This window comes from Bufo gargarizans, chromosome 6 (assembly GCF_014858855.1).
Source record: "Bufo gargarizans isolate SCDJY-AF-19 chromosome 6, ASM1485885v1, whole genome shotgun sequence".
Lineage (NCBI taxonomy): Eukaryota > Metazoa > Chordata > Amphibia > Anura > Bufonidae > Bufo > Bufo gargarizans.
The window spans coordinates 88,709,128-88,839,484 of record NC_058085.1 but is presented as its reverse complement, the minus strand read 5'-3'; the positions used below and the strand labels follow the sequence as shown (position 1 = coordinate 88,839,484).

Sequence of the window (130,357 nt, the reverse complement as noted above, 5' to 3'; positions counted from 1 at the left end):
AAACAATTCAGTTTTGGCCCCATTCATTGTCAATCAGAACGGAGGGCACCAGAATGCAATCTGTTCCATTTGGTTGCGTTCCCATGTCGGACATAAAACCGCTGCAAGCATGGGATACTGATGAAGATGGATCCGGCAATGGTCAATGGTGCTGGATCCGTTTTCTCGGACACAAAAGAAAACGGATCCGTACCCCATTGACTCACAATAGGTTTAGTGCCGGATCGGTTTTGGTCATTTTAGAGATAATACAACGGGATCTGTTCAGAATGGATGCAGATGGTTGCATTATCCTAACGGAAGCGTTTTTTGCTGATCCCTGTCGGATCCAGCAAAAACGCTGATGCGAAAGTAGCAGTGGCGAGATTTCCATTACCGTCACAGGTTTGTGTTCCGTCTACGTTTCTACACAGCAGGCTCTCTTTAGGAAGGAGGCGGAAGACGACATCTTCAGTCCGAATTTACAAGCTGGAGCGCCCCAATTTCGTCCTGGAAAACATGACAGTGATACAAAAAACCGCATGCTGTATTAGTGACACACTTAAAATCATTTCCATTAGTTTCCCTTTCTGCTATAAAGGAAGCCGACGCAGTGCAGGGTATGAGGATATGTCCACACTGGGCGCATGCGCTAAGGATTTCCCAGTAGAGCCAAACCGCATGCACTGCAAACTCGCAGTAAGGTCTCATGCAAATTGCGGATCCGCAAAACACAGAAGCTGCCCGTGTGCCTTCCGCAATTTGCAGAACGGTACAGGCGGCCCATTGTAGAAATGCCTATTCTTGTCCGCAAAGCGGAGTGCTGTCCGCATCTTTAGCGGCCCCATTGAAGTGAATGGGTCCGCACCCCAGCCGCAAAAACTGCAGCTCGGATGCGGACCAGAACAATGGTCATGTGCATGAGGCCTAAGGCTACGCTCACACAAACTTGAAAAATGGATGTTTAACGGCTGTCGCATGATCATTCTTAGAACAAATTAATGTCAATGGGAATATTCACATGCACTTTATTTTATTTTTTTAAAACAGTCCTATTCTCTGTGATTTTCACGACCAGACAGGCACCATTGAAATCAATGGGGCAGTTTTTAACAGCCATTTAAAACACGAATGCACCCTTCTGACAGCCATTAAAAATGGGTACACTGGGGAAGAAAAAAAATAAATAAAAAAAACACCTTACACATGCAGGGTGACCATGCTGGGAGCGTCAGCGAATAGCAATGGGCGTAAAAAAAGAACCACAAGTGCCTAAAAAAACACTAACAAAAAAAAAAACATGTTTGTACTGCATTTAATAACTCCCATAGAAAAATCTGAAGCCGGTGTTTCTTGTGTTAAAAAAAAAAAAAAAAATGAAAAAAAAATATGTTATATACCGTATATATATATATCATAAACTGCAAAATGCAATAAAAAAAATAAAAATAAATAAAAAGACTGTATGTCACCACCCTTAGGGCTCATGCACACGAACATATTTTCTTTCTGTGTCCGTTCTGCACCGTATGCAAAACCATTTATTTCAATGGGTCCACAAAAAAAAAAAAAAAAAAAAAAAAAAAACAGAAGTTGCGTGCATTCCATTGCCTCATATATAAAACATGTCCTTTTATTGTCCGCATTACAGACAAGGATAGGATAGTACTGTTCTATTAGGGGCCAGATGTTCCGTTCCGCAAAATACGGAATGCACACGGACGTCATCCATATTATCTGCTAATCCGTTTTTCGTGGACTGCAAAATACATACGGTCGTGTGCATGAGCCCTTGTGGTTCCCAGAGTTTGCCCGATGCTTGAGCTGGCGGATTTACCCAGCAGCGGCTTGTCTCCCTTTTCTCCACAGAAATAAACATGTACCGTATACTTGGCGGAACTGAGCATGCGTGTTTAGGCCCCATGCATATGACCGTATCCGCTTTGTAGTCCGCAAATCGAGGATCTGCAAAATACAGATGTAGTCCGTGTTACAGGCGCATTTTTGTGGACCCATTGACTGCCTTTTAGCAGAACAGAGAGCACATGGACCATCTGTGTGTTTTCTGCATCCGTATGTCCGTTCCACAAAAAAGTAGAAATGTAGACCGCGGACCCTTTAAAAACGAGTCTGCAAATAAAATGCGGACTGCACACAGACGGCAACCGTATTTTGCGGATCCGCGATTTAAGGACCGCAAAATAGATATACAGTCGTGTCCATGAGGCCTTATGGGAGGTGAAGGACGTAGCCTGCTCAGGTGACCGCTATCTTGTATGCCAGCTTTATTGGCATGGTATTGTCCCGAGTAAGGGCCCCTCTACACGTCTGGACGATCGGGCAAATTATCTCTGCCCGTTCTATCGGCCTGTGTAAAAAGGCCCTAACTTCTCAAGTCAATGGGGCGAATTTATTAAAAACTGGTGTAAAGTAGAACTGGCTTAGTTGTCCATAGCAACCAATCAGATTCCACCTTTTATTTTTCAGAGCTCCTTTGGAAAATGAAAGGTGGAATCTGATTGGTTGCTGTGGGCAACTAAGCCAGTTCTACTTTACACCAGTTTTGATAAATCCGACCCAACGTCCCTAAGGGTGTAATCACACGACCATATCTGTTTTCACAAAACAGAACACACCGGATCTGTTTTCACAAAACACAGATACCGGATGTGCGCATTCCACATTTTGCGTTTCCGAACGTCCTGCCCAATGGTAGAAATGCCTATTCTTGTCTGCAAAACGGGCATGCTCTATCTTTTTTGCTGGGCAGTGGAACGGACATATGGATGCCCATCTTTTGCGGACCTGTTGATATGAATGGGTCTGCATACGATGCGGAAAGAAGAACGGTTGTGTGAATAGGCCCTAAAGGTGCATTCACATGATCATACGTATCTTGTAGTCCACAAGACGTAGATTTACAAACAATATGGATGACATTGGGGCGATGTCTGTCTTGCATACGTTATATTTTTTTTTGCAGACCTGTTGTAACAATTCCCTCTTTTTTGTGGGACTGCAGAACAGACATAAGGACGCAGACAGCGCACGGTGTGCTGTCTGCATTTTTTGCAGCCCCTTTGAAATGAATGGGACTGCATCCAATCCGCAAAAAAATGCGGACGCGGAGCAAAAATACATCGTGTGAAGCAAATCCCTTCCGCAAAAACCACCAGTGGCTTAGGGAACTTTCACACTAGCGTTTTTTCTTTTCCGTTATTGAGTTCCGTCCTGATCCGTTTTATCCTAATGCATTCTGAATGGAGAGCAATCCGTTCATGATGCATCAGTTCAGTCCATCTTACGTTTTTTGGCCGGAGAAAATAGCGCAGCATGCTGCAGTTCTCTCTCTGGCCAAAAATCCTGAACACTTGCCGGAATGCCGGCATTAATTTCCATAGGAATGTATTAGTGCTGGATCCGGCATTAAAACTGCCGCATTGACGGATCCGTTCTGCCGGTCCGCGCATGTGCAGACCTTTAAAAATGTGGGGGGGGGGGAAATATATCGGATCCGTTTTTCCGGATGACAACCAAAAAGACGGATTCGGCATTGCAATGCATTTGTCAGATGGATCCACATCCGGATCTGTCTCACAAATGCATCCGTTTGCATCCGTATTACGCCGGAACTGCACGCCAGAATCCTCTGCCGCAAGTGTGAAAGTAGCCTTATGTGATAAAACGTGGATGTGAGCTGAGGAACTTCAGTTTGAAGACACACAATACGTGGAACCATCATTTTTATAGGAGAAAAACTTTATACTAGAAATTCCATGATATAACGTTATGATGAAAACGACCGCCTCATAAGTTATCTTTACAGATAATCCCGATGAAAACGACCGCCTCATAAGTTATCTTTACAGATAGTCCCCTAATACCAGCACCAGTGACAAGCCGTCAGTCTATACTGGTCAGCTCCGAACCGCTTGACCATAGAAGCCAATGCAGACGTCCATATTCATAGGGCTCCCAGAGGTGCACGGGGCCTCCCCCGATTTCATATGTGCAGAACCATATGATAGGTAGGATGGCGGCACACAGGGCTCAGCCGTGAGCACACTGGTAAAATAATTGGATTATACATTGTCACTGCCCATAAGAGCGCATGTGATCCAGGGAAGGGGGTCAAGTTGGACTAAAAAGGGTCTCCTCTACAGACGGAAGCTTTTTATTTATCCCTGTCAAAAATGTGTCATCTATAGAGCGGCTGCGGTGCGGTATATGAGCCGAGAGGAAAAGAACGTACTAAACCGGGTCATGGTGTAAAAATGCATGTTGTTTGTTCTGTGGCTGCCATCATAAAATGTGCCTCCTCCTGCCCGCTAACAGTTAAAAGGGGGTCCTCCCTCCCCTGTCAATTAAGATTATGCAGTCCCGTAGTATCAGACCTGCCAGATGAGAGGATCCCCCCAGCGACACAGACCATGTACAGTGTATACTTCTGAGACATTGTTCACATGCAGCAGACTGAGAACAATTCTTCCAAAAACCCAGGCAGACCCTGCACAAATCCACTGCCCACACCATCCATAACGTGTAAGGCTACTTTCACACTAGCGGTTTTTGCGGATCCGTCATGGATCTGTAAAAACGCTTCCGTTACAATAATACAACCGCATGCATCCGTCATGAACGGATCTGGTTGTATTATGTCTTCTATAGCCATGACGGATCCGTTCCCCATTGACTTACATTGTGTATCAGGACGGATCCTTCTTGCTCCGCACCACATCACAGGCAGGAAAACGCTGCTTGCAGCGTTATTCTGTCCGCGATGTGGACGCAACGAAACGGAACACATTCTGGAGCATTCTATTTTGTTCAGTTCAGTTTTGTCCCCATTGACAATGAATGGGGACAAAACGGAAGCGTTTTCTTCCGCTGTTGAGATTCTATGATGGATCTCAATAGCGGAATTGAAAACGCAGATATAAAAAAGTCGCCTTACAGGTTCAACTCATCAGAGAACTAACTGGTGGCAACTATGGCTGTCACCAGTGGGACCCCTGGGGCTCATTAGGATATAGTCGCACACGGCAGATTTGACACAGAAAAGCCTGAATTTAAAAATTGGTCCGTTTATCTGCATAAGGGCTCATGCACACGACCGTATCCATTATGCGGTCCGCAAATCACATATATTGGCAGGATGCATCCCGCATTTTCCCGTTCCACACGTCCTTGGCCATTCTTGTCTGCAAAACGGACAAGAATAGGACATGTTCTATCTTTTCTGCACCACAGCATAAAGGACATACGGATACAGACAGCGCACAATATTTTTTGCGGCCCCGTGTGAATGAATAAGCTCACATCCTATGCGATCAGATGCACACAGGCTTAGATTGTTTTGGTGGCAGCATCATTCAGAGGAACAGCCAAAACCACAGGAGGGTCCTACATAAAAACAAACCAGAAAACCTAAGGGCTCCTGCACGCGGCCATATCAGTTTTCACGCTCTGTAACTTGCAGATCCACAAAACCCAGATGCGGACTTACTGATGCAGAGAGCACACAGGTGTCCAGTTCACATCTTTTGCGGCCCCATTGAGATGAATGGCCCCGCAGCTCAGATGTGGACCAAAACTATGGAAAGATTTGCGCCTCTTCGGTGCTTAGGATCCGCTCCTGTTTAGGCCTCATGCACACCAACGTATTTTCTTCCCGTGTCTGTTCCATTTTTTTGCAGACCGTATATGGAACCATTCATTTTAATGGGTCCACACAAAAAAAAAGTTACTCCGTGTGCATTCCTTATATCCGTATTTCCGTTCCGCAAAAAAATATAACATGTCCTATTATTGTTCGCATTACGGACAAGGATAAGACTGTTCTATTAGGGGCCAGCTGTTCCATTCCACGAAATACGGAATTCACACGAACGTCATCCGTAATTTTTGCGGACCGCAAAATTACTTACGGTCGTGTGCATGAGCCCTTAGGCCTCTTTCACACGGGCGTTGAGGGAAAATGTGCGGGTGCGTTGCGGGAACATGCGTGATTTTTCCACGCGAGTGCAAAACATTGTAATGCGTTTTGCACGTGCATGAGAAAAAAATCGGAATGTTTGGTACCCAAACCCGAACTACTTCACAGAAGTTCAGACTTGGGATCGGTGTTCTGTAGATTGTATTATTTTCCCTCATAACATTGTTATAAGGGAAAATAATAGCATTCTGAATACAGAATGCATAGTATAATAGCGCTGGAGGGGTTAAAAAAAAATTATAATAATTTAACTCACCTTAATCCACTTGCTGGCGCAGTCGGCATCTCCTTCTGTGCTGTGTACAGGAAAAGGACCTGTGGTGACGTCACTCCGGTCAAAACATGATCCATCACCATGGTAAAAGATCATGCGATGACCGGAGTGACGTCACCACAGGTCCTGTTCCTGCACACAGCACAGAAGAGATGCCGGCTGCGCGAGCAAGTGGATTAAGGTGAGTTAAATTTTATTTTTTAACCCCTCCAGCGCTATTGTACTATGTATTCTGCATTCAGAATGCTATTATTTTCCCTTATAACCATGTTATAAGGGAAAATAATAATGATCGGGTCCCCATCCCGATAGTCTCCTAGCAACCGTGTGTGAAAATCGCACCGCATCCGCACTTGCTTGTGGATGCTTACGATTTTCACGCAGCCCCATTCACTTCTATGAACGTGAAAAACGCACAAAATAGAGCTTACTGCGATTTTCACGCAACGCACAAGTGATGCGTGAAAATCACAGCTCATGTGCACAGCCCCATAGAAATGAATGGGTCCTGATTCAGTGCAGGTGCAATGCGTTCAACTCACGCATCGCATCTGCGCTGAATACTCGCCCGTGTGAAAGGGGCCTTAGGCTTATGAACACTGAAGAAAAATACTGACCAAATACTGACTGTGTGAAGGCTACAGCCCTGGTGGCCGCGTGCAACTAAGATACAGCCAGCCGTGGCAGCCAGTGGACTAGCGTAATACAGGAACGTTTCTGCAGCCCTGTAACAGACGAATGTGACACTAGTCTTAGGCCTCATGCACACCGATCCATTCATTTCTCACTGTACCTGTATTACGCTAGTCCACTGGCTGCCACGGCTGGCTGTATCTTAGTTGCACGCGGCCACCAGGGCTGTAGCCTTCACACAGTCAGTATTTGGGCAGTATTCTTCATCAGTGTTGCTAAGCCTAAGGGCTCATGCACACGACCGTATGTATTTTGCAGTCCGCAAAAAACTGATCCGTCAAAAATACAGGATGACGTCTGTATATTTTTTGCGAATCCTTATGGCTGTTCCGCAAATGACAACATATCGTATCCTTGTCTGTACTAGCCATTTCTGTTGATGGAAGCGAGAAAATTGTGGAATGCGTGCGGAAGGTATCTGTATTTTGCGGAGCGAAAAAAAGATAGGGCCTGCGTGCATGAGGCCTCAGGCTAGGGCTACATGGTCACCGCCAGAGATCGCACGTTCACTATGTTACATGGAAGCAGTGAAAGTGAATGGAGTCCTGCCATGATTACCCAGCAGGGCAACTGCACCGCCGCGAACTCCATTCAATTTTATTATACCGCCATATAGCATTGTGACGTGCGATCTTCAGTGGAGCAAAAGGTGTCGTGGCCAAGACTGGCGTGTATCCCTAACTTAAACAAATAGGATCGGTCAGACCAGCTTTTATCAGAGTCAGGCCTCTTTCACACTACAGTATTTTGCGTTCCGTATACGGTCCGTTTTTTGCGTTCCGTATACGGTCCGTATACGGAACCATTCATTTCAATGGTTCCGCAAAAAAACGGAATGTGTTCCGTATGCATTCCGTTTCCGTATTTCCGTTTTTCCGTTCCGTTGAAAAGATAGAACATGTCCTATATTTGGCCGAGAATCACAGTCCGTGGCTCCATTCAAGTCAATGGGGCCGCAAAAAAAACGGAACACATACGGAAATGCATCCGTATGTCTTCCGTATCCGTTCCGTTTTTTGCGGAACCATCAATTGAAAATGTTATGCCCAGCCCAATTTTTAATATGAAATTACTGTATACTGTATTTGCCATACGGAAAAACGGAACGGAACAACGGAACGGAAACGGAACCACAACGGAAGCAAAAAACGGAACAACGGATCCGTGAAAAACGGAACGCAAAACACTGAATGCAACATACTGTAGTGTGAAAGAGGCCTCATACAGAGGCCAAAATGTGCCTGCATTACCGCCATACTGCAATACTAACTGGCGCCACGGCAAAGTAGACCGTGCTCCAGCATACGCCCCTCACAGGAGACAGACGCCGTATTAAGCCTCATTCACACATCCGTGTTCTCCACGGACAGCACACGTCTCCATTCATTTTAATGTGTGTATTCACACATCAGTTTTTTACCACAGTCCGCGTTTTTAGCACGGATGCACGCTCTATTTTGTCCGGGTTCACGGATCCATCATGCCCATTATAGTCTATGGGCCAGAGAAAACCACGAATGTAACACAGGTGACAACCGTGTTTTACGGATCATTAGGAAGAGACGCTTTAAATACTATTTTTCATCTGTGCAGTGTCAGTGAAACACGGATGGCACACAGACAGCAAAAAACGGACACACTGATCCATCACTGACCACTTTCTCACAGATTGGAGCACAGACACAGATGTGTGGAGGAGACTTCACGTAAATGCATGATCCGGCCGTGCCCGTGAGCCCCTGACAGCTGGAATATGGTGGCTTTGGCACATGCAGGTTGTATGGACGCAATGCCTGGACATTTAGAAAATCATGGAGAAGCCCTTTAAGTGCCAATGCAAAAAGGGGTGTGACCAACTATGCCGCCAGCTCGCACACCACCCCAGGGCTATGGTCTCTGGCACAGAGGACTGTACAGGGCTTGGAGGGAACTCAACATTTCAACTTTTAAATAAATTATAATTTTTGCAGATTTAGGGAATTTTCTAAATTAAAACAAGTCACAAAGGACAAATTGGCGAACGTCACACCTGACAGGTGCCTGTGATAGACCTATAATAGGGGATCCCACCCCCAACTCATGGGGCAATACTTGCATTGGGCAAATGCATTTACATACTGGTAGCATTAGCCTCCTGCATGCAGTATTACCACATACGTGCAGTATATACTGACACATAAGCACACTGATCGCTCCAAATAGTGAAGAGACCTGTGCACACGAGCCTGTACCGCACATACAAGTGTATCGGGGCTGCACATTCAGCCATTATGTACGTAGTGTCCTCTACACATTACGAAATTAGCGCGATCGTAACTTCTCCGTGCACAATATAACGTTACGCGGCTCATTCTCTTCCTTACTTGGTTCCGGTATTCCCCCCCTCCCCCTCACCTTTTACCGGACTCCAGGCTCCTTCCGCTCCCGGGAACAACGAAAAAGCAGCGAGGCCCAGACTGTACCACTTCGCAGGCGATGAGGGATTGCAGTGCTCGGAAGATTTACAATAGAGGCAGAAATGGAAAGCAAAACACTGTCAGGACACCCCTGCTAAAGTGGTACGGCCCTGGCGACCAATCCTCAGCGAGTTCGTTACGTCATCATCATTCGGCACAGGACCGGGGAGGGGTGTGGCTTCATGCCGGAGTGGGTGGGGTTGGGGCGGGGATAATAAGCAAGCGATCATCTCCTGCATGTAGGGCAGTGACGTGCTGAGACCTCTGCTGGGGACACCTAGCGGCGCTCTGAGACAATACATGGAATTCAATTTTATGAGTTTTCCACAGGTTTCTGCAGGAATAGTACTAAGAAAAATGGCGTTCCGGGCGAGCACAGTCTTTGCTGACTCCCTGATACCCACAAAATGTTCCGATTTGATGCAATAAAGGGTTAAATGGCTTTTAAGTGGCAAAAGTGGTTTACTAGTGGACTACGCGTACCGGCGTGTGTGCTCAACCGGCGTGCGCGCCATATTGAGTAAAGCATAGTACATTGGGGGGGGGGGGGGACAAACTTCCAAAGGTGCAGATCTACTGTGATCACTTGGAGGGCCTTGAGACAGGACCATGAGAGGAATGGAGGGCCCGTTCACATGGAGTTATTGGCGGCAAAGAAAGGACTCCAAGCAGCACTTGAACCGCGCCGGAAAAAATGAAGCAGGACATCGTATCTTGGAATCCGGGTTGAATCTCATATTGAAAGGAAGGGGAAGTGGCAAAAAAAATGTGCCGTATGAGTCTATGCCAAAAACTGTGAGCAGAAGATCCTCCGAAAATACGTCACAAAATGTACGGATTCTGAGCTGCTTTATGGAAGCAGATTTTCAAAACCAATTGTTTGAATGTACCCTAATGCGGTCCGCAAAACACGGATCAGAAAAATACGGATGACGTCTGCGTGCATTCCGTATTTTGCGGAACAGAACAGCCGGCCCCTAATAGAACAGTCCTATCCTTCTTCGTAATGTGGACAATAATAGGATAAGTTCTATTTTTTTGCGGGGCGGACATACGGAAACAGAATGCACACAGAGTCATTTCCGGACACTATCTGCAAAAAAAACCGGAAGGAACACAGAAACAAAATACGTTTGTGTGAATGTAGCCTTAAAGGGAACCTGTCACCGGGATTTTGTATATAGAGCTGAGGACATGGGTTGCTAGATGACCGCTAGCACGATTTGATACATCTGCAAATTAACCTGAGATGAGTCCTGTACGTGAGATGAGTCAGGGACAGGACTCATCTCAGGGTAATTTGCATATGTATCAAATTGTTTTTTTTACACAATAAAAGCACACAGAGCTATGGGGACTGGGTATTGCGGATGTGCTAGCGGCCATCTAGCAGCCCATGTCCTCAGCTCTATACACAAAATACCGGTGACAGGTTCCCTTTAAAGGGATATTCCCATCTGGAACATTGATGGTGTATCGCTGGGATAGTGTCGGATAGGAGAAGGTCCCACTTCTATCTCCAGAATGGGGCACTGACGCCCTCCATTCACCGCTATGGGACTTCTCAGGTGCTCTCTTTTCACTTTGGGGGCTCTGTTCTGGAGTCCAGGAGGTGGGACCCGCTCCTATCTGACATTGATGCCACACCCATATCAATGTCATTTAAGACCTGAGATTTTTCTTTTTATCCTCACCTTCCAAGAGCCAGAACCTTATATTTTTTCATCAATGTAGCCGTTTGGGGGCTCGTTATTGGTAGACAAGTTGTATTTTCACATGGCATTTGGGTAAGGCCAAACAAGGTGGCACTGACGGGCGCAATGCATGTGAAAATCACAGTGACCTCTGCTTTTTTCAAATGGAATGTTATAGAGGTTGTCCCATCTGGACATTTATGTCACGGTGGCTCAGTGGTTAGCACTGGTGCTTTGCAGCGCTGGGGTCCTGAGTTTGAATCTGACCAAGGAAGACATGTGCATGGAGTTTGTACGTTCTCCCTGTGCTTGCATGTGTTTCCTCCGGGTACTCAGAGTTTCCTTCCACACTTCAAAAAAGATACAAATAGGTAAATTGACCTCTTTTGAAACTGTTCCCAGTCTGCGTTGTGCGTTGGGATCGAGCGTCTACAGGTGAAACTCGAAAAATTTGAATATTGTGCAAAGTTCTTTTTGTAAGTCCCATAGCAGAGAATGGAGAGACCACCACACATGCAGGGCCGTCCCTCCATTCACCACTGTTTATCTTCTTTTGGTAATATATCCACCAGTTTTTTTTCAGTCCCACTATGGGGCTGAACACTAGGGGGTTTGATTACTTCTATAATACACTGCAATACTTCTGTATTGCAATGCTTTATGCCTGCCAGTGTTCTACTGACAGGCACAATGTTAGAACCTGCCTCTGGCAGGTCCTAATAGGAATGTATACATGGCAGAACTAGGGTCCATTATTAGGCCCCTGACCACCATAGGGGGGCCCTCCTTCTGTCTAGCCAGTTAGACGCCACAGTCATTATTGATAAAAATAATACAGCTCCAGTTCTGCTTGTGTGATCATGGTGTAGGGATCAAAAGGTGTATTAGGCCTCGTTCATATCACCGTTTCTCCTTTCCGTTCTCCGGCTCCATTGAGGACTTTTGTCTCTGCTCAAAAATCATGTTCTGAGCGGACACCGAACGGACCCCATTATAGTCTATGGGGTTTTTAGGCTTCCGTTACGCTCAGTTAGGTCTCAGTTATCCGCACAATCCGTCCTTTCTGTTCTCCTGCTCCTCAAATGGAGCCGGAGAACGGAAAGGAGAAACGGTGATGTGAACGAGGCCTTAGTCCGATTTAACAGGCGATTTTCGGGAAGGAAGCAATCGGGTAATCGGCGGCAGTATAACACTGCCAGATGATCGCTAATGAGCGTTACTACGAACGCTCGTTAGCAATCATCTGCTGAAAAATCGGCAGGTGTAATACACCCTTGACACCCAACTATAACATGCACTTTGCCATAGGTCAAGAAGGGGTTAAATGGGATTGTCCCGTGACATAAAATGTTTTTATCTCTGGGTCCGTGACCTGATGAAGGGGGTGGCCATCTGGGTCAGTTTATTACCTAAACCCTTCTCTGTCTGTAAATCAGCCACGACCGAGAATATTAGTATAAAAACGTATCACTGATCCATAAGTGAATTGATAAATGTATGATTGCAGGGGATCCAACTGCAGGAACCCCCCGCTAATCATGAGAACGGGGATTCTCTAAGCCCCCTGTGTGAGAAGTAGTGTGCAGTGTGGCCACCGCTCAGTTACTGATGAACATGGCAGAGCAGCCTACTTATCAGTCGTACAGAGAGTGGATGGAGCGGTGGTCACACATGTGCACTACACTCCACGTAAGCCAGGGAACCATAATCTTATGATGGGGATCCCAGTGGTTGGCCCCTAGCAATCATAAGAGTGTGGAAAGCATGCCCTATTCTGGCTGCAGGTTTCTAGCTGTGGTATCAGAGGTCACTCCTTTCCAGGGATATTATTTAGCCTCCCAAGTCCAATGGATAAAGGGGGAAATAAAATAAACGAATATCTAGTAAAGGGCTTTATTGGCCCAAAATACAACATATTCAGTATACTGGAGACTGGATTTATCAAAAATAAAGGGAAAAAATGCCCAATATGTCGAATGGTTGACCTGGTTTGGGTCAAAAATAAAAGGAATACTGGGAATCTTGAACTCTTCACACTTTTCACCTTTGTGGTGTAATAGTAATATTAGTAAATATATAAAAAAGACAACGATTTCCAGTAACTTTAGGCTAATTTATTTTAATATTATCCATAGAATATACATGACCCCTACATTGTTAAGTAGGATCTATAAAGAGCGAGAATTGCTGGAAATGTAGAGAAGAGTCCGCAGACTATATGCATATGATATGGAGCTGCTCAAGTGTGCAGAGTCCTAAGTGCGTCCTAGGTAGTATGCCTCCATTAATTAGAGATAAAAAGAAAAAAGGGTTTGGATGAGAGGCCTTATGGTAGCAAGAGTGATCATTGCGAGAGCACCCAACATTATGGAGTGGAAAAATTTACTTACATGGTTAGAGAGGTTCGAGGAACATGCGGCTCGCAGCGGATGAGTGGTGCGGCCTGGAGGGGGTGAGGGAGAGAGAGAGGAGAGCTACCACCAGCAGCGGGCACCGAGAGGACCATCGAGAGGGGGGGTGGGGGGGGGGGAATGTACTTAATGCGGGTGACAATTAATCCGGTTACATTGAAATAAATGTGATGTGAAATCTAATTGGGGGCTTGGGTACCCCCCAAAATAAAACTATTTTACTCATTAGCTCTTTAGTGTTTTTGTTTACTGCATTTCATTATATTGGCTGTCTTGGTAGATTGTGTACCAAGGATTTTTGTACTGTTAAATTGTTTTAAAGGGAGTCTGTCAGCAGATTTACCCCTTTTTAACAGTTGCCATACCGCTGTAGCCGCAAAACAGATGATTAACACGGTACCTTTATTTGCTTTGGTGGACTTTTAAATATGCCAAAAACGAACTTTGATGAGGGCTCGCAAGTGCCCAGGGCGGAGTCCACCGTGTTGGAGCCCAGGCAGCTCTGCCTCTTCGGCTCTTATCCCCGCCCAGCCTCCTCCTCTGCTCGCCTATCTGTTGTCTCTCCCCCTCAGCGAGATCCCACGCCGACGCAATGACTTGCTTGGTCGGGGCATGCGCATAAGCTACTGCGATGCCGTGTCAGCAATGGGCATGGCAGTGCACATGCCCCGACCAAGCAAGTCATCGCGTCGGCGCGGGATCTCGCTGAGGGGGAGAGACAACAGATAGGCGAGCAGAGGAGGAGGCTGGGCGGGGATAAGAGCCGAAGAGGCAGAGCTGCCTGGGCTCCAACACGGTGGACTCCGCCCTGGGCACTTGCGAGCCCTCATCAAAGTTCGTTTTTGGCATATTTAAAAGTCCACCAAAGCAAATAAAGGTACCGTGTTAATCATCTGTTTTGCGGCTACAGCGGTATGGCAACTGTTAAAAAGGGGTAAATCTGCTGACAGACTCCCTTTAAGTGTGCATTTTGTACTGGGAAAAAAATAAATAAATGAATAAATAAATTATAAAAAAAATATATATAATAATAATATAGGATGTTGTAAGCTCCCTCTAGTGGTGGCTGCAGAGAGACTAACATTTTATCTTTAACATAAGACTCCAGGCTCTCCCATACTAAGGTTCATCCCCATCAATATATGCATTTCTATTCTTCATAATTTATAATCATTTTGTACTTGCTGTAATAAAAATGGTCTCGCCTAACACTGAAAAAAAAAAAAAGAGGTCACTCCTTGGTCTCCATGGTGGTCACCAGACAGCTCTACATCTCGATCATTTGTCTGCTTTCCTGGCTTGGAATGTGGTCTTTGGGCACTGGACTACAGCGCACATATCCCTCTTTGTTGTCATGGGTAAAAGTGGCAATATATCAGACTTGCAAAAAGGGATGATTATTGGCTTTCAGGCCAAGAGTGGCGGCAGTATTTCTGAAATTGAGCAGTTTGTAAACTGTTTTCGTGCTGCTGTGGTGAAAGTGTATGGTGAATGGACTGATGGCGCCATTGTGATTGAGATGTGGAAACTGAGGAGCACCATGTGCCATGGACGTGAGTGGTGAATGTCAGCTATGAAGCTATAAAGGTGCATGAGGGAAGACTAACACACTACAGTGGAGCAGCTCATCTCCAACATGAACCAAGGGGCTATCAGACGTGTGTCTAAAACAACAGTTCAGCAAACCCTACTTCGTATGGGGCTTCAAAGCAGATGGATGGTCACTGCCCCTCTACGAAATTGCATTGGCAGAAAAGGCTTCCATTTTTGCGGCAGTATAGGAATTGGACCTCCACTTATTGTCAGAGGGTTGTCTCCTGTGATGAGTCACGTTTTCTGCTTCATGTTACGATGGACATTGGCGTGTCAAGCCAGAAACATCAGAGAACATCCTGCAACCATTACTGGAAGAACACAAGCTGGTGGTGGCAGCGTTGCGGTCTGGTAAAGGTTTCCGTGGCATTCTCTGGGGCAATCATTCATGTAGAAGGCACCCTCAACCGATGGGTATGAATCCATCCTTCCAGATCACGTACACCCTGATAGTGATTGTCTTCCCTGGGAAGGATTGGATCTTCCAGCAAGACATTGCGAAATGTCACACGGCTAATAGTGTCCGACATTGGTTGGAATAGTATGACCAAGACTTCCAAGTACTACCCTGGCCCCCTAATTTCTCAGACTAGAACCCAATGGAACATCAGTGGGACCACTCAATCATCGTGTTCACTCTATAGATCCTCCCCCATGCCCCCTCCAGCATCTGTGGGATACACTGCAGTCAGCAGGACTCCAGAGACCTGTGACAACCTACCAGGACCTTTTTGAGATATTCCTAGTCCGTCTACCTGCTATCTGTGCTACACATGGTGGTTACTCTGAATATTAGCTGGTGGTCATAATACCATGACTCGGCTCATTAAAGGGGTTGTCCTGGTTCAGAGCTGAACCCGGACATATCCCCTTTTTCACCCAGGCAGCCCCCCTGATATGAGCATCAGAGCATTTTATGCTCCAATGTTCTCCCTTGCCCGGCACTGTATCACGTAGGCCAAGGGCTGTTTGTGTATATTTTTTACACTGCTAGGCGGAGGCATTTGGGGACATGTCACTGCTGAGGCCAGTCGTTGGCTGCAGCAGCGCATGGGACCCTGTCCATCTGGGAGTTTACAGGGCGGACACTGGAAGTCCACTGATGGGAGCCAGAACGGAGTGATGGAAAGCAGATGAGTATGATTTTTTTTCAACAGATACAGCAGCCTAGGGTTGACACTACAGTTAAAAGTCCAAGAAGCTGGACAGCCCCTTTAAGGTCGGGTGACCTAAGATTCTGAAGGTCCATCTACCAATTAGTGGGTTTGGTTTGGAACTTAGAAATGCATCAAGAACCTAGATGCTCCTCACACCCCAATAACTTCTACTTTTCATGAGTCGACCAGTTTATGTGCTCGAACAGGTACATAACACCCCCAGTTATGCCCATATGAGTACCTAGGATAAAAGCATCGGGCGCGAAAGGCTGCTTTCTGTGCCATGTACATGTGGAGTAGCACCAAGATTTTTCAGGTATGTCCCAAGTTACTATTTAGTATAGGGCTACGTTGTAACCTTGGCCACAATGCATGGCACACAGCCAAAGATTTTGGTGTATCACTGCGTGCAGTGCAACTATTAAATGTGAATGGGAGCACACTGTGACCTACAAGTTGCAAGAACATGATAGACGCAATAAATCCAGGTGGTTTGTATATTTTGCAACCCCACTCCATTGCATTAGTTTCAATGCAAGCAGAGCTACATTGTGATTGTGTGTTGAGGCCAGATATCGCCATGTAACGCTTATTTTACCAATAGGTGCTTCTTTCGGTTATCAAGCCCTTAGTGGTGAAACAGATTTTTGAGCTCAGTGAACATCTGGAGTCCCATAGAGTGAAGGCTCCACAGCAAAGTTCAAACTAAGTGGCTGTCTATTTGGTGCGGACATAACGGACTGGCGTTTGTTTCCGCCTTTTTCTATGACTTGGGCCAATTTCTCACCCTGTTGGCTATGCAAAGGTACTGAACACCCAAAAGCAAAGGGCATGAGACCATCCAGTACTGGACCCCTCTTCTCCAAGGACCCCATATCAGCCAAATTAATTTTCAGATTGACGTTAGACTCAGACACAACCATACACAATATCTTTTTTTTTCAATATTTTTTTATACACAGATTGCAAGTATTTAGAAACCACATACAACCCCAAGCACTTTGTCCTTTGCAGCAGCATAAAAGTAGAGAAAGCATTTCATGATCACAGTAAGACAATCAAAGAGCAATCTAGTTCCTGGATTCATGCAAAATGGTGATCTTACATTTGGCACGAGATATTGTATAGGCATGTTCCTTCTCCAGAAAAAGACAAACCGGGAAGCAACATGTCATCTACCCACATTCCCCTCGTTTTGTGGCAGGGACAGTCAGGGTCTACAGACTATGGTGTCCATTTCATTCAGTGCAGGAGTGACATATGCAGGTGGTAGCCTTAGAGCAATGTCTACCACTTCATGCACAAAACGTGGATCCACAAAATACGGATGACGTCTGTGTTGCATTCGTTTTTTCCCACTTCAGTGGCTCCGTTGGACCGCTTATTGCAGCCAAGAATAGGACATGTTCTTTCTTTTGCAGAATGGACAGATGGATGCGGAAAGCACACGGATCGTCTGTTCCGCAAAAGATAGAACATATCCTGTTTTTGGCTGCAAAATGCTGTCTACGGACCCATTGAAGGTGTTGGGCCCACAAAAAAACTGTTGCAAAGCGGAAGTAATCCATATTTTACGGATCAGTGTTTTGTGAACTGCAAAATACATATGGTTGTGTGCATGAAGATCTTGATGACCGCCCCTGACATTGCACAGTAACACGTACACACTTTGATTACATAGTACATGTAGCTTACAGAGAAGTGGCACTGTGGCTTAGGCTAAAGAGAAATCATTCTGCCTTACAAAATGTGCAATACCAACTTCCACGGTGATTGTTTTATATCATCAAACAAGTGTCATAGGTGTCCATATTAATAGGAATGGTTGTCAGGATGCCTGTGCATGGTGCGGCCATGGTAAGCGCATGCAATTTTCCTGGCAAGTAGCGGTAATCAGCCCACGGTTACGGGCCTTACCGTGTACAGGCACCCTTACCCCACTAATTGTGATCATCATTGTGACTACTGTGTCCAAACAAACTACCCTACCAATATTTCCAAACCCTCCACGAATAACCTTTTCATTGTGGTCCTGCAGTTCAAGGGAATCTAAAGTAATATCTTATGATAGTATCCTGCCTTTAAACAGTAACTAAACCGTTGAGTCAAATTTTAATAAGATGTTCCTAATAAATATTAATGGATTTTGTATTTTTATTAGACTTTTCCCTACCTAAAGCGCGCCATTTTCTGTGCGCCTAAACTGACATTTCTGTACACCACTGACTGCTCAGCGGTGTACGGGGTGTAGACAGTGTATGAATGGGGCCACAGCAGCAGTGCGTACGGGCAGGAGCGCATATTATTGCTCCTGCCCGTGCCCCCTGGAGGTTTACTAACTCCTGGCATAGCACATGGGTACCCTGTAACCCTGTGCTATGCCAGGATCAGCTGAGCGGAGCGGACACCTGCCCGCTTCACTAAGCTAAAAGCTGACATACAGTTCTCTTAGCTTAGCGGAGCAGGCAGAAGCAGGACCCCGCTCCGCTCAGCTAATCCTGGCATAGCACATGGGTACAGGGTAACCATGTACTACGCCAGGAGTTAGTAATCCTCTGGGGAGCATGGGCAGGCACAGCAATATGCGCTCCTGCCCGTACGCACTGCTGCTGCGGCCGAAGGCCTCTTTCACACTACCGTATGGCTATTTCAGTGTTTTGCGGCCCGTTTTCCTCGGATCCGTTGTTCCGTTTTTTTGTTTCCATTTTGGTTCAGTTTTTCTGTTCCGTTTTTTTCATATGGCATATACAGTATACAGTAATTACATAGAACAAATTGGGCTGGGCATAAAATTTTCAATAGATGGTTCCGCAAAAAACGGAACGGATATAGAAGACATACGGATGCATTTCCGTATGCATTCCGTTTTTTTTTGTGGACCCATTGACTTTAATGGAGCCACGAAACGTGATTTGCGGCTAAATATAGGACATGTTCTATCTTTGCACGGAACGGAGATACGGAAACACGGAAACGGAATGCATACGGAGTACATTCCGTTTTTTTTGCGGACCCATTGAAATGAATGGTTCCGTATACAGACCGTATACGTAACGCATAAAAACGGCCCGCAAAACGGAAAAAAAAAACGGTAGCATGAAAGAGGCCTAATTCATAAAGTGTCTACAGCCAGTAGCAGTCAGTGGTGTTGCGAAAAATCTAAAAAAATACAAAATCCATTAATAACGTATATTACGAAAACTTTTATTAGGGCATTAGGGACATCTTAATAAAATTTCACTCAAAGGTTTAGTTACTCTTTAATAATATTCCTTCCCATAACTTAATCCAAATGGTTCTCAGGGGGCATCTGTTTTGTCTCCCCCACCTTAAGTGCTAGTGCACGTGAAAAAACACAGGATCCGACTGAGAAGCGGCTTGCAGCAGATGAAACCTCCTGCTCGAGGCAAGCTAAACTATGACCCCTCTAGAAAAGTTCTGGCCCTTCTGCAGCTGGAAAAGGAAGGGAGTTAAAAGAGATTTCGGTCAGATTTCCTCAAAGATGTTTTGCAAAATTCTTTAAGAGCATACTAATTCTGCAATGTAATTTCATTTTCATTTCTTGGGGTCTAAGGGCCAAACAAATTTAGAAGCTCCACGAACCACTTCTTGCAATAAGTTAATCTGCAGTGACTGGTCCTCAACGACAACTAGAGATCTGACGTAGGTAGGAGACATTGTATGGTTTGATTTCACTAGCATAATTTGGTCCTACTGTTGTACGTCACCTTTGTTCATTGGGGTGCAAATGGCAGAGGCTGAAATACCCCTTCCGAACCCATTAGGAAGGTCAGGGGGTCGTGGCATGAACATCCTGGGTATTTCTTACAATATGACCAGGTGTTCTCACAAAATAGTGGCCGCTTCTGCGTCAGTACTTCGAGGGTCCTTAATGCCAATAATAAGATCGTTACTCCTGCGCGAACCATGGACCAAAGATAAGATGTCTGTTCTGTCCAGCTGATGTCCTTTCAATTCTAAGTCCTGGGTGTCATTTTCAGGGAAATTACCTAATTAGAAAGGAAGTATTCATGTTTATTACAGAAGGACGTCACATTTACCATGTTGTTTACCCGTCATATTATTTGATTTGATACTGATGGTGATCTGCTCCGCAGGCGTCTCATTTCCGGCACAACCGCCGATCAGCGCCGTGCAGCAGCCTCCTTACAGCTTACCAAGCAGAGCGCCGTACATTGTGTAGTGGCTGTGCTTGGTACTGCAGCTCAGGGCCATTCACTTGAATGGGACTGAGCTGCTCCTAGGCCATGAGACTGATGAATGTGATGTCACCGGCCTATAAAAACATCACATCACTCACCAGAGTGCCGCGGCATCTTCAAACAGATGATTGGCCAGTAGTCAGACCCCCATCCATATCAAGATCTCTGACAACCCCTTTACGGGGAATATGTTAACAGAAAATTGACTATTGTCTAATTCAAGTTTTTTATGTTAAACATATTTTTTACATTTATTTTTCTTCATTTTCCATGTCCCTTTTTATTAAGAAAAAAAAAATCTTTATATATTTTTTTTTATCTAAAAGGGGTTGCCTGACATTAGAAAAATATGGCTACTGTCTTCAAAAACAGCACCACCCCTGTCCATGGGTTGACTTTGGACAAACCCTTTAAAATAATGCAGTTTTTTTGCACTAGGCTAAAGATAAGCCATGTATAAACCCAACTCAAGGAAAATTAGGGACCCTTAAGACTTAAAGGGGTTCTACAGTTTGTTTTAACTGATGATCTATCCTCTGGATAGATCATCAGCATCTGACCGGCGGGTGTCCGACACCTGGGACCCCCGCCAATTAGCTGTTTGAGAAGGCAGCGGCGCTACAGCAGCGCCACGGACTTCTCACTGTTAACTGCAGGCCCAGTGACGTCATGACTAGTATCAACTGGTGTGGGCGGGGTTAAGCTCCATTCAAGTGATCGGAGTTTAGCCCCGCCCAAGCCAGTTGATACAAGTGGTGACGTCACTGGGCCTGCGGTAAACAGTGAGAGTACCGCGGCGCTGCTGGAGCGCCGCTGCCTTTTGGAACAGCTGATCGGCGGAGGTCCCGGGTGTCGGACCCCCTCTGGTCAGATGCTGATGATCTATCCAGAGAATAGATCATCAGTTAAAACAAACTGCAAAACCCCTTTAACTTTTAATCTACATCAGATAAAAGTACGCCCTATAATTTTGGACGAACAAAAAGATACAAAAGGGCAATAATATAGCTCAAAAACAAATGGGCGTGTGGCATCCACTAGAAACACCCAATAGTGGAATGTGTTGATATCAGGATAAAGATGCAATGGGTTAGGGTAATGACCAGGGCAAGAATCAGAGGTCCAGAAAAATGACTTGAGACAGGGGAGAAAAAATGAACTCTCCCTATGCCCGCCCTAACTAGGCCTCTGCCCAGGGACAATCCCTGATGGTGGGATATATCAGTTAACTATGACTAAGGGATAGGTACATTGTTACTTCTTTTTCTATCTGTACTAATTCATCCATTTACTCCCCTCTATGGGGATTTGTCTCTACTTAGGGCTAATTTAGGGTCAGACAGGGCAGGCACGAGGACAGGGAAATCCCACCATCAGGGATTGTCCCTGGGCAGAGGCCTAGTTAGGGCGGGCATAGGGAGAGTTCATTTTTTCTCCCCTGTCTCTGGTCATTTTTCTGGACCTCTGATTCTTGCCCTGGTCATTACCCTAACCCTTTGCATCTTTATCCTGATATCAACACATTCCACTATTGGGTGTTTCTAGTGGATGCCGCACGCCCATTTGTTTTTTAGCTATATTATTGCCCTTTTGTATCTTTTGGTTCGTCCAAAGTTATAGGGCGTTCTTTTATCTGATGTAGATTAAAAGTTAAGTCTTAAGGGTCCTTAATTTTCCTTGAGTTGTGTTTATACTTTCTTTATAAGCATACCAGAACTATCTTTTTCTTAATCTGTACCCAGTGATTTGTAAAGATAAGCCAAGACCTCCTGTTCTTTGAGAGGAGCCACATGGGCACATTAGACTGAAGGTGACCTCACTGACTTCTTGGGAGATTTCTAGGCATGCTTTGTGACCTGTGCAGAGGGAGGGAGAGAGGACGAGCAGGTCATCCTGGTTGTCAGCTTAATGGAGACCTGGGTTGTCACCAGATGCATGGCTTGTTCCTTTGCAATGACCCAGGCAAATCCAAGTGGATCTCTTATATACAGGTATGTAAGATGTACATGTACCAGTCCAGATCACTTAGTCAATGAAAGCAAGTGTACTAGGAGGATCACTCTGCGGCAAGGACATGTAGTGGGCATGTTTCTTGCGAATAAAAAGGTTTAGTGGGAAATACTGAGCTGGCTGGGATGCCAATACACTGCACTGAAGGAACTGTAGTAGCTAGGATAGTAAAATTGGGTCACCAGAAAATTCCAAAGGTACTCCATTAATTTTGATTTAATAGTTCTCAATGTTTTATACTAAATTTAGGATTTTGCTTACAACTCCTTTAAATACATTGGAAAGTATCTGTTATGGGCTGTGCACAGTATCTCAGCTCATACACACAAAAAGTAAGAGCTCATACACACAAAAGTGTACAGCCTGTTTTGCTTGAATGGGTCCGCAATCCGCAAAATGCAGCGGAAGCCTGCGGAAGCACTATGGAGCACCATGGATTTCAGTCCCTGCCTCCGCACCGCAAAAAAATAGAACACTGATTTTTTTTGCGTTGCAGACTAAATGTTGTGGATTGTTGCAAATGGCGGGCACACGGCCGATGCCCGTGCATTGTGGACTGCTATTTGTGTTCCACAGCGCAGGCACGGAACGCACGCGCTCGTGTGCATGAACCCTAAGAAAAAGCTGCAAAAACAAGAGACTTCTTTCTAATTCTGAATCTCCCCTATAAGACTGGGATCATAAGTTCACATTTCCTAAGACACTAAAACCATAAAACATGCTAAAAAGTGTGATACTACACCACGATTAAAAATGAAGAGTTACAAAATACCTACTGTCAATCTGCAGAAAATTGGTCTCAAGATCAGGATGCAGTCGCCCCTGGGACACACTGTCACTTAAGTTTTTATTAAATGATAAGACGTTTAAGAGAACCTGAATATAAAGGAATAAGGAAATAAGGTTAGCGATAAGGCCGCATTCACACGACCTTGTCCATTTTGTGGATCACAAACCGCAGATCTGCAAAACACAAGCAACGGCAGTGTGCACCCCCAATTGTGGTGAAGACCCACTGACTTCAATGGGTCCACAATCTGCATGTTGTGGACAAAGATAGGACATGTCTGATCTTTTGCGGCGTGGAGGCACAAACCCGGAAGCAAACAAAAGGGCTTCCATGTGCCTCTGGGTCCTTGCCTCCACACTACAAAAGACAGGACATTTCCTATCTTTGGCCGCATCTTGTGGATCGCGGACCCATTGAAGTCAATAAGTCTGCACCGCGATGTAAGGTACACATGGCTGAGACCTGTGTTTTGTGGATCCGCAGTTTGCAGTCCGCAAAACGGACATGGCCAAGTGAATACACCCTAAGACATAGAAAGGAAGAAGAATAAAGGAAAATGAATACAGGGTCCTCATGGTTGCTGGTACAGGTCAACGCAACCAACCATCCAAGGAAAAGAGAGCCAACAGCTTGGTCTACTGAATAACACTGGAGGAACAGTGAAAAAGTGAGGTGCTTCCTGCACGCTTAGTAGATGCATGTCTTAAAGCACAGTGTAATATGTCAATATAATAATAATACTATGCTGGCCTTCAAATGTTTACCATCTAGAAGTAAGTAGGCCCTAAGTGTAACCATACCTGGGTAATGCCAGACAACGCTCGTTCCCCATTGGATCCACCAAGGGATAGGTATGTTCCACACAGACCCTGAGCCGGCCTCACCACAGTAGGGAGCAGGAAAGAGAGAGGCCGCTTCCCCGGCTCAACAATGTTCTGCTGCAAACAAAACAAGAACATATAAAGGAAGAGTAGAGGACATATTGCACAGTGCTTTACAGACATTAGCATCACACTGTACCCAGTGGAGATCACAATCTAAGTTCCTTAGATTATGTCTTTGGAGTGTGGGAGGAAACCCTTACAAGCAAGGGGAGAACATACAACCTCCATGAAGATATTGTCCTTGGTCGGATTTGAACCTAGGACCCAAGTGCTATATAAGTCCCAGAAGTAAAGGATTCCACCTCTGGGACCTGCACCTACCTTGAGAACAGGGCCCCTTCTCGTGGCAGCTGTGAATGGAGAGGTGATCATACATGTGTGACTCTTTCCATTCACTTCTTTGGCAGTTCTTTAAATAGTCAAATGAGAATGCTCGCCTATTTTAGAAATTCTCATAGAAGTGAATGGAGAGAATTGTGCAGAGCATGTGCAGGGACCCCTCTGTTCACAGCAGCTGTGGTAAGTAACTCCTGTGGAAAACTACAGACACCCATTGTGATAATGAGGTTGTCCAACAAAGCAGATTTATAACCTTTCCACAGGATAGGTGATAAGTGTGTGATCACTGGAACCCCACCAAACAGGGACCAAACAGGGACAAGATCAGGCGGAGTTAGAATGGCGTGGCGTTTGTGCATGAGCATTGCCGCTCCATTTAAAGTGTATGGGATTTGTAGCAGCAACTGAACGACTGATAGTACAGAAAAGGAAAGGAAATAGACAGAATAGGGACCAAGACAGATTTCTATGTAAAGACCTCTGTCCTGAGTGATGGGCACCTACACTGTCTCTCATTCTCTACCAAAAATTAAAATCATATCTGTCATTTCACATGACAGTAAGCTGTTGTGTGTGCACATGAGGAGGTAGCGCTATTTCTGGACACTATATAACTTGTATTCTGCATTTTTTTGTAGTTTCCACTCTGTAGGCTCTATATCTAATTGCCATTTTTCCCTGAGCTCAGCTTTAGGCCGAGTGCACACGGCCGTGTTCCGCGGCTGAGATTGGTCCGTGGTATGCCGGGCTGGATTCCTGTTCAGAGCAGGAGCGCACGGCGTCATTGGTTGCTATGACGCCGTGCTCTTCATGCCGCCACTGCACTACAGTAATACACTCGTATGAACAGGAATCCAGCACGGCATACCACGGACCGCTCTCGGCCGCGGAACACGGCCGTGTGCATTCGGCCTTACAGTGAGCAAAGACTAGCTGCTATGATGTCTCCCATACACATCACACACACAGTAGTGAATCCTGCTCTCCTTTCTTTCTGTAGAACATCTTCAGAAGCAGCAGCAGCATGGAAAACATCATACAGCAGTACTGAGCAGTGTAGCTGTGAATACAGCCCTGAGGTAAGATAGAGAACTTACCTGTCTTCAGCCACACCTCTGTATATTGGTGGCTTTGTCTCTCACTCTGCCGTTGCTTCGCCCTCCCCCGCTCCAAGCACTTTTCTTGGGAAGTATGTAACCTGATCTCTCAGTGAACTATAATCTATCTTATCTTTCAAGATGGATTTGGAGGCAGGAGAAAAGTGGCTCATAAGTGGAGAAAGAGGCATTTTTCTCTACTAAGATATATTCTATCTATAAAATACTGTATATTTGCTTGTACTATTGATTTGTGCAAAATCGGTCGAGACAACAACTTATGTACTCACACTGCTCAGCTCCATTGCACATTCGCTTTGTAACCCTTTTAAACGTTATGGAGCACATTTATTAAGACTGGTGATTTACACCCCGGTCTTAATTGTGCCTGAGCTGCCTAGAGGATGCGCCAAAGTTATGTGGAGGTGCAGACCTCAACATAACTTTGTCGCCTCCTCATGCAGGACGTGCAACAATCTAAAAATCTTTGCCAGCTGCCTTGCTGGCATAGATTTAAGTCATTTTGTACACCAAAAACTGGCATACAAAGTGATGAATGAAATAGGCCTGCCGGCCCGCCCTCTTCCATGCCCACACCATGCCCCTTATTTTTAGACCTGTTGAGAAATACGTGTGAGCGGAACAGTCGCAAATTTTGTTGCAAAATGGCTTGCGACAAAATCTACAACTGATATGGACCGCAAAACGCGTATATCGGTACATAAATGGGCCTCTATACACTTGTTTCTCCTGAGTACTTACTGGATTTGGAGAGGAAAGGTTGGTGCTTTTATTGCTCCAGGAGAAATCCAGCATCTGGCTGTTGAGAAGGATCCCTGAAGGAGTCATAATCATACTGCCAAAGGGGCGATTTACAGAGCTAAACAGGGTGAAGGTTATATAAGATGGAAATATTTTTAATAGGGGAACGTCAGGAAAGTTATCCTATCACAAAAGTCATATAAACAACCTATACTGTATGACAAGTCAGACCTATAATAGTCCTGGCAAACGTTTTTTGCAATTGTCACCATTTTTGAATGAAAATGAAGCTTGTGATGTCATCAGTCTCACCTGACAACAGCCACGATGAAGTCATCTGGACCGATCACTAAGGCTTGACTTGCAGCTGGGCCCACATGAAGAGAATGGAAGGGCACATAATCTTTAGGATTCGCAGCTTGGAACTCATTAATCTTCTTCCGGAAAAAACTTGCTTCCGCCTTACTGACAAAAGACAGATCAAGTTAGATTTTATAAACTTTATATAACTCCCATGTGCAGTTTTGATAAAATTTTTGAGCAAAAGCCAGCAGTGGATTCGGCAGGAAGAAGTCGTCCTTATTGTATACTTCCACATTTCTTCTGAACCCACTTCTGGGTTTGACATAAAAAACTGCATTAAGGCCCCTTCATATACACATTTTGTCTTGCGTTTTTTGCTCCCAAATTAAACACCACAGAAACCACTGACAATTGTACTTATCGCCTACAGTTTCATACAGTTTTTAGCAGCTTTAAACCACATTTTTTGTTTTGCTTTGTGCTGCCTTTTTTTTCCCCCAGAGAAGATGATGTCAAAACACCATAAAAAAAGCCAAAAGCCATACAGCGTTTTAAGTTTTTTTCATACCAGAGACCCCCAAAAAACACCTAATTAACAAATTAATGCCAGTAGAAAAAAAAATAACTCTTGTGTTTCCTGCATTTCATATTTCCTATACACTTTCAAATAACATCTGGAGATCGCGTTCCTACTGGAAAAAAAGCCACCCAAAAAGTCAGGCGAAAAAATAAATAAAATGCAACTAGGCTACTTTCACACTTGCGTTCGGAGCGGATCCGTCTGGTGTCTGCACAAACAGATCCGCTACTATAATGCAGACGATGGGATCCGTTCAGAACGGATCCGTTTGCATTACAATGAACAAAAAAAAAAAAAAAAAAAAAAAAAAAATTTTTTTTTTTGTTCATTATAGTGCAAACGGATCTGTTTTGACTTTACATTGAAAGTCAATGGGGGACGGATCCGTTTGAAAATTGAGCCATACGGTGTCAACTTCAAACGGATCCGCCCCCATTGACTTACACTGTAAGTCTGGACGGATCCGTTTGCCTCCGCACGGCCAGGCGGACACCCGAACGCTGCAAGCAGCGTTCAGGTGTCCGCCTGCTGAGCGGAGCGGAGGACAAACTCTGCCAGACTGATGCATTCTGAGCGGATCCGTATCCACTCAGAATGCATTAGGGCTGGACGGATCCGTTCGGGGCCGCTTGTGAGAGCCTTCAAACGGAACTCACAAGCGGAGCCCCGAACGCTAGTGTGAAAGTAGCCTAACAACAAAAAATTGCAGATAAACACCAAAACACCAGCAAAATCCTTTGTGTGAAGCCACCCTAAAAAATAAAAAAAAATGCAACAAAAACATGTTGTGATTGAACTGTTATTTTTTCACTTGTTTAGGCCTCATGCACACGACCGTTGTGTGCATCCGTGACCGTTGTGCCGTTTTCCGTTTTTTTTCGCGGACCCATGACCTGTCCTATTTTTTTGACGGACAACGGTTCACGGACCCATTCAAGTCAATGGGTCCGTGAAAGAACACGGATGCACACAAGATTGGCATCCGTGTCCGTGATCCGTGGCCGTACGTTGCTTTCATACAGACGGATCCGAAGATCCGTCTGCATAAAAGCTTTTTCTGATCTAAGTTTTCACTTCGTGAAAACTCATTTCCGACAGTATATTCTAACACAGAAGCGTTCCCATGGTGATGGGGACGCTTCTAGTTAGAATACACTGCAAACTTTGTACAAGACTGCCCCCTGCTGCCTGGCAGCACCCGATCTCTTACAGGGGGATATGATAGCACAATTAACCCCTTCAGGTGTGGCACCTAAAGGGGTTAATTGTACTATCATATTCCCCTGTAAGAGATCAGGGCTGCCAGGCAGCAGGGGGCAGACCCCCCCCCCTCCCCAGTTTGAATATCGTTGGTGGCACAGTGTGCCAACCACCATCGCCCCCCCCTCCCTCCCTCTATTGTATTAAATCGTTGGTGGCACAGTGTGCCAACCACCATCGGGCCCCCCTCCCTCCCTCTATTGTATTAAATCGTTGGTGGCACAGAGTGCCAACCACCATCGGCCCCCCTCCCTCCCTCTATTGTATTAAATCGTTGGTGGCACAGTGTGCCAACCACCATCGTCCCCCCCGCCACCCCCCTCTCCCTCTATAGCAGTAACATTGGTGGCAGTGTGCGGTCTCAACAGTAGAAGATTCATACTTACCTGCTTGCTGCTGCGATGTCTGTGAACGGCCGGGAGCTCCTCCTACTGGTAAGTGACAGTTCTTTAGCAATGCGCCGCACAGACCTTTCACTTACCAGTAGGAGGAGCTCCCGGCCGGACACAGACATCGCAGCAGCAAGCCGGTAAGTATGAATCTTCTACTGTTGAGACCGCACACTGCCACCAATGTTACTGCTATAGAGGGAGGGGGGGGGGGGCGATGGTGGTTGGCACACTGTGCCACCAACGATTTAATACAATAGAGGGAGGGAGGGGGGCCGATGGTGGTTGGCACACTGTGCCACCAACGATTTAATACAATAGAGGGAGGGAGGGGGGGCCGATGGTGGTTGGCACACTGTGCCACCAACGATATTCAAACTGGGGAGGGGGGGGGCTGCACCCTGCTGCCTGGCAGCCCTGATCTCCTACAGGGGAATATGATAGTACAATTAACCCCTTTAGGTGCCGCACCTAAAGGGGTTAATTGTGCTATCATATCCCCCTGTAAGAGATCGGGTGCTGCCAGGCAGCAGGGGGCAGTCTTGTACAAAGTTTGTAGTGTATTCTAACCTGAAGCGTCCCCATCACCATGGGAACGCCTCTGTGTTAGAATATACTGTCGGATCTGAGGTTCACGAAGTAGCTCATATCTGACAGTATATTCTAACATAGAGGCGTTCCCATGGTGATGGGGACGCTTCAAGTTAAAATATACCATCGGATTGGAGAAAACTCCAATCCGATGGTATAAAAGAACTCCAGACTTTACATTGAAAGTCAATGGGGACGGATCCGTTTGAAATGGCACCATATTGTGTCAACATCAAACGGATCCGTCCCCATTGACTTGCATTGTAATTCAGGACGGATCCCTTTGGCTCCGCACGGCCAGGCGGACACCAAAACGACTTTTTTTTCATGTCCGTGGATCCTCCAAAAATCAAGGAAGACCCACGGACGAAAAAACGGTCACGGATCACGGACCCACGGACCCCGTTTTTGCGGACTGTGAAAAAAAACTGTCGTGTGCATGAGGCCTTAGGGTACTTTTACACTAGCGTTTTTCTTTTCCTGACTTCCGTCCTAGGGGCTCAAATCCGGAAAAGAACTGATCAGTTTTATCCTAATGCATTCTGAATGGAGAGTAATCCGTTCAGGATGCATCAGGATGTCTTCAGTTCAGTCTTTTTGACTGATCAGGCTTTTCAGAAAACCGTAGCATGTTGTATTTTTACCTCCGGCCAAAAATCCGGAACGGTTTGATTGAACGCCGGATCAGGCCTTTTTACTATTGACCTGCATTAACGCCGGATCTGGCGCTGTGTGTTCCGTCAAACCGGATCCGGCTTTTGCATGTTAAACCCGAAAAATTGGAAAAAAAAAGTTCATAAATGGCGGATCCGTTTTTTCCAATGCATTTTTTCATTGTGATCATCAAATGTAATCTGTTTTCACACGTTTTTCCGGATACAGTGGGCAGTTCCGGTGACGGAATTGAATGCCCGGATTCAAACAACGCTAGTGTGAAAGTAGCCTTACATAGGACAAAACCATCATGATTATGACAATTGCGGTCACCACTGTCCACCCCCTTAGCCACACCGCCAACATATCAGCCATCTAGATGGACACTACACTTTTTTTGTGATGATCAAGTACTTACCCAGATATACTTATCCACCAGATAGGGGATAAGTGTCTGGCTGGTGGATGTCTGACCACTGTGACTCCCACTGATGGTGAGAACGTGGACAGATGAAGCAGTGTTGAGCATGTGCACTGCCTCTCTATTCATTCCCTATGGCAGGGATGCTCAACCTGCGGCCCTCCAGATGTTGTAAAACTACAACTCCCACCATGCCCTTCTGTAGGCTAATAGCTGTAGGCTGTCCGGGAATGATGGGAGTTGTAGTTTTGCAACAGCTGGAGGGCCGCAGGTTGAGCATGCCTGCCCTATGGGATTGCCGTGGAGCCACAACATGTACAAGCCACTAATAGGACACAACTGTATGTACTGTGCATACATTACATTACACACAGACATAACATGCATGCTCAGCAGACCCAAACGTGCATTCTGAATCCACATCCATGGACACCGGCAGAGTTATTCCCACCTTTCTTCTCCACTAGATGGCTCTATAAGATTATTATAGAACGTATCTGTAGCTGTAGTTACACACATCCACCACTAGTGATAGCAGTTTTTGTCCTCCAACCTACTAGCCTCGGAATGTCGGTCCAAGGACAGGTCTCGCTGAATCTTATTAAATGACCTAAATGACTTAAAGGTGAAATCTATTCAAAATGATCTTGTGATATGCCATAGATCACAGTGGTCTCAGTCTGCCACGGTTCTCCCCTGCCATTGATTTGGTATATCCCTTTGCTTAGAATGTTGTATGTTCACACGTTCAGGATTTTGTCAGATAACGCTCATATTCTGCTGGTAATGCAAGAAAAAAAAAAATCTACAGTGCGTTTTTCTATATTTACTGTGTGAACATGAATTAAGATTTCCCTAATGGTCCGCATGAATGGGTCCGGATTCGTTCCGCAACCCGGACCCATTCATTTTCAATGGGGCTGGAAAAGATGCGGACAGCACACAGTGTGCTGTCCGCATCCGCACTTCCGTTCCGCAAAAAAATCGAACATGTCCTATTCTTGTCTGCAGACACGGACAAGAAAAGGCGTTTCTATTAAAGTGACGACCATGTGCGGTCCGCAGAAGGCGGAACGCACATGGCCGGTGTCCGTGTTTTGCGGATCCACAATTTGCGGACCGCAAAACACTTGCGGACGTGTGAATGGACCCTTAAAGGAGTTGTGTCACTTCAGCAAGTTGCATTTATCATGTAGAGAAAGTTATTACAAGGCATTAATGTATTGTTATTATCCATATTGCTTCCTTTGCTGGCTGGATTCATTTTTCCATCACATTATACACTGCTCGTTTCTATGGTTACAGACCACCCTGCAATCCATCAGTGGTGGTCGTACTTGCACAATATAGGAAAAAGTATCAGCCTCTCTGGTAGCCGGGACCATGGTAGCGCATATAGGCTGGTGCTTTCTCCTATATTGTGCAAGCACGACCACCACTGATGGATTGCAGGGTGGTCTGTAACTATGGAAACGAGCAGTGTAAAATAAATCCACCCAGCAAAGGAAGCAATATGGATAATAACAATACATTAGTGCCTTGTAATAACTTTCTCTACATGATAAATGCCACTTACTGAAGTGACACAACCCCTTTAACAGAAATTTAAGGGGTTAAGAACTCTACAGAAACCTGTCAGGAAATCTGTGACCGTCTGAGATCACAACTTTACCTAAAAGATCTTCACAGATGCATCTCTGACATTCTGGAAGAATTATTTTTTTTAGCATTTTTTTAACGCACACAACTGTACACAATCTATTGACATTTTGTGATAAAGCTTCAGGGGTAGTTTGCTCCCTAAGGCCATGTTCACACATCATGCATTCTGTCAGGATATGGTACAGACTCTGGGGGAGATTTATCAAACTGGTGTTAAAAGGAGAACTGTCTTCGTTGCCCATGGCAACCAATCACATCACAGCTTTTATTTCTCATTCTGCTTTTTGAAAATGAAAGCTGCAATGTAATTGGTCGCTATGGGCAACAAAGACAGTTCTCCTTTTAACATGGTTTCATAGTTACCAACATTGTAGTTGGTAAATTCAGGGCATGCAGGCCCCACCCCCTGGGTATGCCTCCTACCCACTGGACAGCCCACTAATGGGCAGGGCTTACATATGCCACGCCCATTTTCATCCTGGAACAGCCCAAATTTGCCAGGACTGTCTGCAAATTCAGATTAAGATTACCCCTTCAGCAGGTGCCCTTTTACCCAAAGCTGCCTCTAGGCAAAAGCCTATTGTGCCCAGATTGTGCCACACTGCAAATAAGCAAATGGCTATAGCCACCTCAGGATCTCTGTCACGTATCCAGTCACTGTCTGTTCAAAAGAGGGGTCGCCTAACTTGCTGGCACAACCAAGGGCTATCTTCAGTGTCTGTAATGAAACAAAATGAACAACATATATAAGTGAAGATGGAAGAGTCATGCCGTGAAATTGACTCTTGACTCAATCTGCCACAACTGAGGTGCTCAGATTTACCAACTATGAGAGCCTCGCTTCTCAATCGGTGGCACGTCTCTCACTTTTCCCAACTTTACTTATCATACGTCTATGCTGAGACAGGCCCAAGGCTTGAGGCTGCACTACTGAAATGTTCTAATGTTGTTTTGTGACCTTGTATGGATCAAGAGCTAGCCATATACATCACTATCTACAACCTAAATTACTTGCATAGCAGCAGATAGGAACTGTATGTCTGCCTGTGATTCCTCACAAGCACTTACGCTGGGTTCAGACCTGAGCGTACTTGAACGTACGCTCTGTATGCGCGATTGTACGGGCGTTTGCAATCGCGCATACAGAGACAAGCGAACGCCCATTGTCGCGCGTTCCCGCTGAAGTCTATGTATGGGAACGCGCGACAAGACGCCCCAAAGAAGCTCCTGTACTTCTTGGGGCGTCGGGCGTTTTACAGCGTAAAATGCTCCGGTGAGAACCATTCTATAGGAAAACTCTCAGGTCTGAACCCAGCCTCAGGCTTTTGCATTTAGTGGGAAACCTTACTCAGAAATGAATGAATCGTAACAATTAATGTAACAGGTAAGCGGGCTTTTAGGCTAGGGCTACACATTTTGTTGCGCGACAATTTTTATAATGATGCTGCGACTGCGACACGACAGTAGCAAAAAATCCATCCAAAATTGATTTTTATGCGACTGTCGCAGTCGCAGCATGTTGCAGTGCGACACCATAGACTATCCTTATAAAAATTGTTGTGCGACACATGTTGCAGTGTAGTTGCGACTTATTGTCGCGTGACACATGTCGTCGTGTGGCCCTTCACTTAGGCTTCAGACTCCATCTTGGATATGATCTAACATATTACTAGTAAAGCCACAAAATAAACTATTATACAATGAATTACCTTACATAACAAAAAAGACCTGTAGGCCTCAAACTCACCTCAGCTATCCAATGGAGGGCAATAGAGCGAGACGTGTGCTTGGTCAGATTTGCCCCCTCCAGAATATTGAGGGCACTTATAAGAGCGGGGCCTGCATGAGGAGCAGGTGGAGCAAACACAAGATGGCCTATAAAGAACACAGTTATAAGTATAGCAGGGAATGCTCCTACGTACATGTTATATAGAAGTGATGGTCATATACAGCCTCGGGTGGTGATCCTCTCCACATGGGCACTCATTCACTGAACTATATCGGTGGTAGGTAGGTAGACAGGCGTTTCTAATGCACATACCTTGATATACAGTTTGTACAGGCTTTTCAATCGATACATTATAGTTAGTAAAGTCTTCTTCTGACATTACTCCACCTTGTGCATTAACCTGAACGAAAAACATAAACAAATTAATAAAATTAGGCTACTTTCACACTAGCGTTTTTCTTTTCCGGCGCTGAGTTCCATTCTAGGGGCTCAAATCCGGAAAAGAACTGATCAGTTTTATCCTAATGCATTCTGAATGGAGAGGAATCCGTTCAGGATGCATCAGGACGTCTTCATTTCAGTCTTTTTGACTGATCAGGCTTTTCAGAAAACCGTAGCATGCAGTATTTTTACCTCCGGCCAAAAATCCGGAACACTTTGACTGAACGCCGGATCAGGCCTTTTTCCCATTGACTTGCATTAACGCCAGATCCGGCGCTGTGTGTTCAGTCAAACCGGATCCGGCTTTTGCAAGTTAAACCATAAATGGCGGATCCGTTTTTTCCAATGCATTTTTACATTGTGATCAAAATCCTGATCAGGATTCAAATGTAATCCGTTTTCACACGTTTTTCCGGATCCGGCGGGCAGTTCCGGTGTCGGAATTGAACGCCGGATTTAAACAACGCTAGTGTGAAAGTAGCCTTAACTATACAAAATCTTTGACTTTGTTTTGCTTATTTTTTTATTTTATTTTGTGTCCTTTACCCAGGTCCTGAATAAAATAGAAAGAAGAGGAGATCCGCTACGCAATCAAGTGGATGGGGTGAGTTACATTTGTTTCTTATTTTTAACCCCTCAATGGACATTTTACTAAGCATTCTGTATTAAGAATGCTATTATTTTCCCTTCTAACCCTGTTATAAGGGAAAATAATAAAATCTACACAACACCTAACCCAAACCCGAACTTCTGTGAAGAAGTCCGGGTTCGGGTCTGGGTACCAAACATGCTGATTTTTCTTACACGCGTGCAAAACGCATTAAAACGCTTTGCACCCGCATGGAAAAATTTTCCTGCAACACACCCGCATCTTGTCTGGCCCTCACACGCGACGCCCGTATGAAAGAGGCCTTACTGCACTCACCACTCCCTGGTCTTTTGCCAGTGCCGCTCTGCACTGTGCCGTGAAGTCGCATAGCGATCAGGTCATAATGCAGGCCTACGTGCACTGCGTCTACGCCTGACGCTATATGCATTAAACAGAGGGAGATGGTCAGCACTGGATCTTTATGTGCGCCGGCACGGGAAGGAGCAAACTCCAGGAAACACTGTAACAAATTCCCAGCGGACGCTTGTTCTCTTCGGTGAGTATAGCAAGAGGCCTCTCTTCGCCTCCTGCATACAAATAAGCAATGCTGCGTTTCCATAATGAAAACGCGAATTTCTCCCCAATTTTGGGGAAAAAAGGTGCATCTTATAAAGCGAAAAATAGGGGGGCGGAGCCAACTGAGCATGGTGGAAGACGTGTGAGCTCTGAGCTCCTCACCATACCATCCGATCTAAAGCCTTTATACAGCCCTGACCGACATAAATATGGGCAAATCTAACAAGGAGAGAGGTGGAGAGGCCATGCAAGCGACAAAGTCAAGGAAATCGCATGGGGATCTGGAGAAATACCGCTACAAGAGGACGCTGTCTCCTGCTGCTAGAGGGAAGATGGCGGCGGCGGAGGTCGACGCTGCAACCCTGGACATAGATTCAGATGACGCAAGCTCCTGCGCTCCCTCAGATCTGCCTGACGAACCGGACCCCGCTCCGATCACCAGAGCTTTCCTGCAGAGGTCTCTACAGCAGTCTCTAGCCCAAGCCTTATCCCCCGTGCTGTCGGAGTTGGCGGTCATCAGAACGGAGGTAACCCATGTGGGGCAGAGGGTGGAAGCGCTGGAGGAATTTCAAGCGGCTGTAGTACAACACAGCACAGGCATACAAAGCCATGTGAAATCATTAGCCTCCCAGGTGGACAGTATTTTCCTCCACTTAGAGGATCAAGAGAATAGGGGGAGAAGGAAGAATGTAAGGATAAGAGGTGTTCCAGAATCGGTGGCGGCAGAAGCATTGCTGGACAGTGTTAAACAGATATTCGCCATACTTGTGGGAGCAGAGCGAGCTGAAAATATTATCATTGAAAGGGCGCACAGAGCGCTTAGGCCTAAGCCTGCTGCAAGTGAGCCGCCCAGAGATATCATTTGTGCTTTACTGAATTACCTCGACACATCTGCGGTTCTCAGAGCGGCAAGAGAGAGGGAAGAAGTTGCCTTTGAGGGGAACAGAATCCTGTTTTTTCAGGACCTGGCGGCAAGCACGCTAGCTAAAAGGAAGGCATTGAAACCCCTCACGGTTGTATTGAAAGAGAGGAGGCTGCCCCCAATCTCTTATTCTAAAAATGTAATTACACCACTGCGCTGTACGGCGCCTATAGGACTGGGAAGTCCTTTTATTCTGTTTATATGTGTGTTTTTTGTCTTTATGTCCTTTTATTTTATTTTCTTGAGTCGAGTCTTTAGGTTCGCTGACACTTATGAGAAGCTTGATCTAGATACCAAGTACTCCAGATATGACGCACATCACAATTTATTCACTTAATGTGAATGGAATGAACATTCCGCAGAAACGTAGCCAAGTTTACCACACACTTAGAAAAGAAAACCCAGATATAGTGTTTCTACAAGAAACACATTACAGACATGACCATGTCCCCAATATGTCCAGTAAACACTTTCCTGACTGGCACCATGCCACTCACTCTTCGGCATCTAGAGGTGTCTCTATTGGTTTTAGTAAGAATATCCCATTTCAGCTAACAGCGAAATTAATTGATCCCAGTGGCAGGTTTCTATTTATTAAGGGGAAGGTCGCGAACTCAATGATTACCTTCGCTGCCATATACGCTCCAAACAAGGGTCAAACTAAATGGCTGATGCAAGTTTTAGATTCTCTGAAAATGTTCTCTGAAGGGATTTTAGTACTAGGAGGGGATTTCAATCTTGTACTGGACCAGGTGATGGACTCCACATCTGCCAAGACCCAGTTATCGGGAAGACAGAAACGTAGATTGCAGATAACTCTGGCAGATATGGGCTTATCTGATGTGTGGAGGTTAGTTCACCCAGAGGAGAAGGACTTTACCTTTTTCTCTAAAGTGCACGGTTCCTACCAGCGCATTGATTATATATTCTTATCTAATACTGTTATTCCCATGGTTAGAGACGCCGCTATAGGGTCGATCACAATATTGGATCATGCCCCGGTGAGCCTGAAGTTAGTATTGAGCGGCATGCCCGCAAAGACCTGGTCATGGAGGCTCAATTCTACCCTTTTGGAGGAGAAAGAACATAAAGATAGGGTTAAGAAGGTAATCCTAGACTATTTTAGCTTAAATGAAACCCCTCAGATGTCATGTCCGATGTTGTGGGAGGCCCACAAAGCTGTAGTTAGGGGAGAGTTTATCAGTATAGGCGCCAAAGTTAAAAAACAAAGAACACAGTTGATTAACTCCCTGCTTTTGCAGATTTCCACACTGGAAAAGCTACATAAAAAGTCACAGACAATGGAAGTTCTAAATCAGCTAAAATCCCTAAGGTCTCAACTAAAAGACAAGTTGAACATTAGATCAGCTAAAATATTACAGGCTTTGCGTTTCAAATACTTCTCGCACGGGGATAAGAGCTCTAAATTGATGTCGAACCTGCTAAAGGCACAGAGGAATAAGTCCTTTATTCCAGTAATTAAATCTAAAGAAGGCCACAGATTGACGGCTACGCCAGCTATAGCGAAAGAATTCTGCAGGTTCTATACTTCTCTATACAATCTGGAAGGAGAAAGGGGTCCCGAAACTAGGGATAGTACGTTGCTGCAAAATAACATAGATGCATTCCTGAACTCTATTGATGTGCCTGCCTTGTCTGCCGGGGATAGAACAGATCTATTGAAGCCATTCACTGAGGAGGAGGTTGCCAAGGTTCTCACTAGCATTCCATCTGGGAAAAGTCCAGGACCAGATGGTTATCCTATAGTGTATTATAAGAAATTTGCGGAAATTCTGATCCCACATTTCACCAAGATGTGTAATTCCCTTCTTGGTGGCTCGGCCCTCCCCTCGCAGGCTCAGGAAGCGACTATCACTATCATTCACAAGGAAGGGAAAGATCCGGAAGAGTGTGGTAGCTATCGTCCAATCTCACTCCTCAACACAGATTTAAAATGGTGGGCTAAATTGCTAAGTCATCGTATAGCAGGTCTGTTGCCTGGTTTGGTGGGAGAGGAGCAAGTGGGGTTTGTGCCCGGCAGAGAAGGCAGGCACAATGTTAGCCGAGTGGTTAATGCAGTTTGCTATGCTAAAAAGAAAAATATGCCTTTAATATTGCTAGGGACAGACGCTGAAAAGGCTTTCGATAGGGTTGGTTGGCCTTTCATGCGGAGTACTTTATTGGCGTTTGGCTTCCCTGATACATTTGTCAGGGCAATTTTCTCCCTGTACTCAGCTCCCACAGCCCGTATTCTAGTCAATGGTTCATTGTCTGACCCCTTCATTATTAAGAACGGTACTAGGCAGGGATGTCCCCTCTCCCCTTCACTATTTATATTAGTTCTAGAAACACTTCTGCTGAAGTTCAGGCAAGATTCTAGTATCAGAGGAATTAAACTCAGAGGTGATATGCATAAAATGGCAGCATTTGCTGACGACTTGCTGCTAATGGTCACCAACCCTATCGAAGCAATGAAGCAAATTTTAGACACCTTTAAAGCCTTTGGAGAGATTTCCAATTTTAAAATCAACATGGAGAAGTCTGAAGCCATAGGAGTCTCGCTAACTCCTTCCCACATGAAAAAGATAAAGGGAATGACCCCATTTAAGTGGCCCTCCACTGCGATTAAATACTTGGGAGTTATGGTCCCAGCCAACCCTTCTCAGCTGTTCCGGCTTAATTACACTCCGTTATTAACAAAAGTGCAAACGTTTCTGAATAAATCCTCACTACCCAGAATTTCATGGATAGGAAGGAAAAACGTGTTGACCTCATACATCCTACCCCAAATACTGTATATGCTTCGCTCCCTCCCAATAACAATTCCCAGATCATTCCTGAACAGATTGAGATCTATTATGGGGAAATTCTTATGGGATAACAAAAAAGCTAGATTACCTCACTCTCTACTTATAAGGAGGAAAAGACAGGGGGGAATTTCACTGCCTGATATTTCCGCCTATGTTCAAGCTATCCATCTGGAAAGATGGTTGACTTTAGCTAGAACTGGGGATAACCCTCTACATGTACGCTTTGAAAGAGAGGTATTGGGGAAAAAATGTGCACACTTGCTATGGCACAAACCCCTAACATTAAACCCTCAGGAACTTATAAGTGTGATCACTAAAAGTACTATTAAAGAGTGCCAGAGGGTATCAGCGTTAAACCTAAGCAAAGGAGAGCTATCCCCTGTTACCCCTCTTAATATGTTGCCTTATGTCCTTTCAGACAGAGTTATAGAGGCCAATCCGGTGTGGGAATCTGTTTCAGAGCTCAAAGTAGGAGACCTTTTGAAAATACCTCTCATCACAGATATATTTGAATCTCTCAGGGGGGAGTCACCTAGAGTAGGATCAGATATTCAAAGATGGGACTTTGAAGTAACATGTAAGAAGTTCAAGTTATCAAAATACCACTCAAAGATAGACCCAACCTGGTTGGAGACGATGGTTCTACTGCCAAAATTGCCATCTAAATCTTTATCCTTAATTTACAGACAGATCTTAGAAAAAAGAGGAGACAGTCCGCCCACTTACCTTAAAGAATGGGAGAAGGAACTAGGGATAAGCCTTGATGAACCTGACAGAGCCTTTATTTTGTCACATTCACATGGCTTTTCCAGATGTGTTAGAGTGCAGGAGAACTCACTCAAAACCCTAACCAGATGGTACCGTACACCTGAATTCCTCCGGAAAATACACTTAACAAGTTCTAGTGAATGCTGGAGATGTAAGGAAGATGTGGGTAGCATTTCCCATATATGGTGGCATTGTCATAAAATTAGAAAGTTTTGGGACTCAGTAGAGGAGACTATAAACAAGATCTGCTCAGGAAACTTGTCACTTACTGCCCCCCTGGTTCTGTTGTGGAGGCCAGAGGGCAACTTTACTCCTAATAAAAACAATCTACAGACACATATGATAACAGCAGCCAAGTTATTGGTTCCAGCATTATGGAGAACTACTGAACCGCCTAGTATAGCCATGTGGTATGAGAAAATGGGTCACCTATGCAGAATGGAGGAATTAGCCAGTTGGGAGTCCCACAACAGACAGGGTTTTTTGGAAATTTGGCAACCTTGGTTGTCGCACATGACTAATCAACTGGAACAGAGATCTTGAGATATCGCCATCCAGAGAGTGTTTGGGGAGTGGAACTCTTGTCAACCCAGAGAGGAACAAAATTTTTTGTAAGAGTAGGTTCTGCCTCAACATGGGTCTCAATTTTAAGTCAATTTTAAGTCACAGCTTTTTGCGGAAGGAAAAAACAGGTTTATAATATAATATACTTTTTCGAGTACATAGATCTCAGATTGAGATTGATCAGGTCAGGAGAGTGAACCTTTTCGGCTCTTAGGTTTAGGTTTTTAGACTTGTCTTAAGGTTTAATTTTTTGTTAATGTCTACTATTATTATTATTATTTGTCGTCCATTAAGTGGGAAATCCATTGTATGGAATCTGCAATCTCGCATTACAGGATAATCTTGGTCTGCGTACCACTTGCTGTCTTGGATAGAGGTTATACTGGTGACTTGCACTAATTTGCCATGTAGACCAGTTGCACTGGTCATGCCTTTTTCCCAAATATTCAAAAAGTATATGCGATATTATGCTTTACTGTTGTATACTTTAATAAAAAGAGAATGTTTAAAAAAAAAATAAAGCGAAAAATATGGTAAGTGTAAAAGATGGTAAACAAATAAAAAATATGAAAAAAGGAATCTGTAAAAATCCAAGGCTATGGCCGCTTTCAGACACTCCGGACTCGCAGCGCAAGTATGCAACAGCTCCCGTCCTGACCTCCCAGCACTGCCGGGGTCTCATAGGATTATATTGATTTATGTAATCCTTAGCGTTCTGGAATGTATTGGATAACACTGACAGCCTTATGTCAGTGTTATCCAATACATTCCAGAACTAGCATTTACAAACCTAGAGTGCTTATTTCTCGCTCCTGGACACTTTGGGGAGCAATTTGTAATGGGTTTGTTGACTACTAGTCTGGATGTTTGGAGGTTACATCCCAAATCCTACATTTGGATTTTACGTTTCTTAGCATAAGGCTACATGCACACAACCGTATGTGTTTTGCGGTCCACAAATTGCGGATCCGCAAAAAAACGGATGACATCCGTATGCCATCCAATTAGTTTTTTTTTTTGGTGGATCCATTGTAACAATGCCTAAAACGGACAAGAGTAAGACATGTTATATTTTTTTTTGCAGGGCTACGGAACAGACATACGGATGCGGATAGCACACGGTGTGCTGACCGCATTATTTGAGGACCCATTGAAATGAATGGGTCTGCAGTCTATCCGCCAAAAAACGGAACGGACACGGAAACAAAATATGTTCCTGTGCATGAGGCCTAAGGCATCATGCATATGACTGTATTTCTCATCCCTGTGCTATCCGCATTTTTTGTGGATCACACACCTACCCATTCATTTCTGTGGGGCTGCATACATCCGTATTTTTTGCGGTTCCACGATTTATAGCATGTGCTCTATTCTGGTCCCTTTTGTGGCTGAGAATAGCTCTTTCTATTTATGGAATGCACATGGAAGTTGTCTGTATTTTGCGGATCCGTTGCATGCAGTCACGGCTGCGTGTATGAGGCATAAAGTGACGAAATAAAACTGGCAGGATATCAGGGATCTTAAACAAATCCGGTATCATAATGTACGCATTTCGTCTCACCTCAGTCACCATTTCTCGTGTCAGGTTGCTGGAATAGAATGCGTCCACCCCTTTTGTCGCTACTTCATGCAAAATGGCAGCCAGGTCGGGCCTTCTGACGAACGTTCCCGGTGTTAAAGGTAGTCCATGCGGGAAGAAAATATCTTGAAAAGTGGTTGATAGGTCATCTTCTTTCAAGTCACTGATAGCCTTAGCTGTCAAAATGTACATAGTTACACGTTAAGGCCTGTGCTTTGCTGATATGGAATTTTATCACAAATGTCCCCAAAAGACTGCGAAAGACACAATAAAGAGCGGGTTTATGGGAAAAGTTATTCCCCCCCCCCCCCCCCCCAAAAAAAAAAAAAAGTTATGTTCCACATTGCCAGAGGCATAAGCCACACATGGCTTGTTTTTTTTTTACCTTTGATGAGTAGTACATTTTATTGGTAGCTTTTGGGTATACATATAATTTATGGACCCATTTAAAAATTTTTTAGGGGTTAGAGGAATGGAAAGAACAGCAAGCCTGCCATTTTTTATGCAATGTGTCTTGCAGTATGACGAATACGTTATTTTTATTCTGTGGGTTGTTATGACTATGATGGTATTAAATATGTGGATTTTCATAACTAACTATTTTGAGATTTTTTTTTAACAAAGGTTTTTTAGAGAGGACGGTCATTTTCTTTTAAAGGGATTCTCTGCGTTTTTACTAAAATCCCTCTGTTTTCTAACCCGTGGAAGCAAGATTGTTTTAGCAGTACTTACCTAACGTGACAGCAGCACGGATGGCAGAATCGGCGGGGTAAGTACTGCTGAAACAATCTTACTTCCACAGGTTAAAAGGCAGAGGGATTTTAGTAAAAGTTCCCAAAATATGCTGCATCTGCATTTCCTGCGGACCCACTGACTTTAATGATTCCGTGGTCCATTTTGGAGCCAAGTTTAGGACATGTTCTATCTTTTTGTGAAACGGACGGAATGGATCATGTGCTTTCCACATCTGTATGTCCATTCCACAAAGAACATGTCCGCAAAATGTGGACCACGGACCCAGTGAAGTCAATGGGTCAGCAAAAAAAAAAATGCGGACAGCATTTGGACCGCATCCGTAATTTTGTGGGTGTGCAGTTTGCAGAATGCAAAATGGACATGGTTGTGTGCATGAGGCCTTACTTTGTGACAGTATTTTACACCAGTATTTTGGCGCAATTTTGGTGCCTAATGGGGCACGTCTCCTTGAGACTGGAATTAAGCCAACGTTTTCACCACTGGTGATTTTCGCTTCTAGAAGGACATCATGTAATGCAGTTATACTGTATGTGTACCGACTTACCTGCAGATGAATGTCCGCACCATCTATAAATCCACCTCGCCAACAATAATCTTATTTATGAGTGAAATGCTCAGAAGTCATAAACTGGCGAGTTTAAGCCAAACCCGTCCGACCAGTTCTGCCTGGCACCGAGTGTTGACAAAATCTTGGGATTTCATTTAATTAGTGTTTAGTTGGGTAAAGTAATATCAGTCCACAAGCCTTCAGTAATATTATGGGGAACATGCTTTTAAAGAGACAGAGTACCGAGTAGTGACTGACCTCTGCAAGCTACGAATACCTACTGGAGTTGAGCAGGGGTGGCATGTCTTAGGTTGCCTTGCCTAAGTCCCACCCTGTTTCACTACTTCCAGAAGCTGGCCCTAGCGAGTTCTCTTTCTCTAGGATATGCCTCTTTGCATATTATTTTTTCCATGGAGCATTACCACCAAGTCTCCATACATACCTGGTCTCCCTAAAGATGTTGTCCCACGAAAACAAAACAATTCTACATTTTTCAAGCAAACACCTGGATCTGAATACTTTTGTAATTGCATGTAATTAAAAATTCAGCATAGCCACTGAGTTTTTCAATAAACTCTATCTGTGTAGCGCCACCTGCTGTTTGTTCTTTTTCTTATTTCTCTGTCCACCTTGCTGAGGTGGACACACATAGTTCCATCCTTCAGCTGTCACCAGCCAGATCTACTGTTAGAAGCTGTGACAGTTACAGTTAGAGACATGTTCCCCTGATCTGCAGCAGAAAGGACACTCCCCTGAGAAAGGACACATCATGGGATAACCCCTTTAAGGAAAGCAAAAAAAAAACTCTCCTTAGCCACTAACACTAGCAGAGGAAAGGAAAGAAGGAGGGCAATTATATTTTTACATGGCTGATATAAGTGCTAGCTAGAGTTCCTTAAAAGGGTTATCTAGTCTTTACTAAATAATGGCCTATCACTAGGTCATTGGTGGAGGACTGACACCCGCATCCCTGCCGATCAGCTGTTTAGATGTACAGTCTAGTATCACAATTAGATGGTGCCCCCCAGTGTGACCAATAGGAAAATCTTCATGTAGTTCCCTTATCAAAATAAAAAAAAGACTTTCCTCCTAAGGTCTGCTGGTAACAAAGTGCCTTACCCAAGTCATGCGTGGTGTTAAATCCTCCACTGGCAACTTCCTTCACCTTAGATATGATATCCAACCATGGCAGCCTGCGGAAAATAGTTGATTGGTATGAAAAGTTGGTTGATATTAATTGGTACTGGCAGATCCAACTGCCCAGATCATGTACACATGGTTATATAACCGAGAATGAGTGAGTGCTAGCAGTGTACTGCAGGCTATAGCGAAGAGACAGACAGATGTAGATAGAAGGATAGATAGAGCAGACAGAAGGATAGATAGATAGATAGATAGATAGATAGAGCAGACAGAAGGATAGATAGATAGATAGAAGGCTAGACAGACAGATAGATATAGATAGATAGAATGTAGATAGATAGATATGAGATAGACAGAAGATAGCTAGATACATAGATAAATAGATAATATATACATAGATAGGGGGGAGATAGATAGATAGATAGGGGGAGATAGATAGATAGATAGATAGATAGATAGATAGATAGATAGAATGTAGATAGATAGAATGTAGATAGACTTACTTTCCATACATGCTGTGAGCTTTAGCCAACCCTTTTAACATCCCAGGGACACCGACCAGAATACCTGCCTAATAAACAGAGAGGAACATGACACACAGTGGCATAACTAGAAATGACTGGGCCCCACAGCAAATTTTTGAACAGGCCCCCGACCCCCAAACAACTTCTTTGCACCCCCCCATCTCCTGTGCATCCCCCACTTTTGCATCTAGTCAAGTTCTCGCCCGTCAGCCGCTCCGTCAGTTTCCTACAGCGTCTCTGTATACAATGTCATTGTACAATACTGTGGAGAGGGGCCCTGACAATAGAATCTTGTAGTCCTCCTCCTGGACGGGCCCCTTCTGAGGTCGGGCCCCATAGCAGCCGCTCCGTCAGTTTCCTACAGCGTCTCTGTATATAATGTCATTGTACAATACTGTGGAGAGGGGCCCTGACAATAGAATCTTGTAGTCCCCCTCCTGGACAGGCCCCTTCTGAGGTCGGGCCCCATAGCAGCCGCTCCGTCGGTTACCTACAGCGTCTCTGTATATAATGTCATTGTACAATACTGTGGAGAGGGGCCCTGACAATAGAATCTTGTAGTCCCCCTCCTGGACGGGCCCCTTCTGAGGTCGGGCCCCATAGCATTGCTACACCCCTGATGACACAGGAGTAGACATGTACAGGAGCGGATGCGCAGGTGATCTGACTCCAACTCTACATATATGTATTGATACTTAGATTGCTGTTGACAGATCCTGTCCTTTACACCTGGATCTCCCACATATATATGAGATACGCAGGCTCTCTCTCGGTGGATGTTTGGTGTGTGGCAGCCATTCCTCATCCTTCCCTACCAGCCATATCTTACCTTATGCCTACTGTACTGGAGGAGCTCATTGTGTAATTCAGATGGTGCCGTCTCCCGGAAATCAATGACTTCTGTCAGGTTGTTTCTGATGTCATGGACCAGCATCACCCCCCCCCTGATACAAAAAGACATGAGCAGACATACATCAGGGATGGCCAAAGACGGATCTCCACTAAACTATACGCACTTGTAGCGTCTACTATTTCTCTGTTAGTGTCTTCATCTTGAAGGGACTCTGTCACCTCCCAATCTGTTTCCATAGACACAGCGGTGGTTCCCCTGATTAGAGTGTTTTTGTTTTTTTTGTTGATCCGGGGATCCGTTCCCAAGTTAAGATACTTTTTATTAATATGCAAATTTGGCCTTTGGTGCAATGAGGTCATCACCATTGCTCTTGTGGCCCCCAAGCTGCTCCTTTCTGTGGTCAGCTCCCCCCTCGTTGCTTTGCCACGGCCTGAAAGGGAGGGCCCAACCACAGAAAGGAGCGGAGCTTGGATGCAACAAGAGCAATGGTGATGCCCTCATTGCACCAAAGGCCTAATTTAAATAGTTATAAAAAGTATCTCAACTCGGGAACGGATCCTCGGATCAACAAAAAAAAACTGCATTTTAATCAGGGGAACCACCGCTGTGTCAATGCAACCAGTTGGATGTAGACGTTGCTGATTCCCTTTAAACATTACCTAAATTGTAACATAAAAAAAAAAAACTAAACTAAACTAAATTGGAACATGTCAGCAGGTGCCCCATTCTGCTGCTTCCTGAACACCTCCATTGATAACAGCAGTAGTCGGTAGTATACGTTTCTTCACGTGTGGCAGTGTGATTGGCAGGGAAATAGTTATTAAGGCGGTATGTGAACCTGGCGTACTGGCATTTCAAGGGTGTTTATTCAGCTAATTGCCTAAATCTTCTATAAATGTCTCCATTGTGTTAAGGTAAAGTGATCCTAAAGTACGGTAATACCATACAAAATTGGCAGGCGACAGGGTTTAAATGCTGGGACAACTGTAATAGTGACCCGCTAAGTGATCAAGCCTCATTATTATCCCTTGACCTTCTCCTCTTTTCTTAAAGGGGTTGTCCAAAATGAAGAAACAGCACCACACTTGAAGCGGGTTCTTCTGGTATTGCAGCTCCACGCCATTCACTGAAATGGATGTAGCTGTAATATCTAACGCAACCCACAAAAACAACAACAAAAACACATTTTCTTCTTTTCTTGAACAACCCCTTTAATATTTATTATTAAATATTGCAAAATAATAAGTTATTCTGCACCCATACTTACCCCCCAATGCCTGACGTATGTGGATTTACAATCCCAAGACACAGGGATGTAGCAATGGCGGCATCTACAGAGCTCCCCCGCTTCTCCAACACTTCAATACCCAGAGCTGTACAATGGGAAGCATCGCTTACTACTGCCCCCTGGTGGAAGATCTAGAAGGAGCAAATATCAATCAATAATACATTTTTTTTAATTAACGATATGTATTCATGTGAATGTTTGTCTGTTGCAAAAAAGACTTAGGCTACTTTCACACTCGCGTTTGGTGCGGATCCGTCATGGATCTGCACAGGCGCATCCGTTCAGATAATACAACCGCATGCATCCGTTCAGAACGGATCCGGTTGTATTATCTTTAACATAGCCAAAACAGATCAGTTTTGAACACCATTGAAAGTCAATGGGGGGCGGATCCGTTTTCTATTGTGTCAATTTTCTATTGTGTCATTGTGTGCCAGGACGGGTCCGTTTGGCTCAGTTTCGTCAGATGGACACCAAAACGCTGCAAGCAGCGTTTTGGTGTCCGTCTCAAAAGCGGAATGGAGGCGGAATGGAGCCAAACTGATGCATCCTGAGCGGATCCTCATCCATTTAGAATGCATTAGGGCAAAACTGATCAGTTTTGGACCGCTGAGCCCTGAATGGATCTCACAAACGGAAACCAAAACGCCAGTGTGAAAGTAGCCATAAAGAGCATCCCTCAGCATGATCAACCCTATTAAACTAGGCCTATTGCCTGGTAGCGTTGATCATGCTGAGTAAAATTGCAGAGATATATTAATTTTTATATTTCAAGTCCTTATTTTAATGGAGCTCCCTTCTCTATGATCAACCCTACCAGGCACCATGCTTGGTTTGATAGGGTTGATCATTCTGACACGCTCTTTAAAAGGATTCTCCCACTGTAACAACCCATCGATAGGACCCACACCAATAATAAGAACTGGGGTTTCAAGTCCTTATTTTAATGGAGCTCCATTCTCTATGGGACTGACAGAGATAGTCGAGTACGGTGCTCAGCTATCTCCTGCAGTCCCATAGAGGATGAATTGATTTCCAGCGCACATCCGCAATGTCACTCAATTCAAGCTTAGCGGACTCAGCACCCTCATTTTCATCCTCAGTGTAGGTCCCAGTGATGAAAGCTTATTACGTCTCTTGTCAATAGGTGATAAGTTGTGACAACCCCTTTAAATGGAAACTGTGACCAGAAAATTCACAGCCACAATGTCTTGTAGAGCTAGATCAGTAAATATAGGGATACCTTTCACTTAAGAGATCCATTGCTTCATAAAAAGTTATTTAAATCCATATCCTTCTGGATATAAAGTAGTTAATCCATATGCAAATGAGCAGTTACAGTGGATATAAAAAGTCTACACACCCCTGTTAAAATGTCAGGTTTCTGTGCTGTAAAAAAAATGATACAAAGAAACCATTTCAGAACTTTTTCTACCTTTAATGTGACCTATAAACTGTACCACTCAAATGAAAAACAAACTGAAATCTTTTAGGAGAAAACAAAAACAAAAAAAAATGTGGTTGCATAAGTGTGCACACCCTCTTATAACTGGGGATGTAGCTGTGTTCAGAATTAAGCAATCACATTCACAATCATGTTAAATAGGAGTCAGCATACACCTCCCATCATTTAAAGTGCATCTGATTAACCCCAAATAAAGCTCTGCTGCTCTAGTTGGTCTTTCCATGGCAAAAGCCATGGTCCACAGAGAGCTTCCAAAACATCAGAGGGATCTCATTGTTAAAAGGTATCAGTCAGGAGAAGGTACAAAAGAATTTCCAAGGCATTAGATATACCATGGAACACAGTGAAGACATCATCATCAAGTAGAGAAAATATGGCACAACAGTGACATTACCAAGAACTGGACGTCCCTCCAAAATTGATGAAAAGACGAGAAGAAAACTGTTCTGGGAGGCTACCAAGAGGCCTACAGCAACATTAAAGGAGCTGCAGGAATATCTGGCAAGTACTAGCTGTGTGGTACATGTGACAACAATCTCCCGTTTTCTTCATATGTCTGGGCTATGGGGTAGAGTGGGCAAGGCCAAAGCCTTTTCTTACGAAGAAAAACATCCAAGCCAGGCTACATTTTGCAAAAACACATCTGAAGTCTCCCAAAAGCATGTGGGAAAAGGTGTTATGGTCTGATGAAACCAAAGTTGAACTTTTTGGCCATAATTCCAAAAGATATGTTTGGCACAAAAACAACACTGCACATCACCAAAAGAACACCATACCCACAGTGAAGCATGGTGGTGGCAGCATCATGCTTTGGGGCTGGTTTTCCTCAGCTGGAACTGGGGCCTTAGTTAAGCTAGAGGAAATTATGAACAGTTCCAAATACCAGTCAATATTGGCACAAAACTTTCAGGATTCTGCTAGAAAGCTGAACATGTAGAGGAACTTCATCTTTTAGCATGACAACGACTCAAAGCATACATCCAAATCAACAAAGGAATGGCTTCACCAGACAAAGATTAAAGTTTTGGAATGGCCCAGCCAGAGGCCAGACCTGAATCCGATTGAAAATCTGTGGGGTGATCTGAAGAGGGCTGTGCACAGGAGATGCCCTCGCAATCTGACAGATTTGGAGTGTTTGTGCAAAGAAGAGTGGGCAAATCTTGCCAAGTCAAAATGTGCCATGCTGATAGACTCATACCCAAAAAGACTGACTGCTGTAATACAATCAAAAGGTGCTTTAACAAAGTATTAGTTTAAGGGTGTGCACACTTATGCAACCATATTATTTATTTTTTATCTTTTTTTCTTCCCTCTACCTAAAAGATTTCAGTTTGTTTTTCAATTGAGTTGTACAGTTTATAGGTCACATTAATGGTGGAAAAAGTTCTGAAATGATTTATCTTAGTCTCATTTTTTTACATCACAGAAACCTGACATTTTAACAGGGGTGTGTAGACTTTTAATATCCACTGTAAGTGCACCAAGGGCAGTGCTAATTCACTCCACGCACCCTTGCTCCTCCTGCTTCCTCTGCCAGCCCCTTCTTCTTCAACTTGATTGACAAGGCCAATCAAGAAGATGAGGGAGGGACTGGTAGAGGGAGCAGAAGAAGACGCAATGGTGCACAGAGTGTATTAGCACCGCCCTTGGTGCACTTAACTGCTCATTTGCATATGGATTAAGTACTTTATATCCAGAAGGAAACAGCGGATCGCTAAGTAAAAAGGTATCATTACATTCAGCTGGTCTAGCTCTACAAGGTATTGTGCCTGATTTATCAGTGTAGACTCCCTTTAAAGTGATTGAAGTGAATGAAGATGAGCTGCAATACCAGACACAGCCTCATGACATAAGTGGCGCTGTTTCTGGAGAAAAGGCAATAAGGAAAGGAATTATATTTAAAAAGAACTTGCTCCCACATGGCATGTTCGTTGCAGCATGTTCATCAGCATTCTGTCACATTTTCATTAGTAACTCCTGCCCACTGTACACAATTGCTCATACTATTTTGCCCCATGAAGTGCCCATTATTGACCATGAGAGAGAGAACCTCATTCTAAAGTACAGGATAATACAGTCAAGCATAATAAAAACTCTGATTTCTAATCGACCTTCTCACCTGAGGATCCCCGAAATATATCTGCATAATGAGCGCTATAGTGACGCCCAGAGCGAATGTGATACAAGCGGTTATGATGACAGTGAGACCATCCTGTCGGCAGCTGCAGTCTGAGCTGAAAGGGTCCTTGACAGTCTCTCTGAGGGGTGAGGCGTCCTGGCTTCCCATTTCGGAGGATGAAGATGGGAGTCGCTGCAGACGGGCTGATTTGAGGAAGGCGTCTGGGTCTGTGGAAACAAAAACATCAAAACTTATAAAAACGTCATGAATGCTTACCCTTTACCACTTACTCAATACCTTCTGCCTAGTACATGACTATTACTATAGAATTGAGTACTTTTTTACCTAAAGACTTTAAAATAGGCAGCGTAAATTATAACTGGAGTTCTTTGTCTCAGGTGGATGTAGTGGAAGTTGTGACTTTCTGGATCCTAGGACAGTTCTAGTAAAGATGTTGGTTTCTGGGTCTCGGGGTAACGACAGTGTCAGTGATGATGTGGAGCTCTGTTCTTCAAGAAGCTATGGATTATATTGATGTTCTGAAGTTCATCTTCTCAGGAAGATCTGGAATTAGTGATGATCTGGATATTTTGTGGTCTGGTTAAATATTATTAATCATATGGAGTTCTTCACATCCGGATGATTGTATTTGTGAAGTGGAGCTCTCCATCCAAGAAAAATACTAGTGATGAAATGAGGTTCTTCTCTCCCAGAACCACATTAGTGATGATAGGGAGTCTGGCATACCCTGCTACTGATTTGGTTTTGGCATACCAGGGTGATGATATCGATGCAGTAGAGTTTTACTCTTGATGTTCGACTATGAATTCATCTTGAGATTTGAGGTGACGTGATAAATGTCCTCCTTGTACCTGATGAGGGGACCAACTGTGACCTTCTGTGGATGCTTCCCTCCCTATACTCCATCTGTTGAAGATTAAAACTAGAGGCTGAGGTCCTAGGATTAGCAAATGTGTTTGAGAGCTATCAGGTTTCTATAGTAAGTCCCTAAGTTTAACTCTTTAGTATTGTATTGTACTTCTTACGAAGTATGTATTATTATATAAAACATCCAGTAAACTGATTTTTAGTTCTTGCTTGATTCTGAGGCCCCTAAAACACGCGTGAGTGGTCCCCAACTAACTTAGTCTACAGTGATTTCCTCAAATTTCACACCATGCAGGAATGTAAAGTTTCCTAATTGTGAATGTTAACTGGTTGTAACCCATTGGGAAATAGTTGGTAAAAAAGCTGGCATGGAAATGTGAGTAGACCAGAATTCACAGGATTAGACAGATTTCTTATTATATGCAGAACAGTGTGTTTCTGTACAGTATTATGTATTATATGCAGAACAGTGTGTATCTGTACAGTATTATGTATTGTATCTAAAACAGTGTGTATCTGTACAGTATGATGTATTATATGCAGAACAGTGTGTATCTGTACAGTATTATGTATTGTATCTAAAACAGTGTGTATCTGTACAGTATTATGTATTATATGCAGAACAGTGTGTATCTGTACAGTATTATGTATTGTATCTAAAACAGTGTGTATCTGTACAGTATTATGTATTGTATCTAAAACAGTGTGTATCTGTACAGTATTATGTCTAGGTTTATACTGATCGATAGAGATGAGCGAATTTCATATTTTGAAATTCGTTCACGCTTCGTTTACTGGTAAAAGGTGAATTGCGTTATGGATTCCGTTACCACCTTTAGAGGCATTCCGTTATTCATTCCGTAATAATAGAAGTCTATGGGCTACAAAATGGATCCGTTCCGTTTCCGTTATGCAAGGGAGTCCTCTCCTGCACCTTTTACCAGTAAACAAAGCGTGAACGAACCTGAAATTCGCTCATCTCTACTGTTCGACATATAATAATGTACAGATACAAACTACAGTCAAGTCCACAAATATTGGGACATCGACACAATTGTAACATGTTTGGCTCTATACATCACCACAATGGATTTGAAATTAAACGAACAAGATGTGCTTTAACTGCAGAACGTCAGCTTTAATTTGAGGGTATTTACATCCAAATCAGGTGAACGGTGTAGGAATTACAACAGTTTGCATATGTGCCTCCCACTTGTTAAGGAACTAAAAGTAATAGGACAATTGGCTTCTCAGCTGTTCCATAGCCAGGTGTGTGTTATTCCCTCATTATCCCAAATATAATGAGCAGATAAAAGGTCCAGAGTTTATTTCAAGTGTGCTATGTGCATTTGGAATCTGTTGCTGTCAACTCTCAAGATGAGATCCAAAAAGCTTTTACTATCAGTGAAGCAAGCCATCATTAGGCCTAAAAAACAAAACAAACCCATCAGAGAGATGGCAAAAACATTAGGCGTGGCCAAAACAACTGTTTGGAACATTCTTAAAAAGAAGGAACACACCGTTGAACTCAGCAACACCAAAAGACCCGGAAGACCACAGAAAACAACTGTGGTGGATGACAGAAGAATTCTTTCCTTGGTGAAGAAAATACCCTTCACAACTTGCTCCCACATGGCAGGTTCGTTGCAGCATGTTCATCAGCATTCTGTCACATTCTCATTAGTAACTCCTGCCCACTGTACACAATTGCTCATACTATTTTGCCCAGGGGTCAAGTCCTGGGAAAAAAAGTGTGGGAACTCACCCAAGATCCACTGCAACCCCCCCCCCCCCCCCCCCTCCAAAAAAAAAAAAAAAGCACAGAAAATCTAGCACGCTGTAATTTGTGTAGCTGCGGACTGAGCCAAATATACACATTGTGATCAAAACACAATATCATAGTGCCATCCTCTCCCCCTGTCCCCTAATGTGCCAGTATCAAGTTCCTCTCTCCTACCCCCTTCATGTGCCAGTATCATGGCGCCAATAGCCCGCCTCCCCCGTGGCAGTAAAGTAACAGTCCGGTATTTAAAAAAAAAAAAAAAAAAACACTTTTAGAAAAGTTTGTCATGGGATTCGAACTCATGACCCCTACACATCAGAGGCAAGGAGGCTATGAAAGCTGTCTAGCTAATAACTTAAAAAAATATATATAAGACTTCTACTGTAGGTAACTTTGCCCACTGTGTATGGATGTAGCAGAGCTGGGTGTGTTGGGGCAGCTGTCATGTGTATGGTTGTACACTAGGTATCAGTACACTAGGTATAAGTAGAAGTCTTATATTTTATTTTTTTTAAGCAACTACCTAGACAGCATTCATGGCTGTGAGGGTAAATGCCTTGCCTCTGATGTGTAGAGGTTGTGAGTTCGAATCCCAGGGACAAACTTTTCTTAAAGACATTCTAAATGATCTCAGCTGACTGAACATACTCGCAGCGTATTAGGCCGACAGAAGAAGTGAAGGAGATGATGTCAGTAGGGGGCGGGGCGCCATGAGAGGAGTCACAGACAGCAGCAGCACCGCACAGACAGCTGTGAAGCCGCTTAGCCTGCCCTGCACAGTGCGCTTCACCCCCTGATTTCAGCCGCGTTCTCCTGACTTGAGGCTTGAAAGGGAACGGCGTTCCTGCCATGAAAAAAGTGCAGGAACGCCGTTCCCCCTCCACTCGACCCCTGATTTTGCCCCATGAAGTGCCCATTATTGACCATGAGAGAGAGAACCTCATTCTAAAGTACAGGATAATACAGTCAAGCACAATAAAAACTCTGATTTCTAATCGACCTTCTCACCTGAGGATCCCCGAAATATATCTGCATTATGAGCGCTATAGTGACGCCTTGGTGAAGAAAATACCCTTCACAACAGTTGGCCAGATCAAGAACACTCTCCAGGAGGTAGGTGTATGTGTGTCAAAGTCAACAATCAAGAGAAGACTTCACCAGATTGAATACAGAGGGTTCACCACAAGATGTAAACCATTGGTGAGCCTCACAAACAGGAAGGCCAGATTAGAGTTTGCCAAACGACATCTAAAAAAGCCTTCACAGTTCTGGAACAACATCCTATGGACAGATGAGACCAAGATCAACTTGTTCCAGAGTGATGGGAAGAGAAGAGTGTGGACAAGGAAAGGAACTGCTCATGATCCTAAGCACACCACCTCATCAGTGAAGCATGGTGGTGGTAGTGTCATGGCGTGGGCATGTATAGCTGCCAATGGAACTGGTTCTCTTGTATTTATTGATGATGTGACTGCTGACAAAAGCAGAAGGATGAATTCTGAAGTGTTTCAGGCAATATTATCTGCTCATATTCATCCAAATGCTTCAGAACTCATTGGATGGCGCTTCACAGTGCAGATGGACAATGACCCAAAGCATATTGCAAAAGCAACCAAAGAGTTTTTTAAGGGATAGAAGTGGAATGTTATGCAATGGCCAAGTCAATCACCTGACCTGAATCCGATTGAGCATGCATTTCACTTGCTGAAGACAAAACTGAAGGGAAAATGCCCCAAGAACAAGTAGGAACTGAAGACAGTTGCAGTAGAGGCCTGGCAGAGCATCACCAGGGATGAAACCCAGCGTCTGGTGATGTCTATGCGTTCCAGACTTCAGGCTGTAATTGACTGCAAAGGATTTGCAACCAAGTATTAAAAAGTGAAAGTTTGATTTATGATTATTATTCTGTCCCATTACTTTTGGTCCCATAACAAGTGGGAGGCACATATGCAAACTGTTGTAATTCCTACACCGTTCACCTGATTTGGATGTAAATGCCCTCAAATTAAAGCTGACAGTCTGCAGTTAAAGCACATCTTGTTTGTTTCATTTCAAATCCATTGTGGTGCTGTATAGAGCCCAAAATGTTAGAATTGTGTCGATGTCACAATATTTATGGACCTGACTGTATATCCTGGATATAATACTTTACAGAATTATATGCAGAACATGATCTATACTTGTACAGTTTTCTATCTAGAACAGGCATGCTCAACCTGCGGCCCTCCAGCTGTTGTAAAATTACAACTCCCACAATGCCCTGCTGTAGGCTGATAGCTGTAGAATGTTCGGGCATGCTGGGAGTTGCAGTTTTGCAACAGCTGGAGGGCCGCAGGTTGAGCATGTCTGATCTAGAACATTATGAACCTGTAGAGTAATATATGCATAACATGGTGTGCACCTGTACAGTCAGGGGCGGATTAAGTGCATGATAGGCCCGGGGCTGTCTAACCAACTTGGGCCCCCCCCCCATTTTAGTTTATATATTTTTTTGTATGAAGAGGCTGCGGTGCTTCATGAGCACCACAGTCTCTTCTTAGGCCATATGACATCTTCAGACAAAAAAAAAATACCCCAAATTAGGTCCTAAACTGAAAAATGTGGTCGCCAAATTTAAAATACATATAATTATAATAAAAAAGACATGGAGGAGAATACAGCACGACATACCTCTTACATCCAGTGACATCTCCTGTCATGTAGACCTTCTCTTTCCTCTTCTCCTCTGTTTGACCCAGACCACCATGGCAAATTCTTTCAGCCGCATCTCGTCTCTACAGTTTATAACACAGACACGTTAGATTTCTCAATTTTTCCATCAACCTCCTCATCCTGGTGTCCCCACAGTGTCATCCTGCTGCCACTCCCAATACTGTGCCCGTTTTGCTCCCCAATGTCCAAGGTACTATACTGCTTAAAAAATAGTGACCCTAATAGACATAATTGGAGTCATTTATCAAACTGGTGTAAAGTAAAACTGGATTTCCAAAAGACCTGTCAAATATGAAAGGTGGAATCTGATTGGCTGCTATGGGCAACTAAGCCAGTTCTGCGTTACCCCAGTTTGATAAATTACCCCAAATGTTCCTATAGTGTCCACAGCAGCTATAATGTCCCCTAGAGTGCCCCCAGTAATAATACCACCCTCTATTGTGCTCCAGGCAATAATCCCTGTATAGTGTCCCCAAAAATAATAGAATTGCCCCTACAGTGCCTCCCCAATAGCAACACCCCCATATAGTAATTTCCACCACACTGCCCCCACATAGTAGTTTGCCCCCACACAGTAATTTCCCCTACATAGTAATTTGCCCCACACTGCCCCTACATAGTAATTTCCACCACACTGCCCCCACATAGTAATTTCTCCCACATAGCAATTCCCCCACACTGTCCCCACATAGAAATTACCCCACACTGCCCCCACATAGCAATTTCCCCCACAATGCCCCCACATAGTAATTTGCCCCTACACAGTAATTTCCACCACACTGCCCCCACACTGTCCCCACATAGCAATTTCCCCACATAGAAATGACCCCACACTGCCCCCACATAGAAATGACCCCACACTGCCCCCACACAATAGTTTCCCCCACATAGTAATTTGTCCCCACATAGAAATTACCCCACACTGCCCCCACATAGCAATTTCCCCCACACAATAGTTTCCACCACACTGCCCCATATAGTAATTTGCCCCCACATAGTAGTCCCTCCCATAATAATTTGGCCCCACACAGCAATTTTCCCCCACATAGTAGTCCCTCCCATAATAATTTGCCCCCACATAGTAGTCCCTCCCATAATAATTTAGCCCCACACAGCCCCCACATTCCCCCTCCCATGTACTCGAGGTCTTTTCTCTAATATGTCCTCCTCTGTGTGTCGTCCCCCACAGTAGGCACATGAAAAAAAAAAAAAAAATGGGAAAAAAATGAAAAGCTAAATACTCACCGTCCAGGGGCCAGGCACTTGCTCGCAGACGAAGGCGGGATGAGGCAGACGTGCACACGTCAATGTGCTGTGTCCCGGCACAAGCGTGTGATGACGTGATCACGCACGCCTGCGCCGGGATTTCACTACCGCATAGGCCTCAGGCCTACGAGGCCTGAAGCCTATGGCGGTGATAGGCGACGGGACAGGGAGCTATGCGCTCCCGTGCCCCGCCGCAGTATGTGGGCGTTCGGGTCAGCGTTGGGCCCCCCAGCGGTGCTGGGCCCGGGGCTGCCGACCCGAACGTCCCTATTGTAATCCGCCACTGTGTGTAGAATATGAAGAGAAGTGTGTGTGCCTGTATAGATTTCTGCATAACATGGCATGTACCTGTACAGTATCATATGCACATCAATGTGTTCACATGTACAGTATTAGGTGCACACAGTGTGTACATGTACAGTATTATATGTACAGCAGTATGTTCACATGTACAGTATTAGGTGCAGAACAGCGTGCGTATATATATATATATACACACTGCCTGTCCCAAAAAAAAATAAAAAATAGATTCTCAATGGGGCTAAAGGGTTTCTGTCACCCCCAAAAGTAATTTTTCATTTTTGGGCTAATTAAAATCCTTATAGTGCGTTTATTCACTATATAGTGCTCTTACCTTTTTCTGTGGCTTAGTTTCTTTAAAAAACGCACTTTTATAATATGTTAATTACCTCGCTACCAGCAAGTAGGGCGGTTGCTTGCTGGTAGCCGCCGCATCCTCCTTTAAAAAAAACGCCCCCTCCTCCTATTGGTTGACAGGGCCAGCGAGCGCTCTCCTCCTCTGGCTGGCCCTGTCTGCGTTCCAAATCTCGCGCCTGCGCCATACCAGTCTTCAGTCGGCGCAGGCACACTAAAAGGAGGATGCTCGCTCTGCCGCGCCTTCCTCAGTGTGCCTGCGCCGGGTGTAGATGTGACGTTATCGGCGCAGGCGCACTGAGGAAGGAGTGCCGAGCGAGCGTCCTCCTCTCAGTAGGAGTGCCGAGCGAGCGTCCTCCTCTCCTCTCCTCCTAACAGGAGGAGGGGGCGTTTTTTTTTAAAGGAGGATGCGGCGGCTACCAGCAAGCAACCGCCCTACTTGCTGGTAGCGAGGTAATTAACATATTATAAAAGTGCGTTTTTTTAAAGAAACTAAGCCACAGAAAAATTTAAGAGCACTATATAGTGAATAATCGCACTATAAGGATTTTAATTAGCCCAAAAATGAAAAATGACTTTTGGGGGGTGACAGAAGCCCTTTAAGGTCTGGACTCTGTGGTGGCCAATCCATGTGTGAAAATTATGTCTCATGCTCCCTGAACCACTCTTTCACAATTTGAGCCCGATGAATCCTGGCATTGTCATCTTGGAATATGCCCGTGCCATCAGGGAAGAAAAAATCCATTGATGGAATAACCTGGTCATTCAGTATGTTCAGGTAGTCAGCTGACCTCATTCTTGGAGCACATACTGTTGCTGAACCTAGACCTGACCAACTGCAGCAACCCCAGATCATAGCACTGCCCCGCACAGGCTTGTACAGTAGGCACTAGGCATGATGGGTGCATCACTTCATCTGCCTCTCTTCGTACCCTGATGCAACCATCACTCTGGAACAGGGTAAATCTGGACTCATCAGACCACATGACCTTCTTCCATTGCTCCAGAGTCCAATCTTTATGCTCCCTAGCATATTGAAGCCTTTTTTTCTGGTTTGCCTCACTGATTAGTGGTTTTCTTATAGCTACACAGCTGTTCAGTCCCAATCCCTTGAGTTCCCTTCGCATTGTGTGTGTGGAAATGCTCTTACTTTCACTATTAAACATAGCCCTGAGTTCTACTTCTTTGATTTTGATTTCACCAAACGTTTAAGTGATCGCCGATCACGATCATTCAGGATTTTTTTCCCGCCACAATACTTCCTCGATGGGTCCCCACTATCCTTCCAGTTTTTAAAAATGCGTTGGACAGTTCTTAACCCAATTTTAGTAGTTTCTGCAATCTCCTTAGATGTGTTCTATGCTTGATGCATGCCAATGATTTGACCCTTCTCAAACAGACTAACATCTTTTCCACGACCACGAGATGTGTCTTTCGACATGGTTGTTTAAGAAATGAGAAGCAACTCATTGCACCAGTTGGGGTTAAATAACTTATTGCCAGCTGAAAGATAATCGCCCATGCCGTAATTATCCAATAGGAGGCTCATAACTATTTGCTTAGTTAAATCCAGGTGGCGACTTTTTTTTGGGACAGGCAGTGTATATATAGTATTATATGTACAGCAGTGTGTTCACATGTACAGTATTAGCTGCAGAAAAGCGTGCATATATATATGTATATATATATATATGTACAGCAGTGTGTTCACATGCACAGTATTAGGTGCAGAACAGTGTGTTCACAGCAGTGTGTTCACGTGTACAGTGCAGAACAGTGTGTGTGTATATATTGTAGAGACTCACTCTGGTAGACAGGATTAGCGGACGCAGTATAGAGGCAACAACAAGTTCTTTGGATCAAACAGTTAAGTGTTTTATTCACCCTTTAGGCAAGTGACAAAACAAGCAGTCATATTCAAACATAAAGTCACCTTGCGGTATTGGTGGTAATTCACACCATGCGGAAATTCTGCCTCAAAGAGTCCTTGCTGATAGCAGCACCAACCCGTTTTCACGCCAAACAGGTAGCAAGCCTTCATCCAAACACAAGGCTCCCAGATCCCAACACAGAGACGTGGCTTCTGAGCCCAGCTGCCAGTTTAAGGACAGCCAAGTGCTGACAAAACCTGCACTGGTATTTAAAATCCGGTCCGGTACTTGACCTTACCTGGCTGTAAGTCAGCCCAGCAGCACATGCTGGGAGGAAAATACCTGTTTTCCCATACAAAACCTCACACTGTGTCACATACCCCCCCTTTGTTCAACCCTGAGGGGGTAAACACACGCCAGACAGTGTACCCGGGACAGGGCATCCGCATTTCCCTGTAACCGGCCTGCCCTGTGTTCCACCGAAAACATAAAGTTTTGTAGGGAGAGAAACCATCGGGTGACCCGGGTATTTCTGTCCTTGGCCTGGCTCATCCAGTTGGGAGGGGAGTGATCAGTCACCAGGCGGAATTTTCTCCCCAATAAATAATAGAGAGATTCTAGTGCCCACTTGATAGCCAGGTACTCTCTCTCTCCACTATACTATACCGGGTCTCAGCTGGGGTGAGCTTATGGCTGAGGAAGACAACGGGATGCTCCTCCCCTTTGACTTCCTGAGACAGTACAGCACCGAGGCCTACTTCGGAGGCATCGGTCTGTACTATAAACTCCCTTTTGAAGTCGGGCGTCACCAAAACCGGGGACCTGCACAGGGCTGAGTTAAAGGTGGAGAAAGCCTCTTCCGCCCGATCGTCCCAGCGAAACATGATTGACTTGTGTCCCTTCAAGAGCCCTGTCAAGGGCGCGGCTAGAGTAGCAAAGTGGGGAACAAACCTCATGTAATAGCCCACCATTCCAAGGAATGACTTTATTTGCCTAGTTGTGACAGATCGGGGCCAATTCCGTATCGCCTCTATTTTGTTCAATTGGGGTTTGATGACTCCGTGCCCAATGACATACCCCGGGTACTTAGTCTCTTCTAACCCTATCGCACATTTTTGGGGGGATAGCGGTTAGGCCAGCTTTCCGAAGGGAGTCAACTACAGCCTGCACTATGGGTAGGTGACTTTCTCAGTCGGTACTCTGGATTACAATATCGACCAGGTAAGCCGAAGCGTACCGACGATGTGGACGAAGCACAATGTCCATTAGTCACTGAAAAGTGGCGGGGGTGCCATGCAGACCAAAGGGTAAGACCTTATATTGATACAGCCCCTCAGGCGTGATGAAGGCAGTTTTCTCTTTGGCAGCATCTGTTAAAGGCACCTGCCAGTACCCTTTCGTGAGGTCCAAAACAGAAAAATACAGAGCTTGTCCTAACCTCTCGATGAGCTCATCCACCCGGGGCATGGGATACGCATCGAATTTGGAAACCTCGTTAAGTTACAAAACCGCAATGTCCTGTCCGGCTAGGGTATCAATACTATAGGACTGGCCCACTCACTTTTTTGACTCCTCAATGACTTCTAGCTGTAACATTAGCTGCACCTCCTCCAAAATGGCTTGTCGCCGAGCCTCGGGCTCCCGGTATGGTTTTAATCTGACTTTTGCCTGAGGCTCAGTGACAATGTCATGCTGGATTATGGAAGTGCGTCCAGGGAGGTCCGAGAACATCCGTGTTCCGACTAACAAACTCCCTGGCCTCCTGAGTCTGTTTAGAGGAAAGGCTGTCATCAATTTCTCCACTATACTATACCGGGTCTCAGCTAGGGGTGAGTTTATGGCTGAGGAAGACAACGGGATGCTCCTCCCCTTTGACTTCCTGAGACAGTACAGCACCGAGGCCTACTTCGAAGGCATCGGTCTGTACTATAAACTCCCTTTTGAAGTCGGGCGTCACCAAAACCGGGGATCTGCACAGGGCTGACTTAAAGGTGGAGAAAGCCTCTTCCGCCCGATCGTCCCAGCGAAACATCATTGACTTGTGTCCCTTCAAGAGCCCTGTCAAGGGCGCGGCAAGAGTAGCAAAGTGGGGAACAAACCTCATGTAATAGCCCACCATTCCAAGGAATTACTTTATTTGCCTAGTTGTGACAGGTCGGGGCCAATTCGTTTAAAGAGACGTTTAAGCCCCAAATTACTATTGGTGGTGTGGAGCATGAAAACCTACTTTTGTCTTTTACTGGTAGTACCCGTTTTCTCCTGTCTGCCGAGGTGGCGCTAGAGTCCAAAACTGTGAAAATCAAACATTTATCGACAGTGGGGCAGGAGTTAACTTGATTGATGGACAGTTTGTTCGCATTCACAGGTTGACTACTAATGCATTAGACAAAAAAATCACAGAAAAAACTAAGATGGAAACATCCTGCACGGTATGCTATACAAATGTGCGGATGTCCCTGGCCATATTATGAAGAAAATCACAGATTCTGTGATTTTCTTCAAAATATGGCCAGGGACATCCGCACATTTATCTATCATACCGTGCAGGATATTTTATTCTTAGTTTTTTCTGTGATTTTTTTTGTCTATGTAGTATTTGCTTGAGGGAGTGGCACCTTCAAGTGTGAATGCGCACCTATTTTATCTTGGGAGTAGCATTCCTCTGCAATTTTGCCCTTCTATCCAATAGAGCGCCTTGATTAGGTGGTACATATGGGCGTGCTTGCTCCTCCCCCCATTGGTTGCTTGATGCACATGGAGGTGACTAGGAGCAGCACACCATATGTGCGGCGCCTGCGCTCCTGAACATAGAAGCCCAATGGCTTAGGTAGGTTTAGCGTAGGACCCGCCTGACCTGAGACCACCTGTCATGGAACCATGAACCAGACGTACAACAAGAGATAAGTGGGAATAAGAAGGCTTTATTGAAAATCAAGCTGTAAGCAAAAGTCCAAACGGATGGCTAAACCGAAGCAGGGTCTTGCGTAGCCAGAGGTCAGGAACCAGAAGGGTAGTCAGACGAAGCCAGGATCAGGAACCAGCGGGGTAGTCAGACGAGGCCAGGATCAGGAACCAGAAGGGTAGTCAGACGAAGCCAGGATCAGGAACCAGCGGGGTAGTCAGACGAGGCCAGGATCAGGAACCAGAAGCAGCAGCAGTCTTAGAAGCATGTGAACACAGGAGGACCAAGCAAGGAACTGAAGCCACAGACCTCCTATATATATGAGCTAGGCATCCAGCTCCTCCCAGTGGGAAGGAGAAGCCGCAGGGTGGGAGGCTACAAGAAACCCAGAAACCAAGATGGCCGCCAGCACATGTCAAACGAAGGAGAACAGCAAGAAGGTAAGACCATGACAGTACCTCCCCCTCAAGGGCCCCTCCTCCGCGGAGTAAGGAACGGTTTCTGAGGGAAGCGTGCGTGGAAGGCTCGGAGCAAAGCAGGAGCATGGACATCTGCGGAGGGAACCCAGGAACGCTCCTCTGGACCATAACCACGCCAATGGACCAAAAACTGCAACCGACCGCGGACCAGGCGTGAGTCCAGGATATTGCTCACCTCATATTCCTCACGATTGCCCACTTGGACCGGACGGGGCCCAGGAACCGAGGAAGTGAAACGATTACACACCAATGGCTTCAACAGGGAGACATGAAACACGTTGGAGATCCGCATGCCAGGAGGAAGCGCAAGGGCATAGGCTACCGGGTTTACCCTGCGAAGCACTCGGAAGGGACCAACAAAGCGAGGCGCCAGCTTGGGAGTGGGCACTCGAAGGTTGAGGTTGCGGGTGGACAACCATACACGGTCTCCGACCTGGTAGGAAGGAGCGGGCGCTCGTCTGCGATCAGCCTGGAGTCTCTGGCGCTGCGCAGAGACCTCAAGGGACCTCTGGATCTGTACCCAAGAAGCACGTAGGACGGAAAGGTGATCCTCCACAGCCGGAATATCCTGGGGAGAGAATACCTCCGGTAACACGGCAGGTTGGAACCCATAATTGGCCATGAAGGGAGACGTCCCAGAGGAAGAGTTCACCGCCGTGTTCCTGGCAAACTCAGCCCAAGGCAGGAGGTCAACCCAATTGTCTTGGTGATCGGAGACATAGCAACAAAGGAATTGCTCCAAGGCCTGATTGGATCGTTCTGCGGCCCCATTGGACTGAGGGTGGTAGGCCGAGGAGAAAGAGAGATGAATCCCCAACTGGGAGCAAAAGGCGCGCCAGAACCTGGACACAAACTGACTCCCCCGATCCGACACAATTTCCTTGGGCAAACCGTGCAACCGGAAGACCTCCCTGGCGAAAATCGTGGCCAACTCTTGTGCAGAGGGTAACTTCTTGAGAGGAACACAGTGGCACATTTTGGAAAACCGATCCACAATCATGAGAATGACCGTATGGCCTTGGGATGCAGGGAGGTCCACAATGAAATCCATCCCCAGGTGTGACCATGGGCGCTCCCCGGTGGCTATGGGTTGCAAAAGGCCCAACGGAAGGTGCCGAGGGGACTTACTCTGGGCACAAACGGAGCATGCCGCTACATATGCGGCGATGTCGGAACGTAGAGAAGGCCACCAGAACAGACGTGAAACAGCCCAGGACAGCTGATTCTTTCCAGGATGCCCCCCGCGGCCTTGGAGTTATGGTAGGTTCGCAACAACCGAGTGCGCAACTCCTCAGGCACAAAACATCTGCCGTTGGGTCTCCCAGAGGGAGCACCAGATTGAGCCGCCAAAATCTGCTCACCCAGGGGAGAGGTCAGACTGGTGCGAATGGCGGCCAGGATCTGATTCGGAGGTATGACCGAAGTCGGAATCGACTCCTCCCTGGACAGCTCGGAGTACTGCCGTGATAAGGCATCCGCTCTGATGTTCTTGGAACCGGGTAGGTAGGAGACCACGTAATTAAAACGTGACAAGAACAGAGCCCATCTGGCCTGACGTGGTGTCAATCTCTTGGCCTCAGAAAGGTAGGTCAGATTCTTGTGGTCCGTCAGGATGAGAACCGGAACCACCGAACCCTCGAGCAAGTGCCTCCATTCTTTAAGGGCCTGCACGATGGCCAATAACTCCCTGTCACCAATCTGATAGTTGCACTCCGCGGAAGACAGTTTCCGGGAGTAAAACCCACAAGGAAGCAGAGGACCCTCTGGTGTTCTACACTGAGACAGAAGGGCGCCTACTCCCGTCTCAGACGCGTCCACCTCGAGGACAAAGGGCAACCCAGGGTTGGGATGCGACAGAATCGGAGCCGACACAAAGGCGGACTTTAGAGCCTCAAAAGCTCGGATGGCCTAGAGCGGCCAGACCTGGAAATTACTGCCCTTCCTGGTCAGATCCGTGAGAGGCTTGGCTAGCATAGAAAAGTCCCTGATGAACTTCCGATAATAATTGGCGAAGCCCAAAAAGCGCTGCAGGGCACGGAGACCACTGGGCTGGGGCCACTGTAAGACAGCCGAAACCTTCTCAGGATCCATGGAGAACCCCTCAGCGGAAATGATGTAACCTAAGAAGGTTACCTGGGATCGGTGAAATTCGCATTTCTCAAGCTTACCGAACAGCCTGTTCTCTCGTAACCGTTGCAACACTCGTCTGACATCCATAATGTGGGCCTCCATGGATTCAGAATATACCAAGATGTCATCCAAATAGACCACCACACACTGCTGCAACAGGTCACGGAAAACATCGTTGATGAATTCCTGGAAGACTGCGGGCGCATTGCACAACCCAAAGGGCATAACCAAGGATTCATAATGACCGGTCCTGGTGTTAAACGCGGTCTTCCACTCATCGCCCGCCTTGATCCTTACCAGGTTATATGCCGCCCTCAGGTCGAGTTTGGTAAAGACCGTGGCCCCTTTGAGGCGATCGAACAGCTCGGAAATCAAGGGTATCGGGTAAGCGTTCTTGATCGTGATGCGATTGAGACCCCTGTAATCGATGCAAGGCCTCAACTCACCGCCCTTCTTTTTCACAAAGAAAAATCCAGCCCCTGCCGGGGACGAGGATTTGCGAATGTGTCCGCGTGAAAGCGCCTCCCTCACGTACTCCTCCATGGCTTTGCCACGAGGAGGAACGGCACCAGATTGTAACTCTATGGCACAATCGTATGGGCGGTGCGGAGGTAGGGCAACCGCGCGCACCTTATCGAATACATCCCGGTACTCTTCGTATTCAGGAGGCAACAGAGAGTCCGAGGAAGTACACAGCAACTTGACAGGCCCATGGATGCAACTAGCCCCACACTGCGGTGACCACGAGAGGATCTCGGCCGATCTCCAATCGAAAGTCGGATTATGCTTCTGGAGCCAGGGGTACCCCAAGACCACCGAGTAGTGTGGAGACGAAATCACCTGGAGACAGACCGACTCTCTGTGAACGGCACCAATGGCTATCCCCACTGGAAGGGTCTCATGAGTCACGTGTGGCGGTAGAAGGGGTCTGCCGTCTATCGCCTCAAGAGCCAGTGGGGAACCTCGAGGCTGCAGAGGAATGGAATTGGCGGCAGCGAACACACTATCAATGAACAAACCACCAGCACCAGAGTCCACCAACGCCTGGGTCGTCACCGAGCCCCCGACCCAGGAGAGGACAACAGTGATCAGTGGTTTGTCAACACGGGAAACCGGGGACGAGGAGACTCCACCCAAGATCTGCCCCGACAGGATCTCAGGTGCGAGCGTTTCCCGGACGGTTCGGACATGCCAACCGAAAATGCCCACCGAGACCACAGTACATGCATCGGCCCTCGCGTCTCCGGAGTACCCTCTCCCCCTCGGACAGGCGAGCAAACCCCAGCTGCATGGGTTCACCCCCAGACAAGTCATCCCCAGAAGGCGTGGGAGGAGAGGGAGGCACGGGTGGGACAGCAAACGTAGGCGCCAATCTGTTAGAAGGCCTCCGCAGGCTCTCCTTAAAGGAAGGTCTCTCCCTGAGTCTGGTGTCAATCAAAATCAGGAAAGAAATAAGAGACTCGAGCTCCACTGGTAGGTCCTTAGCTGCAACCTCATCCTTCAAGGCATCCGAGAGACCATGAGAGAAAGCAGCGACCAGAGCCTCATTATTCCAGCCCACCTCTGCTGCCAGGGTACGAAACTCAATGGCGTATTCAGCTACGGATCGTGAACCCTGTCTGATGGACATAAGGAGCTTCGCAGCAGAGGCAGCACGAGCCGGCACATCGAATACCCTCCGAAGAGAAGCAACAAAACCGGAAAACTCGGCAACCACCGGATTGTTGTTCTCCCATAAAGGGCTGGCCCAGGCCAAGGCCTTGTCCGAGAGCAGCGAGATCAAGAAGCCCACCTTTGATCTCTCAGTAGGAAAGGCATGTGGCAGCAACTCGAAATAAATGCCCACCTGGTTAAGGAAACCTCGGCACTGAGTTGGCTCTCCCCCAAAGCGCTGTGGAAGGGGGGCAGAACCGGTCATACCCCGAGACACCGCAGGCGCAGCAACAGGTGTCGGGGTAGACTCTGGCGCAACAACCGGAGCGGCAGTAGGAGCGGGTCCAGGAGCGACAACCGACCCATCGGCAACGGAAGCGAAATGAGCCGTGCGTTCAAGCAGGGTTTGCAACGCCACAGCGAACCGACCCAACAGGTGATCCTGCTGATCAAGTCTGGCAATCAGCGTAGGTAGCGAGGATGGCCCTGTACCGTCAGAATTCATGGCTTGGTCCTAATGTCATGGAACCATGAACCAGACGTACAACAAGAGATAAGTGGGAATAAGAAGGCTTTATTGAAAATCAAGCTGTAAGCAAAAGTCCAAACGGATGGCTAAACCGAAGCAGGGTCTTGCGTAGCCAGAGGTCAGGAACCAGAAGGGTAGTCAGACGAAGCCAGGATCAGGAACCAGCGGGGTAGTCAGACGAGGTCAGGATCAGGAACCAGAAGGGTAGTCAGACGAAGCCAGGATCAGGAACCAGCGGGGTAGTCAGACGAGGCCAGGATCAGGAACCAGAAGCAGCAGCAGTCTTAGAAGCATGTGAACACAGGAGGACCAAGCAAGGAACTGAAGCCACAGACCTCCTATATATATGAGCTAGGCATCCAGCTCCTCCCAGTGGGAAGGAGAAGCCGCAGGGTGGGAGGCTACAAGAAACCCAGAAACCAAGATGGCCGCCAGCACATGTCAAACGAAGGAGAACAGCAAGAAGGTAAGACCATGACACCACCTTGGCGCTTGGTAGGCGGGCTCAGATGTGTTTTGATGAAAATATATTGGCTAAGTGTCTCAGATATTATCATATCAGAGTGAGGACTTTGTCCATATATAATGCTTGCATCTACTTTACTAAGTGCATTATTATCTTACTAATGCATTAGAGAAAAGTAGTTCTGTCTTTGCAATTGACTCGGGACCTCTCACCCAAAATGCCTGTCGCCGCAGGTAGTGAATGACATTCATTTAAGAATGGGTGATTTTCATTAGTAATCTATCTCCTGTTAGGTGTTGGAGGGTCTGCTTGCTCCATTGGTGTTAGGTCTACCATGGTTAAGCAAACATAACCCTACCATTGACTGGCAAGCGAGACAGATTCTCAAATGGAGTGATTTTTGCATGGACAACTGTCTTAATGCATTGTTCTCTATAGTTACCACTAAAACTGTACCCGCGTTCATTTCTGAATTTTCTGATGTGTTCTCTGAGAGTGGTAATCAGGAGTATGACTGTCCCGTCAATCTTATTCCTGGAGCTAAACTGCCCAAATCTCGGTTGTATAATCATTCGGAACCCAAAAGAAAGGCCATGCGAGAGTATATCACCGAGAGTTTGGCAAAGGGACATATTCGACCATTCAAGTCTCCAGTGGCTGCTGGGTTTTTCTTTGTAAAGAAAAAGGATGGTACCCTGAGGCCATGTCTGGACTTCCGTGAGCTCAATCGTATTACCGTCCGTGATCCTTACCCCCTTCCTTTGATTCCGGATTTGTTTAGTAAGATTGTCGGTGCCACGGTGTTCTCTAAATTGGATATGCGGGGGGCATATAATCTGGTAAGGATCAAAGAGAGGGATGAGTGTAAGACCGCATTTAATACCCCTGAGGGTCATTTTGAAAACCTGGTCATACCCTTTGGGTTAAACAATGTTCCTGCGGTTTTTCAGCACTTTGTCAATGATATCTTTCATCATCTGGTGGCGAGATTTGTCGTTGTATACATTGATGACATACTAATTTATTTGCCTTATATGGAGACTCATCAGGATCATGTGAGACAGGTGTTACAGATCCTAAGAGAGAATAAGCTGTATGCTAAGATGGAAAAGTGTGTATTTGCTGTACAGGAAGTGCAATTTATGGGTTACCTGCTCTCATCCTCAGGTTTTCGTATGGATCCCAAGAAGGTCCGTGCCGTGTTGGACTGGGATCGACCCGAAAATCTGAAAGCGCTTATGCGGTTTTTGGGGTTTACAAACTACTACCGTAAATTTATCTTGAACTATTCATCGGTGGCTAAACCTTTAACAGACATGACTAGGAAGGGTGCTGATATTTCTATCTGATCTGATGCGGCATTACAGGCCTTTTCTGCTGTTAAAGAATGTTTTGCTTCGGCTCCTATTCTGGTGCCAACGGATGTGTCTCAGCCATTTATTGTTGAGGTTGACGCGTCCGAGGTAGGGGCAATCTTGTTGCAGGGTCCTTCACCCAGTAAATGGCGCCCATGTGCATTTTTCTCTAAAACACTCTCGACTGCTGAAAGGAATTACGATGTGGGGAATGGGGAATTGCTGGCCATTAAGTTGGCGTTTGAGGAATAGCGTCATTGGTTGGAAGGAGAAATTCATCCTATTACGGTAATTACGGATCACAAGAATCTGGCCTACCTGGAGTCGGCTAAGCGACTGAACCCAAGGCAGGCCAGATGGTCATTGTTTTTCACCAGATTTAACTTCATCGTCACTTACCACCCTGGGGTTATGAACGTCAAGGCGGATGCTTTGTCGCGTAGCTTTCCCGGGGGGGTGAGTCTAATGACCCTAGTCCCATTTTATGTGAAGGGGTAGTCATATCCGCTCTTTATCCTGATTTCGAGGCCAGGGTGTTGGAGGCACAGGAGGATGCTCCAAACTCCTGTTCTCTGGGGAGATTGTTTGTTCCCTCCGAATTACGTCACAAGGTGTTCGAGGAACATCACTATAGGGTGCTTGGTGGGCACCCTGGGAGCAGATCGACTGTCGATCTCATCTCTCGCAGATTCTGGTGGCTGGGGTTGTGTAAGTGTGTTGAGGACTATGTGTCAGCCTGTGGTACATGTGCACGTGCTAAGGTGACACATACTCGGCCTTCCGGATCTCTGCTTCGATTGCTCATCCCATCCAGACCTTGGACCCATTTGTCCATGGATTTTATCACAGATTTACCAAATTCTTCGGGAAAAAACGTGATTATCCTTAAATCGGCCTTATCTTCGGTTTTTCATCCTCAGTCGAACGGACAGACGGAGTGCACTAATCAGAATCTGGAGACTTACTTGAGATGTTTTGTTTCAGAGAATCAGAAAGAGTGGTCTTAATTTTTGTTGTTAGATAAGTTTGCTATAAATAACCGTAGACAGGAATCCACTTATAAGTTGCATATGGCTTCCATCCACTGTTTGGTACATGTTTTGGTGCTCAAAATTCCGGCATTCCTGAGGAGAAACGATTTACCTCTTCTTTGTCTTCTATTTGGCGGTAAATCCAAAATAACTTGAAAAAGATGGGCAACAGGTATAAACCTGTGAATGACAGGAGACGTATGAGTGGTCCGGACCTGAGAGTGAGTGATTCCAAGGGACCTTCAGGGGAAGTTGGGCCCAAGATTTATTGGTCCATATAAGATCACTGCCATTGTTAACCCTGTAGCCTTTCGTCTTGAACTTTCTCAGGCTTTGAAAATCCATAACGTATTTCATAAATCGTTGTTAAAGAAATGTGTCGAACCTGTTGAACCATCCTCCTTACCTCCCGCTCCTGTCAATGTGAACAGTAATTTAGAATCTCAGATCAGCAAGATTGTGGACTCCTGAGTTCTCTGGAAATCCCTCCAGTATCTTGTTCATTGGAGAGGGTACGGTCCAGAGGAGAGGATGTGGGTTCCAGCAACCAATGTTAATGCTAGTCGCCTGGTAAGAGCATTCCACAAAGCTCATCCTGATAAGGTTGGTCCCGGAGGTCACCCACAGAAAGGGGGGTGGTGTCACACCTGTGACAGGTGTTAGAAGGTCTGAAAGACTGGCTGCACCTAAGTGATCTGACATACACCTCCTGTTTAGGTGTGGATCATGTGACCTTTACCTCCCGCTATTTAGTCTGACTTTACCCATCACTCCTTGCTCTGGATAGCTTCATTTGGTTTTGAAAGAGCTGGAGTGTGGTTCTTGTTGAAGTCCTGTTCATCCATCATCCTCAGAAGTTAAGTGCTCCGCTTGTGTTTTTTCTCCCCCTTCCCCCCCTGGTTGTTTACTAGGTATCAGCGAGACGCTGGTTCCTTCACCAGGGAAGGAACGGGTTGTCTCTGCCCTATCATTACCTTTAGAGCATCAGAGGGTCACCAGGGTTTTCTAGGTTCCTGTGTATGGGCATCTCTACCATCGAGAGGTGCCCATACAGATAGGAGTTAGGGCCAGGTGCAGGGTTTTATAGGTGGTGACCCTTTTCCTTTCCTAGCGGTGAGGCCTAGTGTCTTTCCCCTTCCTTCTTGTTGTCTTTTAGTTTTCTCCCCTACTACATCCGTGACAGGTAGCCATAGTTAGTGTCCATGAACTCAACCCGATGGGGACAGTCAGCCCTATCATGGCCAGGCTCCTGACACCGCCAGCAGACTATCGGAGCCAAGTCCGCCGTGGGTACATCCCGGGCGGGTTTTATCTGCTTAAATCTCTGGGCCTGGGGTGGAGATTTCCGGGGTTTGCCGACCTCCCTCCCAATAGAACCCTCCTTTAGATTCCTGGTAGCTTCATAGCGTTCCACCAGGTCAACCATCTCAAGGGCATTGCCAGGAGACACCTGACCGATCCAGTGCTGGAGAAGGTATGGCAAAGCCCTCCAGAACATATCGCCTAATAGTCTATCCAGCATTGCCGAGGGACTCGGCACATCAGGCTATAGCCACTTTTGCAAGAGGTGGAGTAAGTCATAATACTGGGTCCTCGCAGGCTCAGTCGGCTTAAAGCCCCACTGATGTACCCACTGGGCCCGGTCCAACACATTCACCCCCAGTCTTGCCAAAATCTCACCCTTTACTTTTTGGTAATCGGCCGCTTGATCGTCTGGCAAGTCGAAATACACCCTCTGGGAATCGGATGCCAGGAATGGAGCGATGACCTCAGCTCACTGGTCGCAGGGTAGCTTTTCCCTGATGGCCACTTTCTCGTGCATCGCTAGGTAGGTTTTGATGTCGTCTGCGGTGGTCATCTTAGGAATCACGGTATGGACTGCTTTTTGGGCATCGTGGACGCTCGGGTTGCTCCTGTTGTCTGCAAAGCCATCACATGTTGTAGCAGCAACTGGTTAGTCTCCTGCTGCTGCTTATTAGCCTTGCGTTGCTGCAGGTTTGTCTCTCGCTGTTGCAAATTAGAATCCATAAGGTCCTTCACAACAGTCTGCCTGAAAAATGCAGAAACCAAAAATATAGGCGTTCACGCCAGCCTCACTGCTCTTGCCCGCATTCCCCACCAATGGTGGGGACTCGCTCTGGTAGACAGGATTAGCGGACGCAGTATAGAGGCAACAACAAGTTCTTTGGATCAAACAGTTCAGTGTTTTATTCACACTTTAGGCAAGTGACAAAACAAGCAGTCATATTCAAACAAAAAGTCACCTTGCGGTGTTGGTGGTAATTCACACCATGCGGCAGTTCTGCCTCAAAGAGTCCTTGCTGATAGCAGCACCAACCTGTTTTCACGCCTTGTGTCTGTCACCCAGACACAAGGCTCCCCGATCCCAACACAGAGACATGGCTTCTGAGCACAGCTGCCTATTTAAGGACAGCCAGGTGCTGCCAAAACCCAGAACGGCATTTAAAATCCGGTCCGGTATTTGCCCTCAACTGGCTGTAAATCAGTCCAGCAGCACATGCTGGGAGGAAAATACCTGTTTTCCCAGACGAAACCTCTCACTGTGTGAATATATATATATGTATAGTATTATATGTACATTAGTGTGTTCGCATGTACAGTATTAGGTGCAGTGTGTATATGTATAGTATTAAATGCACAGAACAGTAAATATATATATATACAGACGTGGACAAAATTGTTGGTACCCTTTGGTCAATGAAAGAAAAAGTCACAATGGTCACAGAAATAACTTTAATCTGACAAAAGTAATAATAAATTAAAATTCTATAAATGTTAACCAATGAAAGTCAGACATTGTTTTTCAACCATGCTTCAACAGAATTATGTAAAAAAATAAACTCATGAAACAGGCATGGACAAAAATGATGGTACCCCTAGAAAACACAGAACATAATGTGACCAAAGGGACATGTTAATTCAAGGTGTGTCCACTAATTAGCATCACAGGTGTCTACAACCTTGTAATCAGCCATTGGGCCTATATATATGGCTCCAGGTAATCACTGTGTTGTTTGGTGATATGGTGTGTACCACACTCGACATGGACCAGAGGAAGCAAAGGAAAGAGCTGTCTCAAGAGATCAGAAAGAAAATTATAGACAAGCATGTTAAAGGTAAAGGCTATAAGACCATCTCCAAGCAACTAGATGTTCCTGTGAGTACAGTTGCACATATTATTCATAAGTTTAAGATCCATGGGACTGTAGCCAACCTCCCTGGACGTGGCCGCAGGAGGAAAATTGATGACAAATCTAAGAGACGGATAATCCGAATGGTAACAAAAGAGCCTAGAAAGACTTCTAAAGAGATTCAAGGTGAACTTCATGCTCAAGGAACATCAGTGTCAGATCGCACCATCCGTCGTTGTTTGAGCCAAAGTGGACTACATGGGAGACGACCAAGGAGGACACCATTGTTGAAAACGAATCATAAAAAAGCAAGACTGGAATATGCCAAACTACATGTTGACAAGCCACAAAGCTTCTGGGAGAATGTCCTGTGGACAGATGAGACAAAAATCGAAGTTTTTGCCAAGGCACATCAGCTGTATGTTCACAGACGAAAAAATGAAGCATATCAAGAAAAGAACACTGTCCCTACTGTGAAACATGGAGGAGGCTCTGTTATGTTCTGGGGCTGCTTTGCTGCGTCTGGCACAGGGTGTCTTGAATCTGTGCAGGGTACAATGAAATCTCAAGACTATCAAGGAATTCTAGAGAGAAATGTACTAGCCAGTGTCAGAAAGCTTGGTCTCAGTCGCAGGTCATGGGTCTTGCAACAGGACAATGACCCAAAACACACCGCTAAAAACACCCAAGAATGGCTAAGAGGAAAAAATTGGACTATTCTAAAGTGGCCTTCTATGAGCCCTGACCTCAATCCTATTGAGCATCTTTGGAAGGAGCTGAAACATGCAGTCTGGAAAAGGCACCCTTCAAACCGGACACAACTGGAGCAGTTTGCTCATGAGGAGTGGGCCAAAATACCTGCTGAGAGGTGCAGATGTCTCATTGACAGTTACAGGAAGCGTTTGATTGCAGTGATTGCCTCAAAAGGTTGCGCAACAAAAAATTAAGTTAGGGGTACCATCATTTTTGTCCATGCCTGTTTCATGAGTTTATTTTTTTACATAATTCTGTTGAAGCATGGTTGAAAAACAATGTCTGACTTTCATTGGTTAACATTTATAGAATTTTAATTTATTATTACTTTTGTCAGATTAAAGTTATTTCTGTGACCATTGTGACTTTTTCTTTCATTGACCAAAGGGTACCAACAATTTTGTCCACGTCTGTATATATATTAGCAGAAGGACCCGGCTTTGCACGGGTATATTTCATTTAATGTTTGTGTGTGTCATTAAAAGATATCAGCAGTATCCACTATAACAGTGACATCTACAGAACCCAGCCCCTTTAACAGTGACCTCCACAGCGGCTGCCCCTTTAGTAGTGACCTCCACAGTATCCCATCTCCTTAACAGTGATTTCTACAACATCCCGCCCCCTTAACAGTGGCCTCCACAGCAATCTGCCCCTTAACACTGACCTCCATAGCGGACAGTTCCCTTAAGCCTACATGCACACGAACGTTTGTGTTTTGCGGATCCATTGTAACAATGCCCATCCTTGTCCGCAAAACGGACAAGATTAGGACATGTTCTAATTTTTTGGCGGGGCTACGGAATGGAGCAACGGATGCAGACAGCACATGGAGTGCTGTCCGCATCTTTTGCGGCCCCATTGAAGTGAACGGGCCCGCATCTGACCCGCAAAAAATGAGGCTCAGATGCGGAACCAAACCACGTTCGTGTGCATGTAGGCTAACTGTGACCTTTACAGCAGCCTGCCCCTCGGGTGGCCAGAGGTCTGGTTTTAGGCCAGACAGTTGGGCTTTCAGACTCCCTGTCCTACGTCCGTCGCAGGGCTTGGACGGACACAGGGATGTCCTTTTGCACAGCTCACTCTCATACAGCAGCACTGTGATGTCTGAGTGTGAGCTGCAGGGGACAAGTCACCCTCCCTGCCACCACTGCAGCTGACAGAAGTTGATTTTACCTTCATTTTTTTAAATCCTTGTCGGCTGCAGAGTGGGAGGGGGTGTGGCCTAACAGGGTCATAGGCGTTGCTTAGTGGGACCTGGGGCATGGTTTTTAAGTCAGTCTTTTGAGGGTGGCCTGAATGGCCAACCTACCTGCCCCTAAGCTGTAACCTCCACAGCACTCCCCTCCCTTAATAGTGTCATCCACAGAGCCCTGCCTCTTTAAAACTAACCTACAGCAGTGAAGAAAAATGGCTGTGTTGTTATGGAAACCTGGTGTAAAACGGTGTGTATGTGGAGACTAAGGGTGTGCAAGCTTCTATTGGCTGATAAAGGTCATGTCACCAGCCTTCTATTGGCTAATGCCTTTTTTTTTTATATATCTCAGGAACGGTACGTCCTAGAGAGCTGAGACCCAGTCTAAAACCTTCAGGGACACATAATGCACATGTGTGTCAAATTTCATGATTGTAAATGCGACGGTACGGATTCCTTTAGCGGACATACATACACACACACATACACTCAGCTTTATATATTAGATATACAGCCAAGTCCATTAATATTGGGAAATCAACAAAATTCAAACATTGGTGGCTCTATACACCACCACAAAAAATTTGAAATGTAACGAACAAGATGTGCTTTAACTGCAGACTGTCAGCTTTAATTTGAGGGTATTTACATCCAAATCAGGTGAACGGTGTAGGAATTACAACACTTTGCATATGTGCCTCCCACTTGTTAAGGGACCAAAAGTAATGGGACAGAATAATAATCATAAATCAAACTTTCACTTTTTAATACTTGGTTGCAAATCCTTTGCAGTCAATTACAGCCTGAAGTCTGGAACGCATAGACATTACCAGACGCTGGGTTTCATCCCTGGTGATGCTCTGCCAGGCCTCTACTGCAACTGTCTCCAGTTCCTGCTTGTTCTTGGGGCATTTTCCCTTCAGCTTTGTCTTCAGCAAGTAAAATGCATGCCCAACCGGATTCAGGTCAGGTGATTGACTTGGCCATTGAATAACATTCCACTTCTTTCCCTTAAAAAACTCTTTGGTTGCTTTTGCAGTATGCTTTGGGTCATTGTCCATCTGCACTGTGAAGCGCCGTCCAATGAGTTCTGAAGCATTTGGCTGAATATGAGCAGATAATATTGCCCGAAACACTTCAGAATTCATCCTGCTGCTTTTATCAGCAGTCACTTCATCAATAAATACAAGAGAACCAGTTCCATTGGCAGCCATACATGCCCACGCCATGACACTACCACCACCATGCTTCACTGATGAGGTGGTATGCTTAGGATCATGAGCAGTTCCTTTCCTTGTCCACACTCTTCTCTTCCCATCACTCTGGTACAAGTAGATCTTGGTCTCATCTGTCCGTAGGATGTTGTTCCAGAACTGTAAAGGCTTTTTTAGATGTCGTTTGGCAAACTCTAATCTGGCCTTCCTGTTTTTGAGGCTCACCAATGGTTTACATCTTGTGGTGAACCCCCTGTATTCTCTCTGGTGAAGTCTTCTCTTGATTGTTGACTTTGACACACATTCACCTACCTCCTGGAGAGTGTTCTTGATATGGCCAACTGTTGTGAAGGGTATTTTCTTCACCAGGGAAAGAATTCTTCGTTCATCCACCACAGTTGTTTTCCGTGGTCTTACGGATCTTTTGGTGTTGTTGAGCTCAACGGTGTGTTCCTTCTTTTTAAGAATGTTCCAAACAGTTGTTTTGGCCACGCCTAATGTTTTTGCTATCTCTCTGATGGGTTTGTTTTGTTTTTTCGGCCTGATGATGGCTTGCTTCACTGATAGTGACAGCTCTTTGGATCTCATCTTGAGAGTTGACAGCAACAGATTCTAAATGCACATAGCACACTTGAAATGAACTCTGGACCTTTTATCTGCTCATTGTAATTGGGATAATGAGGGAATAACACACACCTGGCCATGGAACAGCGGAGAAGCGAATTGTCCAATTACTTTTGGTCCCTTAACAAGTGGGAGGCACATATGCAAACTGTTGTAATTCCTACACCGTTCACCTGATTTGGATGTAAATACCCTCAAATTAAAGCTGACAGTCTGCAGTTAAAGCACATCTTGTTCGTTTCATTTTAAATCCATTGTGGTGATGTATAGAGCCAAACATGTTACAATTGAGTCGATATCCCAATATTTGTGGACCTGACTGTATAGTATTATATGCACACCAGTGTGTTCACATGTACAGTATTAGGTGCAGAACATTGTGTATATGTATAGTATTATATGTATAGAAGTGTGTTTGCATGTGCAGAACATTGTGTAAATGTACAGTATTATATGTATAACAGTGTGTTTGCATGTACAGTATTAGGAGTAGAACAGTGTGTATATGTACAGTATTATATGTATAGCAGTGTGTTTGCATGTACAAACCGGATTCCCAAAAAGTTGGGACACTAAACAAATTGTGAATAAAAACTGAATGCAATGATGTGGAGATGGCAAATGTCAATATTTTATTTGTAATAGAACGTAGATGACAGATCAAACGTTCTCCGAGTAAATGTATCATTTTAAAGGAAAAATACGTTGATTCAAATTTTCACGGTGTCAACAAATCCCCAAAAAGTTGGGACAAGAAGCAATAAGAGGCTGGAAAAAGTAAATTTGAGCATAACGAAGAGCTGGAAGACCAATTAACACTAATTAGGTCAATTGGCAACATGATTGGGTATAAAAAGAGCTTCTCAGAGTGGCAGTGTCTCTCAGAAGCCAAGATGGGTAGAGGATCACCAATTCCCACAATGTTGCGCAGAAAGATAGTGGAGCAATATCAGAAGGGTGTTACCCGGAGAAAAATTGCAAAGACTTTGCATCTATCATAATCAACTGTGCATAACATCATCCGAAGATTCAGAGAATCTGGAACAATCTCTGTGCGTAAGGGTCAAGGCCGTAAAACCATACTGGATGCCCGTGATCTCCGGGCCCTTAAACGACACTGCACCACAAACAGGAATGCTACTGTAAGGAAATCACAGAATGGGCTCAGGAATACTTCCAGAAACCATTGTCAGTGAACACAATCCACTGTGCCATCCGCCGTTGCCAGCTGAAACTCTACAGTGCAAAGAAGAAGCCATTTCTAAGCAAGAGCCACAAGCTCAGGCGTTTTCACTGGTCCAGGGATCATTTAAAATGGAGTGTGGCAAAATGGAAGACTGTTCTGTGGTCAGACGAGTCACGATTAGAAGTTCTTTTTGGAAATCTGGGACGCCATGTCATCCGGACCAAAGAGGACAAGGACAACCCAAGTTGTTATCAATGCTCAGTTCAGAAGCCTGCATCTCTGATGGTATGGGGTTGCATGAGTGCATGTGGCATGGCAGCTTGCATGTCTGGAAAGGCACCATCAATGCAGAAGAATATATTCAGGTTCTAGAACAACATATGCTCCCATCCAGACGTCATCTCTTTCAGGAAAGACCCTGCATTTTTCAACAAGATAATGCCAGACCACATTCTGCATCAATCACAACATCATGGCTGCGTAGGAGAAGGATCCGGGTACTGAAATGGCCAGTCTGCAGTCCAGATCTTTCACCTATAGAGAACATTTGGTGCATCATAAAGAGGAAGGTGAAACAAAGAAGGCCCAAGACGATTGAACAGTTAGAGGCCTGTATTAGACAAGAATGGGAGAGCATTCCTATTTCTAAACTTGAGAAACTGGTCTCCTCGGTCCCCAGACGTCTGTTGAGTGTTGTAAGAAGAAGGGGAGATGCCACACAGTGGTGAAAATGGCCTTGTCCCAACTTTTGGGGGATTTGTTGACACCATGAAATTCTGATTCAACATATTTTTCCCTTAAAATTGTACATTTTCTCAGTTTAAACTTTTGTTCCGTGATTTATGTTCTATTCTGAATAAAATATTAGAAGTTGGCACCTCCACATAATTGCATTCAGTTTTTATTCACGATTTGTATAGTGTCCCAACTTTTTTGGAATCCGGTTTGTACAGTATTAGGAGCAGAACAGTGTGTATATGTACAGTATTATATGTATAGCAGTGTGTTTGCATGTACAGTATTAGGTGCAGAACAGTGTGTATATGTACAGTATTATATGTATAGCAGTGTGTTTGCATGTACAGTATTAGGTGCAGAACAGTGTGTATATGTACAGTATTATATGTATAGCAGTGTGTTTGCATGTACAGTATTAGGAGTAGAACAGTGTGTATATGTACAGTATTATATGTATAGCAGTGTGTTTGCATGTACAGTATTAGGTGCAGAACAGTGTGTATATGTACAGTATTATATGTATAGCAGTGTGTTTGCATGTACAGTATTAGGTGCAGAACAGTGTGTATATGTACAGTATTATATGTATAGCAGTGTGTTTGCATGTACATTATTAGGAGCAGAACAGTGTGTATATGTACAGTATTATATGTATAGCAGTGTGTTTGCATGTACAGTATTAGGAGTAGAACAGTGTGTATATGTACAGTATTATATGTATAGCAGTGTGTTTGCATGTACAGTATTAGGTGCAGAACATTGTGTATATGTACAGTATTATATGTATAGAAGTGTGTTTGCATGTGCAGAACATTGTGTATATGTACAGTATTATATGTATAGCAGTGTGTTTGCATGTACATTATTAGGAGCAGAACAGTGTGTATATGTACAGTATTATATGTATAGCAGTGTGTTCACATGTACAGTATTAGGTGCAGAACATTGTGTATATGTACAGTATTATATGTATAGCAGTGTGTTTGCATGTACAGTATTAGGAGTAGAACAGTGTGTATATGTACAGTATTGTATGCACAGCAATGTGTTCACATGTACAGAACAATATATACAGGTCCTTCTAAAAAAATTAGCATATTGTGATAAAGTTCATTATTTTCTGTAATGTACTGATAAACATTAGACTTTCATATATTTTAGATTCATTACACACAACTGAAGTAGTTCAAGCCTTTTATTGTTTTAATATTGATGATTTTGGCATACAGCTCATGAAAACCCAAAATTCCTATCTAAAAAAATTAGCATATCATGACAAGGTTCTCTAAACGAGCTATTAACCTAATCATCTGAATCAACTAATTAACTCTAAACACCTGCAAAAGATTCCTGAGGCTTTTAAAAACTCCCAGCCTGGTTCATTACTCAAAACCGCAATCATGGGTAAGACTGCCGACCTGACTGCTGTCCAGAAGGCCATCATTGACCCCCTCAAGCAAGAGGGTAAGACACAGAAAGAAATTTCTGAACGAATAGGCTGTTCCCAGAGTGCTGTATCAAGGCACCTCAGTGGGAAGTCTGTGGGAAGGAAAAAGTGTGGCAGAAAACGCTGCACAACGAGAAGAGGTGACCGGACCCTGAGGAAGATTGTGGAGAAGGACCGATTCCAGACCTTGGGGGACCTGCGGAAGCAGTGGACTGAGTCTGGAGTAGAAACATCCAGAGCCACCGTGTACAGGCGTGTGCAGGAAATGGGCTACAGGTGCCGCATTCCCCAGGTCAAGCCACTTTTGAACCAGAAACAGCGGCAGAAGCGCCTGACCTGGGCTACAGAGAAGCAGCACTGGACTGTTGCATGTCATTCGGAAATCAAGGTGCCAGAGTCTGGAGGAAGACTGGGGAGAGGGAAATGCCAAAATGCCTGAAGTCCAGTGTCAAGTACCCACAGTCAGTGATGGTCTGGGGTGCCATGTCAGCTGCTGGTGTTGGTCCACTGTGTTTTATCAAGGGCAGGGTCAATGCAGCCGCTATCAGGAGATTTTGGAGCACTTCATGCTTCCATCTGCTGAAAAGCTTTATGGAGATGAAGATTTCATTTTTCAGCACGACCTGGCACCTGCTCACAGTGCCAAAACCACTGGTAAATGGTTTACTGACCATGGTATTACTGTGCTCAATTGGCCTGCCAACTCTCCTGACCTGAACCCCATAGAGAATCTGTGGGATATTGGGAAGAGAAAGTTGAGAGACGCAAGACCCAACACTCTGGATGAGCTTAAGGCCGCTATCGAAGCATCCTGGGCCTCCATAACACCTCAGCAGTGCCACAGGCTGATTGCCTCCATGCCACGCCGCATTGAAGCAGTCATTTCTGCAAAAGGATTCCCGACCAAGTATTGAGTGCATAACTGAACATAATTATTTGAAGGTTGACTTTTTTTGTATTAAAAACACTTTTCTTTTATTGGTTGGATGAAATATGCTAATTTTTTTAGATAGGAATTTTGGGTTTTCATGAGCTGTATGCCAAAATCATCAATATTAAAACAATAAAAGGCTTGAACTACTTCAGTTGTGTGTAATGAATCTAAAATATATGAAAGTCTAATGTTTATCAGTACATTACAGAAAATAATGAACTTTATCACAATATGCAATTTTTTTTAGAAGGACCTGTATATATATATATATATATATATATATATATATATATATAAAATGATGCACAGTAGTGTGTTCTAATACTGTATGCACACACTATTAAGAAGGTATACAATCCTGCACGCAGAGGACAGGTCTCCATCTGCCCAACATCATACCAGTCAGGAAGGTGGCACATTCTGAACATTCCAGTCTCGCATACTTTTTGCACCCATAAAATGATGGCACATTGCTTTCTCTTAAGATATGAGAATATTGGCAGCGAAGGCATGCTAAACCTCAGATTTTACATCACAATGACGCAAGCACTGGAGAGATGTACAGATAGAGAACAGGGGATGGTCAGACGGGCAAGAACACAGCAGGTACTGTGGTACACTCTCAGGACTGGTTTTCTGCCCGACTCCTGCCTCAGGTAGGACCCTTATGGAACACCTTTGCATTGGCATCACAAAACATAACACTATTATTTTACATTTGTATATTTCATTATTATAATAGTTACTGATTATATGACAATAGAGGTATATGTCTGTAATATTCAAAGGGGTTCTCTGTTTCTTTTCTGTGTAAGGATATACAAAGAAGAAACCCCTGAGAATACCATTAATGCAGTGAAGGAATGTATAATCTAACTGTTTTAAAAGAGTCCATGGGACTTGGGACTTGTACATGTGTACACCATATCCACTCAAAGTAGATACACTTCTGCTTACCTAAACTTTACAGCGTCCTAAACCCTTCTAAAATATATCTACAGTATATACTTCGCATGGTTTACAAAGCTGCACATACTGGTCATGTACTATATAAACATTTACTATTACGTTTAATATGCAAATTTCAATTTACATGCTTGTTAATGTGTATTAAGCATGTATACATACACCCTAAATTAGACAATGTTCTTGTTGTACCATGTTTTTATACAGCTACGGAAATCACGGCACGGTGGCTCAGTGGTTAGCACTGGTGCCTTTCCTAGGTTCTAATCCGACCAAGGACAACATCTGCCTGGAGTGTGTACGTTCTCCCCGTGTTTGTGTGGGTTTCCTCCGGGTTCTCCGGTTTCCTTCCACAATCCAAGGACATACTGATAGGAAACTTAGATTGTGAGCCCCATTGGGACAGTGGGATGCTAATGTCTGTAAAGCGCTGCGGAATATAGTAGTGCTATATTTATTTATTTATTTATTATACACACTTATATATATATATATATATAGAAAAAGAAAGTCCAGCGGGAGCACCAACATAAAGAGTGGGTGCAAAATCCAAGGGGGATGACGGCAGTCCCCAATAGTATAATCGAAGAAATAGGACTGCACTCCGGACATTGATGAAAAAATCAAGTGGTTTTATTCACCCATAGTATGGCAAATCTTGCGACGTTTCAGCTCTTGCGAGAAAGGCTCGCAAGAGCTGAAACGTCGCAAGATTTGCCATACTATGGGTGAATAAAACCACTTGATTTTTTCATCAATGTCCGGAGTGCAGTCCTATTTCTTCGATTATATATATATATATATATATATATATATATATACAGGTGAAACTCGAAAAATTAGAATATCGTGCAAAAGTTCATTTATTTCAGTAATGCAACTTAAAATTTTTATATTGTTAAAAAAAGGTTCAATATTCTAGGCTCAAAGTGTCACCCTCTAGTCAGCTAATTAAACCATACCCCCTGAGCAAAGGGGACCTGAGATTGTGACTTTGGGGTTTCATAAGCTGTAAGCCATAATCATCCAAATTATAACAAATAAAGGCTTGAAATATCTCGCTTTGCATGTAATGAGTCTATCTCATATGTCAGTTTCACCTTTTAAAGGGATTCTGTCATCAGAATTTAGGCCTATAAGCTAAACATATGGCGAGGTCCCTACTAATACACAGAATCCTAAAGTGACCTTATCAAATGCGCCTGTGGCTCTATAATCATATAAAACAGGTTTATATAACCTGTCACTCACGTCACAAATGTGTCCAAGGGGACGACTCACGATGCAGGGTGCCCGGCTGCAGCCATCTCCTTTCCGTGCCCAGAGCCGCCTTCTGAATCGAAATCGCCGCCCTTCTTTTCATTAGATCCGCCTACCTCAGTTCATCGCCGCCTCTCTAACGTCCGCTCTCAGCCAGATCCCGCGCGTGCGCACTAGGTATCACCCGGCTGTAAGAGGTTGGACGGCTGTAGGCTGTAATTGGGCGGCCAAGGCAGGTTCTAGCGGAGTGCGCCGGCCGGCGCATGCGCAATTTGCATAACGAGGCCGCTGCCAGGAATCCGCAGGGGCGCATCAGGTGATACCTAGTGCGCACGCGCGGGATCTGGCTGAGAGTGGACGTTAGAGAGGCAGCGATGAACTGAGGTAGGCGGATCTAATGAAAAAAAGGGCGGCGATTTCGATTCAGTAGGCGACGCTGGGCACGGAAAGGAGATGGCTGCAGCCGGGCACCCTGCATCGTGAGACGTCCCCTTGGACACATTTGTGACGTGAGTGACAGCTTATATAAACCTGTTTTATATGATTATAGAGCCACAGGCGAATTTGATAAGGTCACTTTAGGATTCTGTGTATTAGTAGGGACCTCGCCATATGTTTAGCTTATAGGCCTAATTTCTGATGACAGAATCCCTTTAAGTTGCATTACTGAAATAGTTGAACTTTTGCACGATATTCTAATTTTTTCGAGTTTCACCTGTAAGTGCATAAAATAAATAAATATATTACTTGGACCAAATTATCATCCAGTCAAATGCAGAACATAGGGAGGAAATAATATATACTGGTAAATGTAGTTAGGAGGTTACATAAACTCATGTAGTGAGGAGATTATATACACTGGTATATGATGAGATGATATACATTGGTATATAATGAGATGATATACATTAATATATGATGAGATTATATACACTGGTATATAATGAGATGATATACATTGGTATATGATGAGATGATACACACTGGTATATAATGAGATAATATACATTGATATATGATGAGATGATATACACTGGTATATAATGAGATAATATACACTGGTATATAATGAGATAATATACATTGGTATATGATGAGATTATATACACTGGTATATAATGAGATAATATACACTGGTATATAATGAGATGATATACACTGGTATATAATGAGATGATATACACTGGTATATAATGAGATGATATACACTGGTATATGTAGTGAGATGATATACACTGGTACATGTAATGAGGAGATGATATACACTGGTATATGTAGTGAGATGATATACACTAGTATATAATGAGGTGATATACACTGGTATATGTAGTGAGGAGATGATATACACTGGTATATGATGAGGTGACATTTACTGGTATATGTAGTGAGGAGATGATATACACTGGTATATGATGAGGTGATATTTACTGGTATATGTAGTGAGGAGATGATATACACTGGTATATGATGAGATGATATACACTGGTATATGTAGTGAGGGGATTATATACACTGGTTTATGATGAGATGATATACACTGGTACATGTAGTGAGACGATATACACTGGTATATAATAAAGTGATATACACTGGTATATGTAGTGAGGAGATGATATACACTGGTATATGTAATGAGAGGATATACACTGGTATATGATGAGATGATATATACTGGTATATGATGCTATGATATATACTGGTATGTGAGGAGATGATATACACAGGTATATGATAAGATGATATATACTGTTATATGAGGAGATGATATACACTGATATATGATGATATGATATATACTGGTATATGAGGAGATGATAGACACTGGTATATGTAGTGAGGAGATGATATACACTGGTATTTGAGGAGATGATATACACTGGTATAGAATGATATGATATACACTGGTATACAAGGAGATGATATACACTGGTATATGAGGAGATGATATTCACTGGTATATGATGAGATGATATACACTGGTATACAAGGAGATTATATACACTGGTATATATTTAGTGAGGAAATGATATATACTGGTATATGAGGAGATGATATACACTGGTATATGATGATATGATATACACTGGTGTACAAGGAGATGATATACACTGGTATATGTAGTGAGGAGATGATATACACAGGTACATGTATTAGTGAGATATACTGGATGTGATGGAGACAGATACTGGTTCTCAGACACATGTGATGGAGAAATGACATCACTGGTCCATATGATGCAGGGATAACACGGATGATGCATGCACTGACACTACATGGGATGATGATGGAGATCAGTGGAGACATGCTCTATGTGTACACATGATTTATTACACAGAGCAAGACAACAGCAGGTTACCGGAGTCATGCTCCCCCAGGAAGGTATCATCCTCCCCAGCTCTCGGCACAGGCTCTCCCCCGGCTTCCTCTTCTGGTAGACGGGGAAAGCTGGTGATGCTCATGTAGTCTACAGGGGAATACGAGCCCAGAGATCGCCCAGGGCCCGGCTCAGCCATCTCCTCTAGCCTGTGACGTCACCACTGCTGTGGAGGGTGGGAACTGCAGAGCAGCAGAGACACCGGCAGGTGGCAGTAGTCCGAACAGTCATTTGTGATGAGGACAGGTGATCACAGAGGCTACCAGCCTGTTTTGACGGTCAGTCAGGGGGCTGTCACTACAAAGAGACCCTTTAAATGGAGGCAGGACAACCAGAAGCAGCCATGGTTATCCAGCACTGATGCAGAATTACTCCAAGAAACCCAGGGATACTTGCTTTTGTCCTGCTCCTCCACTCTCCCCTGTAGGGATACAAAGAGGAGGGGGAGGAGGAAGCTGCATGGCTGAGTGTGCTTTGTATAAAGCCATAGCAGCCCCTGGTGTACCAAGCTGCTAATGTTATAGTATAACATGGTATATATAGTATAATGTACTCATGTTATGGATGCAGCCGTGGAAGATGCACGCTACATAACCAGGCGGCAGATCTCACAAGTGTCCGATGCATTGCGCAATCCCTTTTTGTTAGAAAGGTTCCTGATAGAGATGAGCAAATTAGCGAAAATGCGTTTCGGTTCCGATTGTATCAATTCAGCAGTCAGATTCCAATCGGTCCGAATAAATTCGACCAAAATCGGAAGTTCCCCAATTGCCCTAAAAAGTTGTGTATGACACTCTGGGGTCTCCTAGGACTATATCAATACCAAGACAGCAGTGGCTTACATAGAGTAGTAAGGGCACCATAGCAAGGATCAAACCCGGCCCCCACATAGGACAGAAGGGTTTCTGCCTAGACCCCTTTCAATGACCCATTTTTCCACTGCCTCATTTGCTAAAAGTTGTTCCTTTAGAGGGCAGAGTCCTGACCAAGTTTTCACCTCCAGTAGAAAAGGAGATACCGGTAATTCCAACTAACACTAGGCCCCTCTTGCCCTGGGCCCCATAGCAGTCGCATGGTCTGCCGCTATGGTAGTTACGCCCCTGTAGACAACATTGGTAATGTCAACCTGACAATGATTGGATAGTAGTTGGGAGGGTGGAACAAACCGCCTGTTTAATAAGACACGGTATTATATAACATAACAAATACAAATAAAGTAATAAATAGAAAACAAACAGTGTAGGTTAAAGGGGTTTTTGTACCTTTTTGATTGGCGGAGGTCAAACACGCGGGACCTCTGCCGATCAACTGTTTGATAAGGCAGCGGCGCTCACAGTAACGCAGCGGCATTCTCGCTGTTTCCCGCACGGCAGGACTACGTACGTGTCCTGGCTCAGCTGCGGGAAACAGCGAGAAGGCCGGGGCGCTACGGCAAGTGCCACTGTCTTATCAAATGATGAGTGGGTGTCAGATCCCCACCAATCAGATGATGATGACCTATCCAAAGGGTAGATCATCAGTAATAAAAAGGTACAGAATCCCTTTAAAATGGCTACAGACTACTTTATTAACTGTAAAAATGTCAGCACATGTCAAAACATAAGTATGGCCAGACTAGGGCGCAGCTAAGGGTAGGCCACCATGATTAGGTTTGGTTGGAGGGTCTGGGTGGTGAGAGGGTTAAGGTATTTGAAATGGATGTTGGGGTGGGGGGCGTTGACTTAGTAGGGAGGAGTCTGGGGGGCTATTTATGGGGGTGGTGTAAGGTGAGGGGTGCCATTTTGTGGAAGGAAAAACTCCCACCCACCCTCCCGCTTGTTGGAAGAAGTGGGGGGTTTGAGGTAGGGTAGTGGATGGAGGCTGTGTTTTGTGGATGGTCAAGGTTGTGTTTTGTTTTACAAAAAAAAATATTAAGGGTAATATGGCTATACAATGCGGTATGGTGGAGGATGGTGATGGTGCGGGGAAATGAATGTAATGGCAGTCAAGGCGGCAGGAGGTACTGGAAGCTGGGACTACGGATCGGGATTTGAGGATGAGAGGGCCCCTTATGGTGGGGGCAGGACTCTTATGGTGGGGCTTACCTGTTCGGTTTGGGGAGGCATCCACCACCGGGTGTCTCTGAGCTAGTTTACTGCGGCTGGAGGCAAGGTGGGTTTGCCGTGTGGTTGTGTAGGTGGACAATTTTGGGGGCTTCCAGGACCTCCTTCGTCTGTGGTTATGTTATTTATGTTATATATGTTATGTATTTATATTAATAATAAATGGCTGCTGTGGCCAATTAAATCCATTTGAGGAGTTGTGTGGTTATTTTTGGGGATAAGGGTGGGTAGACGGGTATGGGGACTGGTGGGGCGAAGAGGTGAGTAAGACCCGAAGTATCAACCAATACCTTAATCAAGCAGATATGAGTAAAGACCACGGCACTCGTATTTGAAATGATCAAGGATAATTCATTTATTGTCCATCCCAAAGTACATAAGAACCATGATCCTATACCAGGGAGGCCTATAGTGTCAGGAAACCAGAGCCTGTGTGAAGGATCAGCAGTTATGTTGACCAGATCATTTCCCCCTTTGTCTCCAGCCTTTCGTCCTATTTGAAGGATACGAAAGACACATTGACTAAACTTCAAGACATTCAAGTAAGCAGAACCACAATGATCGCCAGCCTTGATGTAGAGGCTCTCTTTACAGCCACACTAAATAACCAATAGTGTCAGCACTAGTTGCCGCTGACACTTAAAATTACTGGCTCTTACCTCGGTGACACATACCTTCCGTCAATGACGGCCCCTTGCGCTTTCCTACAATATGGATGATATTAGTCCACTCGAGGAGTCACTTGTGAGAATTTGTTGTAACAGTGAAACTGTTGTGCATGTAAGCGACATAGGCTTTTCCTGAGCCTAGAATGCATGTCGTAACTGCAAAAATTGATAAAAGGCCGTATGGGGAAGGGCAAACTCATTCCTGAATTGCTCAAATGATTTAAACACACCATCTCTTTGCAGCAGCTGATACAAAAACCTCACACCCTTACGTTCCCATGGAGAGAACCTGTCACCGACCAGACATCTGAGAAGCTCTGACAGACGTCCTTCAGAACCTCCTCCTTGAGGTTCCTTTTGTTTTGCTTTCATTTTCTCATCTCGTTAGCCTCTCTCAGCTGTCATGTAGTTGCACTGATTGCATCCCTTTAAATCCCTTCCCATACTGCATCACTTTGCGGTTTATACAACTTCCTGGAGTGTGTGCATGCTGGATGCTACTACTGAGTCTTCTACAGATAAGTTTTGTTCATTCATTTGTATTTTTATACAGTCGAGGAACGAGGATATGCGATCATCTACCATTGAGATTTTTGCATAGGCTGAGTAGTTAGGGAGAGAGCCAGGTCTGTTGCAGGGCTCTCCCTTTGGTTCCTTAGTTTTGGATCCAGTCAGTCGGATCTTCACTTTGTGTCTTCTAGTTTTCTGTACACCTTCCGTGACAGAACCCTTCCAGGCGAAATATTTCAGACAACTGAGGGTTTCTCCACAGAGTAGTGACCTGAGTAAAGCCCCTTATAGACAGCAAGTGACAACACTTATGCCAAACCTTACAGGTGAAACTCAAAAAATTCGAATATTGTGCAAAAGTCCATTTATTTCAGTAATGCCAATTAAAAGGAATTGCATTAATGCAGCTTAAAATTAGAATATTGTGAAAAGGTTCAATATTCTAGGCACAAAGTGTCACACTCTAGTCAGCTTATTAATCCATACCCCCTGAGCAAAGGGGACCTGAGATTGTGACTTTGGGGTTTCATAGGCTGTAAGCCATAATCATCCAAATTATAACAAATAAAGGCTTGAAATATCTCGCTTTGCATGTAATGAGTCTATCTCATATGTCAGTTTCACCTTTTAAGTTGCATTACTGAAATAAATGAAATTTGCACAATATTCGCAAATAATTTTTCGAGTTTCACCTGTATACATCAAGTTAAGTGTAGGATGTCCCAGCAACTTGCCAGAGAGACCACTGTGCTATAATAGGGCTACAGGAGATGTATCTTCTATGATGTGTGCTATCAGCCACGCAGATGCGCTATCCCCAGGAGTCCTCTCCCAACCCCTCAACTTCTGCATCTGTGAGGCAATAAAATAAAACCATGGATTTGGAATAGAGAGACCCCCTGCATCTTTCCCTCTCTGTAAAATATCCAGCCGGATCCTGGCCCGTTTTTTGCGCCAAATCAAGCTTCTAAACAACCTTTGTATTCTAAAAAAGATCCGTTGTGGAATCCACACAGGGGAGTTATGTAGGACATACATAAGTTTCGGTATAAGAATCATTTTCAGGAGGTTACTTCTATCTATTTCAGAAATTGGGAGTTTACACCACGCATTTATTTTTTCAGACATGTTGTTCAGGAGTGGCTCTATATTGTTTTTCACGTAATGCCCAATGTTTGATAAAACCACGATTCCCAAATACTTAAAGTTGTGGGCGACTTGCAGCTGAGTGGATGGGAGAAAGAAGCCAGCAGGGGCTGGGTCTAACGGAAACAGAATGGACTTGTCCCAATTTATACGAAGACCAGGCCTGTCTCCAAAGTCCTTTATAAGAGACATTATGGGGTCCAACGATCCTTCAACATCTCCCATGTATATGAGCATGCTATCTGCATACAGGGACACGCGTTCCTCCCTTGCTCCCATAGGGAATCCCACAATTCTATCTGAAGATCGAAGTAAGCATGCAAGTGGCTCAATTGCAATGGCGAATAGAAGCGTGGACAGCGGGCATCCCTGACAAGTACCTCTTCCCAACTCAAACACTTCTGATGTACCACCATTAGCTCTGATCCCAGCTTTAGGGCCGCAATATAATAGAAATAAAGGTGTCCCCAAATCCCATGGCTCGCAGCACCTCCCATAGATATACCCACACAACACTATCAAAGGCTTTGGCGGCATCCAGGGACAGTATGGCTCGACCCCCTTCCGATTCCAACCACCTCTGAATATTAGGAAATAACCGTCTAAGGTTAATCGAGGTAGAGTTATCAGGCATAAAACCAGCTTGATCACTATGTATAATGGTCGAGATGACTGCTTGTAACCTATTCGCTAGGACCGTCGCCAGTATCTTAACATAAGAAGTTAGTAGGGAGATCGGTCTATACGACTCGGGGAGAGTCAGGTCTTTCCCAGGCTTTGGCAATACAACTATTATTGCCTCCTTCATAGAAGCGGGCAGTTCTCTTTTTTGAAGGGAGTCATTAAATACAGATAGCAACTGTGGTAATAGTAGAGTGCTATAGTTTTTAAAGAACTCCGCCGGTAAACCATCGAACCTCTAGTTCGGTCAATGACAGAGGTTGATCTAAGTGGGCCGCACTGTCCATCAAAAGCCGCGGGGTAGCGATCCCAGCTAGGTAATCTGCAATATTTTGAGAACTTGCATCTAACTTAGAAGGTTTGGGTTATTTTAAAGTAAATATATATTGTCCTGGAAAGTGAAGAAGCAATGGCTTTTTACAAAGGGCGTCAAAAAAGGTCAGGAGATGTGCTGTTGTGTAGGGTTAAAGGTAGGTTAATTACAATTAGGTCAGTAACTGTGACGCAGACCAATAAGTCAGGGTGCACACTGTCATACTAGTTTAAGGGAAAAGATTTGTTGTGATTGTTAATTATGTGTTGGTAATGCCCTTACGGAGCTAAGCTGCAGTGTAAAGCAGGACAAACAATGTGTCGCTACATCAGTGCATGAAGCTGACACACAGACACTAACTGTACCTGAGTGCACAGAGCAGGGCATGGTGGCGTTACACTGTTTCAGTGACTGAGAGGGTGAAGATTCGGGTTCATCTGAAGAGCTGAGAAAGTAAAACTCTGCATCAGAACTGGGGGTTCACTTCACACCCAAAACCCATATTACTGACAGCACAGTCACCTCTCACCTAAAGTCACTCTCGTCATTCTCTATACTGTCACTTGAAAGTTGCTTGCAGAGGAATGAAATCCCGACTCCCGTGGCAGAGGACACTAAAGTTTCTCTGCTGGGCACTAGACAAGCCAATCAGCAGCAGGCTCTGCAAGCACCGCTAATGCTGATTGTTCAGCCCAGCACCCAGCAGCGAGACAACATAGAGCGCTAGTCACGACTCCAGCGGGTGCAGCGATGAGTAAAAGGGGGTCCCGAGGACAGGACAAAGGAAGCAGGGAGCTTAAAAGTAGAGCCTGAGCCCTGGACAGGGACTCAAGACAGGACCGAGAATTAAGTAATTAGGAGGCAGAACCTTTTGTCCAAGACTGGGCCCCCTTCCTCCAGGGGCCCCATAGCAGCTGTGTGGTCTGCCTCCGTTGGAGGTACACCACTGACTGTACCTCTTAAGTTTTTATTTTTTTATTAGAATCTGTATAAGACCCCATGCATACAACCATATCTGTTTTGCTGTCTGCAAATCGAAGTCAATGGGTCTGCAAAAAATATGGATGTGGTCCATGTTACATCCACATTTTTTGCTGACCTGTTGACTTCAATGGGTATGTGATCCAGAGATAGTTTCTGTCAATACAAAGCTTTCCCCTATCCACAGAATATCTGGGACCACCACTGATAATGAGAACTGGATCCTGTGTCCCCTTATGAATGAAGTAGCAGGTCGAGCGTGTTCACTCTCTATGGGACTGCTGAGATAGCCGAGTGCAATGCTCAGCTATTTCCAGAAGTCCCATAGACATTGAATGAAGCAGAAGGGTACATGGTTGACCTACCATTCCATTTCTTTAGGGACACAGGATCCCCATTCTCATGATCATGGGAGACCCATCAGTCCCCATCGATCAGATACTTATCCCCTATCCTGTAGGTAGGGGATAAAATAAGCTGAGCTGTAAAACCAAAAAAGGCCATCACTATCTGATCAGCAGAGGTCCAACACCCTGCACCCCCATTCAGTTAACTATGAAGATTCATAAAGAGGCTCAGACACCCTACTACTTAACTATACACTGACTTCTTTATTAACTGCAAGGTATCAAATGTACAGTAGATTTTCTCAATAGAAGTCAGGGTACTGGTCTTAAATGTGGCCCTGTTGATGATCGGCCTTTGACTCACCAAGATTCAGGCCTTCAGCACTCAGGAGAGGAAAAAACCCCAGTGGAGGAAACCTCTAGGGAACCATGGTTGAAGGACTGCCCTTTCCCTAGGCGGTGGAGGAAAACGATGGCACGTGACAAGGACGGTGGATTTTTCCATGAATTAATGGTGAATGTCAAGTGCGTTGACGTCTGCAGAGACCAAGCCTGGAATCTGCCTTTTGATGCAGCAGGAAACTTACTTCTGCAGTGAATACATCTGACTGCGGAAGGTCCAGTGGTTATTTGATGCAGCAGGAAACTTACTTCTTTAGTGATAGTCTGACTGCAGAAAGTCTGGTGGGTGAGTGCATAGACCGAGCCCGGAATCTGCCTCTTGCCTGAAGCGCAGGTCATTTGATCCTCACACGGTGGCCACCATGTCGCTGACTTGTGGTAGAGTCATCACGTCCACTGATTATGACTGAACACGGAGCAGTGGAAAATTTCATGTAAGTGACACACAATTTACTCCCAGTCACTGTGGGTCATTGTAATCCTTTTAACTGTATTAAACTTGGGCCCGTGTTTCTAACAGCGATACCAGCGCCGTGTTCTGGGACCCACTCCTGTGTCCAACATAAACAGAATATACCTTATAATCGTTGGCTGATTTATTTTCATATATTTTTTATAGGGTTTGGAGCTCAGTTTTCCTGATACAAATTATCAAAACCCCTGCTTCCTTACACACTTCCATAGTTAAACTTCTGGGAGCCATTGCTCAAGGTGATCTATATATCACGGTCAATGGGAGCTCCCCCTAGTAGTGACTGCAGTCAGTTAGAATTTTATAATATTTATATGCCATGTATCAGGTTATTTGGATGATTTTCTACTAATGGCCACTGCTCGGCTAATCCTCGGGGAGAATCTAAACCTTAAATTATTCTGTGTCATCACTCTAGTGTCTCCAGAATTTGGCATCATGTCTGTTATTATTATGAGCTCCTGTCATAAATCACATTACGTTTAGGTAACAAGGATCTTACCTTACCCTATTTAAAGATCTTTTTAGTTCTTGAGACTAGTGATGGACGAACACGATCAAATGTTCGCGAACCGCAAGTTCCCGGCGGGTCCCATTCATTATAATGGCAGGCGAACCTGAAAAACCTTCAGCTCATATTTCCACTCAAGAAATAATTACTAGAAGTGCACAAATAGTCCCCACAACATGGACAGTGACATACCACATGTATCATTAGAATTTGCGATCTCCATTCATAATTTTTTTCAATGCGAAATATCGGCAATATAATTTTCGTGTACGCGCATGCTCAAATGCATTATACAGAACCCAAATGCGCTATAAAGAAAGTATATTGGTATATAACACCCCGCTTCAATCCGTTTTTTGGGGGGACGGTATATCACACCAGTAGAAATTATTTGTTCCAATAACGCTTGTCACTCTATATACCTGCAGTATTGCAGCAGAACCGCAGACAACTGCCGCACAATACAAATGCACTATAATATACTTTCTAACATTGTACAAGGAAGGCAATCCATTAGAATATACATAAAGATAAAACGTAACTTTTAATAATGTTACTATGAGGGTCCATTCACACGTCCATAAGTGTTTTGCGGATCCGCAAAAGACGGACACCAGCAATGTGCATTCCACAATTTGCGGACCGCACATCGGCGGCACTATAATAGAAAATGCCTAATCTTGTCTGCAATTGCGGACAAGAATAGGACATGTTCTATTTTATTGCGGAAACGGAAGCACGGATGCGGAAGAGTGGATACAGCACATTCCGGCCCTCATTAAAAATGAATGGGTCTGCCCCCGTTCCGCAAAATAGCGGAACGGATGTGCACCCATTTTGAGGACATGTGAATGGAAAAGATATCCCTCAAAATGAAAATAAATTAAATTATTAAAGTTAAGCAAAAAGCATAGATGTGGTAGGCAATAACAAGGGCTCGGCGGCACTAAATCAGGTGCTCTGCTGCACCAAATCAGAAGCCATATGTCCTACCACAATCCGGGGGGTTCCAGTGCACATCCATGAATCCCAGAGGGACAGCAAAAAAACATCCATCCCTGGGCTAGATGATGATGTGGTATTGAAGGACAGGGTGGGCAAAGAACTGTCCCTGATATTGCCCTACAGGGGGGTGCTATTCTGGCCCTGATAGCCTAACCACAGACCACCCGCCCTGATAAGAGCGACCCCGTCCAGAACCTTACCCTATATAAAAATGGCCCTAGTAAGCCCCTAGGCCCCTGACTTCCAGGTGATCACTATATAGATCCATGTGTTTTTGACTCATTATAAAAGTATATTATAAGTATATCGCACCCCTCTGTGTATCACATATATCGATAGCACACCTATATCAGTCCTTAAAAGGACTTTTGTGGCCCTATTAGCTAGCAGTTTGGTGTCCCTAGCAGCCTGTCCCTGCTCCACACAGCAACCTCTCCCTACACTAGCAAAAGACTGAATGTGAAATGGCGGCCAGATCAGGTCTATTTATAAGGTAGGGGGTATGTCCATGTGCTGAAATGTCTCAATTGGCTGTCCTGTACCACCTGATGGATGTGTCATGGGTCAAAGTTATTCACAATGTAAAAGAATATGGCGGGCGCTAATATCTCCATATGTTCACATGTTCGGTGAATCGCGAACACGCAAAGTTCGCCGCAAAACGACCGCCGGGCCAACCGCAAGGCCATCTCTATTTGAGACCAATACCTTCTAGCAGGGGTCACTGGTGAAGATCAGGGGATGGTTTATTCTGCGCTTCATTTTGTCTCAGACCTCTGGTGATCCGATCTGCTGCTATTGCCTTCTTAACCCCAGGCTGTTTTTTTTCCAGTTGTGACCAGTGGATACCGCTGTGTCCAAATTATACAGAAAACATCATAAATATAAAGAAGCAGAGAAATCACAAATCATCAATATACCCAATAAAGATACAAGATCTTCTCATGGATGCAGTCCCTATCATCTGATAGTCTGACACATGTCCTCAGGACACAACTGCCTGATAATCGGGTCTCTAGAACCGAGTTAAAATAAGAAATTAGCATACCCCCCTCATTAATAGGTATAACTATAGACGCAACAAAGTTATGGGGCTAAAAGGCCAATGTTTGTGGGTTGTGATTATCCCACACCTTTGGTGGTTGTCTTAGGCTACTTTCACACTCTGAGCGGATCCGTCTGGTATCTGCACAGACGGATCCGCTCCTGTAATGCAGACGATGGGATCCGTTCAGAACGGATCCGTCTGCATTATATTTCAGAAAAAATTCTAAGTGTGAAAGTTAGTCAGACGGATCCGTCCAGACTTTACATTGAAAGTCAATAGGGGACGGATCCGTTTGAAATTGAGCCATATTGTGTCAACTTCAAACGGATCCGTCCCCATTGACTTACATTGTAAGTCTGGACGGATCCATTTGCCTCCGCACGGCCAGGCGGACATCCGAACGCTGCAAGCTGCGTTTGGGTGTCCGCCTGCTGAGCGGAGCAGAGGTCAAACGGTGCCAGACTGATGCAGTCTGAGCGGATCCGTATCCACTCAGAATGCATTAGGGCTGGACGGATCCGTTCGGGGCCGCTTGTGAGAGCCTTCAAACGGAACTCACAAGCGGAGCCCCGAATGCTAGTGTGAAAGTAGCCTTAGTACTTACTACACATACATATATTATCACATGAGAAGACATTATTACAATCAGTACATGAATATGATCAAACTTAGAAAAGTCACTGGTTACTTACCGATGCCAACAAGTCTGTGGGTTTTAGACCTGTAACATGGGTCATTGGTTGTAATCTAAGGTTGGATAGATACTGTAGCTTTGGTGACGTAGAGGATCCAGGTCTGTTTCGGTAATATCAGGCTTCTGGTCAGGGCGATCTCTTGGCCCATCATAGACTCAACATGTCACAAAAGACACTAATTGACCTTTTTGGGAAAGCCTGCGATCCTGCCATTCTGCAGGCAGTATATTAGATGGGCTCTCATCACATTGTGCTGGAAGATCGCCGTAGGTTCACTGTCATCTGCCAGAAACTCAAAGGCAAATGCTATGGCGAACACTTCACAGTCATAGGTGTTTCTCTGCTGATCCACATTGAGAAATTTTAGATGTTTCAGGGGCTCATGGACCACTACACTGTATATGCTATTAATCTGCTTGCAAACAGATGGAGGCAAATTGCTGGTCTTGATGTTGTCGGCCACTAGGATGTCGCCATTTTTGAAGCAGGTGGTCAGCCAGTGCACCCTGGACTGCAGATAACTAAAAACCCCAACTGCTAACTCATGTCTTCCCCGCCTAAACCAAAAAACAACAGAGGCACATGTTTTGTGGAGTGAGGATTGGTCACAGCTTTATTTATCTTTTTTAATCTCTTTTTTTACCAAAAACACCAAAACTCTTATCACCAGAAACCACTTCCAAGGGTATGAGAAGCGATATGCCCCACGGAAACCACAGTGGGCAAGTCCGCCTTCTCCTCCGGTCTTAGTAATTTATTTCCACCGACCTCCAGCTGTGACTTAAACCATGACAACTGTAACAGAAAGATATGTAAGACAAAACATCAGAGAGAAAACGATCAAAGGGCGGGAGGGTGGGAAAATTCCTGTTGAAGGTGCCGGTGAAAAGAGACCGAGCTGTGATAAGCCCCCCTATTTATTAACTCTAGGGGGAGGGACAGGAGAGACCATCAATCTGAACCAGGGGGAAAAAGGGGGGGGGGGGGGGGAATAAGGGAGAAAACAAATACTGAAACAAGCATACACAGTGCTAAAGGAATAACCCCCCCCCCCCCTTTTGGAGAAACTACAATGCAGGCAGGAGACATGAGGAATTTAACCCATGAGCTGCCACAGTATCTGCAGTCAAAAATGCCCTCGCTATGTGCTGTGGCGTTAACTCGCCTCGTCGTAGTGGATTTGTATGGCCTTCTTTAGCACACTGTACCCTGAAAAGAGAATAGCAGCAGCGGGCTGCAGGCCATCAAAGTCCCCAAGCTGATTCTGCAGTAGATCCTGGGCCTTGTTAATGATGTCATCACCCAGCATGCCTTCCTGGCCGCTGCTCTTCAGGATCGATAAGTTCTTTGGAGACAAGTTGTTCTTTGCTCTCCGGGTATAGGCCATCTCCACTTGTGGTATTCCCACCCAGCTCCAGGCTTCCTACATCTTTGGTAGATGGAGCGGACGTGTTTTCTGCCGCAGCTCTTTTGGCTGGTAGAAATGTCCCGGACTGTCTGTCATTGGAGGTTGGTGTTTTTCTTTTAAGACTGGTTTTGGAAGCTTTGAGAGGTGCCTTCAAAAGGTCTTCAGCAGACACAGCCATTTTGTTGTCCAAAGTTTTAAGGGTCTCAAAATATAAAGAGACATTATCCTTCACTGCTGTGTCTTGCTTTTGACGAGTCTTTCTGTTACATCGTCGCTTACAGCTCTTTGGTGTTTTTTAGCAGGTGGTGTTTTGTGGACAAGAAATGGCTCCACAACATCAGTGTCCCGGGGTCTTCTTTGTGGGGGTTCCCCACTTCCTGTTTTTCTCCCAGGGACGTGGCTTGTGGTATTAGGTGCCCCTCGTGTGCAACTTTTTGATCAGCAATAAAATTGTTTGGTGTTTTCTCAGCTGTGTCATGGCAGATCTTGGCCGGGAAACTGGAGTTCCTTATCAGAGTTCTCAATTTTTATGTTTACTTTGCTTTTATTAGTTTTCAGGTATGACATTACAGTACAATGTATCCCAAAAATTTAAATGACAACTTAATCGTAGGATCTCGCAGGATCCAAATACAGGGTTACAGTCAAAAGAATGTGTCTAAGCGATTGAATTCCATGAATACGCAAGACTGAAAGTTGCTGTGCGGTTAGTACATATCAATATGAACACTTAATAAATGTTATGAAGGTAAATAAAAGACTATCTTCTGTAAATCAAGTTTCTTAATTATTATTACCTCCATTTTGAGGCATGACTCGTATAGCCGATTTAAATAAAACAAAAACAACACAATGAAAAGAGAAGAAAGAGAGAAGGAAAGGAAGAAAAGGAGAGAGAAGGTAGGCAAGAAATTACGAGAAGTGTAAGGAATAGAAGTCAGGAGTAAGGGGGAAGGGGAATAGGTAGGTATATGAGGGCGTCTTAGCTATCTCCAGATACTGCCCCATCAACTGTATTGAGAGCAACGGAGCGGGGCGCAGCATAGCGTAGTGTAGCCTGACTTAGGGGGAAGTTGAAGGCAGAAAAGGGGTTAAGGTATCTTGGAGGTTAGGGGTTGGGCTAGGTATTCACGGGCAATTTATAAGCTTGGGGGAGGAGACACCTCCCACCGACGTTCAGGGTTTTGTCACGGTTAGTTGCATCATGGCGTCTGTTGAGGATTTGATTTTGGCTGTGAGGGCTGCAGTGGAGGTCAGGATTGGCTGCAGGATTGTTTGCGGGTGGCTTTAGCAGGTCCGGCCGGGCCCCCAGCGGCACCTGCAGCTAGGCTAGGAGATCAGTGACCCCTGAGCCCTGAGGCGACTCCCCGGGTGCTTAAGGAGCCCCGTCAGGGACCCTCCGCTGCCGCCGGCTGGGGCTGAGGCTGTTAACCCCTGCCCGCGCAGCGGGAGGAATCCTGCGCAGCGCCGGGCACTGGCGGGAGAGGGACGTGCTGTGCTGCGTCATTCGTCCTCTGCGTTACACAGGGGGAGAAGTCCCAGAGCGGTGTCTCCCTCTCCAGCATTCTCTGGAGGGGAGCGAGCCGGCGGTCGGATCTAACCTGCTCAGCCTGTGGGTAGGGTCCGATCCGGGACAGCGGTGGAGCGTGCGGCCTCATTGGTGGTTGGTGAGGGCCTTTCTGGGAGCGCAGCTGCAGGGAGGGAGCGAGTTGCGCCGCGGCCTGCATCCTCTGGCCGGCGGCAGTCAGCATCGGTTCGGCAAAGGAACTCGAGGAGGGGAACAGCGACGGTGTTCAGGGGCGGTATTGCAGGTCAGGAATTTGCGCAAGCGCTGGCTGTGGACTTTGGGTTCGCATCGCCCACAATGCAGCATGGGGGTGTGACGGCGGTCACAGAGATGGATGCGGCTGCCGGTTTTCACGCCGACGAGCCTGGGATGGAGGACATGCTTGCTGATGGTGCGCGGGGTCGGCGGCCATCAGGAGGTGGGCCGAGCGGCTTTGAGGAATGTGAGTTGCAGCCAGGCCAGGTGGACGCTGGCCGTGGTTCCCAGGACTACAGGGCCTTGGAGAAAGGTGAAGTGAGTCTGGACGAAGGGGAGGCGGACGGCGGCCTTGAGATTCCTGCGGGTGCCGGTCCTTCCTCATCATCAGCGCAGAGTGGATCGTGGACGGGAGGACCTACAGGACGGTCGGCGGCTGCTAGGAGGACGCCCCAGGGACAGCCAGGGGAGCGATCTTCGTGTCAGCGACGGACCCACGGCGGGTCGGGTTCGGGGGGTGACGTCTGGGTCTGAGGGTTTAGTGCGGGAATTTATGTCGGGGATGTTATCGCTGGTGGTGTGCTTGGGTTCGGGTGCTGGGGTGTCCCCGGCGGCGGTGTGGTCACCTGCGCCGGTGGTAGGCGGGGGAGTGTGTGCTAGGGCGGAGGCCGTTGAGAGCACGCCGACTGTCACGGCGGGTGCTTTGGTAGGGGAGACAGCGGTGTGTGGGGGTAGCAGAGGCAGGGTGGGTGAGAACGTCAGGATGGCAGACTCGGCAAAAGGGGAAGTATACAGTTGCAAGAAACACAGTCTGCTTATACTAATAACACACAAAGAATTAAATGTTACCATGTTTTTATTGAACACACCCTGTAAACATTCACAGTGCAGGTGGAAAAAGTATGTGAACCCTTGGATTTAATAACTGGTTGAACCTCCTTTGGCAACAATAACTTCAACCAAACGTTTCCTGTAGTTGCAGATCAGACGTGCACAACGGTCAGGAGTAATTCTTGACCATTCCTCTGTACAGAACTGTTTCAGTTCAGCAATATTCTTGGGATGTCTGGTGTGAATCGCTTTCTTGAGGTTATGCCACAGCATCTCAATCAGGTTGAGGTCAGGACTCTGACTGGGCCACTCCAGAAGGCGTATTTTCTTCTGTTTAAGCCATTCTGTTGTTGATTTACTTCTATGCTTTGGGTCGTTGTCCTGTTGCAACACCCATCTTCTGTTGAGCTTCAGCTGGTGGACAGATGGCCTTAAGTTCTCCTGCAAAATGTCTTGATAAACTTGGGAATTCATTTATTCTTCGATGATAGCAATCCGTGCAGGCTCTGAGGCAGCAAAGCAGTCCCAAACCATGATGCCCCCACCACCATACTTAACAGTTGGGATGAGGTTTTGATGTTGGTGTGCTGTGCCTCTTTTTCTCCACACATAGTATTGTGTGTTTCTTCCAAACAACTCAACTTTTGTTTCATCTGTCCACAGAATATTTTGCAAGTACTGCTGTGGAACATCCAGGTGCTCTTGTGCAAACTGTAAACGTGCAGCAATGTTTTTTTTTTTAGACAGCAGTGGCTACATCTGTGGTATCCTCCCATGAAATCCATTCTTGTTTAGTGTTTTACTTATCGTAGATTCGCTAACAGGGATGTTAGCATATGCCAGAGACTTGTGTAAGTCTTTAGCTGACACTCTAGGATTCTTCTTCACCTCATTGAGCAGTTTGCGCTTTGCTCTTGCAGTCATCTTTACAGGACGGCCACTCCTAGGGAGAGTAGCAGCAGGGCTGAACTTTCTCCATTTATAGACAGTTTGTCTTACCGTGGACTGATGAACAGCAAGGCTTTTGGAGATACTTTTATAACCCTTTCCAGCTCCATGCAAGTCAACAATTCTTAATCATAGGTCTTCTGAGAGATCTTTTGTGCGAGGCATCATTCACATCAGGCAATGCTTCTTGTGAAAAGCAAACCCAGAACTAGTGTCTGTTTTTTATAGGACAGGGCAGCTGTAACCAACACCTCCAATCTCATCTCATTGATTGGACTCCAGCTGGCTGACACATCACTCCAATTAGCTCTTGAAGATGTCATTAGTCTAGGGGTTCACATACTTTTTCCACCTGCACTGTGAATATTTACATGGTGTGTTAAATAAAAATATGGTAACATTTAATTATTTGTGTGTTATTAGTTTAAGCAGACTGTGATTGTCTATTGTTATGACTTAGATGAAGATCAAATCACATTTTATGACCAATTTGTGCAGAAATCCATATCATTCCAAACTTTTTCTTGCAACTGTATGTTTGTTTTGAGGGGCCTTTGGGGGCGCATTTGAAGGTTGAGGTCAGGGAGAGAATTTGGCAGGGAAGTATGTTGAGATATTCTCATTGCTGCCGTTGGAGAAGTTTAATTTGGAAAGGGGGAAGCCGGATGAAAGCAAAAAGGAGGAGGAGGAGAAGCGGCGGTATAGGTTGATTCCGCGGACGTTTTTGAACTGGCTTCAGGCTTTTGCGATCTTCACGAGTGTGGTGGGGGAGAAGGCGCTGGAGAATTGTTCGGCCTTATTTTGCTACATGGATGCGATTGGGGAAGCATATAGGACGTATGGTGGGGTGGCTTGGCTCCGCTATGACGAGCAGTTTAGACAGAGAAAGGCGGTGCGATAAAGTATCAGGTGGGACCACAAGGACATTGGCCTGTGGATGCGGCTTATGTCGGCTCCAAAAGGTGTTGGCCAGCCCTTTCGGTCCGGCGCCGGGGGTTCCTCGGCATCAGAGGTCACTAGCGGGAATAGGAAGGGGTGCTGTTGGCAGTACAATGAGGGTTACTGTAGATATCTCGCCGATTGCAGGTTCAAGCACAAATGTTCAGGTTACGGGGGGTCCCACAGCTTGTCGCAATGTTTTAAGCGCGGAAAGGGCAGAGGATTGGAAGCTGCGCACAAGGGGGGCGACTCCCGTGATGGTGGCAGAGATGGTACCGTGACTAAAGACTTACCCAAATAGGGAGGCTGCAGAGTTGCTGTTGAGGGGTTTTAGGGACGGTTTTGTGATCCCGTGTGTATCGGTTCAGGTAGAGGTCGCGGCTCGCAATTTGGCTTCTGCCTTGCAACGACCTGAGGTGGTTGCGGAGAAGATTGGGAAAGAGATGGATGCGGAGAGGATTGCAGGCCCGTTTTCTGACTTTCCTTTGCGTGATTTGTGGGTGTCCCCTCTGGGGCTGGTTCCTAAGAAGGAGCCGGGCAAGTTCAGGCTTATTCATCACCTGTCGTTTCCCGCGGGGTGTTCAGTTAATGACGGTATTAGCGAGGAGTTATGTTCGGTGTCATACACGTCTTTTGATGAGGCAGTCCGTTGGGTGCGTCATTTTGGTCAAGGAGCCTTGTTGGCGAAAACGGATATTGAGGCAGCGTTACGTTTGTTGCCCATTCACCCGGATAGTTTTCATTTGCTGGGTTTTAAGTGGGAGGGGCAGTTTTATGTTGATTGTTGCATGCAGATAGGTTGCGCTATTTCATGTTTCGTTGTTTGAAACGTTTAGCTCCTCTTTGAAGTGGGTAGTTAAGCAGAAAGCTGGTTGGAATTCGGTGTTGCATTACCTTGATGATTTTTTATTTTTGGGACCGGCAGGGTCAAGGGTTTGCTCAGTTTTGTTGCGGACGATGGAAAGGGTGGCGGCCAGGTTTGGCGTGCCGTTGGGGCCTGAAAAAACTAAAGGGCCGGCTACGACGGTCAAGTTTTTAGGGATTGTGATCGATAGTGTGGCAATGGAATGTCGTTTGCCTGATGATAAGGTGGCGGATTTGTTGAGTGAGGTGGTTTTTCCTGAGGAGGGCTAGGAAAGTGCAGTTGTGGCGGGTGCAGTCTGTCTTAGGAAAGTAGAATTTCGCTTGTAGAATCTTGCCAACGGGTCGTGTTTTTTGTAGACGCTTGGCCATGGCTATGGCGGGTGTCTTGGTGCCTTTTCATTTCTTGCGTTTGTCAGCTGACGTGAGGGCGGACTTGGCGGTCTGGGAGCGTTTTTTGGGCAAATTCAATGGTCGGTCTGTATGGATGGAGGCGCCTGTTTCTAATGCTAATTTGGAACTGTTTACTGATGCTTCAGGGTCATGCGGTTATGGAGCATTCTGCCAGGGGCAGTGGAGTGCGGGTCCCTGGCCTGAAGAGTGGAGGGCAGCAGGTTTTTTGGGCAATTTAGCTTTGTTGGAATTGTTCCCAATTATTTTGGCTATGAAATTGTGGGGGGACTTGCTCACGAATAAACAGGTGTGATTTTGGTGCGATAATTTGGGTGTGGTGCAGGCGGTTAATAGCCAGTCGGCTAATTCCCCTTCAGTGTTGCGCCTGCTGCGTCATTTAGTCCTTAGGGGTTTGCGGTCGAATGCCTGTTTTGTTGCTGTGCATGTTCCTGGTGTTGACAATTCTATTGCTGACTCACTTTCTCGGTTTCAGTGGTATCGTTTTCGCAGGCTGGTGCCAGACGCGGATGCAAAGGGTCTGCCTTGTCCTCGGTGGCTCTGGAGCGTGGCCTTGGGGTCTCCTCAGATCTGATCAGGCAGTCTGTGAGTAGGGGTACGTGGTCGGCATATGCGTCTGTGTGGTCTGAGTGGGGGAGGTTAATTGAGCAAGTGGGTGGTTGTGGGTAGGTGGAGGATTTTCATTCATTGTTATTGTATTATGTGGGGATGTCGTTTAGTTCAGTTGTGTCTTTTTCAGTAGCCTCTAAAAGGGTGGCGGCGGTTGCATTTTGGTTGCGTTTGCGGGGTCGGCTGGATGTGTCTAGGAGTTTTTGGGTGCGCCAGGCTTTAAAAGGCTATCGGCGGAGTGTGAGGAGACGGGATTCTCGTAGTCCGGCTTCGTTTGCTGTGTTGCAAAAATTGTGGGAGCAAGCTGGGGTGGTGTGTTCGTCTGTTTTTGAGGTGAGTTTGTTTTTACAGCCGCTTTTTCTTTGGCCTTCTTTGGTGCCTTTCGGGTCTCGGAGTTGGTGGCTAGTAGTCGGTTTAGTGGGGGCGGCTTATTACGTGAGGACATTTCCTTTGGTGACGGGGGGCTGTGTTGCGTGTTGCGCAGGTCTAAGACTGCCTAAGAGGGCAAAGGGGTGAGGATTGTGTTGCGAGCATTGAGTGGGTCGGTCTTGTGTCCGATTAGGAGTGTGGAGGAATTTTTGAGGGTCCGGTCTAATGTTCCGGGATCATTATTGATGCATAGGGATGGTTCGGCGTTGTCCCGTTTTCAATTTTTGGCTGTGTTTCGGAAATGTTTGTCAGCCGCGGGTTACCCAGCTCAGGAGTTTGCGTCTCATTCTTTCAGGATTGGCGCGGCAACTGAGGCGGCTAGGTGTGGTTTGGGTGAGGAAGCTATCAAGCGGATTGGGAGGTGGGAATCGGCGTGTTACCGTTCATACATTTGTCCTCACATGCTGTAATTTGTGGTTGTGATTGTTATTGCATTATCATGGTGTTTTTCAAATCAGCAAGTCTAACCGTCTTGTTTTTAGGTTCATCTCCATGCTTGACCTGGATTCTTGGACATTCCTACGTTCATTGGGGAGCTTTGCGTGCTGATGTGCGGAGGAACGGAAGGAAATTGGGTTTTCAACCCGATGACTTGCAAATTCGATGGATTGGTTTGCGGGGGCTCTTATGGGGTCGGGTGCTTCAGGAATTCCATGCTTCAGTTTCTTTTGACAGGGCACCGGATATTTTGGTATTGCATGTGGGGGCAACGATTTGGGGGTGCGTAGTTCTAGGGAGGTGATTCGGGATATAAAATTGGACTTGTTGCGGTTGTGGTGTGATTTTCCGGGGTTGTTGGTGGTGTGGTTGCTCGGAGGGTTTGGCGCTTGGCGCGGTCAGTTGACCGGATTAATAAGGCAAGGGCGAAGCTGAATAAGGACGTGGGGCGCTTTGTGCGGCGTCATGGCGGTATAGTGGTGCGTCACAGAGAATTGGAGGCGGCTTCGCCTCAGTTCCTTAGGGATGACGGGGTTCATCTCAACGATGTGGGTATCGACATGTGGGCTCTGGGGCTTCAGGAGGGCTTGGAGACAGCTTTGAGAGTGTGGCAGGACGCCCATAGGTGAGGTGTCACCTACGGTCGTTGGTGGCAGGTTAACGGAGGGTCCTGGAAGGCAATGCAAGGCTTAATAGGTGCATGACAAGTTGGAGCGTGCATCGCATGAGGTTCGGTAAGCTGGTGGTTGGGGCCCCTGTTTGGCAAAATGGGCCCACAGGGGTAGATGGAACTAGAATTGGCGGATTTGGTGCCCTTGGGTCGGTGACCGCGGCCAAGGGTAAGGTGGTATGACAAGTGGAGGGGAAGAGTGATGAGAATGGCTTGCCTTGTTGCCTTCTAGGATCCTATTAGTCTTTCAAGGTTCGGAATGTTGTTATTTATTTTGATACGCATTTTGATATGTTTTCTGTGTTCATTATTAACATTGAAAAGTTGGTAAATTATGTAATGTTTAATAAATTGGGCCGAGTAGGCCTCTTTTTCCAAGAAGGTATTCATGTGTCTTATTGGGTGGAAGGGTAGTCAGTTGGAAGGTTCAGTGGATGACTGAAGTGATCTTCCATCGTATTAAGTCATAGTATTTCCCTAATACATCAGAGAATTCCAAAGAATGGAGAAACTCTAATAGTGGGTTCCACCTAGCATAGAGTTCTCCATTTTTGATTCATTTTCCTGAATTGGGTCAGAAGGAATGAGCCAATCGACATGCAGGATGAGAGAGAGTTGACCAGCAGCTGCTGATTATTATAGCTCCGACGCCTATGAATCCTCATGATGGCGTCTAATCTTCTTTCTGAAGTTGTGTGCATCCAACATGGAGTCACACCTTCACAAATTCATCATTGTGATGTCATCCAGTGACATCACAGCTGTAGGCCCAGTTCTAGAACATTTTATGCAAATGTGGTGACATCACTATACTCTGCCAGGATGAAGGCCGGATTATTTTGACCACTTAATGGCCAGAGCATGTAATATGTTAATGAACTAAGATATATGGATGGTGTTTGTTTAATGGATGCAGATTTTCAGTTTTCAAGGATACAATGATTTTTACCTTTACAGTACATTTTCTGCTTCACATTTTTAGTTTAATTTGGTTGCTGATTAAATTGTAGAGTCCATTTAATTTCGGTCACCCATTGACACCAGAGTAATATGCAAGTGGTATGCAGCCATAATACAGCCCCTAATGTAGTCTATGGGGCCTTACTGTACCCAAGGGCGTAACTAGGCACAACATTTGGAAACACCCCAAGCAACTTCCCCAAAACCTCTCCTCCCGCAACGAGTCCTGCACCATTTAGGAGGAGAAATCAAGAATTTACTAATCAATGGCTGATAAAAGCACCTCCCCAGGCCCTTCCCCCTTATTAATGCCCATCCCCTCCATCTACATGCAGCAGCTTCCCGATAGTCTTCTTCTCTCTGAGGGTTTGGGTCCCTGTAGTTTATAATGTTCTGTTCTTATTGTCACCTAATCATCTCACCACGAACTGACCTTCCAATTACAGCGGCAAAATTGAACTGGCAGTGCTGCAGTGTAAAGCATGAGAGAGATACAGAACAGTAGACCAAGTTTATATGGAGACAGGACCTACTATACACAATGCAGCTGCAGTCACTGATCATAGAAGATTGGGGTGATTCACATTAATAATAAATTCAGTTGTATAGGTTTAAGCTCTGTACTCTAGCACAAGCAGTCTGATAAATGGCTGACAAAACCAGCCTCAACGAGGCAGCCTGAATAAGTTACACAATGTGACACAACGACTCCTGTCTCCAAAACCTATCTCTCTGTCAGATTATTATAAATCTATTCTCTTCTGTTACAATGGTAGTTTGTGGCCAGCTTCCTGTGTGTGAATTAGGTCTCATGCACATGAACGTGTGCCGGCCGTGCCTGTGCCGACTGTGCCCGCCGTCTGAGGAAGCGGACCAATTCGCTTGAATGGGGTTTGCGATCCGCACCCGACAGTCCGCACCGCAAAAAAATAGTGCATGCACCGTATCTTCTGCATTGCGGACCCATTCAAGTGTTTGCGAGCCACAATGAGGCCTTAGGCTAGGGCTGCACAGCAACAGTGGTCATTGCCAGGATGGCAGGGGCATCGCAGTGTAGCATTGATTCCCTAGAAATGAAGGGGTTGCAGTGCAAGTGTAAGCTGTCGATCACAAAGTAGGAACACCCACTAGACTCCTAAGCCCAGAAAGAGCAGAGATTTAAATGACTAAGGCTGGGTTCACACGAGCGTGTCCGGATTAGGTCCGGATGCGTCCCGGTGTATTGCGGAAAACCCGCGCGAGTAGGAACGCAATTGCAGTCAGTTTTAACTGCGATTGCGTTCCGATGTTCAGCTTTTAGCGCGAAGGTGCAATGTGTTTTGCACGCGCGTGATAAAAAAAATGACTGTGGTACTCAGACCCGAACTTCTTCACTGAAGTTCTGGTTTGGGTTCGGTGTTCACCACGGTGATGGACCATGTGATTGGAGCATGTGATCTGACGTCACCACAGGTCATTTAGCCGACAGCTCAGCATTAAAGAAAAAGAAGAGACCGGCAACTACGCGATCAAGAGGAGAAGGTGAGTTAATTATTATTTTTAACCCCTCCAGCGCTATTTTACTAAGCATTCTGTATTCAGAATGCTATTATTTTCCCTTATAACCGTGTTATAAGGGAAAATAATACAGTGAATAGACTGTCTCCTAGCAACCATGCATGAAAATCGCACAGCATCCGCACTTGCTTGCGGATGCTTGCGATTTTCACTCAGCCCCATTCACTTCTATGGGGCCTGCGTTGCGTGATAAATGCACAATATAGAGCATGCTGCGATTTTCACGCAACGCATAAGTGATACGTGAAAATCACCGCTCATGTGCACAGCCCCATAGAAGTGAATGGGTCCAGATTCAGTGCGGGTGCAATGCGTTCACCTCCCGCATCGCACCCGCGCGGAAATCTCGCCCGTGTGAACTCAGCCCAAGGCTACTTTCACATTAGTGTTTTTTGCGAATCCGTCATGGATCTGCAAGAACGCTTCCGTTACCATAATACAACTGCATGCATCCGTCATGAACGGATCGGGTTGTATTATGTCTTCTATAGCCAAGACGGATCCGTCATGAACACTATTGAAAGTCAATAAGGGACTGATCAGTTTTCTATTGTGTCAGAGAAAACAGATTCGACCCCATTGACTTACATTGTGTGTCAGGATTGATCCGTCTTGCTCCGCACCACATAGCGGACAGAAAAACGCTGCTTGCAGCGTTATTCTGTCCACGATGGGAGTGCAACCAAAGAGAGCGAAATAAATTTGAAGCATTCCGTTTCGTTCAGTCCAGTTTTGTCCCCAATAACAATGAATGGGGACAAAACTGAAGCGTTTTCTTCTGCTATTGAGATCCTACGATGGATCTCATTAGCGGAATTGAAAACGCTAATGTGAAAGTCGCCTAAATTACAAGTTTTACAGAATTCTTTCCCATAAAACTATACATCATATAAACTATGAATAGTGTGAGTTTATAGTGGCTCACCCCTCTGATTACCAGGTTAGGTGCTCTAACTATGATGTGGTTCACCCTAACCACATAAGGAGTTAACAGTAAAGAAATGTATAAATTATAGTGAGCACTCAATATCTGTGGTCATATATCAGGTCTACTAATATAACTAATTTATTAGGTCATAAAATTATGCATATAATAGATGGGATAGAAATAGACAATATAAAATATATGGTATCTTAAAAAATATAAATAATAAATAATATATAGAGAAACACAATTTGTTATACTAATAAGAGCAAATGTATCACTAAAAATTGGTATTGTGTCCTTATGAAAGCTGCGACTTTGTTCTTATGAGTGCTGCAACATTGTTCCCAACGTTAATGTCTCAGTTATATCCTGCGTTAAGTGAGGATGGTAATTCACTGGTTTGTGCGATATATCCGTGAGTATAATTGTCCAGAGGTACTCACTGTTTGGGGTCCGGCTTGTGTGTAACTGTCCGTGGTGGCGTCCCACCGTGGGTCAGTGCACTCACCCGGTGTGGCGTTGTGGAATATCTTCCGATGTTCACGGTCCGCGGTGTCGTTACGGTAATCCTGCTCCCCAAGTAGCCGCTGTGCGTCCCACGTGTAGCTGGCGTCCTGCGTTTTTTGCCGGCACTGCACGTGATCAGGGTGCCGGGGAGGTCTTTACCCGGTGTAACGTTGTGGGATATCTCCCGATATTCAAGGTCCGCGATGTGGTTACGGTAATCCTGCTCCCAAGTAGCCGCTGTGCGTCCCACGTGTAGCTGGCGTCCTGCGTTTTTTGCCGGCACTGCACGTGATCAGGGTGCCGGGGAGGTCTTTACCCGGTGTAACGTTGTGGGATATCTCCCGATATTCAAGGTCCGCGATGTGGTTACGGTAATCCTGCTCCCAAGTAGCCGCTGTGCGTCCCACGTGTGGCTGGCGTCCTGTGCTTTTTGCCGGCACTACACGTGATCAGGGCGCCGGGGAAGTCTTTACCTGTAGTTGGTTCAAGACTCCTGTGATGGATTAGGAATAATTTCGATCACCGTCTATGCGGTCGTGTCCGTAACTGCGTGTGCTGATCAGCTCCGATAGGTTAAGGTGTCTTGTCCTCTATAAGGGTCCCAACCGCTATACGCGTTTCAAGGTCTCTGACCTCTTCCTCAGTAGCTAGTTATGGGATCCAAAGATACTTCCTTATATACCCTGAACGGGTTACACCTTGTTTGCTTAATTAGGGATCATTCCAAAATCTGGTTTGGAGTCAGGTGATTTAAAATCCCTCCTTGTGTTTTTAAATGAAGATATTCAACATTATATAATGCTCCTTATACATTGACATTAGATAGACCTAACTAAAATTCATTATAAAATTCTCTAGATATTCATTATTTCACAATCCTTAATGTATTTTGCATAAATTCATATATATTTATAATCAGTACATGTTAAAATTAATAAAGATAAGAATAATTATAATAAAACTATACAATTGCGCTTCTTCTCTGTATATAATGTTAAGATATTAAAAATACATGTTAATATTAATTCGATTAAAATATTAATTTAATTACAATCAGTATGAGTTCATCTGTGATTTCTTATTTGTAGTGACCACGGACAGTTACACACAAGCCGGACCCCAAACAGTGAGTACCTCTGGACAATTATACTCACGGATATATCGCACAAACCAGTGAATTACCATCCTCACTTAACGCAGGATATAACTGAGACATTAACGTTGGGAACAATGTTGCAGCACTCATAAGAACAAAGTCGCAGCTTTCATAAGGACACAATACCAATTTTTAGTGACCAATTTTTAGTGATACATTTGCTCTTATTAGTATAACAAATTGTGTTTCTCTATATATTATTTATTATTTATATTTTTTAAGATACCATATATTTTATATTGTCTATTTCTATCCCATCTATTGTATGCATAATTTTATGACCTAATAAATTAGTTATATTAGTAGACCTGATATATGACCACAGATATTGAGTGCTCACTATAATTTATACATTTCTTTACTGTTAACTCCTTATGTGGTTAGGGTGAACCACATCATAGTTAGAGCACCTAACCTGGTAATCAGAGGGGTGAGCCACTATAAACTCACACTATTCACTTTTGTACTATCACCTGATAGTTGAGCCCCCCTTCTGAAAACCATGGATATCTGGAGTTATATTGAGGGCCAAAAGTTACGGATGGAGAACTATTCATTGGAGGAGTCAAATATAAGGGAAAATACTGCAGATAGACCCATAACGGAAACTTTTAGAGAACTCGAGTTCTTACTTATTAAACAGTTAAAACAAAGATGGGAAATTAAGGCCCTGAACCGTCATTTGGAACAGGGCATTGTACCAAGAGGACTAAGACTCTCTAAGGTACCAGCACAGGATCTCTGCAATGCTAGCTTTGACAAAGAATGGGAAGATCTGCTTAAGTCACAATCTATACTACTTGTGCAACTTATTATTAAAGAGGAGGACAACAATACTAGAGGAAGTATCTGGTAAAATAGAAGTATTAAAAGAAATTGTTGATAAATTCCCAAAAAATGAAATATTCAAAAATTGGCAAGATAGAATATGCAAACAGTTGGGCACAGTAGAACAAGAAATTATCTAAAAAAAAAAGTAGAAAAATTCAGAATCTGTTGAAAAATGATAGTCTGACAGATATAATACAACAGAAGATCATCTGAATATTATTAGAACACCAAACCAGAGAGAAAGAGATATAAATGAAGAAAGACCGGTACAATACAATATCCCAATCACTAATAGATACGAGACACTTAATAATCCTCTTTTTTTAGATCGCACACCCCCACACCACAGGATCCGCACAAGGTCATTTCAACAATCACCCCGGGACCACCAACACATGACACCAGCCACAGGACACAATTACAACTTAAGACACAGAGAGGATATACAGAAGAACAACCAAAATCAATATCCCCAGAGAGCACATCAAATAAGGAACCAATATGCATCCTCACAACAACAGGGAGACCTTATGTAGGGAAACACCACAAACATCAGCACAACCCAAATATAGAAACCAGAAGACACGAAGAGGTAAGAGAAGGAAGAGAGAGGACACACCACAGGAGACACTAGTAGAGGAGGATAACTCCATAATCAATTTAAGTTCGGTCACTTTAACCAAGGCACAACAAGCACTATTGAATAAAGGATTGAAATTCGCACCTACGGCACCATTAAGTAAATTTGACACTTATATAGGGATAGAAAAATTTGTACGTAAATTATGTTTAAAAAAATATTTTTTGAAGAACCCTATAAATACAATAGGGGTAACACAAGGGACATACGCACATACAGATCTTAAAGTAAAAAGCAAGACATACCCAAGACATGAAATGGGACAGGATATTATCACATTTAAGAAAAATGTAGAGGCGGATATAAGGAAAATTAAAAAGGACCCAAGGAAATTTAATAATTTAAAACCTCATGAGATTCATGCAATCAAACAATTGCAACAAAATGATAATATAACTATACGCCCAGCCGATAAAGGGGGGGCGATTGTGATTTTTAGATACATTGGAAATACAACACAGAATGTAGAAGACAATTGGAAGATAAAGACACATATTTAAAATTACAAAAAGACCCAATGACAGGATTTGTTGAAGCTCTGGAAGTATATGTAAAACAGGGCTTAGGGAAAGGATTTTTGAATACACAGGAATCAAAATTTATTATGAGCACTCCTAAACGCACACCTGTTTTCTACACTATTCCAAAGGTCCACAAAAACCCACTGGACCCTCCGGGGAGACCCATTATTTCCGGAATAGGATCATATACAGCAAATCTATCCCAGTATTTAGACAGATTACTACAACCAGTAGTAAGGAAGACAGCTGCGTATATTAGGGATACTACACAAATAGTCCAAATCATTGAAAATCTTGAATATGAACCAAATTGGATTCTTGGAACCCTTGATGTCAACTCCTTATACACCATAATAAAACATGATCAGGGGTTAGAAGCTTTAACACAACAATTGACATCATATGGAGAATATCTACCGGATCAAGTGGAATATATAGTGAAAGGGGTACAACATATTCTTAGCCATAATTATTTTGTATACGACTCTGATTTCTTTCTCCAGTTGATGGGCACCGCCATGGGCACCAGGTTCGCCCCCAGCTATGCCAACCTCTTTATGACACAGTGGGAGGAACAATTCATAGCACCCACACTGGGGACGAACCTGGTGCTCTGGCGGAGGTTCATTGATGATGTGATTTTCATCTGGAGAGGAACGAAGGAAGATCTAATGTCATTTCTAAATTATATAAATCAGAATGAAAATAATATAAAATTCAGTTCAAAGATACATAAAGAACAGATAGAGTTTTTGGATCTGACTATTAAGGTGGAAGATAATAAATTAATTTGCCAAACATACCAAAAAGAGATAGCTAAAAATAGCTATATCCTTTATACAAGCTGCCATCTACCTAGATGGCTGCTAAACATACCTAAGGGACAATTTAGGAGGCTACGGCGCAATTGTACAAAAGAAGAGGACTATATGAAAGAAGCTATATCCATGAAGGGACAATTCTTGATGAAAAAATATCCTTCACAACAGGTAGAGAAAGCCCTAGTAGAAGTAAAAAACATGGATAGGAAAACCTTCTTTGACGAAAAAACAAGGACCAGAATAGAAATTGACTCCAAAATGGGGGATCAAATTAGGATTGTCTTACCCTATAATGCCCAATATAGGAAGATTGAAGCCATTATTCAAAACCATTGGCATCATATCACAAATGACAAACTAATAGGACCATATTTGACCAATGGCCCACAAATAGTATATACAAAAGCACCGAATTTGGCCATTAAAGTAGCACCAACTGTAAAAAATAAAAAGGAAAATGTTTATAAAAATTATTTTAACCTAAAGGGATTTTATAGGTGTAACACTTGTAGCAATTGTAGAAACACGAAATTTCCCAAAAAAAATAATTTAATTTCTTCCACATCAAACTCATTTTCGTATGTTATTGATACATTTTTATCATGCAACACAGCAAACGTTTTATACATGATTGAAGTGTCCCTGCAAAAAACAATATATAGGGCGAACGAAAAGATTACTAAAAGTCAGAATTGCAGAACACATGACTAAGATTAGAACAGGATACGAGAAACATTCACTATCCAAGCATTTTAAATATCACCACAATCAGGATCCCTCCCTATTCAAGTTTATGGCATTTGAAAAAATAGATATACATTGGAGAGGAGGTGATCACATCTCTAATATGTCAAGACAGGAGGCGAGACGTATATATGATTTTAACACTTTATTACCTGAGGGTCTTAATGCAGATTTTGAAATATTTGGCTTTCTGTAGATCAAGAGGTGGGTGCTCTCGATGGACGGGACATCGGTGTTATAGCTGTAAAATCAGCACCCCGATCTCCCCTTAGTTGGGAGCCCCCACCTCCTTTACATCACTACAAATAAGAAATCACAGATGAACTCATACTGATTGTAATTAAATTAATATTTTAATCGAATTAATATTAACATGTATTTTTAATATCTTAACATTATATACAGAGAAGAAGCGCAATTGTATAGTTTTATTATAATTATTCTTATCTTTATTAATTTTAACATGTACTGATTATAAATATATATGAATTTATGCAAAATACATTAAGGATTGTGAAATAATGAATATCCTAGAGAATTTTATAATGAATTTTAGTTAGGTCTATCTAATGTCAATGTATAAGGAGCTATTATATAATGTTGAATATCTTCATCTAAAAACACAAGGAGGGATTTTAAATCACCTGACTCCAAACCAGATTTTGGAATGATCCCTAATTAAGCAAACAAGGTGTAACCCGTTCAGGGTATATAAGGAAGTATCTTTGGATCCCATAACTAGCTACTGAGGAAGAGGTCAGAGACCTTGAAACGCGTATAGCGGTTGGGACCCTTATAGAGGACAAGACACCTTAACCTATCGGAGCTGATCAGCACACGCAGTTACGGACACGACCGCATAGACGGTGATCGAAATTATTCCTAATCCATCACAGGAGTCTTGAACCAACTACAGGTAAAGACTTCCCCGGCGCCCTGATCACGTGTAGTGCCGGCAAAAAGCACAGGACGCCAGCCACACGTGGGACGCACAGCGGCTACTTGGGAGCAGGATTACCGTAACCACATCGCGGACCTTGAATATCGGGAGATATCCCACAACGTTACACTGGGTAAAGACCTCCCTGGCACCCTGATCACGTGCAGTGCCGGCAAAAAACGCAGGACGCCAGCTACACGTGGGACGCACAGCGGCTACTTGGGGAGCAGGATTACCGTAACGACACCGCGGACCGTGAACATCGGAAGATATTCCACAACGCCACACCGGGTGAGTGCACTGACCCACGGTGGGACGCCACCACGGACAGTTACACACAAGCCGGACCCCAAACAGTGAGTACCTCTGGACAATTATACTCACGGATATATCGCACAAACCAGTGAATTACCATCCTCACTTAACGCAGGATATAACTGAGACATTAACGTTGGGAACAATGTTGCAGCACTCATAAGAACAAAGTCGCAGCTTTCATAAGGACACAATACCAATTTTTAGTGACCAATTTTTAGTAATACATTTGCTCTTATTAGTATAACAAATTGTGTTTCTCTATATATTATTTATTATTTATATTTTTTAAGATACCATATATTTTATATTGTCTATTTCTATCCCATCTATTATATGCATAATTTTATGACCTAATAAATTAGTTATATTAGTAGACCTGATATATGACCACAGATATTGAGTGCTCACTATAATTTATACATTTCTATCATATAAACTATGTTACTATCAATATGCTCACCTCCTGCTGCTCTATGACACCCTGCCTGCAGATGGCACTGCATTTTATGGCACAGGTTCTATTTAAAGTGTCCAGCATATGTAAATGAAAATGGTGGGAGGTATGATTTATACAATTAGGTCCAAAACTCACTAAGGCCCCTTTCACACGGGCGAGAATTCCGCACGGTTGTAATACGTGTGGTAAACGCGTTGCACCCGCACTGAATCCGGACCCATTCATTTCAATGGGGCTGTGCAGATGAGCGGTGATTTTCACGCATCACTTGAAAATCGTAGCATGTTCTATATTCTGCTTTTTTCACGCAACGCAGGCCCCATAGAAATTAATGAAACAAGCAAGTGCAGATGCAATGCGATTTTTACGCATGGTTGCTAGGAGATGATGTTAGTAAATTGATAAAAGTCCATTTACTGTATTATTTTCTCTTATAACATGGTTATAAGGGAAAATAATAGCATTCTTAATACAGAGTGCATAGTAAAATGTTGCTTGAGGGGTTAAAAAATAAACAAAAAAGGAACTCTCCTCATCCACTTGATCGCGCAGCCGGCATGTCTTCTTTCTTCTTCTTTGAGGACCTGCAAAAGGACCTTTGATGATGTAATCGCGCTCACCACATGGTGAACGCGGTGACATCAGTGCAGGTCCTTCAGAATGAAGTTTGTTATTTGTCACTTTCCAGTTCATTGCGATATATTATGTGGATAGATATGTGGCTGCTAATGCCGTAGGATTTGTTTATCCAGTATTAGTATTGATGATGACTATGAGTATGATGATGTAGTAAGGCATGACAGTTTTGATAACCCTTACATCATCATGTTATATCGCTACCTGTATGCATAAGAGAGTGATGCTACGTACACTGACACTCCTCAAAAAATTATTATTGAAGGTGACTGTATATGATGTGATTTAGTGATTTATTTATGAATTTATGTGCTTTTAAAGTATAACTGTCGTATTTTTTTTTTTTTTGGGAGTATTGGATTGTGGTGATTAGTATCTCCTTGGTGGCCCTATTTCAACTTTTCACTGTGTATTCAATTACCCCTTAATTCCACGGTTTTGTTCCCTGTACTGCCTACTTTTACCTCTGCTTAAAGGGAGTCTGTCACCAGCATTTCACTTTTTTAACCCTTCCCACAGCTCCCTAGCATGCTTACAGTTAATCAAAACGTTACCTCTGGCATCTTTCCTGCTCTTATAAATCCATCAAAAACGATCTTTATAAGATATGCAAATGAGGGCTCGCAAGTGCCCAGGGGCGGCGTTACTCTCTTAGGTGCCCTGCTTGCTCAGCCTTTTCATTGCGTCCCTCCGCCTCTTCCTACCCTCCGCCCGCCCATCCTTTCCCTCTGACCGCCTTTCTACTAACTTGTAATTCTGCCGATATCCCGCGCCTGCGCACTCATTCCTTTAGCCGCGGCATGCGCACTGCGATGCCCATTCCTTGTACGGCATCACAGTAATTAATGCGCATGCGCCGATGGACCGCCTCCTTTGTTGAGTTTTCGCGTCGTTAGCCTGTGCGTGCGCAATAGTTACTGTGATGCCGTACAAGGAATGGGCATCACAGTGCGCATGTGCCGGCCAACGGACGGAGTGCCCATGCGCGGGATCTCGGCGGAATAACAAGCTATGAGAAAGGCGGTCAGAGGGAAAGGATGGGCGGGCGGAGGGTAGGAAGAGGCGGAGGGACGCAATGAAAAGGCTGAGCAAGCAGGGCACCTAAGAGAGTAACGCCGCGCCTGGGCACTTGCGAGCCCTCATTTGCATATCTTATAAAGATCGTTTTTGATGGATTTATAAGAGCAGGAAAGATGCCAGAGGCAATGTTTTTATTAACTGTAAGCATGCTAGGGAGCTGTGGGAAGGGTTAAAAAAGTGAAATGCTGATGACAGACTCCCTTTAAGATAGAGTTGCTAGGCAGGGTCCGTCTATCTGTTGGAGGACGCAGAAGCAGGCAGCGCAAGGTCAGATTACTGACAGCCAGGGACTGTAAGTAAATGATTAAAGCCAGGTCCTCCCCAGTAGCTGATAACAGTGCCTGGGCTGTGTGCACTTCTCCCTTTCCCTGCGCTTGACAGACGCTCCCTCACTCAGCAGAGCTGGAGGATGCAGAGCCGAAGCAGTGCAGACCAGGGAAGGGAGATCTGCCGTCTGCTCAGTGTATAAATGACAGCAACATGTGGTAAGAGGACCCCTTTGTGCTGTAGGAGATAACCCTTTAGGGGGAGGGCTGTGGTTACTGACACTTTTGGGGGGCCATTGTTCCTGGCTAGTGAGGGCAGGCGGGATTAGCCTCAGGGTGAGGGCAGTGGCGGCCATCTTAACTGAATAGTGAAATTGCCGTTTTATGCAGACTGGTTGCTTAGGGTTGAATCTTATTAAATATGGGGTAAGTCAGTCTAATAGTAACTGATTCTGGAATATCATGTTATTAGTAACTACATATATGAAAATTTAAATTAGGGTCTAAGTGTGACCGTTATCCTTTAAAATACTTAATAAAGATTGCCAATTTTTTAAGGACTATTGTATTACTCCAGTTGTCCAGTTACTAAGAAGTGTTACAAATAGTGGATCTAACAACAATATTAATCTTTATAACTAACTAAACTTTTGTCTAGAAATGATATTCTTGTTTCTTTACTCCATCCCCTTATTGGAGTGACATTGCAACTTTTTTGCGACTTAAAAAAAAAAAAGTCACAGTGATAAGTCTAGAGTAAAACTAATTAAAGGGGTTATCTGCATTTAAAATAAATAAATAAATATAATGGTTCCCCCTTCATATCATTCAGTGATAATGTTGAAAAGATTCCTACCGTGCCACCGCTGCGCTCTCAGGTGTAATTAGGTTGTGGGCACTTCCTAGATCACGTGCCGTACAGTCGGCACGTTATCCTAGCCTGGTTACAACCCATGATGGGGCCCTATGATTCCCGTGGATGCGTCTGATGTAGCTTCAGCTTATTACAGCTATTAGAGCTGTGTGTTGCTATTTTCAGTCTACGTAGATGTTTTTTTAACCTTTTTCAGAACAAGCTGCTCTATTTTGCTTCACTTTACATATGCATACTATTTATACTGCAATGAAAAAAAATCATTTTGGCTTAGTTTTTACACAGTTAAATAGCACTGAGTGATATTAAAGGTAACATGTCTCCAGGTTTAGGGCTCATGCAACACGACTGTATGTATTTTGCAGTCTGCAAAACATGGATCCACAAAAAAAAAAAAAAGGATGATGTCCGTGTTGCTTAGTCGTTTTTTTTTTGCGGATCCATTGTAACAATGTCTGCCCTTATCCGAAAAATGGACAAGAATAGGACATGTTCTTTTTGCGGAATGGAAGACAAATAGATACGGAATGCACACAGAGTAATTTCTGCTTTTTTTCAAGCCCCATTGAAATGAATGGTTCTGTATACAGACCTTTAAAAAAAAAATGGAAATGGAAGAAAAGTTTGTTCGTGTGCATGAGCCCTTATGCTGCAAAATCTGAGGGTCAAGTACTTTTTAGGTCATCAATATCTGATCAGTGGGTGTCGCACTCCAGCACTCTCCTCAAACAGCGGTTTCCGCTGCAGCACTAAGAAGAGGCTGCAGCGCTCACCAGAGGCTCATGCAGCCTCTTTAAACAGCTGATTAGTAGGGGTTCCGGGAGTCAGACCCCCTACCTTTCAGATGTTGATGACCTATCCTGAGTATAGGTCATCAATATTGTACTCCGGAAACCTCTTTAATGCCCAGGAGTTTTAAAGAGGACCTTTCATCTGTTTTACCTTTCATCTGTTTTACTTATAGAAGCTAAATACCTGTACTTGCGGGGTTGATGCTGCCACCCATTTTTTTTTTTTTTAAACAGCGCCCCTACGCCCCGCTGCGCCCTCCTGAAGTATTTAAATCCTGAGCATCAGTACAGGGAGGAGGAGACGATCCAATCACATCGGAGCCACTAGTGTTTTCTTCAAGACAGTTTCCCCCTGTAGAGAAGATGTTGGCAAAGAGCGTCATCATTGATAAACTTTTAAAAGGCAAGAAAGACAAAAAATAACACCCAATGATCAAAACCATCAGGAGCAAAAAAAAAAATAATGCTTGTGTGTCCTGCGTTTCATATTTCCCATAGACCTTCTGCTAACATTTGGAGCTAGCATGTTTACAGCAAAAAATGCACCAAAAAAACAGGTGCAAAAAAATAGAACTAAAACCATTGAAGCACAAAAAAAAACGTTAGCAAAAACCTATGTGAAAGCAGCCTTAATAATTATAGGTATAGTTTTTTTTTAGCTACACACTATTAGTTCCACATGCATAGCTGGTCCTAGGGATAGAAGGGGTTATTTGCATAGCTCCACCCAGTAATCTAAATTTGCTTTTGATATAAAAAAAAATATTTATGCAGTGGCTCACCAGTTTAGTATTATGGAGTGAGGTGCTCTATCATCGGCACACCCAAAAGCCGTTAGATGTAGGGGAAAAAATTGTAGATAAGTATGAAAGGCACACTCTCACTAGTTGCTGCACGGAATGAATTTGGAAACGGTGATAGTAATAAAATGGTATATTTTAATTTTTATAATATATTAAAAATTTGGTAAAAAAAAAGGGTAGTAGGGGTGGGGAGTCCTCTCTTCGTTTTGGATATCTGTATTGGGATTTATGACGTATATTCGGCTAGGATGTATGGAGTTGTAATGTGTTTAGTTACAATTTATATCATATCCACCTTAGCTGAATACATCAAAAACATAAAGTGCCAAGTGCTCAATATAGTGCTGGGTACATAGATATAAAAAGAGATAAACTTATGCTGAATACATAGAGTGCCAGGTTTTGGCTGGATACAAAAATGTATATAAACGCGGAATATAGTGCTGAGTACATAGATACGCCGGGTACATGGATACATATACTTATACCGGATACATGGAGTGCCAGATCTTGGCTGAATATAGGCCAACTTTTAATGTTTCAATGTTTAAAGAGGACCCTTCACCTGGAAAAACATTGTGAACTAAGTATCCTGACATATACAGTGGCGCCCAGGGATCTTACTGCACTTACTATTATCCCTGGGCGCCGCTCCGTTCTCCCGTTATGTTCTCCGGTATCTTCGCTCAGTAAGTTATAGTAGGCGGAGTCTGCCCTTGTTCTGCTGGGCGTCTCCTCCTCCTAGGCTGCAGCGCTGGCCAATCGCAGCGCACAGCTCCCAGCCTGGGAGAAAAAAACCTCCCAGGCTGTGAGCAGTGCGCTGCGATTGGCCAGCGCTGCAGCCTAGGAGAAGGAGACGCCTACAGGACAAGGGCAGACACCGCCTACTATAACCTAGAGTCCTAAGTCTCCGCCTACTATAACCTACTGAGCGAAGATACTGGAGGACATAACGGGAGAGCGGAGCGGCGCACCAGGGATAATAGTAAGTGCAGTGAGATCCCTGGGCGCCGCTGTATATGTCAGGATACTTAGTTCACAATGTTTTTCCAGGTGAAAGGTCCTCTTTAACGAAACCCAGTCCGGATTTTCAAATCTACCTACCTAATCTTAACGCCCACCTCAAGAAAACTGTTTAAATCACCCTCACCAGTTCCAGTATACTACTATAAGCCACTGAGGAAGGAGCAGCAATAGGCACCGAAACGCGTTTGTGGAAAGGAACTCGAGGGCTATACAAGTTAAGATTACTGGATTACTACCGCTAAAATTATTCAAAATGTATGTTTTTGCTGCTTTTCCGCAAGACCAAAGAGCTAAAAGTCAATCACAATCCAACACTCCAAAAGTGAACTTCCGCCCTGAAACTATGGACGAATCACAACCAACTCCGGGAGTGACATGTGGCCCCGCCTTGTCACGTGGGACGCCACGACATACGCACAACGAACCACGTGGGACGCCACGTAGGTCCTTGCAGGGCAAAAAGAGATCGCGGACGATACGGAAGAGCAGAGCGGCACACGGCGGAGTAGTAAAGTACCAAAAATCCAACATTTTAATCGATTCAAAGTGGAACTATCTTTTTTTGCTTATATAACTTTTTGCCTATAGGATTTTTATGTGACTTTTATATGACTTTTATATGATTTCTACACAACGCTTTAAAAAAACAAGTGAATCACTAACCTGAATCGACAACACTATGCGATTGATGACATTCATTATGCTGTCACCCATAAACTAACATCATATCTACCACTCAAACAGGCCAAATATCTTTGGGGAATATTTGATGTGTACTGTCCCAAGAAGCCAAAGCCTATATTTTTACTGAAGTTTAATTAATACTCAGCATTTATATATTCAGCCAAGATCTGGCACTCCATGTATCCGGTATAAGTATATGTATCCATGTACCCGGCGTATCTATGTACTCAGCACTTGGCACATTATTCAGCGTTTATATACATTTTTGTATCCAGCATACGTTTATCTTTATATCTATGTACCCAGCACTATATTGAGCACTTGGCACTTTATGTTTTTGATGTATTCAGCTAAGGTGGATATGATATCAAATTGTAACTAAACACATTACAATTCCATACATCCTAGCCGAATATACGTCATAAATCCCAATACAGATATCCAACACGAAGAGTGGACTCCCCACCCCTACTACCCTTTTTTTTACCAAATTTTGTATATATTATAAAAATTTAAATATACAATTTTATTACTATCACCGTCTCCAAATTCATTCAGTGCAGCAACTAGTGAGAGTGTGCCTTTCATACTTATCTACAATAAAATGAACTTACCCTCTGCTTTATGCGGTTAGTACTGTTCAATAAAGAACAGTTGGAGCTATGCAACGTGGTAGGTGGAGGGCCTATTTGGAAATACAAAAAGACCAGCTGGCTGGAACCGGGTGGCAAATCCGGTGCACAGATCCCTCTCCAAAAACGTAATGAATCCAAACAACAAATTATTGACCCAGAATCAGGATAAAAGCAACTCCTTTTATTGAAAAATCACATCAAAAATCCCCATACTACACTTCCAGGTACCACCAACGTGCTTCGATCAGACAGTTGATCTTACCTATGGAAGGTGGGGGGCCTGTTATAGATTTTGCATTGGCGCCCAGGAGCTTGGAGTTACGCATCTGCGTGATATATTGCTTTCGTGATCATTAGTTGACGTACTAATGACTAGTCTGTTAATTACAATGTAATTTATTGGCATCGCTGAGAATAATTATTGCAAGCGGTAGATTCCTCTGGCATATGACATCCATGAAGGGTTATCAATATGCATTTCTTGTGTATATAGCCACCTGCTCTCTAGTCCATTAGGGACATGCACACATTTGCGCTCTCTTTTTGGTGGGCTCAGCCACAAATGAGATTGTGACTGTAGATAATTGATACCTGGCGGCTGGTAGCGCAGAATCGTAAGGCTAAGTGAAAGCTTATGATGCGTGATTCGAGGCACATGATGCAAGCTTTCTGCGTGTTTGTTCTTGTCAAAGGAAATATTGTACTACTTCAATGTAATCGACATATGGACCATAGTATGCTCAGCAAATGGATTGTACTTAAAGGGGTAAAACCGATTTGTGCTGGGCACCTCAATGGGAAAATACTTAACCTGCCCCCTGCGCCGCTCCTGGTCCCCGCACCGCCGATGCTGCATCACCCGCGATGCTACGGAGGCTCGTCCCTGTCCCCGTCTGCCATTGGCTGTTCCCCCCGACACTGGATGTTTTCATCCGTGTACATGGAGAAGCGGCAGTGCGGGGACCAGGAGCGTCGCGGGAAGCGGGGTAAGTATATTCCCTCTGAGGGGCCCGGCACTTGGGGGGGCTGTTGTGTGATGTTGGATAACCCCTTTAACAGTACCTGCCTCGTGCTAATCCAAAGCGAAATCAGCACCCAGCTGTAGCTTACATAGGAGTCACAGAACTGGAAGTTTCCTGTAGAACGACAATCCCAATAAAGTAACTGACACCAGGTCTGGTCACCCAAAATGACAGCAACATAAGGCATATCTCCCAATGTCCCTCTTTTGGAGGGACAGTCCCTCATTTGGACCCAAGACCCTCTGTCCCCTTTTGGTCCCTAAATTTTCCCCTTCTTGACCTGGGAAATAAATTTGCATTAATACGGATGACGTCCGTCTGCATTCCGTATTTTGCTGAACGGAACAGCTGGCCCCTAATAGAACAGTCCTATCCTTGTCCGTTATGTGGACAATAATAGGGGATGTTCTATTTTTTTGCAGAACTGACATGCAGAAATGGAATGCACACGGAGCAAGTTCCGTTTTTTTTTGCATACCCATTGAAATGAATAGTTCCGCATATGGTCAGCAAAAAAAAAAAAAAAAAGGAAATGAGGCAGAAATAAAATATGTTTGTGTGCATGAGGCCTTATACAGAAATGCGGAACGGATATACGGATGCGGATCCATTCTGGAAAAAAATATGATTATGCATTGTTATGCATTGACCAATTGCACACTAATGGTATTAGGATAATGGTAGGTGAACGGGCATGAGTCAGGTTTAACCAATGATTTAACAACCCTGTTCACAACCCTCATATCAATTGTTGCTAATTTTATATATACAGATATAATAACAGAGGCATTTACAACCTCTAGTGAACGACTGAAAAGCAGGCTTAGCCACAGTGTTGTAAGGAGCATGGAAATGTACTGCTATGTGAAGCAGTAAGTGACCAGGTCTACAGGTAAAACTCCAAAAATTTGAATATCGTGCAAAAGTTCATTTATTTCAGTAATGCAACTTAAAAGGTGAAACTAACATATGAGATAGACTCATTACATGCAAAGAGATACTTTAAGCCTTTATTTGTTATACTGTGGACGACTATGGTTTACAGCTTATGAAACCCCAAAGTCACAATCTCAGAAAATTTGAATATTGTGAAAAGGTTCAATATTCTAGGCTCAAAGTGTCACCCTCTAGTCAGCTAATTAATCCATACCCCCTGAGAAAAGGGTTCCTGAGCCTTTACATTGTCTCTCAGTCTGGTTCAGTAGGAATCACAATCATGGGAAAGACTGCTGACCTGACAGTTGTGCAGAAAACCATCATTGACACCCTCCATAAGGAGGGAACGCCTCAAAAGGTAATTGCAAAAGAAGTTGGATTTTCCCAAAGTGCTGTATCAAAGCACAATAATAGAAAGTTATGTGGAAGGGACAAGTGTGGAAGACACAGGTGCACAAGCAGCAGGGATGACCGCAGCCTGGAGAGGATTGTTAGGAAAAGGCCATTCAAAAGTGTTAAGGACTTTCACCAGGAGTGGACTGAGGCTGGAGTTAGTGCATCAAGAGCCACCACACACAGACGGATCCTGGACATGGGCTTCAAATGTCGTATTTCTCTTGTCAAGCCTCTCCTGAACAACAAACAACACCAGAAGCGTCTTAACTGGGCTAAAGAAAAAAAGAACTTGTCTGTTGCTCAGTGGTCCAAAGTCCTCTTTTCTTATGAGAGCAACTTTTGCATCTCATTTGGAAACCAAGGACCCAGAGTCTGGAGGAAGAATGGAGAGGCACACAATGCAAGATGCTTGAAGTCCAGTGTGAAGTTTCCACAGTCTGTGTTGATTTGGGGAGCCATGTCATCTGCTGGTGTTGGTCCACTGTGCTTCATGAAGTCCAGAGTCAACGCAGCTGTCTACCAGGAGATTTTGGAGCACTTCATGCTTCCTTCCAGAGACGAGCTTTATGGAGATGGTGACTTCATTTTCCAGCAGGACTTGGAACCTGCCCACACTGCCAAAAATACCAAAACCTGGTTCAATGACCATGGGATTACTGTGCTTGATTGGCCAGCAAACTCGCCTGACCTGAACCCCATAGAGAATCTATGGGGCATTGCCAAGAGAAAGATGAGAGACGTGAGACCGAACAATGCAGAAGAGCTGAAGGCCGCTATTGAAGCATCCTGGTCTTCCATAACACCTCAGCAGTGCCATAGGCTGATAGCATCCATGCCAGGCCGCATTGAGGCAAAGGGGCCCAAACCAAGTACTGAGTACATATGCATGATTATACTTTTCAGAGGTCCTACATTGTTCTATTTAACGTCCTATTGATTTCATGTAATATTCTAATTTTCTAAGATTGTGAATTCGTGGTTTTCATAATCTGTAAGCCATAATCATCCAAATTATAACAAATAAAGGATTGAAATATCTCGCTTTGCATGTAATGAGTCTATCTCATATGTTAGTTTCACCTTTTAAGTTGCATTACTGAAATAAATGAACTTTTGCACGATATTCTAATTTTTAGCGTTTCACCTGTATATGTTACCACTAAGTCAAGCACATCTAGAGTGTAGATACCTCACAGCAAATGCCTAAGAAACACAGAAAAGTCAAGTACCAACTGTTTACGTGACCATTACTCTATTCATTTAAATTTCTGGTCTTTCCATTCTTAGAAGTCCAGTGATTGACAGCTATCTCTGTAAGAATGCTCATAAATAAAAGGCTGTTAATCACTGTAGAAACACCCACTGGACTCCTAATTATAGGAAAAGTAGAGTTTAAAGAGCACCTTTCACCACTCCTGACATGCCTGTTTTCCATAGCTATATGCATTCCCTGTGTAATAACAATTCTGGAGCATCTATTCTTATGTCTCTATGTTGTACCATTCCTTTGTTATTTCTACTAGAAGTTATGAATGAATCACTAGCAGTCTGCAGTAAGGGTACAGAGGGGAGGTAACAAGTTGGGGGGGTGTACCTGCTCAGACTCACTCTATCCAATCAGTGCTGCCATTGTCAGTCTGTGCAGGTACACACCCCCAACTGGTTACCTCCCCTCTGTACCCTTACCGCATACTGCTAATAATTCATTTATAACACAGAGCCATAAGAATAGATGATCCAGAATTGGTATTACATGGGGAATGCATGAAGCTATTAAAACAGACATGTCAGGAGTAGTGAGAGGTCTTCTTTAATGAATAAACTACAAGTTATACTGAATCTTTACCATTAAACTATTTGTATTTGAATCTGCTCAGCTCCTTCTGCTCTATAGGATGCTGTCTGCAGATTGGGCCTTGCGCTGTTCAGTAGTTGTGGTCCTCCACCTGCAATTTTAAACCATTTACCCATAAGATGGATATTCTCCTTCGCCTGCATTATTAGAGAAAGTCTGCCCTATAAGCATTTCTTTTACAGCAGAATGCAATGGATCATGAAGGCGCCATACAGCAGCACACCGAGTGCCTACAGGTTTGTAATATACGGATTCTATGTTCTGTCATACAGGGTGAATGCCTATTGGTGGGAGTCTTTCAACATTTACTGGGAAAGAATGCCAAAAACACATTTTTAGGACATTTGGCTGGGTGATAACTCCCAGACCCCCCCTACCCCACAGACGCCTATAATAATGTCTTATATGATGCCATCGGAAATCAGTTCCGGTGATTATAATAAGCCTTTGACAAGCTGCATGAATCGTCAGTCACGGTCAGGACACAAATTGTATTAAAATATTTTAGATAATTAACTAAAGCAAGTTGGTGGCAGGAAGACACATAGTGAGCTGTCCTGGTGTACCTGTACAGAGCAGCAGGTGATGTACAGGACCAACATAACATATCAAGGACAGAAGGACACGTGTATTAATTAGAGATATTGCATCAGAGTTGCCTGTCCCTGTTATTACATAAGAAGAGATACACAAACAAATACCGAGCAGACGCTTTCTCGACGTCACGATGGCTTGTGAAACATAATCAGTGTTAGCTATTCTGAGCATTGGTGTGGGATTGCTGTATTACCGCTTCCCTAGCCTGTCCTTAACCTGTCCTTAACCTCAAATTGAAAGGAATGAGGGAGGAAAAGTTTACGTAAAGAAATGTATTGGCAATAACGTACCCTTACCTTAAGAAATGAAATGGAGTTGCACAAATGAAATAATGTAAATAGTAAATACAAGGGTACTTTGGACCATGGACGTTGGTGGACATTTGTGCCTATTGTTGCAATAAAAAGCCATCAACTACCTACTTTATTGCATTTTTAAGGGTTAACTTGCACTGTGATGTATACTGTTTACACTTATACTGTTTTACATTGTTGAACTGCTTTTTATATGTTTATGTAATATACCCTATTCATTTGCACTGTATTTGCACTGTTATTGCACTATATTTAAACTGCATTGTGGAGTTAGAGAGTAAGGGTTAATGTACAGGCAGCTAATACTGACAGACTTTCTACCTATGCAAAGTTTTGGAGTTAAAAAACAGACACACTTACCTTCTGACTATCTGGTTTAGCTCTGTTGTTTAGGACTGAAGACTTGTTTATGTCTGGAAAAACTGCTTAGTCATTCCCATACATTTGCTTTGAAATGCTATACAAGTCTATGGCAGACTGAAATTGTAACACTGTATTTGTTTAGGCTGTGCTTCTCCACTCCACCCCTCTCACTAGAAGGTTCTATTTCAGCTAGAAACTGTATATAGAGAGGGTAGTCAGAGCCCCTAGTTGTTTGCAGATAGGAGAGACTCTGTCAGTCTGCAGATAGGGACCAGTGTTTAATAGAAGAGACTCTGCCAGACTGCATGAGTGACCATAATAAGATGCTAGGATGGGGATACTCTGCCTCAGACCCTGTGTCATAAGCCTTTTGACCAGAGGGATAGTTGTACGACTGAGCCACAGACCCTGGGCCACCAGCCCTTTCTTCTGCCTGGAGGAGACTGAGAAGCCAGCTCAGTTACCTGCCTGTAATGTTATGCACTTGAGTTCCTCCAGTAAAGAAGCACACTGGTTTACTGCAAACCCTGACTCTCGACTTATTTCCCATTGGGATGCACCACGCCTTACCTTCTGGAGAATAGCAACATGTGGTGGCACCTCAACGGTGTCTGGGGGACCCAGTGTAGCGTTAGGGCCACCCCAAACCAGGCTGCTGCAAAGGTTCTTACTTTTCCACACTCCAGCAATGCTCTCCCCTGCCCTTTCTTACTGTTCTTTCTCATATGAGTGACACATACTCAAACACAATGTTTTCTTGGCCAAAATGAAAGCTTAGCTGATCAGCCAATAACGTGGCTAGGTTAGTGGACCAATATGGGGACGGATGTCTGCTGGAGGCAGGCAGAGTCTGACAGAGACACTGCTGCCAGCTTGTAAGTGACTTACTGTCTTATCTATTATCTATCTATCCCAATGAAAACAACACTAGTCAAAACAAGAGAATGCAGTGGGTGCAGTCCCTCCAGGCCATGGGTTGTAAGCCAATGTCTATCTGTCTGTCTATTCATTCATCTATCTCTTATCTATCTATCTATCCATTTATCTCATATCTATCTAT

At 44.6% G+C, this 130,357-nt stretch overlaps 1 protein-coding gene across 1 annotated transcript; it reads right to left on the bottom strand.

Annotated features, from left to right (window-relative positions):
- Positions 1-19,251: 19,251 nt before the first annotated feature.
- GGT7 (gamma-glutamyltransferase 7) lies at positions 19,252-86,619 on the bottom strand. The gene is made up of 15 exons (XM_044297881.1): positions 86,435-86,619; positions 50,891-51,117; positions 47,286-47,437; positions 45,995-46,109; positions 45,145-45,212; positions 44,618-44,691; positions 42,178-42,371; positions 34,259-34,346; positions 33,965-34,092; positions 32,847-32,935; positions 26,670-26,822; positions 26,358-26,475; positions 24,076-24,213; positions 23,262-23,361; positions 19,252-20,262 (listed from the first exon to the last, which is right to left on the bottom strand). The coding sequence occupies exons 1-15, from the start codon at positions 86,589-86,591 to the stop codon at positions 20,099-20,101; spliced, it is 1,965 nt and encodes a 654-aa protein (XP_044153816.1). The 5' UTR covers positions 86,592-86,619; the 3' UTR covers positions 19,252-20,098.
- Between the last annotated feature and the right edge of the window lie 43,738 nt (positions 86,620-130,357).

Coding starts and splice junctions, on each gene's coding strand:
- GGT7 (XM_044297881.1), bottom strand. CDS start 86,591: ATGGCTGAGCCGGGCCCTGGGCGATCTCTGGGCTCGTATTCCCCTGTA. Junction 34,347..42,177: donor CACGAGAAATGGTGACTGAG/GTGAGACGAAAT, acceptor TTTTTCGTTCAG/GTTAATGCACAAGGTGGAGT. Junction 24,214..26,357: donor ACCTTTCCTCTCCAAATCCA/GTAAGTACTCAG, acceptor TTTTGTTTGCAG/CAGAACATTGTTGAGCCGGG.